The following is a 112384-nucleotide window of genomic DNA, read 5'->3' on the forward strand; positions in this document are numbered from 1 at the left end:
TTGTACTAATTGTGTTCATATTTCTGATTTCCAGTTGCAGAAACTGCAGTTTGTTGATCAGAATCATGACATAAGTCTCTGGATTTTTTTTTTTAAGTGGAAGAGAGTTCTTCAGTAGCGTTACAGATGCAGAAAAGCAGTGTTATATCAATCAGTCTTAGCTTCCCTGATGCGCAGGTAATAAGGAATACCTTATGTATCAGGGATTCACAGATGAAAAGCCATATGTGCCAGAAGGTCATATATGTACAGGTCAAGCCTTGAGGTGGGAGAGGGAAAATGTACCAGGCTTAGATTAAAAACATATGACAGAAGATAGTGAAGAGCCAGGCACCTGTCCAGAAATCCTGTTCCCGATAACCTCTTCCAGTGTGCTGTGTTCTGTTGTAGGGTCCTTTTCAGGGATTTTTTTTTACAGTAATGGCAGAAATGTTGACATTTCCTCCAGTAGCAGCATTTTCCCTGAAGAAAATAAAAGCTCCGCTGACAGAGGTAGAAATCAAAGTTGAAAACACAATAGCATTCAGACTTCTGCCAAGAGCTTCTTGCTAGTGCTAAAGCCTGACCTTATCTAGGCGGTAATATCTTCCTTCCTGCAGCCTTGCAGCACGTTCCCGGAACTCTGGAACTTGTGTTGAACAACATGCTGCTGCCGTTCAGCATTACATCACTAATGGTGCTACCTGGTGCCAAGAAGTTTCATTCAATGCTGAACTTCTTTCCTGCCACTTGCACTTTTCGATAAAAGGTGTTTGTTACTCGAGGGAGCACAAGGGCATGTGCATGTACCAGTTTTGTCCACTGAAACATCTTCAGCGGTTGTCCCATCAGCTTATTTTTGTTTTATGCTCTAGATTTATCTTTAATGTTTATTTTTCCAGCAGTGGTGATTCCAGTGCTCTGCATAGAAACTGCAGTGGAAATTATACAAGTGGAGTAATCGAAGAAGCTCAATTTGAAGTAGTGAAATCCATACAAAAATGAAGTAAGCAGGATAGAATCCTGTTGAACGCGGGCAAAGTTAGGTTTTATAGCAACGCTCATTATAGTGGAGCTCTTTTTAACAGAGATACAGTTAGTGTGCATGTCATTCATATTATGAGAAACTGTGAGAAAACATTCTCAGACATATTTTAGGGCTCTAAAATTTCATATGGAAGCTTCTTATCCTAAAATATAATTTTAAAATGATGGCTCTTGCTTTGGATTTTTGTGCTTAAATCTTTGGGAATTCTCACTTGTATAATTTCAGAGTTCAGCTTGGCTTGTGATGCAGATGGACGCCACTGTGGATGAACGTTGGGATGTTTCTGCAAACTGGCCAGAGCTGCAGGTGGTGAATGGCGAGGATCTGCAGGTGATGCAGTGTCCTCGGTCAGATACAGGCAATAGATTGTCAAAGCCGTATTCAAATTAATATGCATACAAAAGACCAGGAAAAGAATGTAGCAATAAAAACTCTAGCCATTTACCAGCATTTCAAACTCAGTTTATGGCATTTCCAGGGAATAAAAACAGTTCTTGCCACCCGCCACCTAAATAGCACTTCATCTACACAATTTCATGTACACAGGCTGGATTTACAGGACTTGTGTTTTGCTGGGAGTTGCAGTGCTGAACAGAAGCCAAGGCAGGAAGTGATCACGGCTGAGGAGCTGATGCCGATTGAAAACGTGTGATGCTGCCGAGGAAATATCGCACAATAGAACCTCAGTTAGTTTGGAAATAGATTTCAAACCCAGGGCACATGAAGATGTAAACAGTCAATAGGACTGGGGCCCACCTTCCTGCTAACAATCAGATCATTAGTAGTAGGAGCGTGCAGAATGATTTCCATGATTAAATTTCAAGTGCAAAGTGCGTGAAAGCGTGTGCCCATCGACGCCGAACGGAAACAGCCGTCTTGCTTTTTGCCGTGTTTCTTCTGCTGCTTGTCCTAACTCATCCTGGATACAAGAGTCAGGCGTAAGTGCACCTTAAATCTAGGAAGTGCTAATGTTCAACATCTTTGAAAAAGCAAGCTTAAGCTTATTTTGTGTAACTAAAACGGGGTAGGACTGCTCTCTGGAATTGCACTTCTGATTAGTAGGGCTGCTTCCCTGAAAAGTCATCAGCTCACATTCCATTAAAAATTGTCAGGATCTGAGCGGCAACAGTCTCTGATGAGAAAGGGAACAGAATTCAAATATGTGGTAAGGTTAGCCATTGTTATAATTTAAGTGATGATTGTTATGTGGGTAAAGGGGTTTTATCTAGAGACTGGTTTAACATCTTGCATAGTTTATAACATCCACCGAGGAATTTTGGAGTTTATGCTCTTTAACTTCTAATTCCACCATTTTTCAGAAGCCCAGCCAGTGCAGAAAGCAGTAAGAAAGACAAACTTGAATCTGAGACATGTATGATGCTCTACAACCATGTTGTGTATGGTGGTAGCTTGGGGTTTTGTTCTAGTGATGCTTTTTCTGAGTTTCAACAGCAAGGCGCAGGTGCCAGCAGAATTGCCCTTAGCTGAAGGGGAATTGCCGGGTGACCACACTGCTAATCACAGAATGTTAGGGATTGGAAGGGCCCTCAAAAGATCATCTAGTCCAGTCTCCCTGTGGAGCAGGAACACCTAGATGAGGTTACACAGGAAGGTGTCCATGCAGGTTCTGAATGTCTCCAGAGCAGGAGACTCCACAACCCCCCTGGGCAGCCTGTTCCAGTGTTCTGATACCCTCACTGAGAAGAAGTTTCTTCTCAAATTTAAGTGAAACCTCTTGTGTTCCAGTTTGCACCCATTACCCCTTGTCCTACCATTGGTTGTCGATGCCACGCTGCAGTGCACAGATGCACCCAGGGCAATGCCCTGCAGCAGCTTGGGCCTTTGGGCAGCTGAGCATGATTTATGGAAGCACTGAAGCTTTCATGCACTTTGCTGTGAGCCACCTGAGCCTCAGTAACTTAATGAAGAGAGAGAGAGACTTCTGAGGGATCCATCATTTTTCCCTGTGCTTCTGGTATGTATTTTTGTCTGTTTGCTCCTGTCTTCATGCCCAGACCATCTACACGTCTTCTGTGTCCAAAGTGAAAGCTGATTTTTCGCACAGTGACTCGGGCCCCTCAGATGGCAGATGGCAAAATGCAGGTGCAGGATTTTACTTAATAGAGCTGGAAAGTAATACAGCCAGTCATTTATAGAGAGGAGATTAAATTCAGCCCATGTTTACAGTAACTTCTTCCTTGCCCCAAAATAAATGGGTAATAAAAAAAAAGTCCTTTTATTCTGGAAGAAGGATCGGCTCCATTATGGATGTCAGGAAACAAACCCGGTTCTAAAGCCCAACTTCTCCAAAATGTTGGTGCATTTCCAGGATACAGCCCTGCAACTCATGAAAATTAGAGGACAGCGTAAACCAATTTGTGTTTCATAACGGTAAAAACAGTAAATACAAAGGCACATTGTTGATGGAGTTCATCTGAAGAACTGTATGGAAAAGGGAGCTGGATTGGGCCTGTGTGGTTCAGGATTCCTTGGTAAGTGATTTCTGCTGTGGCTGCGTAGCTGCTGTGGAAGGCCTGCTGGCTTTGTACTGGGAAATACAGAAATATTCCAGCAAGATTGATGCTCTTCCGTGAAACGCCATTAAAGAGGAGCATTTGGGTTGGATAATAACTGTCTGTTCTTTCCTGCAACAGGAATGTGGTTGTATGCACAGCGTTTTGATAATACAACTGAGAGAAAAAGTGACCGGCGTTAGAATTCATGTAGAGGCCACAAGTGTTTATAAATGTGAAGGGGAGGTTTCTTTTTGTTTGCAAAGATGCCTAGAGCTCCATTCTACATGCAGACACCGCAGTAGACATCTGGGAATGGCCCTACGAGGTGGGAGCAGAATTTGTGCTCCCTTAAGTGGCAAGGGAAGATCAAAAGTGAAAATTGTGCTTGTCATTTGTGATACACCGCTGTGCCCATAAGGCCTAACTGCTATGTGGTCCAAATTATCCTGCATAAAGCATGAACTGCGCTCTTGCCTGTGTAACAGTAACTGTGCTAATTGTGCTTGTAGCAGCGATCAATAGTAATTAATTATTAATAGGTAGTCGAAAGGTCGGCTATAACAGTAACCTCAGCTAAAGCAGTGCTTAAGGGTAGGGAATGGTGGTGCTATCAATGAAAAGCAATTTGCATATTCACAGTTGGCAGTGTGTCAAGAAATACAGTTATCAACTTGATGTGCAGGTGCAGTGAACACCATCTGCTGCTGTCAATACATAATGGAGGGTGCGAGGAGGCCTAAGTCAAACTGCTGGTACAGTAAAAGCTGAATAACTGGTTATCAACCCCTTGTCCTCGGGGCCTTTTCCAGCTCTCTTGATACCTCCCAGCACCTGCACATCGTGCTGCTGTGCTTCAGGCTGTCCTTTAGAAAGGGTCCATTGCAATGCTCATGTCCAGAGTCTACTCAAACTAACTGTAGTAGGAAAAGGCATGCAAAGACATTATAGCTATAAGCAGATGAAGATGTCTTTCACACTGCTATTTCTTTAAGAATTCTGAATTGTTAATCTGGTTTAGAAGTTAAAAGAAATCAGTGAGCAAACAGCAACATTAACAGACACTGGTAGGAGGAAAGATTAGGACAGCCACAAAGAGTGTAAATTGACACCAGCCAAAGGTCTTCTTGCCCATTACTTGGAGTTTTATGGGTAAATAATGGGGACAAGCGACACAGTGCTGAGACACCTGATCCCTGTGTATGATGGAAGGGGTTGAGGCACTGAGGCAGAGTTGTTGGGTTACGTGATGAAAGCTCTTCTGCTTGTGCCCAAGAAAGGAGGCAGGGAGACCATGGTGGTGGCAGCAGTGTGGGTGGGCAGGGACAGGAGAATAATAACTGGTGCCATTTGCCAGCATTTTGTGGCTACCAGAAGCTCAGCCACTACCTTCTGCCCAGGGTAGGGGGTGGAAACAAAAGTCAAGGAGGAGAACAATAAAACAAAGATGTACTAGATTACAGATTTGATTAAATATCAAGTTGTAATGAAATACTGGAATTAAATACAGTGTATTAGCTTCACAAACATGTATTCATATAAACAGGAACAGGGTATTGGCTTCATAAACATGTATTCATATAACGAGGAACAAGGTCACAGCAGCGTTCATTGCTTTCCTCACTGCATGTTAACTCAAGTCCTTGAATTAGTGGGTAAAAACTCCCACTTTTTTCCAGTCTTAGTTCATCTCAGTACAACCATTCTTTCTCACAATTGGGACTTTGTTCTCAAATCTTTTGATCACAGACAGGATGTAACAACTGGAGATCTTCGGTAACAAGTAACTTCCTGAAATAAGTAAAACTGCTTGTTTTATTGACACAAATGTCCCACAACATGGGTTCACATCTGGGCTACAGCCACCCTTCATCAGCTGGTAGCAGCAACAAAAAGATTGACTCTCCTATCACACATGTTTCTGAAAGTACCGAGGAGACTGAAAGTTGATATACTAACATTTCTTTTTCCCCCCATATGAAGTGTTTCAGGTGCACCGCAAGTGTTGATGTAGGAACTACGAACGTAGCAGCAATTTTTAATTCAGTCAGCTGGTCGGAGCCAACCCAGTGACAGCCAGAGCCGGCGAGGTTCAGCCGACCACGAGGTTCAGCAGATTAGGAAGCTCAGAGGGAAACGTACAGGGACACCACACCCCCTCCCCTTGCCTTGAAAAAGCCTTTGGGAGGGAAGCGACTAGTCACTGCCCACCACCTGCAGGGAGGAGCAACCAGCTTGTGTAGCAGGTGAGTCCCACCCACACTGTGCTGCAGCAGCGGCTGTGGTAGCTTGTGCAGCAGGGTGCAGAGAGCACTTGTCGCTTGTCAATCCCAAACAGATTGTGGCAATGCAGATGGAGGTTCTGTCCCAAACGGTGTTTGTTCAGGTTTCTGGCTGCAGGGAGTGCCAGAGCCTGCTGCTGCCGGGGGAGGGAGGCCAGCACTCCACCTGTGTGAGGTGTGAGCAGGTGCAAGATCTGCTCGATGTGGTTGTGAAACTCAAGGAGGAGGTTGAGACACTGAGGACCATCAGGGAGTGCCAAAAGGAGATCAACTGGTGGAGTAACACTCTGACATGCCACTTGGAAAGACCCCAGGAAGGTACTCCCCAAAAGAGATGGACCTCCTGCCCTCTCGGACAGAGGTGGAAGTCCTGAGACAGCCCACACAAAAATCCACATACCAAAAAGACCACGTAACAAATTTCTCAGCACTACTATGCACTCACAGTAATTATAAAGCTAAGGTGCATAAAGTGCCAGCAAAGTAAAGTGCCCTGTTGTCCAGCTCAAATACTGGTAAAACTTCCATTTCATCAGCAGAAACATTCACTGCATCAGGACTGAAGCAGCAGGCTCAAAGCACATCACATAATGCCCTAAGCATCGAAATAACACTGAGAACACTGAAAACACAAAGTATTAAACAGAACAAAGGGAATGTTTTTGTTAAAACACAGAATAAGAATGGAGCAAAATAATCCATCTACCTTAGCAAGAACCATCTGACAGTTCTGTCAAGCTCAAGAATCAACATTTGTCAATCTGTTAGTCAGAAAAAAATAGATATGGTTTTTATTGCAAGTGCAAAATAAAACTTTTCATCAATAAACCAACAGGTAAGTGCAATGTGCTTGACATCCATTTAATAGACTTAGAACTTATATTCAAACTGCAATAAACACATTTGCATTCAAACTGCAATAAACATGTTTTCACATCTGAACCATGGGATGGGAAACCAGAGAGGATTTCCAGAGCCTTTCCCTAGTAGATCATATAATTTTTGGTTAAAACATCATGGTACTCCTGTATTGCTCTGCTAAGTGGTTCCTGGTCAACATGGACATTTTTTGAAGATCTATCAGTGGATCCCACGGGAGAAGCTCCGGTAGATCCAGTGTCATGTTCAGCAGTGGCTGGGGAGAAGAGAGACAAGATTGCTGGTGTTATTTTTCCAGTAGACACAGCCAAATAAATCCCTGTAAAAACATTAGAGGTAACTGAAGAAACTACAGTCCAGAAAGAGGTTTGAAAACTTGCAAGGGAACATAACAATGAAAGGGCCAGGCACAAAGGAAGAAATACTTTTTGTTGTTTTTTTCCCCTCATGTGCTTATCAGTCAGCAGTATTTCTAAAGCTAGTGAAAGCAATTCCAGAGGTTCCACGCTGAACATCTTCAGGGAATCCACCTGATTACACCAGTGCTGAATTTAGCCCCCTGCAGGCCTCTTCAGCCTCAAGGGTCTGTTTTCCTTAAATGTTCAAACCAGTAATTTACTGGAACGCTACTCCTAAAAACCAGCTTCTGCATTCACTGTGACAAACTGGACTGAATCTGGCTGTGAAAACGCTTGTCCAGCGCAGCCAGGTCAGGACAAGTCTCCCAGCCTGGCACCTTCTCTGAGGGGCATTTCTGTAACTCACCCTGGCAAAACCCTCTTTCCTCCATGAAAACACATAATCCATGAAAGCAAAGACACCTTTGCCATCTTTCTCCAGCCACGTTTTTTAGACAAGGTGCCCAAACCAGGCACACTCTCTGACTCCTATCAGACGCACAATTACGTTCAAAACGCACACGGACACGATGCAATGACTTTGTGTCCATTCAGACACATGGAAATAGCTCTGGGGCCACAGCTGAACACTCTCTGTGTGATTCAGAGCATACAGAAAGAAGGAAATGTTCTCAGGGCCTACTTGCTTTCAAATAGCACCAGTCACTGCAAAGTGGTGACTCTGGGGGACCACTTATCATGAAAGAGGTGAAATTCCTCTTTGGACACCTGGCCTCATATTACAGAGCATGTATTTTATGGTATGCATTACAAGTATTTAAGCTCGTGTGTGCCTAAACACTACGGAATTAACTTTTCCTAAAGAAAGGGCATATTTTGTCACTGATTATATTCTTCAAAAAAGACTGCAAGACATAAGCTACAAATAGAAGCAATGAATAGCAGACAGCAAACATTAAGAACTAACAGCAGGGAACGTGTATGGTGTGGTTTAGAGCTGAATGCAGTTGAGGTACAGGGAAGAAGTAGTGATGGCTGAAGTTATTAAAATCTTATCCCAGGGCTGTTTTTATGTTTGATGTTTGTGCTTGAGGATTAACGCTCGTGAAAGGTGATTTTAGCTTAAGCTGAGTGGATCTGTGTGGGGCAAATGAGTTAGTTGTCTTTGTGCCTTTTTTTTTTTTTTCAGGCAACCGCATAACTTCCTGCACAATATTCTGGTGAGCAGGAAGGTCTCACATTCAAGTCTAAACTGGAAAGCTAGCAGAAAAAAAAGTAAGAAAATCTGTGCTTAGAACAGGAACTTCACAGCTTCCAAGCCATTCTTTTCAAGAGTTAGGAACAGTCATCTTTTTCCTTAAAAACATGCCTGGCATAATGACACATTACCTTGTTCAATTTCTTTAGTGATTCTTTCATCCAGTTCCTGCCGTACCTAGAATTATACAGAAAATACATAGTTAGTATTTTAACAGCTACATTTTTGTAGCACTAAAGCTCTAGAACATTCTTAAAACCCAAACATAACATGAAAAAGCCTTAAAAGATCGTAACAAATAGAGATGTCTTGGTTTGGGGTCTGATTTTTTAATGAAGAGAAACTCTTGGTCAGGCAGGTTGTAACGTTCCCATTACTGAGCAACATTAACTAGCACAAAACAATCTGTAGCTCACCTGCTGGATTATAACTGGGCATTTAAAAAACATACAGGAAGAAAGCACAGTGGAATTATTACAATGAAGGTCTGGCTAAAGTCTGTCATCAAACACATGAGCAGAGTGTCAGCTAAATGCTGAGATACGCACAGAGATCATCCAAAGGACAAATTAGTCAAGGCTGCCTTCTGGAACTTCCTAAGAGAAGAGGCACAACAGCAGCTGCTGCAGGATTGACATGTCCTATTGTATAGAAAAAAGCATGCCCCAATATTCTTTTCTCCATCTTAAGATGGAAAATGGCAGGAGCTCCTACAGATCATGCCAAGACTTTTCTCTATTGTTATTGCAAATATCATGACATACGTATATAGAAAACATAAACCCACATGTTTTTCTTGACACCTTTGTACCAAGAAATGATAGCAACAGCTACAGCTTCCGCCCAGCAAGTGCTGTGTATTTTATTATGTTACCAAAATCAAGTTGGACCACTAGAAAGGAGCACTTACTCATTTCTCCCCTAGAAGGGGGTTATTGGTACCAATTAACTTATTCTCACTTAGGATTCTGACTTCAAAGTCTTCATAAGAAGAAATAGGATCTTTCAAAGAGTCATAGTCCAAGCACTATATGCTGCTGTTTACATTTGATGAAATTTGTGACTCCTACACGCCTTTAAACTCCAAATTCCTAATTACGTCTAAAAGATGCAACTGTGCCCACTTGCCAGAACACTTCTTCCTCTTGTTTGCAATCAGCATCATTTACCAAAACTTTTTCCAACACCGACAAAGAATTAAAAGCGATATTTTGAATAAGAGCAGTGTGAAGTATTTTCCCCTCCTTGCCCTTGAAGCTATTTCAAAGCTTTTGCACAAACCCAATTTACATAAACATCCTCCTCTTACGAATGGCATCTCCGCTGCTTCTAAGAGCCTTTCTCACCTTGAGTAAGCTACTGGGAGAAACACCAAATTTGTTACTTCCCAACTTAAAGCCTTATTTTGCAATCCAGTCCTGTTTTGTTAGATGCACGTGTCAGAAATCCTGGACTTTCAGTTCCTCAGAGATATGGTATAGTTTCAAACACTGCTCACATCATACTGCACCCAGTTGAGGGAACTTAAGCAGCAGTCCTAAGTGAAATACCTACTTAAATGCATGTCCTCAGCTCCTCTGATGACAACAACCAACCTAAAATTTGCTGTAGGTAGCAAACGAGATCAGAGAGAACTAAGTCCTATACCTGATATCAGTAATTGGAGACTGGGGAAATGTCATATGTAGTTGTTCTTCAACTTCTGGGAAAGTCTGCTCAAGGCCGAGGGTATTTTTTTCGTTCTGTTTTTTAAAACTTTCCAAGTGACACCTCCAAACGCAGTACCAAAACCTAAACACGGTCCCCAGCACAGCAATCCATCACAAAATGGAAGATGCTGTTGAAGTCGGAACACCGCATGAGAACAGTATCACCATTCTCAATCTCATGCATGCTTTCCTTCGAATCAGCTCAAATTTCTTCCACAAGTAGATTTGGGAACTATTTTTCACAAAATGTTGAAGCAGCCCATACAAAGATTTGAAGTATATATCTGCATATATTAGCAACTGGATAAAACCAATGAGCTATGAAAGAGCCTTTTAAAACATTCAATTTCTGTAACATACTTAAGGGAAACTAGGAAGCTAGTAAAAGTATCTATCTTGAGACTGACAAAACTTTGAGATGCCCAGAGAGCTACAGTTTCTTCTGGAAAATTACAACGGAAAGGACTATCTGAAGAGTGGCGCTGTAATTCAGTTAAGCAGCACCAAGTACTCCCGCTTCTTTCCTTTCACCGTCTTTTTTTTCCTGTTTCTTCTTTTTCAAAAAAGGCACAACTGGCAACAACAACTAGGGCAGCTTTGTTCCTAGTAGTGGGATGGTTTTCTCCTTTGCCTTTTTCTTCTTTTAGCCTCTTGCACCCATCTCTGTGCTTTTTTTTCCTCACTTGTCCCTTGCTCCCTGCCCGTCTTGTTCCGGCCTTCTCCTTATTTCACTTTTGCAGTGGGTCCCTGAATTTTTTCTCCTTTCTACTGCTTGCACACCAAATAGCCCCCGCAGATGGTGCAGTCCTAACTACAGTTTGGACTAATGAGTTTTTTGACCTCAGAACCACATTCTCAGTGATACAGAAAAGTTGATCTCTAGCTGCCACTGCTATGCATAACCTACACTGCTTTGTGCCTTTTTTCTCAAGCCAGGTGCAGTACGTAGACACACTGTCTAAATGGGTTCTTTCCAATGTAGGTGGGAGCACTGAACTGAGATGGACTCAGAAGTGAACGAATACTTCTCACAATCATTCAACAACTGAATATGTGGGGGACACACCACAGACTGAAAAGAGAAGCTCGTCCATGCTTCAGTCCTCTGCTAGGTAGGAAACTGATTACAACTACTGACATCTGGTTTCCAAATCTCATTACATAATGTTCACCATTCTGTGAGGGATCTGCTGTCACAGTGACTGCTGATGGCAGGGCAGACTTTGACCAGAGGTATTGCAGGGGTTGCGGCATTGCTGCAAAATTAGAAAGTTGTGAAGACTTCCTGAGGAGTCGTTAATTTTAGCGTTTTATGTAATAACACATAGCAGGAACTGAAAACCAAATTACTCCTATGCATAGTATACATCCTGCATTGAAGGATAAAGTGGTCCTGCTCATATCACCCTATTTTGAAGCATCCCTTTGGTGTTAATGTACTAAACAAGTTCCACTGAAGAAATTGGTAGAACGAAGATGAGTGAAGAAGGAAAATGTTTTGGGAAGAAAGACGTCTGATGGGATTTTGCACTTATCCTCAAGTTAGCCATTTTAAGTAGGTCATACACACTATACATGAACATTTAATGAAGGGATTAGTTGGGAACTTCCTATGCCATGGTATTCTTTATCACAGTTTCTCTTGTAAAATAATGTAGTAACACAGTTCATTATTTAGATTTCTGTAGTTTTCAATCTTTGAGCAGTCTTGGGTATTTGCACAACCCTGATGACCAGAAGTCTTCACTTCTACCATGTATAGTTCTGTACTGTTTTGGGGATTAGCAGTTGTTTTGGCTTATTAGGCCATATGGTTTGGAACTACAAATGGATTCTAGCTTTAGGCTAAAAGGCAGAATAACCTTGCTTACAGATACTCTTGAGCAGCAGTTGAAAACAGTATTTCAAAATGCTTACCTTAGTCACATAGGCTTCAACCCTGTTTCTTGATGATAATGTGCTCCCAGCTAGGGTTAGGAAACTTCCTCCTAGACTCAGATTTCCATTAAGTGCCAAGTTGTTGCCAAGATGTCCCAGTTCAGTTGGATACAGAAATGGACTTGGAGCCACACCTCCACTGACGATGCTGCTTGTGGTGAGAGATTTGTTTCTATGGCATTCCTGGAGGAGATGCGTGCTGGCTTCTGCAAGTTTCTCATTAGCTCTGAAACATTCAGAAGCATACAAAGAATGATCTGTGAGAGTAACTCTTGCACAAAGTTAACCTCCAGGTCTTTGACTATTATTTGACTTCTGAAAGTAGAAGGGATTAAGACTGTCCAAAACAAGAATATAATTTGATCCGAGGTTTTTTGGAGAGCCTATTTCTAAGAAGTCACATCACCGACAAGGACCAGCAAGTTACCAACACTTTGGACTTGTCAGCATTAGGGCTTCAAAGCAACCTGTGAATGCCGTGTGTTTACATCGCTTCTTCTGAAAGGCATGTCATGTGCGTAAGAACTCTGGGCTACTCTCCTTTTCCCAAGGAAAGCTCAAACCTCAGACATGGTGCTAAAATGGAACCCAGAAAAGATTTCTTTTGCTTTTGCTTCACAAAATCAAATTCTGCTGCCTGAAGAGCCTATCATTCAAGCATCAAGTTTATCTTTTCTGCCATTCACAGAATAAGAGGAGGAGATTATTAGAAATTAGCAAAAAGGCTGCCTGTTAAACCACAAACAACTTAAAAATCCCCTAGTAATGCCATGATCAGTGGTGTTATTGCTGGAACACTAAAGAGAAATTAAGACAGTTCTAATAATGGGGATGAGTCTTAAGGTACTTTCCTCACAAATATGCCATCTTATGTGTACATATACACTGCTAACCAGATATAGAAAAAGGATTTTAGGAGGAAAATGTATGAGAAAAAAGTATCTTATTAGCACTCCAAAAAAGCGTGGACTTACCTTTCCAGTTTATTTGCCAGGCATCTTCTAATTTTCACCTCCTCCAGATACAGCTCTTTGTACCTTTTCACTTCTGCCTGCGTGGATTCTTTTTGAAAAATATTGTCCTGTTGGATATTTTTTATCCTGTCCAATTCAAATTCAAGATCTCTAATTCTGTGTTTCAGCTGTTTTCTCAGGGAAGCATGGTGACTGGCTCTGATTTGTTCTAATCTGTCCTGGGAGGCTGCCTGCACCTGAAGGAGATAATGCACTTTGAACCACCGCAAAGAAAACAGAAGACTTCCCACCAGTCAGTTTCTCGTATGCAATTTTGAGGGCCCAGCTTTACTCAGTGAGGCAACTGTGCCTCCTCACTACCATCAGCAATCAAGGCAGAACTCTGGAACTACCATGTTACATAGCTTTTTTCATTCTAAAAGAAACCCCTTCCTAGAACCATTACTCATCAAAGCTACTAATCGAAAGAACACTGTCTCTGTAGGACAGGGCATACAGAAGAGGATTCCTCCAAGAAATTAGGAGGATCCCTCACCTCTACCCCCTGTACAACTTCAGTGACTTCTTTTCTGAGTGCTTTCCCCTGTACAATGACAACGCAGGACCTGTATGTCTGGCCATGACAACTCTAAGTGTCAATAGTGAGTTCAAGGATGAACAGTAAGAACAAGGCCAGACAGTGATACTGCCCAAGAAGTGCAAAACAGAAAGCCACCCTGGGCAAGCTTTGGATTCAGCGCCCTGCAGGCACATTACTCACACGTGAAAGCACCATTGCCCAACCATATTTCCCGTCTTTGCTGAAGGGCACTGGGAGAAGAAGTACAGCACTAACACACAGAATCAGGAACCAAAAATAACATACTAAAAAATCATCACCACAACAGAAGTATATAATTGAGACTACAGGCACACACAAGAAATTCACTTACCTGCAAAAATAGATTGACTTGTTGTAGTTTTTGTCTTATTTCTTGTTCGGCTCGTTCTTCCACTTCTTTTTTATATTGTTCTATATGGTTGTGATCCACCATGCTCGTCTCCAAACGATGTTTCAGGTTAGCCACCTCTTCTATCAGCTGGCATTTGCTTGTCTCCAGTTTTTGATGGTTTTCATGCATAGTGGACAACTCTTCTCGCAAATCCTGATTTTCAGCTTCTAGCTCCTCGCATTTTTTAGACTGTGCCTTCAACTGCTGGGAAAGTTCAGCAACCTGTAGACAGCAAAAAAGAAAACAAACAAACAAACAAAAAAACAAACCAAAAACAACAACAAAAAAACCCAAACAGAGCGATACATTTGAGTGGAATAGAACTTGCTGATTTAGTTCAAGTATAAAGAATGCAAGTTGACTAGAAGCTTTTAGTGGTATTCTGTAAGAAAAAGAAATGTCTATGGATACACAGAAGGTCATGAAAACCTTAGCACAAAGGCTTAGATAAAAAGATGCTCAGGGTGTACAACTTTCTCAAGTGTCCAAACAGAGTAGGTGAAATGCTGGGTCTCATGACAGAAGCTGACATGGTCTCATGGGCAACCTCTGACAAAACTGCCAAGAAAAGATTGGCCTCCTAAGTTCAGTCTCCTCTCAGTTTTCAACCACAGATCTCCCTGCTGCCCCCAACATTCATTCTGTCCATCATCTGCCATGGTTTAACTCCAGTAGCCAGCTAAGAACCACACAGCCACTTGCTCACTCCCCACTCGTGGCATGGGAGAAATAATTCATCAGGCATATCATGCTGAGGAACACAAGTATCTTGCACACCACAACACAGATACAAAACACAGCAGCAGGGGAATGAAGAAATTCACAGCCTTTTCCCTTGAGGCTGCCTTGCCCTAAAACTAGAAGGGTATTTGTCAGCTGCACTGTGCCAACGCAGCCAACCTGATATCACAGAGTGGCTGCAGTTGGAAGGGACCTCTGGAGATCATCCAGTCCAACCCACCTGCTAAAGCAGGTACACCTAGAGTAGATCACACAGGAATGTGTCTTGCTTTCATCAACTACCTGCACACCAAATATTCAAAGACTAAACCAGTCATTCATCAAAGCCAGTCAGGTACCTGCTGATGGTGGTGGTCCTCTGCAGCTGCCTGTGTTGTCCGTAAGCTAGTTATTAACTCTTCCAGGCGGTTATCAATCTACGGAAGCATTGTAAGAAACAAGATGACACACTATGACTTTCCAGGCTGAAGTTTACACCTCATTACCAAAACTAAATATTACATATACCTCTTCACACCTTTATTCCTATAGCATTTACAACCAGCACCAATGATCAACACAGCCTTAGTTTGGTGCCGCTGTAAAATTGTTAGCAATCATCACCTCTGCCTTTTGCTTTATGGAAGGAGAACATCATGTGGGATATGAAGAATCTTCAACAAAAACAAGTATTAAGTTTTTCCCACCCACAGTACATCTGAAAATCATGCCCTGTGAACCAAAGGGGAAGGACCAGCACTGTGACTCCCTTCCCTCTTTTGACAGTATCAGTACAAAGGTCAACTTTCACACCTAGTTATTTTCAAAGTCTCTTCAGCACTAACAGCTAGAGTCATAGCAAGAAGCCGAGCTCACTGGTTACAATACAAAAATCATTTGCTTCATAAAGGTCACTGATGAAAGCACCTTATCTGAGCTAAAATTAACCACTGCATAGAGGAAATTGGGAAATTCCAAGGCTCACACTGAATTCTGCAAATGATACCACAGGCATTCCTCTTCACTGCTTCATGGAAACACATACCAAGTGGCCAAAGGAAAAGCAATCCAGCACAGCAAATGTTCTGGAGTATAATTTTTTGTCCCAGTCTGATGATGCCAGTCAGGCCCCTGGCACAAAGTGCTTGGCAGCAATATCCCCTGTGGGATTTCCATGAGTTAACTTGATGAATACCTTTAATAATACACATTGCCACAAGTGCCTGAAGCAGCCTCTGATGTCACAACAGGTCTAATGCAGACAAGAGTGATACCAGCATATTTGTGTCAAATCCTTACCTCTCAGAGGTAAGAATCCTGTATTCGGAAGAACACAGGAACTGAATTCCCCTAGGTTCTCCAGGAAAACCTCATCTTAAAAGTTCCCCACAGAAATAGTTAACTAGGCTCGGGAGCTAACAAAATGGAAGTTTGTGACCAGCTTACTGATGCAGAGGTTTGCTGGTCTTGCTGAAGGGCTTCGATCTTATTGCCCTGCTGCTGGAGTGTGGCTTCCAACTTGGCATTTTCCATTTCGAGGCTTAAAAAGAAATAAAGGTCTTGTTATGGAAATCCAGAGCACCACTTGTGAAAGAACAGTGTGAAGTAACATGATCGAAACCAAAAGCATCCTTGAAAATTGTCTATGAACTTGCTGTGATGCAACAAGGCTGTCCTGTTGTTTTCAAAAAGTCCCAGAAAGCGACAGACGTCTGGCTTCACTGAGTTATTCTCTTACCGTTGCACATGTTCTTCCAATTTTTTTATGGCGGTATTAGCCTCAGAAGATGCCAAGAGGAAGCCCTGAACTTCTTTTTCTTTATTTTCCAAAGCAATCTTCAAGCCATGAACACGGTGGTCTGACTGAAGATGCTCTTCTTCCAACTCCCACAACTGCAAAATCACAGCAAGAATCCACACTAGTCAGGTGAACTTGTACGGAGAGGAGTCAGCTACTGCCGAAGAATACAAGTACTGCATGTGTGTGTGCATACCCTCTCCTCCAAGAACCATCATCATTTCAAGTACATTCAAACCTTGGCTTCTACTGGCAAATGACCACAAACTGTGTTATTGCAGCATCTTCAAACTGGCCTCTCCCATCCCTGCACTGATTTCATACAGCACGTTTCTAAGCACTGACACTGCCCCTCCAAGCCTTTCGGTGACTTGTAACACTCTTCGTATTGTATCTGCTTGTTTGCTCCTCCATTAAAAATATGAATTGAAAAGTTCATCCTTCTCCTAAAGGGCCTTCAGAACAAAGATTAACATGATTTCTGATTAGATGAGGCCTCTATACTTCAGTGGTCGTAAGAACACCGCCAAAGGTGGCCCCTGCCTCAGAAAGTAGCTTACAGTGCATTTGCAAGAAGGCTGCTTAAGGATGGCAAATTACAGCAGGGCCAAAGAAGGGAGAGAATAAGAGATAAAAAAATAAAGAAAAGTAAACAAACCCCTCAAAAACAACAAATAAAATAAACAAAACAAAAGCAAACAACCAACAACAACAAAAAAACCCCAAAACCAAACCCAAACAAATTATATGCAGAATAAGCTACAGAAGCATTCAGAATTGACAGCATCTGGTGCCAGGGGAGGTAAAAAAAAAGAGCAGACACAGCATAAAAAACCCCAAATGCAGCAGTCCGATATTTCTAGTGTTCGTCAGAAACCAGACAACCTGCTTGGCCAAACCAAACACAATAACCTATGGATACATCAGTTTATTTTGCAAAGCAACTTAGGAAACAGAAACCTTTTTCCAAGCAAGGACAGAGCACTCTCATGTCAAAGATTTGGACATTAACTTCATAAAACAGTGCAATTCATTCACACATTAAATCTATTCTGTTGAAGTTTTTTCTAGGGTTTTGAGAACAACAATCACTCCTACTTTCAACAGCCACCCTTAGATTTAGTCATATAGTTACAGATATGATGTACCTTGGTTTTAACCTTTTCCAATTCCTTTTGCAGGCGCAGCTTGTCTTCTTCAAGGTCACTGCGGTAACGTGCAGTAACTTCAAGTGAAGCCTCTGACATGGACTGCTTTTTAAAAGCATCAGCAAGTTCCTGCTGCAGCTGTCTGATCATGCCCTAGTGAAACAGGTAAATGAGCATGAAGAAGGTTACAAGAACCTGAAATATGCCTTCACTTATTTGATTATACAATTAGACCTGCCTTCAGATTGAACTCAAAGGTATGAACTCTTGCCTGCCACCAGCAGGCATCTGCACAGATGATGACCTCTCTTGATCCTACTCAGCTGAGCACCTCCAAACTATCAGCAGCTGTTCATGAGGACTTGTGTTTCCTAATACATACAAAAGGCTCAAGTATTAATCTTCTTGGAACAATACACCAGCACATGCTGCAATAATGTATTTTTTTTTTTCTAACAAAAGGCAACGAAATCTGTTGCAATACAAGAGCGATAGTTCGACTGCAGATATTACTCTGATGACCAAAGGCAGGACTTTGTATTAGATTGTCCTTGGTTCTGTTTGTCCATTACACAAATATAGTGCTAGAGTTAGGCTAGGTTACAGTTGGACTCGATGATCCTGAGGGTCTCTTCCAACTGAAATGATTCTTTGATTCTATAATTAAATGAATACATCTATCTGAAAGCTCTTTTGAGATACACTTTAAGTATATGTTCAAGCACATCCTCTTGCAGACTTCTTACTGAGTTTATTTAAAAATAACAACTGCCTTTATACTGGCAGATTAGATTTACAAAAGTCTGGATGCATTCTCCCATTACCTACAGCTCCCCTACCTCCCTACCTACCTGCTATCTCCCTGCCTTAATTCTTTTCCACCACTTTTCTCAACAAAAAACATCTGCATGCAGAAATGGGAGCAACCCGTGGGTCCTGCATGTTTAAGGGACATAAAATTATGCTAGTGCTCTGCATAGGAGCACGTTTCATATTCATGTACTGTGTGAATTTGCAGAAAGACAGTTTAACGGATGTCCTAATGAGTCTTCTGTCCAGTTAATTAGTCTTTCACAGAGTCACAAAGAAAGAACACATTTAAATATGGTGACACATCATAAAACAGGGAATAGAAAGCTTAGGTCAGTGTCTGAAATGAACTTCTTGAGGACCAGGCAGGACCTTAGAACCCCCAAAAAACATCCATAAATTAACACTGGACACTACTAATACTCTTCAATTTTGATAGCAACTTATGGAAAAGCAATTTTTTTTTTTTTTTTTTATGTAGGAGCTTAATATAAATTCATCCCCCACCGCTTCACTTGTCTGCATCTTCATTTCTCAACCCTTGCATATTGGATTGTTCTTCCCTTTATACCATTCTTACTTGTGTCATCAGTGCAATACATAGATAAAACCCATTAAATAAATAAAATCATTCCAGAGGGCAAAAATGGACTAAAGAAAAGGTGAAAAAAGTTCTAGAGAAGAATCACCTTTCTTGATCAAAGCTTAGACCTAGATACCTGTGTTCTGTTCACTGCTCAGATCTGAGCAGTAACATTCTGTTCGTCAAAACCTTCCGTAATTCCAAGACAAACAAGGCAAACCAGAATAAAACAGCATTATTTGAGCCCATGCACATAACTTATACCTGATACATTTTAGAAACATAAAAGAATTTTAAGAACTGACAAACTTTAAATTGTTCTTTGTAAGCGTATACTTTACCTCTCTTTCTACTTTGTCAGTCTCATATTTGAAGACTTGTTCTCTTAAATCGGTACACTTGGCATTTAATTCCTTGTTTCTCTCTTCCACTAGATAAACTTGCTTTTCAGTATCAGCTCTGAATTTGTTGAAAATATCATTAAACCGGTCCTGCACATCATTCACTACTTTCTCTTTGAGGATCCCCTTGTTCTGCATATCTTCCAGTTGCTGACGGAGTAACAGGTTTTCACTCTGGAGGTGGGCCAGTCGCTCCTGCAGGGATTCCTGCTTTATTATGAATTTGCTTACTTGATCTTTCTCAAGTTGTCGAGCATGATCACATTCCTTTGCCTGACTCTGGGCTTGACTTAATTCTTTTTGTGTCATTTCCAAAAGCAATGTTTTTTCTCTGAGTGTTTGTTTCAACTGGTGAAGCTCATTTTCTAGACTATTAGCCTTGCTTTCAGCTTTACTCAGCTGCTGAGACAAGCTCTTGTTGGTTTCTCGCACATCAGAGAGGTCACGATGGAGTCTGTCTTGCATGCAAAGCCATTCATCACGCTCTCTCTGAAACATTCGTTCGGCATCGCTTTTTGATGACTGATGACGTTCGAGTTCTTGAACTGTAGTGTTCAGGCGGGAGCGAAATGATTCAATTTCTGTCTCTAGTCTGTCTTTGCTTTCTTTCGTCTGCTCGAGTTTGGAATTTAGCACTGCAGATTCCGTCTTTAATAAGCTCAGTTGTCCATTGTACTGAAAAACTGTTTGTGCTAAGGCTTCCTCGTTCAGTCTAAGTTGCTTTTTGAGATCTTCGTTTTTTTCTTTTAAGGTCTCATTTTCCTCTAAATATTTTCCTTCTTCCTCCTGATGCCTAAGTCTCACTTGATCCAGTTCTACTCTTAACCTAGTAATCTCATCTTGTAGTAACTGATTTTTGTACATCAGAGCCTTTTCTCTCTCCATGTCAGATTCCTGAATGACAGGGAACATAAATAAATAGCCAGATGGGAAATGAACATACAAACCCGCTTCAGCACTAAACTGCATTTTAAAATTTCTAATACTGAAGCACGACTTCAAAGATGAGAGTGAAATTTCAAGTAATACACAAGCTACTCTATGAATCCATGTACATGTACAATGTATGCACACAATGGAAGTGTAACATACCCTTAAAATGTAAGTGAACATCCCAAACATGCAATACATTTTTTCTTAAACCAGCAAGCAAATAATAAAATTATATAAACCATCTCATAAATAAGGCTTTTAAAACGACAATGTTTTCTTTAATGTGCATACCTTTAAAATATTCCCTTTAAGGCTAATTTAGCTGTGTTACAAATCTAGCAAAAACAAAGCTAAAAAGGGTATTTTCCTTCTCAAACGCCTTATTAAAACTTATCCTTTTGCATTACTGAAAGTCAGCTATACAACATAATCATCCCTGGAAAGCCAACTATTTATTATGTATTTTTATATATATATATATATATATATGTATATAACCTTTTTTTCCACATAAACGTTTTCAGCCTACATTTATATTCCCACAGCTTTGCTGCCCAATAATGGAAGATTGGTGAGGAGATGAACTGTAAATATGCCCAAGCGACTGCAGCTGGTGTGTAGGAAAGCACATAGAACACGGTAATTTTGTTTTGGCCTTGTGTGCTTGACAAGTAGAACCCTCTGTGTTTGGATAAAATAGGCCTGTGAGAAACTCAATGGCACCTTATCAAATACACCTGAGATTCCTGCTTTGTTGTGAGAAAGATCAAAGCACATAAAAACTACGCCTGCTTCAATCATTAAAATACAGGTGAAACCAGCAGGTTTGCAGATCTTCTAGCAAGGACTGACCTCTGCAGTGCCGGCGTCCCCGCTTGTGGACCAGTGCTGGTTGCTTGGGGGCCTTTTGGAGATCACCCCCATTAGCGAGAGAATGAAAATGAATTTACTCTTTGCATTTCATCTGTGGTTTGTGGTTGCTCCTGCGATCTCCTTGTGTTGGCTCACACAACAGCCAAGAACAAATAATTCTTCCAAGCACTGCATATTTGTAGTAAATTTAGCAAACTCTTTTCAGGATTATTTTCATGCAGTGCTTATGATTGCTTTTTCTCCTCCAATTATTCTGTCTATAGAGAGTTTAATTCACTGCTGATATTCCTTCACAAAATTTTAGCACGTGGAGGTGCAAAAGGCATATTTGAAGTAAGTTCAATAAAAGAATAAGTCATTAAAAAAACCCAAGAAAAACCAAAACAAGCAAGTAATGGGAACGCAAAGAGTAAGCGTCAAAGAACTTTCTTCCCGGTCACATTCCCTTGACACAAGTAGCTCGTGTTTCAATGCTAGAAATCTTAAAAAGTGACGACAAAATATCTATCAAATGAAAAATAACAAATAGCGTAAGGGAAACTAATTGAGACACTATGCTGTTTATACCTCTACTTGTACTACATGTACTATTCAGGTACGTATAGGACCAATGCTACTTTCCAGAACTTCAAAGGCATAAGGGAAAACAGGAAAGGTGTGTACAAAGTTAAGTTATGCTGGTGAACTGTAAATAATCCATCAAGAAGCAGAAAAAGTTATACAATATCTGTTATGACTTTAGACCAAACATGGCGAAATTCAATTAAATCGGAAAAAAATCTGCTTACCGCTGCACTTTTTTCAATAGTTCTTGCCTCCTCCTCTAGTTCCTTTTGCCTCCAAAGGTGGTGGTTCAAAATCTCTTCTTGCAGGGCTCTGGCGCTCTTCTCCTGAGAGAGCTGTCTCCTTGTCTCATCACGCTCTTCTTCAACCTACAGAAATACAATTAAACTACTTGCATCTTCAGAAAAATCAGAGCTAGCAATATCTTCACATTCTCCTTGGTATCCTGGCAAATATTTTTGCTTCTCAAGTCATGATAACCCATCTATAAATAATAAATTTTTATTTTCTTCTGAAAAAAAATGAAGGAATACAGAATGTCTTATAGTAATTTAGAAAAAGAACTGATTGTCAGGCTTTGCCTGAAATACAAATGAAAACTAAATTTTAAAAGAGAGAAGAGGGATCATGAACTTGCAAAGAAAAACAAAACAAAACCAAACCCACAAACAAACCACCAGACCATCTGTGAACCAGCTGTTCCCAACTGCCCTCAAAATTTGGCAATAGGTATCCAATGCCTCTGGCATGAACAAACTGCCTCCTTTCTTTAGGCATACTGGATTCCAATTCCAATTAAAAAGAAGCAGCAAATAAGAAGACAAATATGTAACTCATTTAACATACCTGTTTCAAGAGCTTTCTCAGTGTTATTAGCTCCATTTCCAAATTCCTTGAGCGTAACTCAAGTTGCTGCTTCTCCTCCATTTCTTTACAATATTGATCTTCTTTCTTCCTGAGTGTTTCACTTGTTTTCTCATATAGAGTTTCCACTCTGAGCCTCTTTTCCTCTTCTTGTTTCAAAGTACATCTGGAATTTAACAAGAGTATTTGAGAAATAAAGCACCAATAGAAAAAGTATATTCCACCTTATGAACTTGCAGAGACAACTCAAACCATGAAAATGTTAAATTTTTTCTGTTTTCATATTTTTACTGTCATTTCTAATGTTTTAAACAACTCTAACTTCATTCCCTTATCCATGGTATCAAACAATTCATTCAAAAGGAATTTGTTGTCTTATCAGATGAAAGCATCCAACTTTTACTTTGATTTCTTTACATTCTCTTAATATGCTGAGCATTGCCTCCACATCACGGATTTAGTGATTGCAAGTAATACTGATGAAGCAATATGCCACCTATTTGTGAGAGATCCAACAGTTTTTTAGCAGGCCTTCTGTAAGTCTAAAACAATTGCTGACCAGAAGAAAAGCAAGCAGTTTCTCTTTCCTCAAGAATGAGGTCAGTATTCAAAAGCTGACTTAGAAATGCATAGGGTTTAAGCTTAATACGAGTAAAACAAGAGTATGAGGGAAGGGGCAATCCCAAATTTCACCTTTCCAATAAACAAACAAGCAAGCAAAAAAATGCTCTAAGCTCTGCTCTGAGTCGCCCTCTAGAGTTACCAGAATTCCTAATATTATATACCAAAAGAAGCTGCAGAGATGTCATGCAATTCTCTCTCTTATAAACCTCATTTTCCCATAGGTGCTCTCTTTTCCTCTCTGGCTATTAAAAAAAAAAAGAAGTCTAAACAACATCCAGAAGTTTTTACATGGAACAAATAGCCAGGCATTTTTCCCCTTGACATTGTGTCCCTTATAGCAAAAAACCCAAACACAGAAGACTAGAATCTTTTCATCCTATCGCCTGTACCATCAGCATCTTCTGAAACAGAAACACCGACAAGATAACACATTATCAGAACACAAGGTTACATACTTAAGACTTTGAATATCATTCTTCCATTCTTGAGTCTCTTCTGCTCTTAATTGTGATGACTCCTTTTCACTTTCCAGTTTCCTTACTTCTCTCCAGACAGCCAAATATCGATTTTTTTCGTGTTCTATTATCCGTTCATATTCAAGAAGTATGTTTTGAAGTTTCAACAAAATAGCAGAATCTATTTGGAGACAGAAAAAAAACTGCAAAGCTTCACATATGCACAAATACTTCCCAATGTATACATTATTTAATGCTTTTACTGCACTGGGTGTAGGTGGTGATGTTTTGGTAGTGGGAAGACTGCAGGTAGTGGGGATGTCTCTGTGAGAAGATACCAGGGGTTGCCCCATGCCAAACACAGCCAGTTCCAATGGACTCAACGCAGGGCACAGCTGAATCTCAGGCTGGTGGCACCTCAGTGAAAATGCAGTTAGCAAAGAGCAAAACCACCACACAGGCAGAGAATAAGGGGAAAAGAATGTGGAAACCAGCCCTGTCAACACCCAGCTTAGTGAAGGAGGTGGAGGAGGTGCTCCAGGTGCCAGGGCAGAGATTCCCCTGCAGCCCAGGGTGACACCACGGTGGAACAGGAATTTCCCTGCAGCCCCTGGAGACGACCATGCTGGAGCAGATATACCCAATGCAGTGCTGTGAAGGACCCCATGCCAGAGCCCGTGGATATTTCCTGAAGATCTGCAGCCCACGGAGAGCCCAGGCTGGAGCAGATTTTTCCCTAAAGGCCTGCAGCCCATGGAAGGGCTCACACTGGAGCAGGGGAAAAGCGCGAGGAAGAAGAAGTGGCAGAGGGCAGCTGCTGTGTCCTGACTGCAGAGCCCAGCCTCCCTGCGCTGGCCGGGGAGGGGTACGGGGGTCGAGGGTGAAGGACTGAAGCTGAACTTGAGAAGGGGGTGATGGGCAAGTGTTCTTTTAATATTTTGTCTTTGTTTCTCACTATCCACATTTATTTTAATTGGTAAAAAATTAAGTTTCCCAAAGTAGAGTCTGTTTTGCCTGTGACAGTAACTGGTAAGCGAGAGCGCTGCCTTTGTATTGATCCTCAAGATTTTTCATCCTATTTTGTCCTGTTGAGGAGGGGCAGTGAGAGAGTAGCTGGGTGGGAGTCTGGCCGTTAGCCAAGGCTAACCCTTGCCTAAAAAAATTTTAGCATAGTTTAACAGACATAGTGATGCCTATTCTTATATAACGTTGTGTGCATATATGCAAGCATCTTATGACAGTTGATTTTATATATATACACCTATATACAAGTATTTAAGCAAAGCCATTATTTTCCTGCACTATTTGTAATCAGCTATTGAGGGGATATAAAGAGGATCTTGGTAACTATTGATGACTGCATTAGGAGTAGCTGAACAGTACTTTTGAAGAACCTGCTTATCCGGCTCTGATCAGACAGAGTACCAATGATAAAGGCATGTTTGCTGAAAAGACAGGCAGACTTCTAACCTTAGGCAAGATAATTTCACATCTTTTGAGAGTGATCTCTAATCATAAAGAACTGTTAGATCAAAATATAAAACTAAAATAGCATACAAAGCAATCGTGTTTGAAAAGAGGAACTTGTAACAGCTGAAGACAAAGTGACTTGAAAACATACCCATATGATCCACATGAAGCTGTTCTAACAGCAGCGTCGCCTCTTTGTAGGTTGAAGTGGGTAACTCAGCATCCGCTGAAGTTGTGTCAGATGAGCGAGCTAAATCAGGGTCAGCAGTTACATCCATTTGTGTGCTGACCTACAAAGAACAAAATACTTTCTGTATACAACTATATACTATTACGCATCATTACAAATGCATGAATGATGCATTTCCCTCATTCACAGTCCATAGATTTGGCTCAAATATTACAAAGCTGCATACTAGCAGTAATTTGTGCATCTGGTTGATCACTACATAAACACTGTTCCCATATAAGTGATTGAAAACTGACACAAGCTGTTTATCAAGACATTAATCTTACATTACCTTGTTCTTTTCACTCCCTAGTTTTGCTGCAGGTCTGGAAAACAGAAACATAAGTATTCAGTACTGGAATATTTATATTGGATTATAAACAATATCTAAGGTTGCTCTGAAACTTAACGTCAGTAGTGAATTAAACTAAAAATTATTGTAAGAATTTTGTTAGATGGAGTTGAAGACTGAAAAAAATTTGTGTAGTATTATGTCTATTGGAAGGCTCTTTTTGCCATGAGATATTAAGCAAATAGCTGAAATTACTATTCTCTGCACTTCACCCAAGGTGACAGGAATCTTACAGCTACAGGTATATAGAGAGAGATATGCAGATACAGAGTTATGTGCATTTGCTATTTAAATCTAGAGGTTCAGCTCTTTTCAGTATTGAGAATCCTTCTCTTACAGGTCAAAGCAGCCTAATTTTGGATTCTCTGGTGTACTGGGTCTGGCTGGGATGGAGTTAATTTTCTTCATAGCAGCTCGCACATTGCTGCGTGTTAAATTTCTGACCAGGGTAGTGTTGATAACACACCAATGCTTGAGCTGTTGCTGGACAGTGCTTGGACAGCGTCAGCACCTACTGTTTCTCACTTCGCCTCCCGCAACAGTAACTTTGGGGCGAGCAAGAAGTCGGAAGGGGATAGAGCTGGAAAAAAAATAATTCAAAAGGCAGAAAGAACTAAGATGCCTGCAGTGGAAGAGTAATTTTGTTCTTTTATAGGTCTCTCCTCTCTCTTTTGGAAAAGATAAAATATATATATTTATGCACACACACACACTCACACTCAGGTAATTATTCAGAATTTGTGCACATCTGACCTTATCATTAACTTGGCTGGTATGCTCAAAGCACTCTAAGCTAAAAACAAGTGGTTTTGAATACAAAGGGCATCAGGTAGTATTGTCATATGAAAGAATAAGAATAATTGTGCACTCAGGTTTACAAAACTTCCCGTTAGCTTTTAGGTCAACCTTTATCATGAAAAGTTTTATTTACAATATTCTTTATATTCAGTACCTTCTTTCATCTTGAGATGTTTCACTGAAAGTGCTGTCATCCAGTACTTGAAAATGATTCCCAGTAGAAGAGCTCATCTGCTGATCAGCCTTCTTCTTTGAAGCCTGTCTTTTATTTTTCTTCGAAGCTTTGGCATTCGGGGAAAGTTTACTACAAAAAAGAAAAAAGGAGACAGACAGACGGAAGGAGACAGACAGACGGAAGGAGACAGACAGACGGAAGGAGACAGACAGACGGAAGGAGACAGACAGACGGAAGGAGACAGACAGACGGAAGGAGACAGACAGACGGAAGGAGACAGACAGACGGAAGGAGACAGACAGACGGAAGGAGACAGACAGACGGAAGGAGACAGACAGACGGAAGGAGACAGACAGACGGAAGGAGACAGACAGACGGAAGGAGACAGACAGACGGAAGGAGACAGACAGACGGAAGGAGACAGACAGACGGAAGGAGACAGACAGACGGAAGGAGACAGACAGACGGAAGGAGACAGACAGACGGAAGGAGACAGACAGACGGAAGGAGACAGACAGACGGAAGGAGACAGACAGACGGAAGGAGACAGACAGACGGAAGGAGACAGACAGACGGAAGGAGACAGACAGACGGAAGGAGACAGACAGACGGAAGGAGACAGAGATCATCAGCTTTACAGAAAAAAGCCCTGTGTAACAGATGTACTTAAGATGCTGCCCAGAATCAACTGAGATGAAGAATACCTATGACAAAATACAGAGTTGACTCCAAAGACCCTAGAAGACACTCAAGTATTTTAATAACCTTCCCCTAGGAATGAGCAAGAAATGTGGAATCTGAGCTAGGTTCAGCTAAGCTGAAACATATTTCATATCCCCATCAGAGGAAGTACCTAGAGCAGAGATGCCTTTGAAGAACAGACAGGAAAAAATCTCCTGCTTAGTGTTGCGTAAAAATATCCTTGCCTTTGTCAAACTTTTGAGCTTGGTTTGGTAATATCTTTTCCCTTTTCCTGACAAAGAGCATCTGGACTTTATGAAAACACGAACTGCATGAAGATCACTCAAAATAATCTAGAAAAGGGAGAACGCGAAGTAAACTCTAAGTTCCTATTTCCTGGTTGGCCATTTCCTACAAAAATAAATAGGGAGTTTTTCAGTCTTCAGCTCTGGTTTTGAAGATGCATTTTGCCTCAGTATTGACAAGGAAATCTGCAGGAATTTGTTTGTTGTTTTTTTTTTTTTTTTTTTTTTTTTTTTTTGAGCATGCAATAAATCAATACATTTGAACCTCCATTATGAGCTTAGGTGTTTTTTTAAATTTTCTTTTGTTTTTTCTTAAATTTTTGAGAAGCAGTGGACTACTCGGCATGGCTTTCTGCATTGAGGAAACGACTTCAACTACTACAATATTCGAAAACCTAAAAGATACTTAGAGTAGTACTACAAATAAAAATTAGACATTATTTCCTTAGTTTACCCTTTCATTGGCATCTTGATGCATCTCGACCCCTCCTCAGATGAAAAATTCTTTTCGTCTTTGACTTCTGCAGTGTTTCCAGTCTCAATTTTCGAAGAGTCCTTCTTCCTTAGAGTAACCTTTTGTTTCATTGGCTGATCAGTAATGTTGCCTGGTGGTGGATTTAATTTATCAAGATCTTCCTGTTTTGCCATCACCTCAGTTTTGAAACATCTTAGTTTGCTTTTTTCCTTCTCAACCTACAAAAAGAAAGTTAAACTGCATGTATTTCTCAGTATTTCTAGAAGAAACACCATACTCAAGACTGAATAATTCAGTGTTTACCTCCAAAATCACATACAAAGAAAAAAAAAAATAATAAAATTCATACGGAGAAGCATTTTCACAAAATTACACTACAAAGTATGTTAAGCCATTGAAAGTACTTTGAATTCACTCATGATTACAGAGATAACAAAAACATAGCACTTAGAAAGAAAACAACAGTGTTTTTTAAAACATGAACAACAAAAAGGGAAAGCATTACTGATGGACAAAGAGCTAAAAGGACTGCACAATGTTAGCTGTAAAAACACAACAACAAAAATCACGTGGAAGCGTGCAGGGCTACAGTCTCCTTAATGAGGGTAAAAAGAAAAAAGATCCCAAATGCACAGGCAGAAATGGTTTCACAGCAAACAGGGATTTTGGCGAAGGACAAGGAAGACACACCGTGCAGAAACCACAGCAAATCAACAGATCATTCAAGACCCTGTTCAGAAGCTATTTTCATTCTTTGATTCAGAATCAGAATTGATGTCACTGTGTGCATTTCTTTTTCTGGCAAAAAAGTGAGAATTATTGGCACTGGAACTGAGTGCCATCTACTGTTGAACTGGAACAGTAACACAGACTGTTTTCCAAAAATGGGGAAAAAGGACAACTCTCCACTTCTCTCTTTATTCATAACTAATATATTTCCATTAAAACAAAACCCAGTTTGCACAAAGCATCTTCCCTTAATGATGAATAGCTGAAGTGAACAGGACCATTGATATGGAGAAAGACTAAAGAATAAGGAGTAGCAGGTGAACTTCTACCTCTTTTTGCAGCTGTACCTTCTCTTTCTCCAAAGCCAGGAATACTATTTGCAGCACTCCTACCTTACTCTTAAATCTTTCCATATCTTGTTTTAGTTCTTCATCAAGATTCTTTTTCAGTGTGCCACACAACGGCTGAGCATTTGCAAGAAGACTTTCAATTTCTGTTTCTCCTCTTTTATTACTGTTGATAAGGCACTCCCTGGGAACATCACCATTAAATCCAGAGTCTTTTCCAAGTTTCCTTTCTCTTACAAAAAGTGCATTTTCATCACTTGTAGAAACACATTGTATTTTAGGAAGAATAGTAGAAACATCATCCAAAATACTTGTGTTTAAGTTACGTCTTGGGGAATATTCAGGTCTTCCCATTACATTCCTACTACTTCCATTTTCATTCTCCTCCATCTCCATCACAGGCATTTTCTCTTCCTCTCCTTTGGCTAGAGGCACCTTTATATTATCTGTATGGTTTGTGCTGTCGTCTTCATCTGTACTCCAGCTACCTTCCAGATTTGCATTTAAGTTATTTTGATCAGGAAGGACACCAAGACTTGGAATTACAATTTCCATTTTGGGTACTTTTCCACCTCGCATAAGCTTAAGATCTCCAAATTCACCTTTATTTTCTAACTTCTTATCCGATTCTGTTGCACGAGATGAAACAACACAAGAACTCTTCACTTCTGACATTTCTCCCGCAAGGGAAGTAGTTTTCCGAGTTTCATTAATTTCACCAAACAGCTGCTTCAGCTCTGCTGTAATACTTTTAAAATTTGTTTTCAATTCCCTTTTCTCACTTTCAACCCACATTCTTTCGTATCTTTCTTCCCAGGGTTTTGGACTTAACTGCTTGTCAGCACTGTGCAATTCCTCATTTGCCACCAGGGCTTCCTGAGGTGGAATTTCTGCTTTGTCAGTCTGATTTTCCCATGCTGTTTTCTGTGTCAAGTTGATAGTTTCTAAAATATATTTACCCTTAAGCAAACAGGTACAGATAGAAAGATTACCAAGGAAAAGGAAGTTCCAGTTAATCTAGGTAATTTCTGTTGCAAACTCAGCATTCAACAGAAATAATAGAAATAAGAAAGTTTGAAACCAATTTTTATAATAAAAAAAAATTTGAGTGACACTAAATTAAAGGTTCACTGAATCATCATTTTCTTAAAAATGCAAGGACCTACTTTAGTTTCTCTTGGACTAGATATGTTTAGATCTTGGATTAGATTCATTTAGACATTAAGGTTGCTTTTACCTTTTATCCTGCCTGCTTTCCATATGTGGTAGCAGATATCAAAATGCTATTCATTTTTTCACATTGTATTGCTTTATTACCATTTTTCATCACAACTGCCTACACTTTCTCACCCTCTTTCCTCCACCATTCTCCACTGTCTGACATTTTACAGTCCCCTGCCAGCTAAGCTAATACAGCCTGGATGAACACGACAAGCTTTCCACTGTCCAGCACATGGAGAACTGGCAGAGTTAGGACTATATCTTCACCCAGGATTCAGAAATATTAAATTCCATTCCAAGCTCCAAAGAGAAGCATTAATTAGGGAAACCTGTCCATTCCTTCCCTCATCCCCCAAAAAATCAGGAACCCAAGCTTGTATGGAAACCGTACCATGCTGTTGCAGGTCCACCCCAGCCCATCTCCCTGACTCCACGCTCTGTTCCTCAATAGCTCCGACTGCTCCAGTCATCTGTCACCCTCCTCCCAACATCCTTACTCCCCATGTGTCTCCTTAGCTCCTGGTGCCTTCGCAACAGGGCCTGCAGCCTTGGGGTCCCCATGGGCTAAGACCATCCAACTCCTTGCTCTCTCTTCTCATTAGCCAGGCCCTTTTCCCCCTCTATACAAATTCCTCCTTCAGAAAAGGGCAGGAGTACCTCAAACAGCCACCACTTGTCTCAGCCTCTCCATTCCCAAGCTCATTGCCCAACTACTACCAGCTTACAGTAGGCTTCAGTTCTGTGCTCTGCCTGTTAAATTTAAGCATGTCCCTCTTTCATGGTGCCTGGGTGTGGGATGGAAATCTTTTGCTCCACTGTCCCTCGAGGTGGTACAGAAGATTCCAGACCTCTCTATCCAGCCCTGTCCTGTATGCCCAACACGAGCAGGATGCCTGCCTTATTCAAGAATGTCCTCTGAAAAAAAACAAACCCACAACCTTTTCAAACACTTATTACCATGGTCAAACAAGCACGTATTTTGCAGAGGCAGAGAAAGGATCAGAAAGGTCACCATATTTCAAGTGCTTTTGCTTGATCTTTCTCTCACAAAGAGGAAGAGCAGGCATGTTTAACCAAGCAGATAAGCACATAATAGACTAATCTCCATCTTCACTTGAATGTGCATTTTGTATAGGGAAAAAATGCATGACTGCACTGTTTGTCAGCACTGCACAAAAGGAAGAATACTGGTCAAAATATAAGCAAACCAGCTGGAAACAAGTCAGTATAACAGCAAGCATCCAACATAATGACAAAGGCTTTACCCCACCCTTAGAAGACTGTATCCAAATTTACTTCAGACTGTAATACAACTTTCATCTACAGGCATCTCTCTTCAGCATTATTTACTGACTGGTAAGGTTTTTTTTTACCTTGGTGTGTAACACAATCAACCAGTTCAGACTCTAATTCAAAATATTTTGTTTTACATACCGGCATCTCATCATTTTCCAAGGCATCCTTGATGTCTTCTTTTTCAGCTGCTGATGACATACGACAGGTAGATCCCGAGTGCTCACCTACAGTGAAAAACAGAAGCACTTTTATAACAAGCATGAGTTAAGATTAGTTATTTACACCAAGAGTGCATCTTGAATCACCACATTTGTGAGAAAAATATTAACACAAAATAACACATTCCCTCAAATCTGCGACCTCCTAGAGATAAAACTATCATCATACAGATTCAAGATGCATCTGTGTGAATGCCTTTCTTCCAGGGCATTTTAGTTTTTAATGTATAAAGGAAATGTGCCAAAGAAATAGATATACATGGTCACAAATAACAAAATTCCTGTTTCTTAAAGGTGTGTGATATCCCTCTCTCTTTCTCTCTGACACACTGTGTGCTGTGCAGCAACTGGCTACATTCCACCAGCAATTGTAACTTCCCTGTGTGTTGTGCACAGAAAATCACAAACAACAAAATCACAGCCTGAAATCAGTAAGGCCCCAGCTTTTCTCCATGCATGAAACAAATCTGTCTCTAGACATGGATCTGGAACAAGTATTCTAGTCAAACTGCTGCCTCATCTCTTGCAGAAGAAACAAGTGAGACACAGTGAAAGACAGGCCTGTGAAATGTCAAGAAACATTTCGCTTGTACTGTTGAAAACTGCATTCACCTTTCCTCTCCCAGAATCTCTAAGGAATATTGGACAAGTCACAAACACCTCAGAAGGAGTCACTCAGTCTGAGCTCCCCATTATGGGGTGTCTGCCTTGAATCTCTGTTACATCTGAGAATTGGACTCCAAATAGACCCAGATACAATTTAGAAGCAGCAACCCATTGCCATTGGTTTTGTGGAAGGCACACTACACTCTGAAGTCTCAAGTATTCAGAAAGAAACAAGTCCCAGCAGCTTTAGTGCGGCACCTAAAAACAGAGATGGAGGCTTTTCACCTTGAGCACTCTGCACCTCCTTTCCCGCTCCACAATTCTACGGGTTCTATACAACAGCCTTTCTATAAACAAAGCTTCACTGCTAAAGAGGTACACAGTATTCTTCCTACAGTGAAAGTGATCAAGACAGGGAGAAAATAGGTATTGTCATAAGAATACAAAAGGGTCCAGTATTAATAACTCACAGGGCCAAACTCACTTCTGGCATTTTCTGCTTTAAGTGACTCGTTTTGCAAGTTCCATTTCTTGAAAGGGATTACATTAGATAGAGACTTAAGAGTCACAACTTGTATGTCTGAATTGGGAACCTAAGCTCCTCAGTCAGTCATATAGGTTTCCAGAGGTCAATCCTAACCTCACGTTACACAGTGTGAAATAAAAATCTTCTCCTCCCACCTCAGTCACTGGTGGGTGCAATTTCCTGGATTTTTTGTAAATTTCTTTTTTGGGTATTTTAACATAAGGCATTTCCCAACACACATTAGTCATTACTGAGCTGATAGCACTTATGTCAGAGTTGTTATGATGATCTATTGATGAACTATTGATGACTATAATGTATTTCAGACAATCTGTCAGGTATTAAAGATAATAACAACGATACTTGATTACCTAAGGATAATATTCCATAAGGAAAACAGACACTTTTGACTTCTTGTTTTTCAGGATTACAGAGTAGATTTAGCCTTTCCTGATGTTTATAGATATCCCAGTACCAAGCTGTTTGCTGGTGCAGATGAAGGCTCCAACCAGCAGTACCAACAAAGGACAAATGTGCAGGTAGTCAAGGACCATTTGTAGATGGCAAATAGGTACTGTAGGGCGTTCTATAAATTATCAGTACCAGGACAGTTGGAATAAATAAACACTTAGCTTCTATATAAATAACCTCTATAATCTGGAGGAAATCTAATCTGGACGAAATCTGGAAATCTAATCTCTCATTGAACACTCCGTTGTGCAAGATACTGCACCTTTTTTCCAGATTTATGAAATAAACTTGCGAAGGATGGCATTCAGGCCTTTCAGAATCACACAGATTTGTGCTGCAGGAACTGTGATGCTTTGCTGAAGCAATCTAAATTGCTTAAACCAAAAGCCAACCATAAAAGTTGGAAAGAAATTGTCACATCTACTTCTTAACACTTGATCTTCACGGTAACACATGGGTAAACACTAACATGGCACAAATGAATAAAGACACACCAGAAAAGCAGCTGACACGAAACGAGCTACGAAAAGGTGGTTGTTCTGTGTTTGTAATATTATACAAACGTATATATAACGTAATGATCCGCTATAGGGCTACATCTCACATTATTGTGTAATACAGACAAAACCAGAACTCATGCTTGAACAACTTTTAACAAACCTCTATGCATTTTACAAAAACGCTATCACCACAAATTAAAGGGCACAAGAGGACCTGCTCTTGCTTACCCACTGCAAAGACACGAGAGACGAGAAGAGCGAGAGGAAGAGGCAGAGTGAGAGGAGGACCGGAAGAGCAAGAGGAGAGAACGAGATTTTTCCTAGGGAGAAGTTTAATCTCTATTATTGCCAAAAGAAATATGGTACTTTTTTTATTCCCCTGAAGCAAGGATGGCAAGGTACTTGGAACCATTTGTATTCTATACTTCAAAGTTACAAGTTCACATACTTGCTGACAGATCTGTTCACCTCTCTCTCATTTCTATTTTCAATAGCTGAATGTAGCAACTCTTAAAAACTCATCTCAATAGGAAATATGGAAATCAATAAATGTTAAAACAAGGAAACTAAACCAACACTCAAGTCATGTATCCTCCCTCCAATTTATAGTGGACCAACTAGCTGTGTCACTTTTATCCTTGTTTCCAAAAAAAGAGAATTCCTGACAACACGCTGACACTGTCATTTCCTCCCACCTTGTCTCTCTTCCCCGCTTCCTTCCCTTGCCTCTGAACCTGCTGGGCAGTTTCCAGCCTCAAAGGAATGTATTTGCTACACGTTCCAAAGCAACTGCCAGACGGGTAGAGAAAAGCCAGGTAAGCAATCATTCCTGCTACGGACAGCGACAGGATGAGCCCAAGAATGATCCTTTCTGCCTCACCTGCAGCGCCTGGACAGCTTAAATTGCAGATCCCTAGCCCGGAATCAGCTACGGCACATGCTCGGGGAACCACAAATATCAGGAAGGGTTTTTTTGAGAAACTGGAAGGAAAGCAAACTTCAGGACTCCCCTGAAAAGGGGAGATGACAGCAGGTGTAGAGGAGGAAGCCCACATCATGGAAGGGTATTTGCAGTGTTGAATGGCAGACCAGAGGAGGAGCACACACGTGCATAGAGGTGTTTTTCAGTAGGCCACCTTTTCCCAGAACACCTTGCTAGAACCATTAATTTAATATTAGGAAAAAAAAACCATGCCAGTACAATGTGTCTGGCCATAAAAAAAACCGAAAAACACTACAGAGACTGCTATGAATACCTCCAACATCATCTGCATCTCCTAACCCTAATTCCTCTAACAGATCTGCAAAACAAATAAATCAGATGCTTTATTAAATACTCCTCTCCAGAAAGATTATGAAGCTAAACCCAGAACCACATGAAGTAAACGTTACCTGATTCCTGCTGCCTTTTTTTAGGAGAGGTTTCCTTCATTTCCAAAGCAGATTCTGGAGTCTTCAGCTATAAAAGACACAATCCAATGACAATAAGCCAATTTCAAAGTAACCACATACTATTTGATGAGGACAACAAGTAGCCAATCTGACATGAACAAATACTTACCTGGGAATTGCTGGGTTTCTCTGAAAAGCCTGGAGGTTAAAAAAAAAAGTTTTGAAAAATGTTATTTTATTTAATTGAAGGTCTCTTTTACTCCATTCAACATCACCAGTTTTACAGCTAAGTATTAGTTGAAAGCATTCTTTCATCAAGAGTATGATACCTAACCTTCAATTTGCCTCATCATATAGCATTTGTATGACTATACCAGAAATGGACACCACACACTTCCCATCACGCACCTTGGATTTAAAAAACAATAATCACAAAACTAGGACAATTCATGTGAAGCAATAAGGTCGGGCTTGTTGAACGAACAAAATCAAAACACTTAGTCCTTTGGAGGAGCTGAATCCTGTTTTTCTAAAAGGATTATTTCAGAAGCCAAATCCGGTCTGCTATGGCGAATGATCACTAAACAGTCCAACAGCGCTACGACTGCAATTCTGCAAGTGGTTTGTGTTAAGGAGTATTTTCCTTTCCATTGATGGGACACAAAAAGCATGGGTGCAGACACAGAAACCTCACACGTGTCATTCAGCGAAAGGAAAAAAAAAAGAAAAAAGAAAATCGAGATAGTTCTCATCAAATTGTTCTGGTTTAGCTTGCAAGGAAACAAACAAATGTTGTTTGGTTGTAATCTGCACTTGTAGTATAGTTCCAAATACTTCACTTCCTTAAATGTTGTCCAACATTAAATCATTTCCAAAGCCACACAATCTACTGGCCCACCTATGTTTCTCAAATCCTCTGCTTAATTCTTTGAGTCCTCTCCTGAAATGAGCCCGTGAAGTGTTACTAAGAACGGCTCCACAGCAAAATTTTTGGATCAAAACAAGAAACAAAAATTAAAAGCAAACAGTATTTGATTTCACTTCACTTGGTGGTCTAGCACTATGGAAACACCTTAGAAAGATTACCATAATGATCTTTCACCCCCTTTCCACAGGGATTTTACACTTGCCTTAGTGGAATCACACAAAGCAGACTTCCATGACAACTACTCAACAAGTAGATTTGCAATCTCCCAGGAGCTTGTCAAGTTTTGCTTCTAGCTTACTAAACTCAAACTGGACTAGCTTCTTCAGTTGTCCTATTGTACCTATACTAGAAGCAGGATCGACAAACCACTTGGTAAAGGAGAAGTTCTTCTGGAAAGAGTTCTACCCCAAGAGCAACACTTCCCTGCCATCCTATGCTCAAGATGCTAGGGAGACCGTATCACAAAATAGAGGCAGAAACCCTCAGCAACAAAACCTGAACTTTCGGTCCCATTTTAGCTCCTAGGCAAAGCGAAACAGAAAGCTATCACCAATTAAGCTGGGGGTAAAAGTGTTTAGCCAGATCACAGCTTTCTTCTGATGCGTTAGCATTCAGTAACGTTTAAGTGTTCAGACAGCTCAGTCCTAAACCACATACACTTTCATCATCATGCAACAAGAACCTGAATCCAAAAAATACAAACACGTCCAAAGAACACACATAATGCAAACAAGACAACTTCCTTTTAACAAAGTGGCCAGCAAGCGCTATGATTACTGGTGTTAATTCAAAAGGTAAGCACTTCATTGCTATAGCATGCACCCACATCGTAACAGCATTGCTAAGACAGACACTGATAAAAGTTCACTTGAGTCGATAAATGCCTACAGACAAACATCCAGTCCCCCAGGAAGTTACCGTTGTTGCATTCCTCGGAGAGAATCTTGGAGTATATTCCTTGTCTGTCTGCGGCTGGGAGAAACACACCGGACGATACTTGCCTCATACCTTCACAATCCGACTCTATAACCTAAAACATATGCATGACAATTGGTACAAATGCATTTTCAACTCATTTCTACGCAAAAAGCCAACTTGCACAGCGTGGTATCAAGTATATTAGAGGTACAAAACCCTCTTCTAAGACCCCAGGAAAGGACCCACCAAGATGGACTATACTGGAAAATCACAACAGTTGTGTGTGTTTTCAGGTCTTAGGCAAAAACCTTACAACTCATCTAAACTATTCTGTCACACTGAGAAACTGGACAGCCAGAAAGGAAAACTAACATGGCAACTGAAGATGTGGGTTGCGAACCAATAGCTGCAGGTCTGTGGTGATCCAACTTCTGTACTGAACTAGGACCTGACATTCAAGTTTGTGCTTACGTTTCTTAGGCACGTATCCTGCATGGCGACAGAATACATCCATACTCCCAGTCACAAGGGCAATTTGGATTGAATGGAGACTAGCAAGGCAGAGCTTACAGAAACTCAGGCTACCCCCCAAAAAAAAAAAAGAAAAAAAATAATTTAGTCCTTAGTCCTGTGATTTTAAGAAGGGGGTAGGAGAGAGTTTGTTTTTTTCTCACAAGCAAAGCCAGAGGGGGTTAGCTACAGACCCTGCTTGTTTCCTTCTAGCCCGCCTATTACCACAGACAGAACTAAAAAGGGCACATACAGCCAGGATGTGCGGTATCTCTGTTTAACCCGACTTCCAAAAAGGGCCGGAGTACACCTATAAAAGGTAGATCAGAAGCAGCTAACCGCCTAGGTTATAGACCCTAAGGGAAATCACTGACCAGGTCAGCAGAATAGGGCTGTATAGTGAAAAAGCAACAATCCTGACAGGCCCTGGTTACAAACATGGAGTAGAAGCAGTAGAAGAAATGAGCCTTATCAGCGTTAGGGCTCAAGGCAACAGCAAGCTCTCAAGGGCTTCTGGATCTTACTCCTCCCCTCCATGCACCCCTTCTGGTGGGGACCCCTGAGTCTTCCACAGACAGTACCTCGGAATCCCAGGGAGAATCATTATCTTCCTCTCCTTCTGCTCCCTTGGCCGGCAGGGCACCTATAAATGAGGTAACAAGTGAGACACTGAGTGGTTTTAGTTCACTCTGCTTTTCCCCGTCGGTCAAGCCCTGCATCCAAAAGATGCGCAGTGGTTCTCTTGCTAAGGACAACCTAAGAAGTGAGTGTTTCTTCACGCCTGGTCACATCATGGTATTTCCTTTTCACTGCCACCTCCTCTTGTCTCCTTTCCAGCAGAAGATGGATATGAACAACAGCTGTCACAGCTACAAGGAACACCCAGCCCAATTCAGGAAGAGACTCCTGCATGCTGCAGTCCGGTGAGATACAGAGTTTAGGTCACTTGCTCTCCAGCCTACAGCTCCAGAATTTGGCACTTACTACTACTTTCCGCTGCACAGGAGGTAACGTAGAAACAGTGTCCGTAACATCCTCACACTAAAATCATGAAGCGACAATGCTCCTTTTGTAGTGCCACCATGAAAGCTCTTCCTGGACAGAGGGGTGTTACCCTGCACCTTCCCAGACGCTCAACACCTCAGCATTGCCACTGAAACACAGAGTATGGGCTCACAGCTCCAACACACCCCAAACATGCAAACGTTGTTTCTGTCTTAGGGGATTAACATCCAAATCTCTTCTCTACCAGACAAACAAAAGGTTCAGTCTCAGTGGGTTCCTGGCCAGATGCGACCATCTTCATTTAGCTCTTTTAAGCTACTCCATTAAGTAAAAGTGACTCAGGATTCACTCATGTGACTTTTAGTGCTCTCTCCAATTAGCTTTTACCACTCCTCTCTCCTCTGAGATTTCCCTCCTCATCAATTGTCTTCCATAGTCATTTTGTGCAGATTACAGTGCAAAGCAGCTACTCTTCTATACAGAAGACATAGGAACAACACTACAGACCCAAACTGACCCTACACTATTGACCCAAAAATATATTTCAATAAGTTCTTATGAGTAGTCACAAAATAAATAGATCTGGAAATCTAATCTCTCATTGAACACTCCGTTGTGCAAGATACTGCACCTTTTTTCCAGATTTATGAAATAAACTTGCGAAGGATGGCATTCAGGCCTTTCAGAATCACACAGATTTGTGCTGCAGGAACTGTGATGCTTTGCTGAAGCAATCTAAATTGCTTAAACCAAAAGCCAACCATAAAAGTTGGAAAGAAATTGTCACATCTACTTCTTAACACTTGATCTTCACGGTAACACATGGGTAAACACTAACATGGCACAAATGAATAAAGACACACCAGAAAAGCAGCTGACACGAAACGAGCTACGAAAAGGTGGTTGTTCTGTGTTTGTAATATTATACAAACGTATATATAACGTAATGATCCGCTATAGGGCTACATCTCACATTATTGTGTAATACAGACAAAACCAGAACTCATGCTTGAACAACTTTTAACAAACCTCTATGCATTTTACAAAAACGCTATCACCACAAATTAAAGGGCACAAGAGGACCTGCTCTTGCTTACCCACTGCAAAGACACGAGACACGAGAAGAGCGAGAGGAAGAGGCAGAGTGAGAGGAGGACCGGAAGAGCAAGAGGAGAGAATGAGATTTTTCCTAGGGAGAAGTTTAATCTCTATTATTGCCAAAAGAAATATGGTACTTTTTTTATTCCCCTGAAGCAAGGATGGCAAGGTACTTGGAACCATTTGTATTCTATACTTCAAAGTTACAAGTTCACATACTTGCTGACAGATCTGTTCACCTCTCTCTCATTTCTATTTTCAATAGCTGAATGTAGCAACTCTTAAAAACTCATCTCAATAGGAAATATGGAAATCAATAAATGTTAAAACAAGGAAACTAAACCAACACTCAAGTCATGTATCCTCCCTCCAATTTATAGTGGACCAACTAGCTGTGTCACTTTTATCCTTGTTTCCAAAAAAAGAGAATTCCTGACAACACGCTGACACTGTCATTTCCTCCCACCTTGTCTCTCTTCCCCGCTTCCTTCCCCTGCCTCTGAACCTGCTGGGCAGTTTCCAGCCTCAAAGGAATGTATTTGCTACACGTTCCAAAGCAACTGCCAGACGGGTAGAGAAAAGCCAGGTAAGCAATCATTCCTGCTACGGACAGCGACAGGATGAGCCCAAGAATGATCCTTTCTGCCTCACCTGCAGCGCCTGGACAGCTTAAACTGCAGATCCCTAGCCCGGAATCAGCTACGGCACATGCTCGGGGAACCACAAATATCAGGAAGGGTTTTTTTGAGAAACTGGAAGGAAAGCAAACTTCAGGACTCCCCTGAAAAGGGGAGATGACAGCAGGTGTAGAGGAGGAAGCCCACATCATGGAAGGGTATTTGCAGTGTTGAATGGCAGACCAGAGGAGGAGCACACACGTGCATAGAGGTGTTTTTCAGTAGGCCACCTTTTCCCAGAACACCTTGCTAGAACCATTAATTTAATATTAGGAAAAAAAAACCATGCCAGTACAATGTGTCTGGCCATAAAAAAAAACGAAAAACACTACAGAGACTGCTATGAATACCTCCAACATCATCTGCATCTCCTAACCCTAATTCCTCTAACAGATCTGCAAAACAAATAAATCAGATGCTTTATTAAATACTCCTCTCCAGAAAGATTATGAAGCTAAACCCAGAACCACATGAAGTAAACGTTACCTGATTCCTGCTGCCTTTTTTTAGGAGAGGTTTCCTTCATTTCCAAAGCAGATTCTGGAGTCTTCAGCTATAAAAGACACAATCCAATGACAATAAGCCAATTTCAAAGTAACCACATACTATTTGATGAGGACAACAAGTAGCCAATCTGACATGAACAAATACTTACCTGGGAATTGCTGGGTTTCTCTGAAAAGCCTGGAGGTTAAAAAAAAAAGTTTTGAAAAATGTTATTTTATTTAATTGAAGGTCTCTTTTACTCCATTCAACATCACCAGTTTTACAGCTAAGTATTAGTTGAAAGCATTCTTTCATCAAGAGTATGATACCTAACCTTCAATTTGCCTCATCATATAGCATTTGTATGACTATACCAGAAATGGACACCACACACTTCCCATCACGCACCTTGGATTTAAAAAACAATAATCACAAAACTAGGACAATTCATGTGAAGCAATAAGGTCGGGCTTGTTGAACGAACAAAATCAAAACACTTAGTCCTTTGGAGGAGCTGAATCCTGTTTTCTAAAAGGATTATTTCAGAAGCCAAATCCGGTCTGCTATGGCGAATGATCACTAAACAGTCCAACAGCGCTACGACTGCAATTCTGCAAGTGGTTTGTGTTAAGGAGTATTTTCCTTTCCATTGATGGGACACAGAAAGCATGGGTGCAGACACAGAAACCTCACACGTGTCATTCAGCGAAAGGAAAAAAAAAAAAAGAAAAAAGAAAATCGAGATAGTTCTCATCAAATTGTTCTGGTTTAGCTTGCAAGGAAACAAACAAATGTTGTTTGGTTGTAATCTGCACTTGCAGTATAGTTCCAAATACTTCTTTTCCTTAAATGTTGTCCAACATTAAATCATTTCCAAAGCCACACAATCTACTGGCCCACCTATGTTTCTCAAATCCTCTGCTTAATTCTTTGAGTTTGAGTCCTCTCCTGAAATGAGCCCGTGAAGTGTTACTAAGAACGGCTCCACAGCAAAATTTTTGGATCAAAACAAGAAACAAAAATTAAAAGCAAACAGTATTTGATTTCACTTCACTTGGTGGTCTAGCACTATGGAAACACCTTAGAAAGATTACCATAATGACCTTTCACCCCCTTTCCACAGGGATTTTACACTTGCCTTAGTGGAATCACACAAAGCAGACTTCCATGACAACTACTCAACAAGTAGATTTACAAGCTCCCAGGAGCTTGTCAAGTTTTGCTTCTAGCTTACTAAACTCAAACTGGACTAGCTTCTTCAGTTGTCCTATTGTACCTATACTAGAAGCAGGATCGACAAACCACTTGGTAAAGGAGAAGTTCTTCTGGAAAGAGTTCTACCCCAAGAGCAACACTTCCCTGCCATCCTATGCTCAAGATGCTAGGGAGACCGTATCACAAAATAGAGGCAGAAACCCTCAGCAACAAAACCTGAACTTTCGGTCCCATTTTAGCTCCTAGGCAAAGCGAAACAGAAAGCTATCACCAATTAAGCTGGGGGTAAAAGTGTTTAGCCAGATCACAGCTTTCTTCTGATGCGTTAGCATTCAGTAACGTTTAAGTGTTCAGACAGCTCAGTCCTAAACCACATACACTTTCATCATCATGCAACAAGAACCTGAATCCAAAAAATACAAACACGTCCAAAGAACACACATAATGCAAACAAGACAACTTCCTTTTAACAAAGTGACCAGCAAGCGCTATGATTACTGGTGTTAATTCAAAAGGTAAGCACTTCATTGCTATAGCATGCACCCACATCGTAACAGCATTGCTAAGACAGACACTGATAAAAGTTCACTTGAGTCGATAAATGCCTACAGACAAACATCCAGTCCCCCAGGAAGTTACCGTTGTTGCATTCCTCGGAGAGAATCTTGGAGTATATTCCTTGTCTGTCTGCGGCTGGGAGAAACACACCGGACGATACTTGCCTCATACCTTCACAATCCGACTCTATAACCTAAAACATATGCATGACAATTGGTACAAATGCATTTTCAACTCATTTCTACGCAAAAAGCCAACTTGCACAGCGTGGTATCAAGTATATTAGAGGTACAAAAACCTCTTCTAAGACCCCAGGAAAGGACCCACCAAGATGGACTATACTGGAAAATCACAACAGTTGTGTGTGTTTTCAGGTCTTAGGCAAAAACCTTACAACTCATCTAAACTATTCTGTCACACTGAGAAACTGGACAGCCAGAAAGGAAAACTAACATGGCAACTGAAGATGTGGGTTGCGAACCAACAGCTGCAGGTCTGTGGTGATCCAACTTCTGTACTGAACTAGGACCTGACATTCAAGTTTGTGCTTACGTTTCTTAGGCACGTATCCTGCATGGCGACAGAATACATCCATACTCCCAGTCACAAGGGCAATTTGGATTGAATGGAGACTAGCAAGGCAGAGCTTACAGAAACTCAGGCTACCCCCAAAAAAAAAGAAAAAAAATAATTTAGTCCTTAGTCCTGTGATTTTAAGAAGGGGGTAGGAGAGAGTTTGTTTTTTTCTCACAAGCAAAGCCAGAGGGGGTTAGCTACAGACCCTGCTTGTTTCCTTCTAGCCCGCCTGTTACCACAGACAGAACTAAAAGGGCACATACAGCCAGGATGTGTGGTATCTCTGTTTAACCCGACTTCCAAAAAGGGCCGGAGTACACCTATAAAAGGTAGATCAGAAGCAGCTAACCGCCTAGGTTATAGACCCTAAGGGAAATCACTGACCAGGTCAGCAGAATAGGGCTGTATAGTGAAAAAGCAACAATCCTGACAGGCCCTGGTTACAAACATGGAGTAGAAGCAGTAGAAGAAATGAGCCTTATCAGCGTTAGGGCTCAAGGCAACAGCAAGCTCTCAAGGGCTTCTGGATCTTACTCCTCCCCTCCATGCACCCCTTCTGGTGGGGACCCCTGAGTCTTCCACAGACAGTACCTCGGAATCCCAGGGAGAATCATTATCTTCCTCTCCTTCTGCTCCCTCGGCTGGCAGGGCACCTATAAATAAGGTAGCAAGTGAGACACTGAGTGGTTTTAGTTCACTCTGCTTTTCCCCGTCGGTCAAGCCCTGCATCCAAAAGATGCGCAGTGGTTCTCTTGCTAAGGACAACCTAAGAAGTGAGTGTTTCTTCACGCCTGGTCACATCATGGTATTTCCTTTTCACTGCCACCTCCTCTTGTCTCCTTTCCAGCAGAAGATGGATATGAACAACAGCTGTCACAGCTACAAGGAACACCCAGCCCAATTCAGGAAGAGACTCCTGCATGCTGCAGTCCGGTGAGATACAGAGTTTAGGTCACTTGCTCTCCAGCCTACAGCTCCAGAATTTGGCACTTACTACTACTTTCCGCTGCACAGGAGGTAACGTAGAAACAGTGTCCGTAACATCCTCACACTAAAATCATGAAGCGACAATGCTCCTTTTGTAGTGCCACCATGAAAGCTCTTCCTGGACAGAGGGGTGTTACCCTGCACCTTCCCAGACGCTCAACACCTCAGCATTGCCACTGAAACACAGAGTATGGGCTCACAGCTCCAACACACCCCAAACATGCAAACGTTGTTTCTGTCTTAGGGGATTAACATCCAAATCTCTTCTCTACCAGACAAACAAAAGGTTCAGTCTCAGTGGGTTCCTGGCCAGATGCGACCATCTTCATTTAGCTCTTTTAAGCTACTCCATTAAGTAAAAGTGACTCAGGATTCACTCATGTGACTTTTAGTGCTCTCTCCAATTAGCTTTTACCACTCCTCTCTCCTCTGAGATTTCCCTCCTCATCAATTGTCTTCCATAGTCATTTTGTGCAGATTACAGTGCAAAGCAGCTACTCTTCTATACAGAAGACATAGGAACAACACTACAGACCCAAACTGACCCTACACTATTGACCCAAAAATATATTTCAATAAGTTCTTATGAGTAGTCACAAAATAAATAGATCTGGAAATCTAATCTCTCATTGAACACTCCGTTGTGCAAGATACTGCACCTTTTTTCCAGATTTATGAAATAAACTTGCGAAGGATGGCATTCAGGCCTTTCAGAATCACACAGATTTGTGCTGCAGGAACTGTGATGCTTTGCTGAAGCAATCTAAATTGCTTAAACCAAAAGCCAACCATAAAAGTTGGAAAGAAATTGTCACATCTACTTCTTAACACTTGATCTTCACGGTAACACATGGGTAAACACTAACATGGCACAAATGAATAAAGACACACCAGAAAAGCAGCTGACACGAAACGAGCTACGAAAAGGTGGTTGTTCTGTGTTTGTAATATTATACAAACGTATATATAACGTAATGATCCGCTATAGGGCTACATCTCACATTATTGTGTAATACAGACAAAACCAGAACTCATGCTTGAACAACTTTTAACAAACCTCTATGCATTTTACAAAAACGCTATCACCACAAATTAAAGGGCACAAGAGGACCTGCTCTTGCTTACCCACTGCAAAGACACGAGACACGAGAAGAGCGAGAGGAAGAGGCAGAGTGAGAGGAGGACCGGAAGAGCAAGAGGAGAGAATGAGATTTTTCCTAGGGAGAAGTTTAATCTCTATTATTGCCAAAAGAAATATGGTACTTTTTTTATTCCCCTGAAGCAAGGATGGCAAGGTACTTGGAACCATTTGTATTCTATACTTCAAAGTTACAAGTTCACATACTTGCTGACAGATCTGTTCACCTCTCTCTCATTTCTATTTTCAATAGCTGAATGTAGCAACTCTTAAAAACTCATCTCAATAGGAAATATGGAAATCAATAAATGTTAAAACAAGGAAACTAAACCAACACTCAAGTCATGTATCCTCCCTCCAATTTATAGTGGACCAACTAGCTGTGTCACTTTTATCCTTGTTTCCAAAAAAAGAGAATTCCTGACAACACGCTGACACTGTCATTTCCTCCCACCTTGTCTCTCTTCCCCGCTTCCTTCCCCTGCCTCTGAACCTGCTGGGCAGTTTCCAGCCTCAAAGGAATGTATTTGCTACACGTTCCAAAGCAACTGCCAGACGGGTAGAGAAAAGCCAGGTAAGCAATCATTCCTGCTACGGACAGCGACAGGATGAGCCCAAGAATGATCCTTTCTGCCTCACCTGCAGCGCCTGGACAGCTTAAACTGCAGATCCCTAGCCCGGAATCAGCTACGGCACATGCTCGGGGAACCACAAATATCAGGAAGGGTTTTTTTGAGAAACTGGAAGGAAAGCAAACTTCAGGACTCCCCTGAAAAGGGGAGATGACAGCAGGTGTAGAGGAGGAAGCCCACATCATGGAAGGGTATTTGCAGTGTTGAATGGCAGACCAGAGGAGGAGCACACACGTGCATAGAGGTGTTTTTCAGTAGGCCACCTTTTCCCAGAACACCTTGCTAGAACCATTAATTTAATATTAGGAAAAAAAAACCATGCCAGTACAATGTGTCTGGCCATAAAAAAAAACGAAAAACACTACAGAGACTGCTATGAATACCTCCAACATCATCTGCATCTCCTAACCCTAATTCCTCTAACAGATCTGCAAAACAAATAAATCAGATGCTTTATTAAATACTCCTCTCCAGAAAGATTATGAAGCTAAACCCAGAACCACATGAAGTAAACGTTACCTGATTCCTGCTGCCTTTTTTTAGGAGAGGTTTCCTTCATTTCCAAAGCAGATTCTGGAGTCTTCAGCTATAAAAGACACAATCCAATGACAATAAGCCAATTTCAAAGTAACCACATACTATTTGATGAGGACAACAAGTAGCCAATCTGACATGAACAAATACTTACCTGGGAATTGCTGGGTTTCTCTGAAAAGCCTGGAGGTTAAAAAAAAAAAAGTTTTGAAAAATGTTATTTTATTTAATTGAAGGTCTCTTTTACTCCATTCAACATCACCAGTTTTACAGCTAAGTATTAGTTGAAAGCATTCTTTCATCAAGAGTATGATACCTAACCTTCAATTTGCTTCATCATATAGCATTTGTATGACTATACCAGAAATGGACACCACACACTTCCCATCACCCACCTTGGATTTAAAAAACAATAATCACAAAACTAGGACAATTCATGTGAAGCAATAAGGTCGGGCTTGTTGAACGAACAAAATCAAAACACTTAGTCCTTTGGAGGAGCTGAATCCTGTTTTCTAAAAGGATTATTTCAGAAGCCAAATCCGGTCTGCTATGGCGAATGATCACAAAACAGTCCAACAGCGCTACGACTACAATTCTGCAAGTGGTTTGTGTTAAGGAGTATTTTCCTTTCCATTGATGGGACACAGAAAGCATGGGTGCAGACACAGAAACCTCACACGTGTCATTCAGCGAAAGGAAAAAAAAAAAAAGAAAAAAGAAAATCGAGATAGTTCTCATCAAATTGTTCTGGTTTAGCTTGCAAGGAAACAAACAAATGTTGTTTGGTTGTAATCTGCACTTGTAGTATAGTTCCAAATACTTCATTTCCTTAAATGTTGTCCAACATTAAATCATTTCCAAAGCCACACAATCTACTGGCCCACCTATGTTTCTCAAATCCTCTGCTTAATTCTTTGAGTTTGAGTCCTCTCCTGAAATGAGCCCGTGAAGTGTTACTAAGAACGGCTCCACAGCAAAATTTTTGGATCAAAACAAGAAACAAAAATTAAAAGCAAACAGTATTTGATTTCACTTCACTTGGTGGTCTAGCACTATGGAAACACCTTAGAAAGATTACCATAACGACCTTTCACCCCCTTTCCACAGGGATTTTACACTTGCCTTAGTGGAATCACACAAAGCAGACTTCCATGACAACTACTCAACAAGTAGATTTGCAATCTCCCAGGAGCTTGTCAAGTTTTGCTTCTAGCTTACTAAACTCAAACTGGACTAGCTTCTTCAGTTGTCCTATTGTACCTATACTAGAAGCAGGATCGACAAACCACTTGGTAAAGGAGAAGTTCTTCTGGAAAGAGTTCTACCCCAAGAGCAACACTTCCCTGCCATCCTATGCTCAAGATGCTAGGGAGACCGTATCACAAAATAGAGGCAGAAACCCTCAGCAACAAAACCTGAACTTTCGGTCCCATTTTAGCTCCTAGGCAAAGCGAAACAGAAAGCTATCACCAATTAAGCTGGGGGTAAAAGTGTTTAGCCAGATCACAGCTTTCTTCTGATGCGTTAGCATTCAGTAACGTTTAAGTGTTCAGACAGCTCAGTCCTAAACCACATACACTTTCATCATCATGCAACAAGAACCTGAATCCAAAAAATACAAACACGTCCAAAGAACACACATAATGCAAACAAGACAACTTCCTTTTAACAAAGTGACCAGCAAGCGCTATGATTACTGGTGTTAATTCAAAAGGTAAGCACTTCATTGCTATAGCATGCACCCACATCGTAACAGCATTGCTAAGACAGACACTGATAAAAGTTCACTTGAGTCGATAAATGCCTACAGACAAACATCCAGTCCCCCAGGAAGTTACCGTTGTTGCATTCCTCGGAGAGAATCTTGGAGTATATTCCTTGTCTGTCTGCGGCTGGGAGAAACACACCGGACGATACTTGCCTCATACCTTCACAATCCGACTCTATAACCTAAAACATATGCATGACAATTGGTACAAATGCATTTTCAACTCATTTCTACGCAAAAAGCCAACTTGCACAGTGTGGTATCAAGTATATTAGAGGTACAAAAACCTCTTCTAAGACCCCAGGAAAGGACCCACCAAGATGGACTATACTGGAAAATCACAACAGTTGTGTGTGTTTTCAGGTCTTAGGCAAAAACCTTACAACTCATCTAAACTATTCTGTCACACTGAGAAACTGGACAGCCAGAAAGGAAAACTAACATGGCAACTGAAGATGTGGGTTGCGAACCAACAGCTGCAGGTCTGTGGTGATCCAACTTCTGTACTGAACTAGGACCTGACATTCAAGTTTGTGCTTATGTTTCTTAGGCACGTATCCTGCATGGCGACAGAATACATCCATACTCCCAGTCACAAGGGCAATTTGGATTGAATGGAGACTAGCAAGGCAGAGCTTACAGAAACTCAGGCTACCCCCAAAAAAAAAGAAAAAAAATAATTTAGTCCTTAGTCCTGTGATTTTAAGAAGGGGGTAGGAGAGAGTTTGTTTTTTTCTCACAAGCAAAGCCAGAGGGGGTTAGCTACAGACCCTGCTTGTTTCCTTCTAGCCCGCCTGTTACCACAGACAGAACTAAAAGGGCACATACAGCCAGGATGTGTGGTATCTCTGTTTAACCCGACTTCCAAAACGGGCCAGAGTACACCTATAAAAGGTAGATCAGAAGCAGCTAACCGTCTAGGTTCTAGACCCTAAGGGAAATCACTGACCAGGTCAGCAGAATAGGGCTGTATAGTGAAAAAGCAACAATCCTGCCAGGCCCTGGTTACAAACATGGAGTAGAAGCACTAGAAGAAATGAGCCTTATCAGCGTTAGGGCTCAAGGCAACAGCAAGCTCTCAAGGGCTTCTGGATCTTACTCCTCCCCTCCATGCACCCCTTCTGGTGGGGACCCCTGAGTCTTCCACAGACAGTACCTCGGAATCCCAGGGAGAATCATTATCTTCCTCTTCCTCTGCTCCCTCGGCTGGCAGGGCACCTATAAACGAGGTAACAAGTGAGACACTGAGTGGTTTTAGTTCACTCTGCTTTTCCCCGTCGGTCAAGCCCTGCATCCCAAAGATGCCTTCTGCTCCTACTCTGAGACCTGAGGTATGGACCAAAGTGCTCACCTCTGAACAAGCTGGTAATGCTTTCAAGCACACACAGCTGTTGCACTGGAGAGACCTTCTGCATTTAAAAACTGGAGAAGGTGAGGCACTGGAACAAACAGCTCTCAGCTTAACTCAAATCTCTCCTAGGCTTCAGCTAAGAACAATCAAACAATATGGGCCAGTAAGGGGAATACTACTGTCATACCTAAGACACTCTTAGTCTTCTATTTTTTTATCATGTGTGCATCGTGTTCAGATTACTTCAGGGACAACAGAGCAAAGCAAGTATCATTCTTGCTTTCATCATATAGCATTATTTGGAATCCAAAAACATAATCGCAGTTCTTCAAGAATTAATGAAAAGGAACAAAAGCTGCTTTCCTTCTCTGCCAATGCCCACTACGATTCACAGGCAAGGGAAACATTTGCTGTCTTAGAGATCAATCACCATTTTATTTCATTTACTGTACATTAACATTTAGAGAGGAATAACTGGGTGTCCTGGTTTTGGTTAAAAAACCAAGTTTCTCTTTTAGTGAATTTGCCTGTCAGCTAAAGCCTTCATACTAGCTGCATTTTCTAGCCTTCATACAAGCTGTTTTATTGTCACCCCACAATCTTAACCCTCGACACTGGGACTACTATTTACTAATTCATTTCTCTCACCAGCATTTTCTTTTGAAGCATTGTGGACTTGATGGTTATCATTACAAATGGAATTCTTCACTCCCTCAACAACTGCAGTTTGTAGCTTTTCACCAGTGTCTTCTTTCTCCTGCTCCTCCTCCTTTTCTTCACATTCAGTTGATTCTCCCTAAAAGAAATGGATCAAAGCAGCTGGAAAGAGCAGAAACAAGCACCTTCTTTGCCATCCATCAACAACTTGAAAAACACTTTTCTTGTTTAAGACAACAGGGAAACTTTGTTTTACCAGACTTTCAGTTTTTCCATAGGAATCTACATGAGTAGAAAGCAATGCCTAATGTTCTAAGTCTCACCTCCAGTTCTGCAAAGCCCCTGAGAAAAATTCAAGTGATTCCAGAAACAGTCTATCGCCTATTCTTTTTACTGCAAAACCACTGCAACCAACATAAAAAAATACGGAAAATGTTGCCTGATATTATTCTTATACCTAAGAAACTGATTTGGTTAGCAGTGAGACATTTTCTAATACCAAAAAGGATGATCGAAAGATGGACATATATGAAGAATAAGTATTAAGAGAAATCCAGCTTACTATTTGTTTCTTACCTGTACCACCCTTAGAAAATAATGTTGTTATTGGATCATCCCTATATGCTTACTTTGGTGCTTGAGTGAAATGCTGCTCTTAAATTTTCTTGACTGCTATTTAAGCACAAGTTTTCCCTTTCTTGCTTCAGTGCTTCCTCAGTATCTTCCTCATCCACACATTCAAGAACAAGAGAGTTTGGTCTCTGGCCTTCAAGCTTTGGGCTTTTTGCTGCATTTCTGTCAGCATTTCTGTGAAACTTTTCCTGAATTATGCTTTTCCTATTCTGGCTTTCTTGTGTATCTTGCAAATTATTTAGATTTTGAAAGACAGCTTGTTTTGGCACTGACTTGCAAGATACTTCATTATTCATTATCTTTGGAGACACAGAAGTTACATTTTCTTGCACCTTTCCATAACACCCAGCTATAAAAACACAGGAGTATCAACAGATTCCTCCACCTTTTCATCAAGTTCTTTACTTATTTTATGATCATCATCACAGACATCTCCAGTTCCACACCAAGCTTCCCCTTCATACTTAGCATTACTAAAATCCTTCAATTTCTGATTAATTTCCCCTTTAGGTTTTGTTTTCTTTCCCTGCTTCTCCACCTGTATGTCTTTAGACTGAGTTTCTTCATCTTCCTGATCTTCCTCCTCCTGTTCTTCTTTGAGGCTTTTCTTTGGTGACTTAGGACTTTCATTTCCAGAACTGTCATCATCATCTTAAAGCACAAGAAAAGGAAAAACACATGTGAACAAAAGGCGTTACGTAAACAGAAAAAAGAAAAAAAAAAAAAACACCCACAAAAACCAAAACCCTACTTATCAAGTCTACTTTTATATATCAGTATATCATACAATCTTTTCCAAACAGCTTACTCTTTTTCCTGAACTTCTGGGCAGCATTCATTAACAGTGTCAAGTTTGGCTTCTGCAGCTTCTGTAAATAAAGATTTATTTAAGCAAACCAATTTTTTTAAAACGGTAACAAAAACAAATCCTTTGTTCACATCAAATCTTGAACAGTAAATACAATCGGCTTGTCCTTTTGCTGGTGCTCAGGTGCTTGCTCCATCCTATAGTTCTAACTATGCAAACACTTCTCACATATGCAATGCAGTAAGTATTTCACCCCAAAACACTGTGCAGACATCTTTTGCAAATTGTTTCCAAAACTATGTTGAGATGCATCAGAGTTCTAAAAGTCTGGTTTTAATATTTGTAAAAGTCAGCTGTATTTACGATTGCAGTTTCAGGATGCTTGCTTGCAAATACACACAACACGAGTAACTGTTAAGATCCCTAGACTGAATGCATAAATTAGTACCTGCAAGTACACTTACTAAAATATCCCTAAATTTAAAAATCATGCCAGAAAAATGCATCATTTCTATTTAAATCAGTGCAAGAAAATTAAAGCATATTTAAAACTAAACATGCTTGTATCTCTACCATCACAGAGAGGGTTCAACTAGTACACTCAGGTTCCTCACCACTGCAGAGTCCCAGTGCAACAGACTAGATGCTCCGCACATCACTGCAGAAGTTGAAAACCATTCAGAACTTCAGTAGAAACAGCTATGAGAGCTTGTAGCTGACAGAAAGAATACTACCGAAGCATTCAAAAGAGAGGGAAAACATGCAGTGTGAGATTACATGCAAGCATGGAATGCCATCTCATAGAAGGAAAAAGATGACCCAGTTGAATAACTCATCTATTGAGTGCTCTTAAGGAACCTGACGAGGAGGAAAGGAGAACTAGGTGATGAAGGATTTCAGTAGATCTTGGTAAATAAATGCCCTTTTTCTTAGCAGTTAGGATTCTATCACCAAATTTACAGGAAATAATAACAATGTTTGGAGAAGAACAGAATATGTTAGCATAGTATCTTATCAACTTTCAGGGTCTGCAAATCTGACTCAAATGAACAAGAATAAATAAAACCATGTGGTTGTTTATCCCGTCACCTATTGCTCTTTTGCCCCAAACCACAAATCTACTGCATGCTTGGCCACAGTTACAGGTCTTTTAGGGAAAAACTCACAGCAGAAGAGAGGCTGGCAGGCCAGAGGCTGCTTCTAAGGAGAAAAGAATATTGGCTGGAACTGCAGTTTCTGTCAATCCCAGAGAAAACTTGCCTTCAAATCACTTATTTTTGCAGAACATTTTTCCTGTAAAGGCACCGTACCTTGGGGGTAAAATAGAGTTCTTCTTCCTCAGAGGTATGCCAATTGTCATCACCCTCCTCTTTCTCAGAGCTTCTTAAAAAGCAAAACAAAATGAGTGCTGTGTCTCTCAAATGATTCCTCAGGTACGTGCTAGGTATTTTCAAAGTCTCACCTTATTGAGTCTCCTTGGGAAGAGTCATCTATTGCTGTGTAAAAATTCATTGACATGTTGAAATTAGATTTGGCATGCTAAAAATTAACCAATACATATAAATATCTCACATGGACAACTCTAAAGGTCATAAGAGAATGAAACTCTGGGCAGTCAATTCAACACAAGACAACATGCAGTCCCTCTTGCACTGGGGGCTCAAAATTGTACCCAGGGAGCTGGACACACTCCAGTGAGTTGCCAAAGAGGATGGACAATCACTTTTCTCAGTTTCTTGGCTATGCTGCTCTTAATACAGCCCGGGACACTGTTGAGCTTCTCAGTCGCCAGGGCACTCTGCTGGCTCATGCTCAGCTCACTCTCTGCCAAGACTCTCTGGTCCTTCTCGGCAAAGCAGCTCTCCAGCCAGGCAGTCCCAACACGTTTTGTAGCAAGAGGCTGTTCCTCTCTGTGTGCAGGACTTAGCATTTGTCCTTGCTGAATTTTGTAAGACATGCCTGACAGTCCTTTTCTCCAGCTCGCCAAGGCCCCTCTGAATGGCAACGCTGCCCTGGAGCATATAGAATGATCCCCCCAGTTTGGGGCCATCTGCAAACTCAACGAGAGTGCCCTCTGGCACATCGCTGATGTCCTAATGAAATCTGCACTCAAGGAATCCAGCCTGAAGAGTGCTAAAATCTCAACTATCAACAACTAAGATGAAACAAAAAGGCTCTTCAAGTCCCAAGACGGAAGGGAAAACCAAACAAATATAACCTCCACAGAGCGGCTATTTCAGCACTCCTCAAGTTCTCAATAACTAATTCTTGTTAACTATCATAACAAAATGAAGTTGTTTACAAACAGGAGATGGAGACAGGTGACCTTCCATGAAGTCACATGCTGACAACCAAACTGAGCTGTTGGGCAAAGTCATTGAAGACAAAAGAAAACAAAGGCATACCATGCTGGAAGACATCTCTTCTACTACCAGTAAACCACAAACGAGCATGCAAATTGTGTCTGTCCTAAAGACAGGGTTTATGTGGGAACTTTGATGAGTACATCTCCTGACCTGAACAAGGCTTTCAGACCATGAAATACAGTAGACATGTTCACTGTAGACATGTCACGCAGACAAAACCTAGAGGCTGAAACTTCCAGTGCAAGCTAAACTAGCTAAAATACTAACACAGTCTCTGATTTTTAATGTTTCCTACTACAAACACATAATATTTTAAAAGAGTAATTATTTTTACATTCTGCAGCTTCCTGTAAACTCAGTGCTCACAGTCTAATCTACCTGCTAACGTCCCAAGCTGAATGAAAACATGCCTCTTAGAACTGGGGGGATAGGGAGGAACAGCCAGTTACAAACTCTTGACACAATACTTCAGATATATTTTTGATTAGTACAGTTATAATTAATCAAATCAGCTAAGGAAGTTATCTGAACTTTGGCTTTCAATGTACAGTAACTTTAAGCAATGATCGAAACCAGGTCACATTGCCTCTTAGAAGGCAACAGAGGAAGTTCATGAGCATGCTTTCAGACAGACCTTGATGCCCTACCACAGAAACGGGATCTAGAAAAGCTGTCTCTGGGGGTTACTTGTTTCCCCTTTAACTGAAGTCTATTTCCATTTTGGAGCAGTCAAAGAACATATTAAGAAAAAAAAAAAAAAAATTACTGTCACTGATGACACAAAGCAAACGATTCAATAACAAATGACTCATGCAAAACATGCCAACAAACAAAAAGTGCCCAAAGACTGCTCGCAAATCTGATTTATAAAAGCAAACCCACCAAAATAGGGTCCACCAGGATAGAAAACATCATAGATGTATTTGTACATTATACAATATGTTTCATATTTGAAATGCTACTGTACAGAATACCTTTCCTTGATTTTCCTGTTCTTGATGTGCGGGTAGGAGATTGTTGCATTTCTATATCCATTCAGGAAAAGGCATGAAAAGGACAGACGAAACAGTGACATCAGAATAAATTTGAATTACCAGAAATTTGGAAAACATAAGCAGCACATCAACAAAGCTACAGCAATGGGAGAATGCACTGCGACTACGAGCATACTCTACAGTTTTAAGTGCTAGAAATGAAAACAATCACAAACGACAGAACTCTACTCTCAAGGGACAGTGTCAAACAGTGTAACCTAATTTACTGGCTCCATGTAAAATACCTATATTCCAACATTTTGAAATACTGCAACATATTACCAGAAATGTACTGCTAACTTGACTAGTCCTCATCTAGCATAGACTGCAAACGCAATTCCTTCGTATTTGTAGAGTGCTTTATACATACAGCACACTCAAACCCGCTCCCTCTAAGCATCCCCAAAACCCCTAAGTGCCTATAACTAAACTTTGGAGATACACTATCCAGACATTTTGAAGGAAATCTTGGCTCCACCACTACACAACTTCCAGCCATTATGTTATTTACAATCATTCAAGTTACAGTTTTAGCATGCTTGTTATCCCTCACTCAAAAAGCAGCCCAGAAACATGTTGCCTTAAACCAGCTCACCTTAAAAGCTGTGTCAGTTGATGCCTGATACATAGGCCCCTCCTACATCAGTGTGAAGACAAGAGAGTCCTGCTTACATTGATGTGACCATGCTAAACTGTTGACATGCAGCAGCCTATGACACCAACCAGAATGCAGACATGACAAGCAGTCTGAACGAATACCCTGTTCCCTCAGCACTACAGGGCAGGCCACAAGTGGACCAAAACAGGTGCGTTGACTGTTGCGAGTGTCACGCAGGCGTGTTTCTGTGCCTGTGCATGTCTGTGTATTGCGGGGCAGAAGTTTTAGAATATAAATCACCAACCACCTGCTCCACCCATCCTATTTAGTAAAATTTTATATTTTAAAGTATTTTAATAGTGAGGTTCTGTTATTGCAGCTACCTGAAACCAAATTTCTCTGTGGTAAGGAAACATTTGTCTCAGAGCAGAAGGGAGTCCTGCTTATATTGATTTTACTCTAAATACATGTAACGGATGTGGCAAAAGGATTCCTATCAAAAAACATACACTTAAAGACCTCACGATGGTTTCTCATCCCATCTCCATTTCTCAGTTTTCTTCAAAAGCGATACAGGACAACTCATGACCTCAGGAGATGTAAATCACACTGGAGCACTCACTTATTTTCCAAGAGCTCTACGATTAAAAACCCACAGTGTCTGAAGGGACTCAGGGAAACACTGAAGGAACAATATGCTAACAGGCAGTGCAGCAACTAAAACAAGCTGCCACTGCAGATACACAGGAAATCTGAATCCTTGCCTTTAGAAAAGTTGCAGAATTATTATTTTTTGCCAGAGAAATTCCAACTTCAAATCCAGAAGGTCTGTCATTCAATATGCTAGGGCTGGAAGCCATTCATTTGGAGGTTTTTGCAAACTCGCCTATGATTAATAGAAAGTGTCATGTTCTGACAAATAGTAAACAATCAAATAAGCTTGTGCCAACTTCTTAAATATGCTGACTTGCTCATTCGACGAGAATATTTTGAAGAATGTTCAACAAGTACAAAAACCAGCAAAAGGGATAAGGACAACACTGAAGATGCCAGGAAAACAATAGAGAAGAACAAAATAAAGTAATTCTGAAGTGGGTGTTTCTCTGGTCTGTCAAGATCATCCCAGCTTCTCCACTAACAGAGGCTTCAAAGCCTGTTATGCAGCATATCAAAGGGACTATCATGATGCAGGACATGTGCTTTGCAGGTGCAAGCCAGACACTGCAGAAATAACGCCAATGAGTGTCCTCTATATGCTACTCATCTCTCTCAACACACTGAGATCATCTTCCAAGAGACTGAGCACAAGGTCAAAAGGATTCATGCTACTCAGAAGAAAACCAAGCCTTACTAGAAGCAGACTGAGAACAGCACACACTTTCTCCTTCCAGGTCCTTAATTTGCATAACATTCTCTTCGCATTTATTATGCCTCTTCAAATGAACATAAGAAGTAAAGACTTCCCATAATATTGGGGACTTGTATTAGTAGTATGATAATTTTCAAGAAATGGGACAAATTATTTTCACTGAGGGTATGTCAGTTTCAGAATCACCCAACAGTATTCTTCAAGTCATATTTTAAAATAATAGCTCAGGCCTATCAGCCACTACACCGTGGTATCACAGCAATTATCTACCCTCACAGAAAGCAGTAACAGAAAGTGCTGTTTGGCTGAAAGCAATATTTTGCTGATTAAACTACCTGTACCAAGCCCTTAAAACAACATCACCACCACCACCACCCACAAAAAAAAGCACTGCACAATGAAAATCCTCCTTCAGTCTATCAAGAAACTTCACAAATCTCCAACTAGATCAAAGCAACTGCTCTAAATTAAATTCCCATATTCTCATATCTTGGAAAAGTCAATGAGGAAAAATATCCCACGTCTTGCTCATATTCTAAAAAAAGGAGTAATGAACTGTGTTTGAACAGAGTCTGCTGCCCATTTGCCACATAGTTCTGATATAACACCCTTAAAAAAACAGAAAGAATAAAACCTCCCACTGTAGGGCCTGAGTTATAAAGTACAAGACAAACAATTTTGTTTACATGAAAATATTAATTTTCTAAGATTCCTCTACAGTTATGTGAACTCATAAGCATAGACTGGATTTTAAAAACTCACTGAAAGAGTTAATTTTTTTTTATCACAGGTCAATTTAGCTGATTTTTTCTGGATCATGAGGTAATACAGATTTTTTTTAAGTTTATTTCATAAAATTACTGAAAGTGAAAGAAACCCATTATTTTTATTGTAAATCAAACAATGTCCAAGAAGATACAGTATACACAGTGCATTGTTGTTGTTAACAAATTTAACACAAAGACACACCAACTCTGTGGAAATCAACAGGACATATCTTCCTGTTAACTCATCTGTTACTTCCTAACTACAGAAAGATGAACAACTACTCAGGATGAACCTACTGCTTTTATGATTGGATTTTCACAATCTGAATGGCCATCTACAGGTAAAAGTACACATCTGAAAAACAAAACCACTCCCGCCTAGTTACTTCCCTGTCCCACTTCTCTCTTCCTCTAGAAAAACAATATAGAGATGGGCAATCTGACAGGCGGAAGGGAACAAGCCGTAAGTGGACACGTAACACAAAAATCCCAATTCACAGTCTGACGAGAAGCATATCCAACTAGCAACAAGTAAGCGCATTCACAAAACTTCTTGCCCTACTCCCTCTGACACCTCCACTGAAGTCAATGGTGAACACAACAAATGTTAACATATAAAACACCTAAAGAAAAGGCCATAGTGATTTTCCTCCTGAGCTCCTCCATGATTAAGGATCCTACCTCTGTCCACAGCAGGTGCACCCAACATAACGTCAGCAGTTCCTGCCCAGGGAGGAATGCTAAGTACTGGGAGGCCTGTTGCAGCAGCTGCAGAAGCTTCTGCTGTGTTTTCTGAGTCTGCGTGTTGTGCCAGTAGTTCACTAAGACTGTATAGAGAAAGAAAGGAAATATATTGGCAAAAATAACCATGTACTTGCTTATACCATCTAACAGAATAGTTAGCAGCCATTTATTATCCATCCTGTGCACATTCATAGCCATATGAATTAATATACTTGTATGTATTTGCTCAGGGTAATACACACAGAACTTATGGCATGACTATTACATACTTCAATATTTCTTACAGTCATATTAATTCTATAGATGGATATTCATCCCGACGAAGTTATTAACTCCTGCTTGGTACATTTTTTTCAGCCTGGTTTTTGAGCACACATAACCACCTTAGAGAAGGAACACCCACATGAACAAAGCTATGCAGACAGGATTAAAACTGCTGAACATTTTAACAAAAGGGATATCAGTTAGACCTCCTCTAAAACAAAAGGCTGGTAGTTTATGGGCATTGTAATGGAAGTCAGTAAAGACAGGAATGCTGGTCTGGAGAGAGGGTTTACATGCATTTCAGTTTGCCAAGTTCCAACACTGGATAACAGTAAGATACAGACACTTTTTAGAGCTTTTATTGGTCAAATGGGAGCTTTGCAACAAAACTTGAAATCTAAGAGAGAGTTCTGGGCAGAAATTTTCCTCAACTTCCAAATTAACACTAGACACAGGAACGATAAGTATTGGAAGATGCCACTGAGCACAGCATCTAGACAGGTCTCAACACATCATTAAACCTTTGAGCTGTTACCAAAGATGTTCCAAAGCCACGCTGATAACTGGCAACTTCATAATTAGAAAAAGTTAAAAAATTACCTAGAATATCCATGAATAACAGCATAATCTTCAGCTGTCCATTCATGAGGGTCTGTATGGGAAACATCAGCACCATACCGAAGAAGCACCTTTACCAAGTTAAGCTCCCCATCAGAAGCAGCAATCATAAGTGGTGTTCTGAAACATCCAAAATATGATAAAAAAATAGATCCTTTCACACAGACACTGTAATTATTTTTATTCCTATTCGCTCTCAAAAAATAGTATTGTCCAATTACTTCAAAATGAACAAAAAAATAGTGGTTTTCATTAAGTACTAAAAACAACAGCAAAACGGGAGAGGAAGTCAAAACAAAAGTTCAATCTTCACACAGAGCTTCCACATAGACAACACTTATGCTGCTGCACAGGAGATTTTTTTTCAAATTGAGGCAACGCTGCTGAGCTAATGGCACGTTTCCTGCCAGAAGGGCCATCACAGCCAATGCCTTCTTGCAAACTCAATGCAGAAAGCATCCACTGAGGTATGACAGCAGTCAAGTGCAGACCTGCTTTCAAAAGTCACACAGAGATAGCTCTTTCCGTGTGGTTCCCTGATTTTTTTCTTTAAGAGCTCATTCTCATGCCTCTCATCAATCCATCTTAGAGAGTACTAAAGAGACTCATGTAGTGTTCTGACTAACCCCTCACCTTTCACGCTGATCTCGAGCATGCACGTTAGCTCCGTGCCCAAGGAGAAATTCTGCTATCTCTTCCTGGTGTTCAGAGATAGCAAGAGCAAGTGGAGAAAATCCCTCCTGAAAGGACAGATAAATAAATAAAGTTCAAAATAAAAAAAAAAGAACACACCAACCTTGAAGAGAAATATTAATGCAATTTCTTGAAAGAATTTCCTTAACAAATACAAAAATTTACCTTATTCTGGGCCTCAATATTGGCATCATAATCAAGTAGCAGCTCTGCCACAGTTGTATTAGGAGAGATGACAGACAGATGCAGGGCAGTGTTGCCATCAGAATCTGCCAGATTTGGTTCAGCACCATGTTCTAGTAGAATAGCCACACATTTTTCTTGCTGGCATTGTACTGCCTGGGAACAACACACAAAGGGAAAACTTCCAGCGTTTACATTTCACTCTGTTACCATTCCCCCAGCTTCCCAATGCTGGAAAACAAGAGCACCTTCTAAGATTAGCTCATGCAGTCTATTCCCTAACAGTAACATATGCCTATTCCATGCCAATCCACCATAATATGCATGTTTCTACATAGGGCTGTGTAAAGAATCCTGCCAGATACATCATTTAGTGCATAATCAATAAGCCCCACTTACAAGCACATAACGTATTCCACATACCTTCATCAGGGGTGATCTGTTATCACTGTCAAGAAGATTTAGCTTACACTTGCTTTCTACCAAATGTGTAACAACAGCCACGTGGCCATTCGCGCAGGCGAGATGCAGAGGTGTCCTAAAAATTAAATATATTAAATTAGCACAGGCAGACAACTAAAGAAATATTTCAGGCTGGGATAAATTGATATGAATATGAGTTTCACTTTGTAAAAAGTAAGCTTAAGAAAAGATTTTGTAACAGCAAAAGATTACTAGTAGCAGCAGCTGCACACCATATGCCTGAGGCTGGCTAGCAAAAACCTTCCAGAGAGTCCACTTTGTAAGGTGACATTTCCTTCACTGTAAAACTGACCCTGCACAAACAGATTCCTGTGCCCAGGCATTGGTCCCTGCATCCAGCAGGACAACACACAAGGCACAACAACAGAGACCAAAGCCTGAGCATCTGAGGGCTATGGCAAGTAAAACTCTTAAGCTCTTCTGTGATTATTCATATCCCAGAAGTGTATCAGAAATGTAGAAGGTGGGTTTTATAGCAAGAATATTAGTATTTCCCTGAGCTTTGAGAATTTATGCTGCTTTTATTTTTCCTAGCGTGTTTACTACTGTACCAAACACAAGGATGCACATGCACCGAAGTGCCTCTGATAACATGTAGCAAACCAGAGAGCAAGACTCTGTAATCCTGACTACAGGAAAGTAATATTTGACCATCCTGACATGTTAAACTATCATAGTCATAAAAAGCCTACTACAGAGGAAGTCCTCTTCAAGGAAGGAATACTGTATTTCAACAGTACATGACCAGCATAAGAAAATGAAACTTTTTTCTTCAAGTTAAGTCTTGTCAGAAAGAAAAGAGCTCCTTCAAGCCACAGAACATTTTAGGTCTGATGTCAATTAATCAGCCTAGTTTTACCCAAAGACACAATCGCCCAAAAAGTCCTTGCATGTGTTTCCTCCTAAATCACAGGCAGAAAGCAGCACAAGCTTCACTCTGTGCAGAAGGTAAAGCTCCTGCTGCTCTGCAGGACACCTATCCCAACAGAGAAGACGACAATCCACAAAACACACAGGACCTTTCTCCCTTGAAGGTGATGCAATAACAATGCTGCAGTTCCTCTAGAACTGAGGGGGATGGCAGCACCAGTTTTGAACTGCAACACTGTGGGTAGGTCCTTGTCTATATTTAGAAATGCTCAACTAACATTGCAATTGCTTTGGTACCTTGCTGAGAAGCAAGAGGACAGCAGCTCACTGGCTAGGTGGGAATGAAAAGGGAGAGGTAAACAAATGCAGTGGTATGTGATGCAGAAACACAGTAATTTGTAATGCAGATACTTCTCGTTACAGTGCAGCTGATGCACCTCCTCCATGGCAACAAGGACAAGGACAAGAAAAACACGCAGAAGAACTTGCAATATCTTGCTACAGATGGGGAAGAGACAGAACCATCAATGGAGGAGTCCCTCTGGTGACTACCACCACTTTTTGAGAAATTCCCATGTAAGTATACAGGATCCTCCATATCTGAAGAAATGACCGACTAAGATTATCTGGGAGCGCTGATCCTAACTGGCTATGAAGGATTTCACCATCACCTAAAAGCTGCTACTAGCAAGCACTATGAAACATGACAAACCTCAAGAAGTCACAATCAGCTCTGCAAACCGAAAAGCCTTCAGGAAACCTGCAACTGGTTGCTGCCCTCCTCAACCAAGCCTCTCAGCCTGCCAACAGGAAAGGAGATGGCTCTGCTTGCAGCAAGGCCTGCTGAGCTCCACAGAAGATCCATTTTAGGAAACAGGCTGGCAGGGAATATCACAGTTTCACGTACCTGCAAGAAACCTCCAGTAACACCAAAGCTGCTCTGCCACCCAGCCATGGGGACACTGCCCAGACTCTGCTTCTCCTGCTGCAATCCTATGCTGATCACCCATGGCGTAAAAGAGAACTGCTGATGACTGAGCAGCTGCAAAACTGCCCCAATGGGATACAACAGGGAAACAGCAGGCTGGCGTCATGTATTTCCAACAGCACTTGAGCCCATGACCCAGCAGCTACAAGCTAAGCAATGAAAAGCTCTAGAGTTCACTCTGACAGACAGCTGACAAGGTAAATCTCTCTTAGCGATTAGCTTCGACCCAGGATTCATGACTAGCTGGCATCATGCCTATAGTGCTTCCAACTCCCTGCTAAGTTTTGCCCATCTTGTTCAGTAAGGCTGAAGGCTTTGCTAGACCACCTCTGAAAAGCTGCCTGCTCCTAACTGATACCATTCCAGGTACAGTTCTTGGGAGGTCCTGTGGGCTACAGGACCTACCTACTTTATGAAAGGAGCCTATAGGTCTGATACTTGCCATGTCCCCGGTACAAGATTTTGGTTTTGGAAATCCTGAGGAGCAGAACAGAGATACTCATATGAACAATGCACACCTTAGCCATTACTAGTCACGTTTCTTATTCTTCACATCTCTTTCCAACTATGTCAACTCTTCCAGTCCCTGGAGGACACAGTGAAGCTCTGAAACACAACTGCATGTGATGGTCACTCACAACACATATCACAACCACAAGCACTTAAGAGGGCACAGCTGGGCCTGCAATCCTCATGGCTGGTATAGTGTACAGGGGTTGCAGAAACCAGGCAGACTGTCCACCGAATTTCTCTCAGGTAAGCTCTTCAGCGCTGGGCACTGTCATGCCAAAATCATCACAGTGCTCTATGTACGTACACTACTTTCTCTTGTGTTTTTTTTTTGTTGTGGTTGTTTTTTTTGTTTGTTTGGTTGGGTGTTTTTTATTTTTTAGAGTGTGTTACTTTATTTGGTCATGAAATGAATAACTTATGATTTTTCTATGTATAAACAACGTTTAATCCAATTCCTTAATTGGATTCCTTAAGCATGTGTTCATTAGAGCATAAGCAAAACAGCGCTGGGTGCGTGGGGGATTTGCTCCACCCAACACGCATACCTTTTAACAATAAGAAATGTGCTTAAATACAGTAAGGTATTACATATTCATAATAACCTCAGGAATGCCTATACATATTCATAACCTTTCCCCACCTCTTCTAAAATCAGTCTCAGATAACCATTTCCATAGTCTCCTCCTTGACCGTCCTCTGTTGCACCTGTGCAGTGTCACTTGGTGATTTTGAGGACGGGTCTTTGGAGGTCTTTCGATGAAGGCTCCTGCAGCTTTGTCACAGTGAACTTTTTACCACTGGCTCATTATGATGAATTGGCTGGAACCCAAACTGCCAAGTCGACCAAAATCAGACTGGCACTCCCTTTTTGCTGTAAATCTTGGCTATCTTGTCTCCTCAAGGTTACAGCTGGTGCTGTAAAACTTATCTTGGCATTCGATGAGGTTCTGTTTTTTTCTTAACACAACTGGTTACATACAGCTCTAAACTAGATATTCATTATGTGGCTTAAAGTGGTGGTTTGTTAGTAGGCCCTTATTATGTGGTTGGTTAACCCTTAAAATGTTAGCTTCCTCTATCAATATAACTTCATAAACAAGTTTCATAACTTTTTACATAGAACTTAACCACCTTTTCCTTTTTCCAGGTTCAGAGCCCGTGCCTCATTTGGTTATATCTGTAAACATTAAACATATTAGCACAAACCACAACTGCATTTCTCACACTCAGTTATAACACTGATAGTAGCATGACACACAGAAGGAAACCTTTCCAGAGGAAACAAAGCTTTCTAGACAAGATGAACTTAAAATCTAAAACCCAGCCAAATTTCCTACCAGGGTCTGCTAAGACCTGATGACTGACTGAATCAGCCACAGTCAAAGAGAAGGGGCAGTAAGAAAAAAAGATAAACATTCAGCAGCTATTTCCACAAATGTCATTGGGCACCTTGACTCAGGAAGCTGGAGTGTGCACAAAAAGCACTCAGACCACCTTAAACTGCATCCCCCATCGCCAGCTGCATAAACAAATCCTAACTGGCAACACAAAGGCACACAACACACATTACTGAAGTGTATGCTTACCATGCTCTTCCTTGCTTCTCCTACAAATATAGGTGTATTTAGGTGCTTTCAGGGCAGTATGCCAGCTGGCTGGCAAAAGTCCAGTCTTTGGGATAGATGCTGAGCTACTCTGATAAAACCAGCATGTCTTCAGAATGTCATAAAAGTTTTGAATCCGAGACTTTTCAAAAAAAAGAGGCATTAGAGAACTGACACATACATGACCCAAAACTTCAGCTGATTCCCTTATGCTTATGATGGATCACTAAGAGCTATGCTGCAGCCCAGGGCTTCTCCTTAAAATACAATTGCAAGTACTTGCTATGCTTGACTCAAAAACCCACAGAGTAACACCTGCCAGAAAAAGCAGTTTCTCCTGCAAGTTGCTGCCCAGATCTTCCAAGCCAAGGCATCAAGTGACTGGGCCAAAGCCCCAGAACAAACAACTAACTGCCACCCAAAATCAGACTATTGCTTTGGCTGACACATCATAGTCATAAAAGATGTATCAGGCAACTGCACATGGAGCACCAAGATAAAACACAGTTATTTTGCACCAGAACCCTTTCCTAACTGCGGCGCTTACCTCTCCACAAGTTACTCCCTAGTAAGAGAATGCAGCTTTTTTGGCTCAACTACTAAACTTGCACGCCGAACCCTTCGAGATACACAGAGATGCATGCCATTGCAGTTTGACTTTTGACTGTGGCTGGAGAACGGCTGTGATGTCCCTTGTGCGCCCCGTCTTTCTGTTGCCAGCTCCCCTCCCCCCCTGCGCCCCCGGCAGGGAAATACCACTCCGGGAAACGAGAACGGGACAAAAGGCGACAGTGGGATGCTAGGTCGAACAGAAATGTTTCTGGCAGCACAAGGGCCGAGCTCGGTGACAGAACCAGACCTCTCGCCCCTCGCAGCGACGTGGCCGTTTGTCCCCAGCGCCGCATCGCTACCGGGGGCTGCGGCTGCACCTCGAGGCTCCCGCCGCTGCCGCCCCCCGCCCTGCGGCGCTGCTCCCCCCTTACCTCGCCTCCTCGTCCCGCCCGTCGATGCTGAATTTCTTCAGCCGCCGCCGCACCTGGGCCAGGTCTCCGCTGGCGGCCGCGCGGTGCAGCTTGCTCAACTCCTTGTACTGGATGTCGTAGGCACCGGGGGGGCAGGGCAGGGAGGCGCTGCCGGACGGCGGCTGCCCTTTCTTCTTCCACCCGAACCCGAAGAACTTCTTCATCCTGCAGCGCGGGCACGGTCCCGCCTCAGGCGAGCAACGGCGGCAGGCAATCGGCCGGCAAAGTCGAGGACTGGGACGCGGGGGAGTGGAGCTCCCGCAAGCGACCTCCGCCCACTACCACTGCTGCGCGGCGAACTGCGAGGGGCGGATAATCACAGAACAGCGTCTCGCTGCCCCGGTAACGGCAACAGCGCCAACGGCCACCGCCCCCCACGCGACGGCGCAGGCGCGGTTGGGCGGTGACGGGAGGAACGGCTGGCTCTGCCCGCCGCGCGGCCGGCTCCGCGCATGCGCCGCCTCGAGAGCGTGGTGGCCGTTAGCGGCGCCGTTAAATGGCCAACGGGTGGCCGCCATATTTGTGTGTGAGCTGTTTATGAACATAATCTCCAATGAAACTCATGTCCTGGTTTATTTATCACTCCTACTTGTACGTATCTCAGTAGAACCACTCCTTGTTTTCTGGAGTTGGGACTTTGCCAGCATCTGATTGGTAATGGTGTCTTCTGTTCAGCTGTGAAAATAGGGAAAGGCAGTTGACTTATTCTACAGTAATACCTTCTACAAATGAAAGGAGCTCTGAAACACAGCTGCTTTAGCAAGGAACCTGAGGAATGAGTGGAGAAGCAGGGATTAAGGGAGTGGAGCATCTCCCTTATGAGGAAAGTCTGAAGGAGCTGGGTCTCTTTAGCTTGGAGGAGACTGAGGGGTGACCTCAAAACTCTCTCTAGTATCATAGGCTTTTGGCATTTCATCCATCTTGCAAAGCTCTGATTCAAATAACTTTGACTAATCATCCTGCTTTACAGGCCAAGTCTGAAGAAAACCAATAGATTCATCACATCATTTTCTTCAACTCCTTTGTCTACCTGGTGCCAAGGGAGAAAGGGCGATGGGTAGTGAGCTGGTTTTCAGCTCTTTCCTTTGTCTGGCTGGTTTCTGCCTCTCCAGGTGCTGGTTCTGCTCTGCAGAAGGACTTTGAAGGATCAGTTCACTGCCGTGACACCCACTGTAGCTTGTGCCTGCTCAGGGTGCACATCATCGTGCTGGGGAGCCCTGTCTTAGCTCTTCCCTGGGAGCTTGGCCTCTGCTTTGAGGCAGAGCTTGCAAGCACCTATAATGGAGCCACCTAAGAGCTTTCAGTGACTATACCTGTATTGTCCCTGTTTTTACCCAGGACACCTACATCAACATGTCGTTCAGTAAAAATACCTTTACTTTTTCTGGTTTTAACTGCAGCTCTTCCTGTATGATATCTAAAACTACTGCAATCTTGGTAGTTTCCCATTTTGTTGTAAAAAAGTGATGCTGGGATAGCAAAAGGCTGCATGCAGTTCTATACGGTACAAGAAGAGAGTGTTACAATCCCTGAAGTATACTTGTTTAGTGCTAGGCAACCAATGGTAGGAGAAGGAGTAATGGGTTCAACATGGAACACAAGAGATTCCACTTAAATTTGAGAAGAAACATCTTCACAGTGAGGGTGACAGAACACTGGAACAGGCTGCCCGGGGAGGTTGTGGAGTCTCCTTCTCTGGAGACCTTGAAAACCTGTTTGGACGCCTTCCTGTGTAACCCTAACCTCTAGGTGTTCCTGCTCCAGCAGGGGGATTTGACTAGATGATCTTTTGAGGTCCCTTGCTATCCATAACATTCTGTGATTCTGTGAAAAGGTTACACACTATTCAACAGTCAAAGCAACCTTAAAAAACATTTCTGGAAACTCTGCTTTTGAGTCAAGGTGACTAAGGAAAGACCGGCAGAGACAGCTACTGGTGGCAAATGTTACAGAGTTTTTTTTTTCTGCATCACCTCTACCACATTGTGCCCTGCGAAGCAAGGACACCATTCAGAAAAGCCAAAGCTGAACTGTCTCCTGCTCAACTCATGCCTAAGATGGGGGATCAAGGGCTGATCTGGGGCAAAGCCAACTTCATACCGTTGTTCCGAGTTATGGCAGTGTTACTTCCCTCTCTTCCTGAGAAGGAATTAATCTGCCAGACTTAGAAGAAGCTGGCGAGGCCTCAGGCTGCAGCCAGGCCTGTGCCAGCCTCACTGCTCTCAGCCATGACCCTCACCCATGGACGTGACCTCCTGGTTGAACTGTAGATGTGCCTGTCCCTATGGCCTGGCCTGGTGACCCATGGTCATGGCTGCCCTGCTTACTGTCACCAGACCTGTTCTGCTTTTCTTGCTGAGGGCCTGTGATGCTGCTCCGTGGCCCCCATGAAGTCAGAGACCCTGCTGGCCTCTTGCTCATCCTTGATGTGCCTTTGCAGGTATTGCTCTGCACATTCATTTTTACCCATGATGGCAACTGCGGCAGTGGTTATCATCAGCTACTACTACTACTGCAAGAGAAGAGGCATCAAGGAGAAAACAGATAATTGACCATACCAAAAAATGGATAGGAAAAGGGCAACGCAGGTCTCAAAAGAAAACAAAAGATCCCAAACAGAAGCAGCAAAAGAAAATCACCAAGAAAACCCCAAATAAACCAGAGCTCTCCGGGGTTCTTAACCTACCACACCCATAGACCATTTCAGAGCAGCTGTTCTTCATTTCTCTCTGTAAACTAAGCTGGGACTCTCTCTCCTCATACACACTTAGTTTCTTCATAACTCTGTTCAGTAGCTTACACATCAAATTAGTCAAGAAAACAATGAAGCAAAGGAACAACTGGCCTTCTTCACGCACTCACGTAAAAAAGCACAGGCATGGCTTGCTCCATCTGTAATGTGCTTGACACACCAGGAATTACTGACAAAAGTATAGCAGGCGGGCTACGGAGACTGAGACGGAATATGTGTGGAGAGTTTCTTTGACTGGTGGTGATAGAATAAGGCTTTCTGAGGAAGAATCTCAAGGATATTGGGGTCCTGGTGTATTTCTAACAGTAGAAGATGACAGGGAGCCTTGGTCCATGACCCAGAGAGCTGCGTCTTGTGCTGGTGGTTTAGACCCTTTGGAGAGGGGAGACCCGCTTGCTATCCCTACCTCTGGGGTAAGCCAGCTTATTGAGAGCATTCAGAAAGCAGCTTGTCTTCAGCTGATGCATGATAGACATTTGGTTCCTCGCCAGCCCTCTCCAATGTTGCTGTTTTGCTGACCCTGACAGGATGACCCCCTTAATTAGAGGGTTACCTGACTCGTTAAAAGTCTATGCCATACAAATCCAGGATCGTCTGAGAGCCACCACAGCAGGTGAGCCTCAGGCTGGACCGGGTCTCTCTTGGGGAGAGACTGCATGGGAGTTGATTAATTATGGCTGGCCTATGGGGTTCGTCAGTAAAGAGGTTAAGTCTCAAGTAGAGGTGCGCCGAACTGAAACAGAGGTAAAACTCCCTCGCCCCCCGAGATAAGAATTTTACAGTGGTAGGTTTGAGGCATCAGTGTTGGAAATCAGGTCTGGATAAAGGTATTCCCCAGGAACTGATGGATGGTTTGCCACTCCCCAATTTACAGCTGCTCGTAAAGATGTGGAAACCAGTGAAAACAGGTCAACCAGGAAAGCAAGACACTCCCACAGCCCCTGTAACTCAGGTGTCAGCCATGCCAGTCATTCCCACTGCTCCTAGAGAGGAATTCAACAGCCCCTCAAAGCCGGGAAACCTCCTTTGCTGTCTCCAGTAAGTGAGCCGGGGGACGGCGAATGGATATATTTCAGACGGCTCACTGAAAATAAGGGGGATCTGCTAGTAACTGGGACTCCCACAAATATTCTGGATTTGGATTTACTGAAGGGACTGGTGGCAGCTCAAAGCACCAAGCACCTGGACTAACAAACAGAGCAACAAATGGTGAAGGTCCTATAGGACAGTTAGCTGCCGAACGCAGTATCATTCAGCAGCTCCTCAGAGTTTTGTTAGATGTGTTAGAGCAGTATTTCAAAGTGCTTACCTTAGCCACATAGGCTTCAACCTGTCCTGGTTTTGCTAAAAACAAGTTTCTCTTTTAGTGAATTTGCCTGTCAGCTAAAGCCTTCGTATTAACTGCATTTTCCTGGAGAACCAGACACATGTTTTGGTAAACCTAGCAATGGAATGCAAACTTATTGATAAGCACGGATGGACATCTCACGTGAGGAGAAGCAAGTGACCAAGAAACTGATCAACTGTGTATAACATCCCATTCACGTGAATACTTCATATAAAGTGGGAGATCACGAGGATCTTTTTCCTTTTGCCCTTTTCCCTTCTGCTTATGGCTGACATTAGGAGAGGACCTTGCTAGTCGTCCCTGCAAACTGAGGCCTAGTGAGAGACTGAATCCAGCTCCGATTGGCTGCAGAGTCTAATCCAGGACTTTGGTTGCCGGCTCTGCAGTTGCTGAGACTTTCAAGATTGGTTTTGTATATTTTGTATTATTTTCTCTATTCTTATTAGTAGCATTAGTAAAACATTGTTAATTTTTCCAACTCTCTTCTCTCTGTCCTTTTTTCCTCCCAATCGTCTCTCCTTAGTGGAAAGGGGGGAGAGGGAGGGGCAAAAAGAGGGAAGTGGGGGGGAGAGGGGGTTAACAATACATCTGCCAGGGTTTTATTGTCACCCCGCAATGTTAACCCTTGACACAACCCTGTTTCTTGATAATAATGTGCTCCCAGCTAGGGTTAGGAAACTTCCTCCTAGAGTCAGATTTCCATTAAGTGCCAAGTTGTTGCCAAGATGTCCCAGTTCAGTTGGATACAGAAATGGACTTGGAGCCACACCTCCACTGACAATGCTGCTTGCAGTGAGAGATTTGTTTCTATGGCATTCCTGAAGGAGATGCGTGCTGGCTTCTGCAAGTTTCTCATTAGCTCTGAAACATTCAGAAGCATACAAAGAATGATCTGTGGGAGTAACTCTTGCACAAAGTTAACCTCCAGGTCTTTGACTATTATTTGACTTCTGAAAGTAGAAGGGATTAAGACTGTCCAAAACAAGAATATAATTTGATCCGAGGTTTTTTGGAGAGCCTATTTCTAAGAAGTCACATCACCGACAAGAACCAGCAAGTTACCAACACTTTGGACTTGTCAGCATTAGGGCTTCAAAGCAACCTGTGAATGCCGTGTGTTTACATCGCTTCTTCTGAAAGGCATGTCATGTGCGTAAGAACTCTGGGCTACTCTCCTTTTCCCAAGGAAAGCTCAAACCTCAGACATGGTGCTAAAATGGAACCCAGAAAAGATTTCTTTTGCTTTTGCTTCACAAAATCAAATTCTGCTGCCTGAAGAGCCTATCATTCAAGCATCAAGTTTATCTTTTCTGCCATACACAGAATAAGAGGAGGAGATTATTAGAGATTAGCAAAAAGGCTGCCTGTTAAAGCACAAACAACTTTAAAAATCCCCTAGTAATGCCATGATCGGTGGTGTTATTGCTGGAACACTAAAGAGAAATTAAGACAGTTCTAATAAAGGGGAAGGGTCTTAAGGTGTTTTCCTCACAAATATGCCATCTTATGTGTACATATATAAAACTAACCAGATATAGGAGAGGGATTTTACAAGGAAAATATACAAGGAAAAAGCATCTTATTAGCACTGCAAAAAAGCATGGACTTACCTTTCCAGACGTGCGGTTTTTACTCACTGTCTCTTGGAGTTACGAGCTTAGCCACTGCTGCCAGGAGCCACCTCCCCCCCCCCAAAAACTGAGACTCTGCTTGGCTTGCCGCCACATGTGTAAGTAAAATTAACCCTCACAGGATTGCAAGTGCATCTACTTTCCATGCACATTTGCACATGTATTAATACTTTCAGTGCACATCTGCACATGTATTAATACTTTCAGTGCACATCTGCACGTGTATTTTCCGTGCTCAATACGAGCACGTGTATACAGGATTGCAAGTGTACTATAAATTTACCCTCGCAGAATCACGAGTGTACACTTCCCGTACTCGTATTGGGAGTACGTGTATCCCTTTGAAAATAATCCCACACCGTATCAGGCAAGTGTGTACTCTTCCCAGACTCAGGGGCGGCTCCGGCATTATTTTTGGTGAAGCCATGTGCATGGACACTGTGGACCTGTGTATTAGTTGCTGCCCCCTAATAATTTTCCTCAACTGATATCTGAACCTGTATTTAAGTCACTTTTGGAGTGCTAAAACCCTGTTTCTCACTGGTTTACCCTCTTGTCCCTTAAACTAACCTCGGAGTGCCTCTGTGACATTTTTGGCGTAGTTGAGCAGGATATCAGATATGGAGGAATTATTTAGAGCATTGAGTAATGTCTCTGCAGTATGTCTCTGGGGTCTTGCCGTAATGTGGATTGCGATCTGTTTCAGTCTGGCCGTTTGCTTAAAGGTAGCACAGGATCTGTCTAAACTTAAGCTCCAAATGGAGGAAAACCTTTCACGGCAAAGCGAGCAGTCTGACTTTTTTAGGCAGGACCTTTCGCAGCAAAGCGAACAATTTGACTCTTTAAAACAGGACCTTTCACGGCAAAACGAACAGTTTGATTCTATAAAGCAAAACCTTTCACGGTAAAGCGAACATTTTGACTCTCTAATACAGGACTTTTTGCAGCAAAACATATGATCGGATTTTTTAGAACAGAGATTTGGCATGTTAGAACAGAAACTTGTTTTTTTGGAACAAAAACTTAAGTTTTTGTTAATTAATACAAGAGCTTCCCCTAGCGGCCCCCCAGTTCAGGTGTGCCCCTCGCCCCCCCTGCTTCTTGACAAAGATACTGATTCTGAAAACGGTGTTGATGAAGGGGGAGTAGAAACAAAGGATGTGCATCCTCCTATTAGAACTGAAACACATACGGAAGGACGAGGCAAAAATACAAGCAGGGCTACCCATAGCATGCCATATTCAGGACTGGAGCTAGGAGATTTACAAACTAAATTCTCACGCAAGCCGGGCGAGACAGAGACCGAATATCTTTGGCACGTTTCACTTTAAGGGGGTGACAGAATATTATTGAGTAAGGACGAGGCCACAGGCTTCTGGGGCCCAGGGGTATTTTTAAGTGATGGTCCGGATGATAATCAGTCCATCACATCTCGTGTAGCTTACTGGGCTGGTGGTATAGATCCCAGGGAACGTGGGGAGCCAGTTAAAATTGTTATAAAAGATTTATCAGATCTTGCTGAGGGAGTTCAAAAGGCGGCTTGTATACAAGCAATGTATGAAAGAGGCCAGCAGTCCCCCCCTATGGCGGCGCCGGTGGATCCGGTCCACCTTCGGCTACTTATTAAAGGATTACCGGATGCCTTAAAAATATATGTCCAGTCCCTTAAGGAGAAAATTCAGGGGTCTGTCGATCGTAATAAGCAAAATCCCCGAAGCCCTCCTGAGCATGTATTAACCTGGGTAGAAATTTTACACAACATGGTTACACATGGGCGCGAGATGGGGTGGGTAGACCCGAGCGGCAGCCCATGCAGGAGGCGGACGGTCCTGACGACGAGCCGAGCCTCTTCTGGGGCTGCCCCCCCCCCCGTTGCAGAAACCAGAGAGTTTTGGCTGCCGGTCAGATTAGAGCAGCAGCGTGCAGCGGAGCAGCCTCTGGCGTTTGCTCTGGGTGTGTCTCGAACACTGCTATATAAGCTTTCCACTGAGCATATATAGGAGCTGGTGGAATATTTAGAGGGAACATCAGAGAACAAAGAGGAGGCACCGCCCCCTCTCTGAGGACAAGCGAAACATTAACCCTTTCATATCCTCACAAAGAGAGCCAAAAAATTAGTAGAAGCGGATGGAACCCAGGACCGCCCCACCCACTTTGTATTTTCTTGCCAATGGTCCAGTGATAAAGAACCATACATGCATATTCCCATCGGTTCAAGGTGGATAAGTGTGAAGTTTCTAATTTACACGGGTGCACAAATGAGTGTTTTGAACAGGTGCCAAGCTAACAAACTTGGGATTAAACCATCAAGGAAAGCCATCAATATAGTAGGGGTAACAGGTGTAGCAGAGAGATGTCCTTTAGCTCAAACCCACCTTTTGCTGCCTGGGGAAAAGTGGATGACGGCTGTGGAAGTTGCCATGAGTCCTTATAAGGCAAACATATTGGGATTTGATATTTTGGCAGGTAGACGGTGGTGCTTACCTAATGGGGAGATTTGGAGCTTTGGAAGCCACAGAGCAGAGGTAGCCCGTATTAGAATATTGCCACTCACCTCTGCACCCTTGCAGCTCAAAGGAACTACTGGCATTAGGATTTTGCAAGTTGCTCCTGCTCTACCCACATCTACAACAACCTGTACTCCACAATACCCCCTGCCAAATGCGGCAAAACGGGGCATTACGGAGGTTATTAATGATCTTGAAGAAAGACAAATAATTAGCTGCACCCATTCTCCCTATAATTCTCCAGTTTGGCCCGTTTGCAAGCCTAATGGGCGATGGCACCTAACTGTTTGTCACGGAGGCACCCTGAGGTTAGTTTAAGGGACAACAAGGTCCAAAACAACTTTTATTAAACCGGTGAGAAACAGGGTTTTAGCACTCCAAAAGTGACTTAAATACAGGTTCAGATATCAGTTGAAGAAAATTATTAAGGGGCAGCAACTATTACAACAGGCGGTCCACAGAGTGCATGCACATGGCTTCACCCAAAACAATGGCGGAGCCGTCCCTGAGTCCCGGAGAAGTACACACTCGCCTAAACACGGTGTGGGATTATTTTTAAAGAGATACACGTACTCGTAGTGAGTACGGGAAGTGTACACTCGCGATTCTGCGAGGGTAAATATATAATACACTCGCAATCCTGCGAGGGTTAATTTGCTTACACGTGCAAATGTGCACGGAATATTACACGTGCTTATGTGGAAGCACGGGAGGAAAATACACTCGCGATTGTGCGAGGAAATAATTTATACACGTGCTCGTATTGAGCACGGAAAGTACAAGTTACACCTGCAAATGTGCATGGAAGGAAAATACACCCGTGATTATGTGAGGATTAATTTTACACGTGCTCATATTGAGCACCGAAAGTTACACGTGCATATGTACATGGAAAGTATAAATATACTCGCAATCCTGTGAGAAGTTTTACTCACACACGTGGCGGCAAGGCAAGCGGAGTCTTCATCCCGGGGAGGGGTCTCTCGGCGGCAGCATCTTGCTCGTGCTCCGAGAGACCCACGACAATGGGCCAAGTCTCGACGAGAATCCCAATTTTATATTGGCTGATCAGATTTGATTGTAGGCATTCTAGAAGCTTCTCTGCACCCCCACACTGGCTGTGGGGTGCCCCTGAAGCCTCCAAACATCCCCCACACTGGCCGCAGGTGCCCAGCGGCTCACTGGCACCTCGGCACTCCCTTCTCCTAATGGCCCTGGCCAAGGTGCTCTGGGGCCAAACAAAAGAAGCTGTTAGCCTCAAGTAGCAGAGAGAGAGGGAGATGTGCCTACTCCTTCCATACTGAAGGAGGGAGGGGGAGAGAGGGGGATTTGCATTCTGCCACACTATTGATTATCGAAAACTGAATAATAACACCGCACCCCTAACAGCTGCCATCTCAAACATAGCCTCGGTGGTGACTGTAATACAAGCAGCAGCCCACCCATGGATGGCTGCCTTAGATGTTAAAGGTATGTTCTTCATTATTCCCCTAAGGGAAGAAGACAAGGCACAATTCGCTTTTACCTGGGAAGGGAAGCAATACACTTTTAATCAGCTTCCTCAGGGGTACAAACACGCTCCTACTGTAATAAGTGATGGTCAAAAATTGTTAATGTTGAACAAATCGAGTAGGATTCAATTGTATTATGCATATTATTGTAAGCAGTAACTGTACTTGTGCGAGTTTGATTATGTTTTGTAGAACCTTGTAGTAGTAGTTAAAGACAATGCCATAAATAACAGGACTACCAGGTGGTGCCATAAATAACAGGACTACCGGATGGTGTCATAAATAACAGGACTCCCGGATGGTGCCACAGATAATAGGACTCCCAGATGGTGTTACAGATAACAAAGCGCTCGGATGTTGCAACAGATAACAAAAGTTCCAGAGACGGAAATTCCCAGCACGTAAATGAACGCATAACGTATATAAGCACATAAGAAAGGTTGATTTGGTGTGCCTGTTGGTGGAACTGAGCTTCCCCCGGTCACCCAGCGCTGTTTTGCCTAATTACTGCTTGCTAAATAAAATCGATTGATTGACTCAGAATCGATTTATTGGCTCTTATTTATAACACTACTATTGCCCACAATGCCCTTGCTGCACTCATTGACACTGTACAGGTACCCTCGGGCATTTGTATATATCAATATATAGACGACATCCTAGTGGGCCAAGACAATAAAGAACAGGTGGGGCAAGTAGCAGAAACTCTTTGGAATTTATTGACATAGAACAGATTAGATATTCCACCGTCCAAGTGCCAGGGTCCCAGCCAGGAAGTTAAATTCCTAGGGGCTTGGTGGATAAGGGGAGCCATAGCAGTGCCTGATGATGTCCTGGCTACCATAGAAAAGGGGCACACCCCAAACAGCAAAGTGGACTTGCAGTGCCTGTTGGGTACATTAGGGTACTGGAGAAAGCATATCCCAGGATTCTCAGTGATTGCCCGTCCCCTATATGACCTACTCCGAAAAAACAAGAAATGGGATTGGACTCTACAACATACAGAGGCCCTTAATGTTCTAAAAGATGAACTTAAAGCATATCAGAAATTGGGCCCACAGCATTTATAAAGAAGCTCCTGTGCCAGGAATTCCTCCTCCTCAGCCACACATTGGGAAGCTCAGGACTGAGCTTTTGTGTTGCCAAAGGGGTCAGCACAAGGAAGGCTGTTAAACCCAAGAAGTATGGAAAGGGCATTTTGTCGTGGAGAAAGTTAGTGGGTGCAAAAAGAGGACCACTGTGCACTGTGTTCTGTAGCACTGTGCTGGATGAAATTAAGCTTACCAGTAACACGATCCTTTGTAGCACACCTGCTGAAATGTATTGCATGATTCCTTGCTGCCATGGAACTTGTGTACCTTGCAGTCATTCTGCCCCCAAGGACAGCTTGTTTTGTATTCACAGAGATGCAATGGTAGTAGGAATCACTGCTCAGCCTAGTGTTCAAAGGAGATGGTGCCATATAGATGGGGACGACAGACTGGGGAATTTGTTCCTCTATATGTTTGGGAAAGAAATCTTATAACACCATCACTGTGGTAGTTAGTGTTTGGTGCTACTGTTTTCCCCAGTGACTCCCACAGCGCAGTCTGTCCCCAGGCTTAGGGTAGGTGAGGTGATTTGGCGTGTGTTAAGCCTCTGTCCACATCATGTGGTGTGTCCCATAATCACTCACAAGACAACAAGGAGTCTTGTGGAGTAAATCTTTCTGAATAGTGAAGGATTTCTCCCTGCACCCTTCTTTTGCATCTCCTCAGGGCTTTACAGTTTCTTGCAGCCAGACAAGCTTCCCCATGCCCCATGTGGAGGCTCCAGCCACAGCCTTTTGTCTTTTTCGTTTTTTTGGGTTTTTTTGGGGGTTGTTTTTTTGTTGTTGGTGTGGTGTTTTTTTTTTTTTTTTTTTTTTTAATTTTTTTTTTTGGTAGCTAGCTTTACAACTGTCCTGGTTTTGTTAAAAACAAGTTTCTCTTTTAGTGAATTTGCCTGTCAGCTAAAGCCTTCGTGTTAGCTGCTTTCCTGAAAGCCAGATGCATGTTTTGATAGACATAGCAATGGTATGCAAGGTCACTGGACTGATAAGATTTGATGTAGGTCTTGCAAGAGGGGCAATGAGAAACAGGTGACCAGAAACTGACCAACGGAGTACAACATCCCGTTCACGTGAATACCTCATATAAAAGTGGGAGATCACAAGGATTTCATCCCTTTCCCTTATGGCCGACATTAGGAGAGGACCTTGCGAATCACCCCTGCAAACTGAGGCCTAGTGACAGACTGAGCCCAGTTCTGATTGGCTGCAGAGTCCAGTCCAGGACTTCAGGTGCCGTCCCTTCAGCTGCTGGAGCAGTTGCCGGGACTTTCAAGATTGGTTTTGTATATTCTGTGTAATTTCCTCTATTTTATTAGTAGCACTAGTAAAACATTTTTAATTTTTCCAACTCTCTTCTCTCTGTCCTTCTCTCCCTCGTGATCGCCTGTCCTTATTGGGATGGGGGGAGAGGGAGGGGCTGAAAGGGGAAGGTGGGGAGAGGGGGTTAACAATACATCTGCCACAGTTTTATTGTCACCCTGCAATCAAACCTTGACAACAACACAACCCAATGCAGAGGGAGGTGGATAATTAGGCAGCATTGGGACTGAATGCAGCTTTTCCAAAGGCACAGTGTGTGCTTGGACAGGGCTTTTGTGCTGTGTTGTTGCCTTCCTGCATGTGCTGCCCAAGGAAAGAATGAATTCCCCTGAATGAAGAGACTAGAAGTTGTCCTCTCAGAAATGTGTTGCTGCTTTCCATGTGTGCTTTTTGCCATCTAGTGGCAGCAACCTATTGGTGTACAGTTTTCCTCTGATAATTGCACTTTCTAGTGCTTTAGTATTCCTTTGTCAAGCAGCAAGGTGCAACTACCCATCCATGCTACTGACTAGTGCTGTGACAAAGGGCCAGGAAACTAGCTTTTCCTGGAATAGTCAGATTGAAGGAAGTATCCACTGTCCAGTAAAACCACAAGAATGTTCAAAATTGATGCTTTTCCGAAACTTAATGGAGTTGTGAGGTATTAAAGCAAATGCTCATTATCTGATCCCATGAATGCCTTGTTGCTGATTTGGGGATGAATCCTGGAGGTAACATAATGGGACCTCTGAAATGAAAAGTCACATTTCCTTGGAAATGTTTGTTCCATAAGCACAATTAGGTATGCTGCACCTCTGAATTGCAGTTGTGTTGGGGATGCAGGTAGATAAACCAGCTCTGGGACACTGTTGCGAAATTGCTTTATAGGAATTTCCCTTACTGAACTACAGTCTGCAGATCTGTGTGGACTATCTGTGGCCGCCTTCCTGAGCTTCTGCCCGCTTTTGAAGCAGGCTGTGTCTTGGAAATGAGTTTGTCTTTATTGATGGCTTGTTCCAGCTGCTGATGCGAGGCCATAAAAAGTATCTTTTCACGTCCAGGAATTAGAGTCCTGCTGCTGGTCACCCCACATTTGAAGGATCCTATGGTCTGACCAGCTTGCAAGTGTGATAGGAATGATACCCATCCATATTACTGCTGAGGCACTGAGTCCTAAAGCAACCACAGCAAACTTCTGCATGGGTGGTACATGCCAAAAGGCCATAGCAGGTATGTCCCAGGTGCTTCGGGATAGGTGTTTTGCACAGGAGTAGACATGACACAAAGTGTGGCTCTTTGTGGAGTGTTTCAGCATGTCCCGGTGTGCTGAAAAGTGACGTTGGAGTGGTCCTTTTTCTGAACAGTTTACTGGGTCAGCCCTCAAGAGCAATCTTGCAGAACAACACTGAAATGGCCAAATACTCTCCAGTAGGTCATAATGTCTGAAGAGTACTATGCAATGCATACCTCTGTTAAGCAGACTTTTTTGACAATGCATTTTTCTTTGCTCCAAGACAGGCATTATTTCCCAAGATATAGAAATACTGTCCAGAATACAGTCTGGTCAAACGCAGTATTGAAATCGCAGCTGAAAGTAGCATTGCACTTGGAGATGCGGAACTAAGGTGGATCTACACTCTGTGTTAGGATGGCTTTCTTAGCATAAACAGATTATATTGCCATAGCTATATTTGCTCTCATGGGGAAGTGAGCTTGTTTAGCAGTATCTTCACCCCGTTCAACAGGACACCATGAGGACAGACCCTGAATCCTACCTCATTTGATGTGTGTCTACAGAGCCGTTTCCGCTCTGAGCTTTAGTAGTTCACATCTCCTGTGTGTGAAACCTGCTAATTTGCTTTGCCCTATGGAAGCTTCGCAGATGGCTACTATGCAATTACTACAGAGTTTCCAGATGTCTAGTTGATAGATATTTGTTTAGCAACCATCTGCGGTGATTTAAGGTGGTCTTGCCTCCAGCTGCTTGTTATTGCCTTCCACTCAGAAGGAAAGAGGTTGCCTTTCACCTCTGTGGTACAAGTAAGCATTCCCTGATGGGCTTTCCCTTTTAAAGTGATCGACTGGATTCTGCCTGAAGCAGTTGAGGAAGTGCTCAGCAAAACAATCCACAGGCTAGAGCTAGTAGCTTTAAATGTGGATATTGCAAAACTACTCTCTGCTTAAACCCAGCTGTGGGATAGTAATTCTCAGAGAGGGACAGTAACCAGCAGCTGGAAATGGAAAAGTCCTTCACCACTTCAGCTGAATCCAGGAGGAGTTGAGTTGCCATGGCCCAAAAAATGCACAATATAAAAAATTCAGGTATTTACCCTGCACCTTCTTGGGACAAGTGCTTTATTTCTAAAAAATTCTTTACTTCATGACAAGAACTTAAGCTGAATTTTACGAAGGCTAGCAAAGAAAGAACACCAATAGCAAAGACATCTTGAATGTATATTTTATTATTGAAATACTACATTTTTCATAGTAAGTCAAAGATTTAATATGCTAATACATTATGAGCCCAAGAAATATAAATCTTGCATATTTACCCACAGAAATAGTCCCAGTAAGTAAGACAAATTGCCTACATATGCCCTTTTTTTTTTTTTTTTTTTTTTTTACTGCATGACATGGTTACATACCTTTTCCTTATCTTTAAGTGATGTGATGTGATTAAGGAATTATGGTCTTTCATCTCCACCTTATGTTTGGAAGTTTTCATGTCCCACTAAAGCATTTTTTTGTTTTGTCAAAGCCTCTATGCATATGTTTAGATTCTGAGGAGGTTTTGCAATTGAGCTGCAGTTTCTTCTGTCCAAGGAAATTTGGTTTACTTTTAAAATAATCTTCCCTTATAAATAATTTTCAAGCTGCTTGGTTTGGAATTATAAAATCATAGAATGAAAGTGAAAGGCTCATTTAACCGCTAAACCTTGTTTTGGTTTAAGCTTCATCCTTCATTCATTGCTATTGACTGTGATAATGGTCCTTTAAGTATCTGAGAGAAACTGAGAAAGTGTCAGGTACCTCTAGGAGTGATACAAAGAAGTCGTAAATTCTTCTCTTGAAGTGAGGTTTTTTAATAACAAATTAAAATTAGTAGCTAGAAATGGTAAAATAACCGGTGGCTGGTGCTTACCTGACTGTATTTGATATTCTCAGAACTAGACAATTGCTCTGCTTTTTTGGTGTTTGGGTTTCTTTTGGAATTGAATAAGCTCCTGAATGTGTTAGCTCTTTGTTACCACCTATCCCCATCTTTTCAGTCCTTATAAACACTTGTTGCTTCTTATTTCATATTTAAATAGCAAACTGGCTTGCTATATCTGTACAGAGTGTGTTGCAAAAGGCACTGAGTGTTCCACTGCTATTATACAATTATAGTAATTTAGATTTTTCCTTATACAAGTCTAACTGATAACTACTGGAAAAATAGACACTTATAATTTTGTTAGCCTACCATTAATTATTCGAAGGACTGTATTTTCAGTAACTAGCGTATGAGGTAAAAAAGCAATGAATACTAAAGTATCTAATAAAAGATAGTGAAACATTTCTCAGATTGGAGGATGGCAATTGGCCATTACGTTTTATCAGTGTAGTTAAATGGCAGATAAGAAAAGAATCACCATGCGGTATACACACTGGAAAGTGTAGGTTAAATTTATTTTTCAGGCTTTTAAAAACAGTGATTACTGTAATTTCAGATAATTCTAAATAATGTTATGTTGATGAAAGACTGAAAGTACAGGGTGTGAATTTTACACGAGCTAATGAAAGGATTACTTTTGGTAATGCAAATATTAATTGTCTAAGAAAAATGTTTTATAAGGATGTGAAATAACTGGATGCATTTCTCTCTTTCATCTCTGGGTACCACTGTTACGCCATATATATACTTTTTTGGCTAGTTAGTTTCTATGAGTAAGATTTTTTAGTGAATAATCACAAATCAATCATTTACTTCCTTTTACAAAAACTGGAGCTTTGCTTGCCTGTTGCTATTCATTTCAAATTACAGTGGTCTATTGCATACACTTTGCACTATGTGTAGCTTTCTTTATATACATAATGGATATGCATATATATAGTTGAGTAAGTATGTATATAAAATACCATTGATAGGCTATTTAAAATGTGTAACTAGCTTTGGAATATAAACCTTGTTTGTTTCCAGAAGAATTATAGTTGTAGACTGCTTGGGAATAATCTTCTCTCCATTTGTGTTTATACAGGAAACAAACAAACAAACAAAACCCCCACATTCAGTATCATGATAATTAATTATAATTCAGCAAGGATCAAATCTGGAAGAAAGTAATTTTTCTCCTTGTTCTAAGTGGGGGGAAAGGGAAAAAGAGGTAATTTTTCTTATATAAAAGGCAGAGTGGGATAGTTGAAGTGCCTTGTTCATCACTGTCCCTTGTTCATCACTGTTCATCACAGATAACATAACTATCTTAGAGTAACATCACACATCAGGAGGTTCTCCTCTGCACCCAGCAGCTCTGTGCGACAGAGGCTGGGTCGGTGATGAATCCTGGTGCTGCTCCCAGGGATCTGATGGCTGTTGTCTTTGGTCCCAAGGAAAGATTATGGATAATCCTTTCAGAGGAATGTGACACATTTTACTTTCCTACCCTCAGGCTTGATCCTACTTGATCTCGGTAATATATCTCTAGGCTTGACCACAGAAAAATGAAAATACCACCATTATTGTCACTTTCCTCTAGGGAGAGTTTCTCTGCCTGGTTCAGCTCTTTGCCTTAGTCACATCCCACCCTAGCAATAGGAATGCTAGCAGGGTGGCTGAATTCCTCCAGTTCCCACTGGAGAGTTTTGTTTGTATATTGCACTTTCGTTTGTTTTCTGAACTTCTGGTGAGCTCCAGCTCTGGGTGAACCTGTGTGTCTGCTGAAGAACCACTAGATTTCCATATTATTTAGCATCAAGTTAATGCACCTTAGTACTTCCTGGGTTTTTACTTGGTTGACCACTTCTCCTGTCTCACAGAAGCACAATATGTAGACCTCAGTAGGTTATATAAGTTTAATGATTTCTTCCTGATGCATTTTTTTGCACAGGTCCCCAATGATTATGATCTGCCACTGAACTACTAGTTGTGCTATGCCTGTCACACACCTCTGGAATAATTGTTTATGGCTAGACAAATAGCTATACAGCAGATCTGTCTTATCTTGTACATTGTATATTCAAGTTCGGCTGGGTGGCAACACAGGTGACTTAACAGGTGCACTGGTCTAAAGAGACAGACAAAAACAGATAAGAAGAAAGAGACACTGGAAGAGAAGAAATTAGATTCAAGGGTACTAATGAGAAAAATGTTTGAAAAAAACCGATAAGTACAAACTGTAAAACGTTAGTCATTTGGATCAGTCTTAATTGTAAAGATGAGGAACAGTGGGTTTGTGTTTTCACCTAGGGCAGAACTGTTCTGAATTTTAAGGGAACAGCCTATCTTCTTCAAGGTTGGCCACTTTTTAAGTAAAACCCCAGGCACCTCAAACACAGTGCAATTGGGTACAGCCTGAACGTAGGCTTTGGAACTCAATGAGCCAGAGACAAATGGGAATTAAAATGTCCAGGCCATTCAACAGCAGAGTAAAATCAGTTGTTGTCCACGAAGGCAGCAGGAATAACCAGTGGGGTTAGTCTGGCCCCCGCAGTTTCTGGGATCTAGTAGGCAGGCCACCCATCCTGTTTTCGTTGGGATGGTTTGAGAAATGGGTCCCTTTGTCCCCACTTTGATTGATATGCAACCACACAATCTAGATACCAAATCCTCCAAATCAGCATTCCCCTTGACTCTGTCTCCAAGACCCCCTGTCTCAGATCTGCAAATGGTACCACTGGAACAGCCACAGGAAAACAATCTCCTTTGTCACCTGGTGATGGCTGAACCTGTCACTTGTCGTGGTCACTCTTTCTGCTTCCAGGAAACCTTGCCACCCATGAACCCCAGCGAAGATCCAATTCCCCTTTCCCTTCCGCAGCTCCCCCTCACCCCCTTCCAAAAATCCCTCAGTGCCGTCACTGCCTGCAAGATCTGTGACATTGCTGAGCAAAACTCCACTTACTTCACAGCCATCTGTATGACCTCTGATCTCTTCTGCCTTTGCTCTGGCTAAAAACTCGGGATGAAAGAATTGCAGGAACTCCTACATCAGAGTTGGAAGAATGGAGCTATTCTTTTTGGTTTTATAATCATGAGAAAAAACAGAGATAAAGCAGATCAGCCTAGGGCACAGTACAGAACTGTCAGTGAAAGAGCATTGACTTTCATATGAAACAGTTACTGTAAAACACTTCCTGACCACTTCCACAATCTACAGAAGGTTTGGAACAAAGATACCCATGTATTTTTTCACATACAGAGAGAATTGTGTTATCTTGAGAGAATTATTTGTAATACAAGTTTGGAACCAGTTCCACACCTGCTTTAATAAATAGTGTTAACAGGTGCTTGGAGGTAAACAGCGGTGCTGGGAGCTGCATCACATGTCACCTGTGAATATCTATACAGTTCTGCAGCTGGGTGATGAGAAGGACAAACCTGCATTTGTTGAAACAGTTTCACTGGAGCATTACAACAGAATTTCCACGTGCAAAATTCTTTAGTGGCTAAGGGTCTTCTTCTAGAGTAGACTAAGCCACTTCAGTGGCTAAGGGTTAAATACTTCTGGAGTAGACTGTTGCTAGTGGGATGCTGGGTTCTGTCACTGAGCTGGCCATTTTCCCTGGACATGTGACAAGGGCTGAGCTCTCATCTCTGACCCTTTAGCTCAGCTTTTTGAACATCTCAGATAGTTAATTATAAGCTCTTTCTGCATCAGTAGATCTCATAATTTCCCATGCAGTGATCAGTGGTAAACTATAGAAAAGCCATTTCACAAACCTATTCCGCTTAGCCAGAATAAAAGGAGCATGGTCACAGCTGATCAATTGGAAGGGCAGAAAGGTTAATTATTTTTGCCTGTTTGCTCAGTACCAGTCTTCTCAGGCCTCTGGAAGGAGAGGCTGTAGAAAAATCGGTGACACAGAAAGTAATTTCCCTGGCAAATTCGTTTATTTACACTCCGTGCATATGCCCTGTTTAATGAAGAAGAAAGGGGATTGAGGCTCAGGTGCACCAATTCATCTCTGCTGGAGTACTGTGAAGTCCAGTGCTGCATAGGAGCGGTTTCCTGGGGCTGGGGAGCAACACCAGGTGAGTTGGGAGCCTGGGCAGGCACTGCAGCTTCTGCTGACATGGTGGTGTCACCCAGCAGAGAAGTCGTTGGTGGAAGGTCCAAGGCAATCTGGGCCAGGGCCCGTTCCTGTTTAGAGGACACAGCTGTGTCTGCTCCTATGGCCCACACCTCCGTGTTTTACAGATACAGCTGGTTCCTGGGGTGAGGCTGTTCATGGCTGTCACAGTTTAACCCCAGCTAGCAATCAAAACCATATAATCGCTTGCTCACTCCCCACACCCCAAGTAGGGAAGAGGCTCTAATGGAAGGGAGAAACTCATGAACTGAGATAAAACCAGTTTAATAAAATAATAAAATAATGCTAATATACTGCTACCACTGCTACTACTGTTATGTATAATATACTACTACTACTCAAATGTATATATAAAGTAAAAATAAAATATAAAATAAGTGATACTCAGTGCAATTCCTCATGAACTCCTTCTGCGCTGAACAGCTGATCCCGAGGACAGAGAACAAGGTGCTGTCCTGGAGATGTCTGAACACCTGCCTGCCCATGGGAAAACAGTGAAGGAATCCTTTGTTATACTTTGCTTGTGTGCGTGGCTTTTGCTTCATATAATAAACTGCCTTTATCTCAACCCATGAGTTGTCTTACTGTTCCTATTCTCTCCCCCGTCTCACAGGAGGGGAGTGAGTGAGCAGCTGGGTGGTGCTTAGCTGTCGTCTGGGGTTAAACCATGACCCTGGATAGCACTGAATTCTGCTATATGGGAATGCCAGCTTATCTGGAGATAGACCATGTGTTTCTGCCTGACACTAGCTCACACAGAGCAGTGTAACCTTTGGTAGGATGCCAAAGAACTAGGGCAGCGTACATTTTTTCTCCATAAATATTTTTCATGCATTCAGATGTTACTAGAGGATGTTTTCAGTTTTAACAGATTGACATTTGCCACTGTGAAAGTATTTCGCCAAAGTAATAGAAAAGAATCCTATTCGACTCCAATAATAAATCATCGCAGAAGAAATGAAACAGTTCTCAACAAGTAAATTAATGAACAACTTTTGTTGATATGTTACCTTGCTTTGTTCATGTGTTTGTTCCATTGTTCACTAATTTGATCCCTCTGATCATTGGTGTTAATTAGTGAGGTTTTGCTATTCCAGGATGTCAGTGAGAGATTTTAAATATTTATAATTGGTTAACTGCTACAGGATATTTTCAGCAATACTGAAAAACTACTTTTATAGGGTAATGTCAGCAGAATATAACAGAATCATGCTTTCATAATAAAGATAGGATATAATTTCCTCTTTATATGCCAAAACACAGTGACACAAGTTATGCAGGCTTTTTACCACAGATGATGTGTGTGGGAGAGGAATTTTTTTCTGGCTGTTAAGTCATTAAGAAGAGCAGGCTTATAACTTGATCATAGGTGATAGACAGGTTTTGAGACACAGAAAGAAAACAGAAGATAAGCATGGCATCTTTCTCCATCTCTCTCTTGGGCTGCTTGGATATTAGCTACTAATCTATAATAAGCAAAATTTTATGCTTCTTTTCCCACCTTCCTTAACGCTCTATTATAGTTTTCAATTGGGTTTTTGTCACCTCAAGTAATAAAAAACAGCTAAGATGAAAGTGAAGACTCTTGTGTTACTATTTCTGATCCTGTGATAACCTCATTCCAGAAGAGGAGCCATTGTTCTATCAGGCTGGAAATACAGGAGTTACATGCCTCTTTCAAGGAAAAGGGTGTCATCTCACCTCCAAAATACATGTTGTAATTTTCAATTATGGAACATGTTTCTGAATGTATTTTCTTTTACTGCTAAGAAACAAGAAACATCATAGGAACACTTTATTTGCTATACAGAGATAAGTATCAGAGCACCTGCAGGTCAAAGTCTTCCTCCCCCTTGTGTGGTGTCATTTCTCTGCAGTGCCAAATGCAACAATCCTGAGGTTATTTTACAAATGCAAAACTCTGTGTTCAACTACAGGGTACATTGACTTAGTGGCTCCATGGAAGGCACAATTTAGTGCAAAGGGAGAGGTGAAATGCTGAACAAATAGTGTAAACTGCAGCCAAGATGCCAAGTTAAATAAGGAGGTAAGTGTACAGATGTGAGGACATGATTTTGAAAAAAGAAAGCTGCCAAGGTATTGAACATCAAAAAACCCTTCGCTGCAGAGGCTGAGACCTCGAGGGGCACAGACACTGAGCTCATGGTGGCATTAGTCACTCCAGAACAGGATTCACTCTGGTTGCCAGATAGAGTATAAAATTGGGACAGCTATCGTTATAATTGATGGATACCAGACACAAAGCAGGCTTTAGTGGAGGTCACAAAAGTGCACATAAGACAATAGGGGCCAGTAGATACTGGCATCTGAGATATCAGAAACTTCCCTTCAGAGTGTGATTTCTTTAAGGTGACAGAGTAATTTAATCGAGAACAGAGACACTTTAAGACTCATTAATATTGGCAGTGATTCATCTTATTCACAATAAGTTCTTCTATTGAGACTTCTTCTTACATAGATGCAGTTAAATGTTTTGAATCTTGTTAAATAGCTCTGTGCAGTATTAGCTGCCTGTTTTATTTGAAGCTATGGAAGCATAACATGGAACATCTGCCCACTAGTGACAATGAGTAAAACAACACCATTCCCTAAGACAGAAAACAAGACTATATTATGTACCTTTTGAAAATACTGTAATTATGGTGACATGACCTATGATACAAATTAGATTATTTCTAGTATTCTAACGACGTGAGTCCTATTTTTGCCCTCTAGTGAGTAATGTGTTTCTTTCTTTACATATAAAATATTCTGCATAGATCAATTTTGTCTGACTTGGCAGACAAATAGTATCATTCTGTTCCCTCTTCACTCCTACTGTGCATAAAATATTAACCCTAGCATTACACAAAGGCAGATTCCTTGCATTTAATTATTACTCAGTTGCAGCTTGGAGACAGTATTAAGACAAAGTATGATACTACTCCTTCCCAGTGTATGCATTTTGTCTACTAAATTGCTGATATGAGGGTCATACTGGGATAGTGCTTCTCTATTAAATTCTTCTGTATTTCATGGAATCGTGAAGGAGTTCACCGAGGCCAGGGAATCTTAAGAGAACATGGTCCAGACGTTTGCTGTGGGGCAGGAAGAATTTTCGCTCCCTTATTAGTCTTCATTTATTGGTTTTCCTTTGCAGTGCTGACATCTGAGCCAACCCACCTTCTCTCTAGCTCCTCTGATGTGAAGGTGTGTAGGTGGAGGGCATGACCCTCTTGTGCTGGGGCTGCTTCTGTCTCTGCATCCTTGTGAAAATGACAACTGGGAAGGGACCATGGATAGTGAAAGACAGGATTACTTGGAGCAGGTTACAGGACTGATGCACTTTCCAAGGATGGAAAGGACATTATTCATCACTGGGCCCCAGGCTCATCACCGACCTTTAGGGAGGGTTTTCTGGAGGTGGCTCAGGGCTGGCACTGATGTGGTGCAGCCACTCAGCCTTGGAGCACTCTTAGTTGACCCTGCTTGCTGTCACCAGACCTGCTCTGCTCCTCTTGCTCAGGGCATGTGGGACTGCTCCCTGGCCCCTGAGGCCACTGATCCCAGTAGCCTTGCTGCAAGTCATGACTCCTGTCCCACCAGCCTTGAGGCTCCTGGCACTTATTAGTTAGTTTCAGCAGGAAGGAGGTATTTCCAGCCAGGTTGTCCTATAGCCAGGGGGCAGAGTGGCTAATTCAAAGTGAGGGATTGTGGTCTGAGTCCATGGAGGCTGCCAGAGGAGCTGACCCCAGGGCCCTGAGGCACAGAGGCTGAAACCAAGCACTGCTCTGTGGATCCTGAGATGCAGCTCCTTCTTAATAAAGAGGCCCGAGTAGCTGCATGCTTTCAAACGCTGTCTGGTGGCCACCGTTTCTTGCTGCTGGCTAAGGCAGCTCTCTAAGCGGTGTGCTGCCTGGTTTGGGTCCTTCTTTGAAGGTATCTGCCCTGCCGTGACTCCCATGGTATTCCTTCAGGTTCCTCCTGCAGTGGGAAGTTATGCTGGTTTTGCCATGGCCAACAAATGAACATTTACACATGTTTCAGGATGCCACAGGAGAAACACACACAGAAGACACTCTACTGCCATGTAGATGCCAAGACAATGACACACCAACATGGTGGGAAGGCCTAAACAACTTTCCAGGGTTAGGTGCATATGGTAATTGTAACAGAGGAAGCTTGGAAGCAAGTAGAATATACTAGAGATTTTGGCAAAACCACAAAACCCAGTGATCCATTTAACAAGTCATAGGTGTACACTGGAGCAGGAACAAGATTATTGTGTGTTTATTTCAAAGTTGTAAAATTGCTTATGTCTCTGACATAAGCCTGTATAGAAAACTACTTCCCTGAGAGCTGCTCTGCTTCAAGTGATGCTCCTTCTAAGCACTCTGAATCCTAAATTTATATAAATCCAAAGCAAAGGATTTCCATCACAGTGTTTATATATAAGCTCCAATTTAGGTATAAGGTTTGCCTTGCCTTTTCCAAAACTGATAGTGTGCTAAGGCTTAATTCCAACTAGGATTTCTACCTTGAGAAGAAATGCAGAATAAAAATGGAAAGGCATATTTTCCCCTCTTTTGCCTTCAGCATTTTCTCTTCATTTTGATAAAACTCCCAGCAATTCTCAGTGAAACTAGGTTTTTAGTATGCTAAGCTTAGTAAAAGAACAAGAGGTTAAATTTGGGTCCTAGATTTCCTTGTGTGCAGGTAAAATTTCCCTCTTCTTTTCTGGAATGAATTCAGGTGACAGTAACACCCTGCGGTAGGATCTATCTCACCTGACTTTATATATAGCTTCATTTCACCTATACCTTTCAGATAGCCCTTTGCAGTCAAGAAGAAACATAGGCACGTCTAGAGCATGAATCATCAGACCTATTTTAAATACCTGCTTTAGGGAGCAATGAATCTCCACTGACTATCAGAGAAATCTTGAGTGACTACTACTCAGATGTAGCATAAGATGATTTCCATCCATTGCCCCTTCTCTGGCAGACAGAAATGTCAATGCAGACATTTCTTGAAGCCTATTGCAATAGTTACGGTTTAAAATGCAGTTAAGAAAGAAAAGGGTGAGTGCCTAGATTTTTTGTATTTTTACAGAATAAGAGGCTGAAATTATTGCCCGTTTTCTCAAATCTGCATTTCAATGAGTGCATGTTTTGTATTCTCCTTTAACAAAACTTTCAGTTAAGTTCCTGAATTAGGGAAAAAAAGGAAAAAAAAAAAAAAAAAAGAATGTTTTATTTATTTCCTCAGTCCAAAATGCATCTTTTGGACAAATAGAATTTCAGAACCTACTAGTGCACCTTGGTGTTTTTATTGTTTTTATATTAGGCTCTTGTTACTTTCTAGGGAACATATACTTCAGATCTAAGGAATATAAGGAATAGGAGAAGCTTTGCTCAAGTGCAACCAGAGGAAGTGTTTCCTTCCCCAGGTTTCCTGTGTGACACACTACCACCAGCTGCTCAGTCATGTCATGTATCATCATGTGGAGTAATAGACGTTGACTGTGACAGCTAGATGTGACGTGTCCCTCAAGGAGACATTGCTTGGGGGAAAATGCTCATTATTTTGAAACCCATGACATTCTTCAGAAATTAGATTATAAAAAAACCCCACAATACCCAGCAACAGCTTGCCCCTCCTCGTTCAGAGAGATGTTGGCTGATTATTCCTGCAAAGATCGTAAGATACCAGACACTGGCACACAGTTAATCCATTCATCTAATCAATTTTAATGAGAACATAAAGGGCTCAGAATTCTGTCTGCCTAATCAAAAATGTAATGAGAATAAAACCCAGCATTAAGATTACCGTTGTACAAGCTATTTCCATTTGACTAAGGTTAGAATGAGAGTACCAGGACAAGTGCAAATTTAATCAGTTCAGTTGACAACGTCAACATGGCAATTTGATTGTTCCCTACAGATGCTGTGCCAGCTCTTGAGAGGCATGGTATACTATAGGCTGGGCTAAGTAAGGAAGACACAGACAAAGAAAGACTAAGAACAACACATATAGCAGCTTATGTAAGAAAAAGCAGAGCACACAAAGATACTCAGGAAAGAAGAAAAGCAGTCAGTGAGGTGAGCTGTGTGATAAAAACAAATATTTCCTTCACTGCCAAAAGACTTACGAGATGCATCCAGATGAGTTACTGATGAGAAAAGTGATTTTGTACCTAGTGAACAAACAAGTAGCTAATGGGAGTGAGCACCTCATGTCAACTACTGGTCCTAGATATGATAAAGTGTAGCTGAGTCTTTCTGCTTAGTAGGAGAAACATAAACTGTTTAGTCTGACATCACTTGCAAATAAAATTGTAACACAGATAACAAAAAATTCAGCTACCAAATAACATTACAAAATGTAGTTACAGTGAGTCAAAAAGGAGATTTAAAAAAAATAGGTCTTGTCATGTAAAACTGTTTCTTTTTTCTTTGAGAAAATTGCAGGGCTAACTGATAAAGACTACTATGATGATTGCATTTTTCCACTTATTACAACATGATTTTTCAAACAAAAAACCCTCACTGCATTAGGCAAGAACACATTTGCATCAAAAACTGGGTCACTAACAGATCTTTAACAGTAGTTATTAATGGACAGGTACAAACATTTTACTGGTAGTGTCCCCACAGGAATGAACTCTTGGTCTAAATGTAGTGTTTTCAGAAGAGAAATTGATGATATCAAGCCTGAGATTCTCTCCTCTAATTGGGTCCTACATTCACAAGGACTTCAGGTTTTGGTAGGACCCTTTCAAATAGAGAATCAGCATCTGTAGTTCTTCCCTCCTTTCAGTATTTGCCTTTGTAAGACCCAAAAGACTACTCTTAACACTAGAGGTTCACCCGCTAAGCATCTAACAGGGTGGGTGTCATCTCAACTGACTTTAAGAATCCAGAAGTTACTCAATTAGCCCAAACTAAATTAGGCTTGTCTAACTGATCCTATTGTATAGCCAACAGAAGGAGAAAGGCCCCACCAAAGAATAATTAACACTTGTTAACTTTGAATATGGTCTTTATTTTAAAGGCTTTCCTCTCTTGAGAGGGAAAAGAGCTTCTATGTGACTAACTCAAGCTTAATAACTAAGGTTTAGAGTGCTAAAATTAGGTGAAATGAATCTCATCTAAACTGAGCAAAAGTATCATAATCTTTGCAACAACCAATCCCACTTTCCTGTTCTTTCTTCAAAATTTTTAGTACTTCTGTTCTGACACTTAAGATACATTCTTAGCAATAGGCGTCCTTACTCTATCTCAACACTTCATAAGGCATCCTACTGCTGCATAAAAGCACAGTCTTTAAAAACATGGTAGTGGCTCACAGGATTTTGCTAGCAAATTTTGAACAAGTATATAAACCTTCTCATTGCACTGGTAGTATTTAAATCCTAAGCATAAACCTTAATTAAAATTCAGTTTTCAAGAGAAATTGTCCATTGACTTAGAATAAATTGATTTTGCAGACAAAGAGGTTTTGTTTGTTTGTTTGTTTTTAAATTCCACCTGTGTCCTCCTCATTCTCTGTCTCCACAACTGCAAGTAAAATAACTAACTTTATGGAGAAATGAAAATGTGCAGGCAAGGCCAGCTCTGTACTCATTTATATAGTTGCTTTGTTCTCTCCCTGTTGATTCCTGATGATTTTTTTTGCCTCTGCTTTCATAAGATGTGAATGGTAGATGAGAGTGTGCTTTAGTTACTCTCATTCTTCATCACTTAGTTCTCTGGTAGATTAATTTATTTTGATTAAACCACTAAGAAAACAGCATCCCACTCAGACTTATTAGGCAGCCAGAATCTGGTCCTGCATTATCCAAGTACAAATAGGCAGGAAGGATAAACAGGAGATGATCTAGATATATGGAGAAGTAAGATTTATGTTTAAATAATATGCCTATTTTCCACATTATGTGTAGGAGGAATAATAATATTGTCTTCCTAGAGCTATGGCAAATCCCAAAGCCTTAGACAGACAACTTCCTATGCTATCAAAGGCATCAGTACATCAGCTGTATACCGACTTCAGAACCTGTCCCCTAACCTTAAGGGAAAAAAACCCCTACCTATTACCACATGTAAAAGATAAGGGAAGGTTTTTGATGACAGTAATGGTTTTGATGTGATTTTCAGTGGCACAGCAATCAGTTCCCTTTCTGAGTCCATGGAACAAACTTTCAGCAAATTTGGAAGAGCCAGGCTTGTGTTTCCTGCTCACGCATTTGGAACCACTGAAGCTCAGGGTTTACTTGTCAGAGGATTGGCTCAGTGCTTAAGACCAGTATACAGATATATTGCCTGTATACGGAAATAATGTTATATGTACACAAGCAAATGCTCTGTGTATATCACATTAAAGCAAAATTAGCTTGGAGGTTAAGAAAGGGCAAATAACCATCGTGGAGAAGTCTGTATATTTTAGAAATGCATTTGAGTAATAGCAATTGTCCCATTTAATGACTTCAAATATCATCATATTGTAGCAGCTTTTGGAAGATGAGTACATATCGCAAAAGTCCTTACCTCTTAGCCATGACATGTTACGTGTATGGGACATACATGAACTAGAGGGCAGATGAATTATCTGTGTTGATTCTTTTAGGATGATCCAAGTGATAACCAGACACAGATTTACCAGCAGGGATAAGAAGTGTTTATTCTTTCCATTAGCATCAGCTGACACAAACCATATTTCTATGTTGATGTCTGCTGTACAGATGAACAGCTGCACAGCTCTTCCTTCTCCTTTGCCTCCTCTCCCCTGGTTTGGACCAGGCCTCTCTCCATCCCCCTTATTAAGCTGCAGGCTGTCATGGCCTGTGCTGAAGGTACGTACAACCGGGCATAAAGTGTCAGAAACAGCTGAGGATACAGTCAGATGTATTTAATTTAAGACATTAGTATTCTCCATTGCTGTAATCAATCTGGTGGGTTGTTGTTTGTTATGCTGCAGTTTTTTTGCTGTTTCTGTCAACTGGCACAACACTGTAGTGGATTTAGTGCAGTTCACCCCTGCTGCATCTCCCTCATTGCAACACTCCGACCTACAGTGATGGATGGCGTGGAGGACATTTTAAACAGCAGTGAAAAGGGAAGAGCTTTTGCAGTTTATAAGAAGAAAATGGGAAACATGGGTCAAAATATGATATTCTTCTGGGAGAAATGGGAGAAAGGGAGAAACTGTAAATTTAAAGTAGTCAGAGAATATCAAAGACTGTGTTACAGGACAAGTATATTTAAGTTTGTAGACTAGCATTAATTAAGAAGCAATAGTGGGAGAGAATGGGACAGTTTAGAGATTATTATAATACACTATCTATCAAAAATGATAGAAATGGAGGAAGGCAAATACCTAAATATATTATCAGACATCAGTGACAATTGCTAGGTTCAGCAAAACTCTTGCTGATTAACAAATTGGGCCACTAAGAAATTTGACATAATTGATTTGTGTGAAATGGAAATAGATCAATGGTAAATTCACTGAAGTGATTTTTTGTTGTGCTGCCTGTTACAGTTTAATCAGACAGAGAAATGCACTGAAACAGGCAACTGAAACAAATTAGATTACCAAGCTATGTATGAATAGGGCTGTTTGGAGCTACCAGATTTAGAGTAAAGTAGTTTTAATACTAAATACTGTCTTCCAGTAACAAAAGAAGCAATTTTAGTCCCTTGTAACAGGCTCTGGGGCTAGAAAGTGAGCACATTATCCTTCCACAGATTTTCATCTTATAATTACATGTTGTTTGTACAGCTCAAACATCACAGACATGCTTGGCAGAGCTACTGGCCACATTTACTTCATGAAGCTTAAACGAGAGAAAAGGAAAAAAATAATCCCAGCACAACCTAACCACACAAAACAATAATCACAGGTCATCTTATTTCTAAAATTCCTGCTCCTAAATTACAGACATCAACCCTGATCCTTCGCTTGACACCCCACTCTTTCTGCGAGACAGGGACTGTAGGAAGGCTCAGCTAAGCCTGAGCTGTTCCGACCTGGGAATGTCTCCCTGAGCTACTTCTGAAAAATCTGTGCTGGGATTTAGCACAAAGCCTCTATCTGGCTTGATTTATGCAGTCAATGCTTATAGCAGTTTTGGATTTAAGCTGCACTTATGAAGTTTGCTTGACACTCTAGGTGACATATGTAATGTTGGGGGTCAAGTACTCTCAAGAGCCAAAGGGAAGAACATGAAATTCCTCAGCTTCTTCACTGGAGACTTTCTGGATCTTGAAGTGAGCCACAAAGGATGCATTTGCGGTATTAAAAAAGAATGGATTTGTATCCTCAGGGCAAACAGAATTCTTTTGTCCAACGATCTGAAAACACAGCCCTGTGGCTTCTCTTCTCAGGGCTAATAGCAAATGTGATAATGAGACCTTATGTCACTTTGACTAAACACCTTTTCAATCTGATGTCCTTGTTCATAACCAATGACTGGTAATGGTCCCTATAAGAAGTCCCAGGGAGGCTTCCTGGGGCACAAGAGGTGTCTTTTCCCAAACAAAGGTGTCAGGCCCAGCACCATGTAGGCAAAGCACAACTGCAGTGCAGCAGCCTCATCTTTAATGCTGCAGTTTGTTTTTCTTTTCCTCTTGCCTGTGCTGGCTCTAAGCAGTGTGCTCACTGCACCAGCTGCAGCGGGATGAAAGCAATTAAAAGTTTGGGCTGAACCTGCTTTTTCCCAGACTTGCTCAGAAAGGTCCCTGTGTGATTCTAGGACATGTGCACTCTGCAGGGCACTTCAGAGTCCTTGTAGTCTTGCCCCATTTTATTGCTGTGCAGCCACCCTGATTTCAGTTGGTAAATGGGTTTTATCCTGTCTTAGTCCTAGAATTTCTATTCCCCAGTGAATCCCTGGTGTATATGGCAGGGAGCTGTGCAAGAAGAGAAAAGATGTGGTCAGCATGGCCTGCTGTAACCTCATTGCTGGTCGTGTACCCTTTAGTGATACATGTGGCCACTTGTCAGACTGATGCTACCAACACACTGCACTTCTTTGCTTGTTCATCAGTGAGTTTGAGAGTTCAGAAGTCATTAAATTGACTAGAGCATTTGTAGCTCAGACTTACACTGTGAATGAGCAGGAACTCTCTTTGTTGTCCTGGGCAAATAATTAAAAAAATCTTTGTGCCTCATTCTACCCACCTGTGAAAATGGGAAAAATACTACTTCTCATACCCAAAGGGTTTAAGAATAAACGCTGCTTAGATTAGAAGCTATATCAGTATGAGTCAATAAGTATGCTAAATAGATACTGGAAAGAGTAGACTACAAAAATGCCACTGGACCCAACACCTATACTGGCAGCTCAGCACTCTTCTGTCATAAATATAATCCTTTTTCCCTGCAGGAGAATCAGTCCCAAGACTTACTTCTTCTCAGTGGGTGGCATGAAAAGCAGTTAAGGAGTGACCCAAAACTGGAAGCTTAGTTACCATCAAACACAGAAAGGTGTATTAATCAGGGCATATAATCATTCCCCCTCTTTTTTTTTTTTTTTTATATAGATTAGGTAATTTTTTTTAAACCCAGGTGATTTTCATGTGTATATACTGATATATACCCCCACCCCCTTATGTATAAAACAATCAGAAATATAAAATAAGTAGTGTAGGTAGGAGTAAATGGCTATAGAACAAGATTAATTTTGTTTCTTGTCTCTGCATGATCAACCCAAACCCCAGAAATGGATACCTGTTGAGAATCACAGAATGTTAGGGATTGGAAGGGACCTCAAAAGATCATCTAGTCCAACTCCCCTGCCGGAGCAGGAACACCTAGATGAGGTTACACAGGAACGTGTCCAGGTGGGTTTTGAATGTCTCCAGAGTAGGAGAATCCACAACCCCCCTCCCGGGCACCCTGTTCCAGTGCTCTGTTACTCTCACTGAGAAGAAGTTTCTTCTCAAATTTAAGTGGAACCTCCTGTGTTCCATGTTGAACTCATTACCCCTTGTCCTACCATTGGTTGCCTAGCACTAAACAAGTATACTTCAGGGATTGTAACACTCTCTTCTTGTACCGTATAGAACTGCATGCAGCCTTTTGCTATTCCAGTATCACTTTTTTACAACAAAATGGGAAACTACCAAGATTGCAGTAGTTTTAGATATCATACAGGAAGAGCTGCAGTTAAAACCAGAAAAAGTAAAGGTATTTTTACTGAACGACATGTTTATGTAGATGTCCTGGGTAAAAACAGGGACAATACAGGTATAGTCACTGAAAGCTCTTAGGTGGCTCCATTATAGGTGCTTGCAAGCTCTGCCTCAAAGCAGAGTCCAAGCTCCCAGGGAAGAGCTAAGACAGGGCTCCCCAGCACGATGATGTGCACCCTGAGCAGGCACAAGCTACAGTGGGTGTCACGGCAGTGAACTGATCCTTCAAAGTCCTTCTGCAGAGCAGAACCAGCACCTGGAGAGGCAGAAACCAGCCAGACAAAGGAAAGAGCTGAAAACCAGCTCACTACCCATCGCCCTTTCTCCCTTGGCACCAGGTAGACAGAGGAGTTGAAGAAAATGATGTGATGAATCTATTGGTTTTCTTCAGACTTGGCCTGTAAAGCAGGATGATTAGTCAAAGTTATTTGAATCAGAGCTTTGCAAGATGGATGAAATGCCAAAAGCCTATGATACTAGAGAGAGTTTTGACTTTGTCCTGGTTGTCGAGGAAAAGAGGGAAAAAGAGGTTGAATGGAAGAAAGAGGCCTGAGATCATAAGCAGAGGCAAGAAAAAAGAAATTATGGCTGAAAAAAAATTATTCAGTGTTAGAAAGATTTAAGCCCTGAGTACGAATTATGAAGAAAGGAAGTAAATTCTCAATCAGATCTTAGTGGCATATGGAGTAAATAAAAAAATATTTAAGATTCAAATAAAATCAGCTAAAATTATTAAAAAATAATCAGCAGGGTGTATTTTATTCTGTTGGGGTTTTTTTTTCTTTCCCCCCCCCCCCCTGCATTTTAATTTTGCTTCTAGCCTGACAAGAACACGATGTAATGGTTGTAGCAGAACACCAGCCTACACTACAATGAGCAAATGCTCCTTTTTTGTTACTTGAATTTCTATACCCTTTTTGTTGGCAAAGCATATTAGTGTCATGAGCAGAGGTGCTAGAACTGTTGTGTATTTAGTAATTTTCTCCCATGGTTAGCAAAGCCCAGGGCAAGCACTGGTATCTTTATTGATATAAAACTGGTTAAATTCCATTATTTGAGATGAGCTTGTTAGGGAACAAGGAATTTTCAGCATTCAATATTTCATAAGCTTTCAGTACAAAATCGGAGCTTTGCCTTTTTTTTTTCTTTCTCTGTACATGCAAAACTCATAATAAAAGACAATAATGAGAGCAAAATTTTAATAAGTCAAAACATTAATACAATTGCAGAGTCACTGCTTTATTCGAAGGAGATAGTATGGAAAAAATGCATGTCAGTGGTTCGTACCAATTTCGGTACTAGACCCAATTAGTTGCGTGGCACAGCTCAGGAGCTGATAACTGCTTTCCTTTCTTTTGAACCACAGTGATCTGTGAAGGGGAATGATCTTCAAGATGTTTTCCATCCTCTTCCATTCTTTTTGTTTTTCACAGATTAACGTCTGCGGGCGCCACTGTGAGAACAGCCCTGCAGTGCTCAGCCCGTGGGCTCCACACTGTAGAAATGCTCTAATAGAACGGCTTCTGCTGCCCCTCCTCTTGCCTTTTGTAACCCAACAATAATGTGAAAGGAATTTTTAAAACATCAAACCCACATTTCAATAGTGAATATCCTAAGTGCTTCTTTTTGTCAATTCAAAGCCCTGGCCAGTGCTATTTCTTTAAGAACATGAAGCTGTATCTTTTTGACAGGTTTGTTAGAAGTTTCTCATGTGCTGCCATTGGGAGTGGGAATAGGTAAACGAGCAACAGAAATTAAAAATATCTAAAAATTGGTAGCCCAGAAATTTCAGTTTTCCAAAGGCTGTTTAAATTAGTGTTGCCAGTCTCCTACAAGTAGTTGCATCTTTCTAGCAGGCTTTCTGCTATGCAGCCAAGAGGAAATCTGGAGTACAGGCAGGGAACTCTGTTTCTGGGACTGAGAAAGGGAAACTGAGAGTTTGGGTACATAGGAAAAGATGCCTTTTTGCTTAGAATTGTCTTTCTGTCTGCATACTAACATAGCTGGACTGCATGCTGGCTAGATAAGCAGCTGAAAAAGGCAGGAGGGACCATCCTCTGGGTGTTCTTATTCATGGAGACCCCTGCAATCCAAGATATCCTGATCCCAATCCCACATCGTATGGGGCTGCAGTCTTTCTGTCAGGACATCTCAGGAAAAAATGAGCTTCAAGCCCCCACTGCAACAGATGTAGCTCTTGCAAAATCAAGCAGTCCCCACTCTTCTGCCAGAATCCTCTCTTATCTGTGGAGGCAGAGCGTTTTAGCCTGTGGCTATGTGCATGGCAGCATCAGTGCAGCCAACCAGCTCTACCCAATTAACCTTAATTATCCAAACGTTTCAGTTGTCCCAAGAGACCTTCAGGTAACTGAGATTCTACTGTAATTTGTTTTACAGGAGGGACTTAGCAATTACAAAAATCCGCTCAGATGATTAGCCCTGTTCCTTTTGTAGGAATTTGTATTGGAATTGACTCAGGAAAAGGGCTGATCTACTCAACTTGTCACTGGTTAAGTATGTGGTACTCAGAGGCATAAGCAAATAAATAGCCTACTGAGTAGAGCATATAAAGGATGAAAATACACAGAAAGTTTAACAGTATGTTTAATCCTTGTGTAAAAGTAGCTAAGTAGCTGAAGTGAGTTGCTAAAACTCATTCCAATGCAAATTCTATTGGAATAAAGGAGTAAGAGTGATCAAATGTCTTTTTTCTTTTTCTTTCCATCACATAGGCTGAAGACGTGTCCTGCCTAAAATACTGAAAAGCATGAACTGAAGAGTTCATTAACTACAATCAAAACACTTATAGCACAAGCCAATATTATGAGTTGTGGACTCATCATAGAAGTGCAAGTTTATATCCAACTGAATGCTTCCTGAATGAGCCATAATTACCAAATCAGCTGTACTGATTTGAGTAATCCTGACTTGGGGGTGTACATTAGTTTTATGCATTTAATCTTGAGTTATCGAACTGTATGTTTGCAGAGTACGGTATAAGTAGATGCTTATATCTTATTTTCAGCAGCTGAGTCATCTGTCTCTGATTTCAGTTGTTGATGAGTACTGTGTGTAGCTCTTGCTGTAGAACAAGACTTTGCTACAGAGGACTGTAACATAAGAATGATGCTACAGCATTATGAATACAATAAAAACTGTGATAATTTAACAAAAAATATATATAATTAATGTAAACATTTTATTATAAGTTTCACTGTCATTATGCAGATCATTAGGATTTCCTGAATGACATTTCAGCATAATAGCCTACTGCAATTAAAAACTGGAAAGCACTGGAGCTATTTTGTATATAGCCTGTTGCTGCTATGGTATCAATACCAGCTCTGAAGGTCTTATGGCCTGGCTCCAACAGGTTGCAAGAGTAGTTTCACCAGCTTTTGATCCTAACAGATCAAAGGTCTATAGACACCTAAAAAGTAACTGGGAATTCAGGTAGCTGTCAGGAGCAAAATCTGCTCAACCACCTTTTAAATGACATTTTCCTATATCTGGAAAAGAAACTCCATTCCTAACTGAGTGAAGAATCTTTCACCAGACCCTACTGTGCTAAGACCAGGGGTTTCTAGGAAGCTGAGAGGCACTGAAGCAACAGGAGAGTTAAACATATCCTGCCAGATAGATGAAGATCTACTCTACTCTATCCAGTCCTGAGCTTCTCGGTAAAGATATGAGTGAGTCCAGCACAAGAGGCAATGGTCACAAATTAAATGTCATGAAATTCCACCTGATGGAAACAACTTAATACTATGAAGGTTGTCAGACACTGGGACAGGTTTCACAGCAAGGTTGCGGAGTTTCCTTGGAGATATTTAAAGCCTAATGGGAGGTGGTCCTGGACTACTTGCTCTAGGTGACCTTGCTCGAGCAGGAGTGTTGGACAAGATGACGTCCAGACGTCCCTTCCAACCTAAATGATTCTGTGATTCTGTGAACCTAAACTGAAATAATTTGGCTTGGTTTTTTAGGTGCCCCCTCCTCCCCTTTTGTATGTGCTTTTTTTTTTTTTTTTTCTTTAATAGCTACATGGTTTTTTATCTTAGATCAATGATTAAATGTCTGTAAAATATTTTTGTCATTACACTGAAGCTAATTTTCCCACTCATATGCAGAAAACATGTATTTGTCAAAAGTGGTTGGTACATCATGTAAGTAGACATTTTTTTTCCAGAAAAAAACCCAACCTTGGTGGGGGAGACTAGACAAAAGGAGAAGGATATAGAATGGAAAAAATAGTAGATGAAAATAAAAAGAAAAAAATTCTTAGGAGTGCAAATGTAGTCACTGCAGAGATGGTAGCAATAAACTGAAGAATGCAGTAGATGAGCCTGAATGAGTCATAAAAAACAATCTCAGTGACAGGACTGCAGTATAAAGCCTTTATAAAAGGAATTAATTACTCGCCCTTTCACAAGAAAAAGAAAAACTGACACATGCACGAAGAGCACTTAGTGTCACACAACCATGATTCTAAGAGAAAAGAAAAAAAAAGGAATTATTTGTTTTGCTTATGTTTTATCAAACCCTTATACTCTTTATTTTTTTTTTTTTTTCCCTGGTACTTGTTTTATAGTTTAGTGGAAACACTGGGCAGCTTCAGAATTGAAGCTGCATGTTATACCTGAAAAATGCTCAGTAACATGCATTCCTTTGTCCTAATGCTTTTTGCCACAAAGGACTGCAAATGCCTTTTGGTTTCATTACATTTCACGGAGATTAAAAGTTGATCTTGCTGTAACAGCTTGCTGTCCTGTTGCAATGAGGGTCAAGAACTCAATGCTTCAGAAAGAATCAAAAAAGCCATGCAACATGCAGAACTTCTCTCAGCATGGTAGATGCAAAACTGATTTTTTGTATGTCAGGTTTTTATTTTTTAATAATTTAGTATTTTATAACATTATTGCATTGCTATTTTTGTTAGCATTTGTAGATTTGTCTTATGGACTTGATCTGAAAAGTATATGTTTAAATATTCAAATGATCTTGTTGTAGTTATTTGGACTGCTTGTGTGCTTAGATTAAGAAACACTTGGGATGGTCATAGCCCCTTGTCCCAGCACAGTCATTCCTCTCTGGAGCTCAGCATGGGGAGAACAATTAGGTTAGTGCTTGCAATCTCTTTCCAAAGCACTTAAGCTTAAATACTCTAAAATGTTTCCAGTAATAAACCAAGAGTTGCTTGTAGATTAAAACATTAAATGTTAATTGAAAAAGTATACAGAAAAGTTGCTGTTTATGTGTTCCCATGCTGTTAATTTTTTCCTAACGCTTTTTATGGTTCATGACATTTTTAACTTTTAAGGGGAAGGCTGTACAAAAGGTATGGATATCCATACACTTAGAGCTATTTTAAGATGTTTTATGAGTTTTATTACTTCTGTTTCTAGCATTTTTACTTTCTTCCTGAGTATCTACTCTCCCATCTCTCTCCCTGATGCCCGAGTGAGGAGACCTACAACCAACTGTCTGCCAGTTGAGGCACCATAGCAGGAAAGTTGTCAGAAGTTAAATTCATGGCAACTACAGCTGGAAACTTGTCTTGTTGCTGTCATGTGGGGAAAGACTAATGCAGACATCTTCACTAGATTTATAGACTTATGTTGATCTATCTCATCAGTGTTTCAAGATTTTTAACAGTATAATACTGCCCTGATAGCCAGAGAGAGGTTACTGCCTGCCACAGTTTGTAGTTAAATATACTCTATTATTGCCTGTCATAGTTTGTACTTCAACTATGTTCAGTTTAATACTGCAAACCAGTGAGTTATAGCACAGATAGATCCAGAGCTCAAGTCTTCAGGTAATGAAATATAATATAATCTCAGCAGTGTTATGATTAAGGGTGAATGTTTGTTAAAGCTGTGACTTTACCAAAAAAAGTGTCTTTTAAATTGTCAGTATATTTTGTAGACAGCTTGTAGCTCAGCAAGCTTTCATTACGAATGCCTGTGAGTTTGACTGTAGACATGCTCAGTGTAGTGGGATAAATGTTTGCAATTACAAAAATATTTAATCCATTGCAAAATAGAATTTATTTAGTCTGTTGTCTTAATTTTCTACTAAAAACATTAACATTAATTACATTAATTACATTAATTCACAGGTGTTTTGTTTGTTTGTTGTTTGTTTGTTTGTTTTTTTCCCAATCTGTTATCTTTAGAAGTGTTTGGTGTTTTCCACCGTGGAGCTGGCTTTTCTGTCAGCACGTGCATACTCTACCACATAATAGGATGAATTAATATTAGTTTTTCAAAGCAGTGTGAAAACAGTGTACTGATGACTGTATTTGGTTCATATATTCTAAAGAATCATCAAGTTTACTCTTATTCTACACTTTGTGTGATGGTTTTGCTTGAAGATAAAACTGGCATACATGTTGAAATGCAATGCTGTGTTGGATACATAGTGAAGACTAAACAATGATTTCCATTATAAAGCTTCACTCTAAAAATTATTTCGATTGAGATGGAAGCTTCAGTGCAATGCCATCTGCCTGAAATTTTTCTGGTCCCTACGCCTATTTGCCCATTTCAAAACCGTGAAATGTTCATGATTTAATGTCTGGATTCAGTAGTGCCCAGTTAGTCACTGTTGCAGGAAAGATCATCCATTTTTCACAAAGACAATGTAGAAAGCATATTTCATTGCTTCCAGGCACAAATCTTCTTGGTAAACAGTCCTTTCCCTTCAGTTCTCTGCATGTGGGAGGGGGACATGTTGCAAGGAAGATGAAGGGACAGAAATAAAAAAATAAAAGGATTTATAACATGAAGCAATGTGTCCTCATCACTGTATTGCCCTTGGGACTAACATTACATCTTTTGGAGGACCCAGTAACAATATTTTAGATTTCAGTTACAAAATCCATTTGCCTGCCTCAGATTTTGTGGACTTCTGTCATTGCACTATCAGAGTGCCTCCCAGGGATGTAAAAATAGAAATGGTGAAGATTGACTTTCCCAGGATTGAGGAAAAAAAGCTGAATTAACTGATAAGTTTATTGTATTTTAATTACAATACTGCTTAAGAAGATGCATCTTATGACAGGAGGCTGATCTAGAGAAAGAGTTTAAGTAGAGTTTTTGCTTATATGTGAGCATAGTGAACTGCTGCTGTGCTGCATCATCTATAAGAAATACCCTACTGGTTTGTGATTGCTTGGAACTGTTTAGTTTTTCTGCAGCAGAGCTGGTAACAGATGATTTATTGCGTCACCTATTTCATTACACACACCTGCCCTTTCTATTCTTTTTGTGCCTTAAAGCTATTTTGATGACTGTGTTGCTGTTTGCATATAGGAAAACAAAAATAAACTTCTGTAATTTTTTTTTTTTTTTTCCAAAAAAGATTTTCTGTTGCTTAATTGAGAAACAAACAAACAAACAGCAACCATTCTCCTGAAAGCCTCTGAACCACATGCATCCAGAGGAGGTGGATCTGGGAGGGTGGGGTGCAGATCTCCTTTCTGCCCCCTCTGCTCCCAGCTTCTAGTGGGAGGAAGAAGTGCCTAAACCATCACCACCACCTGGAATATGAGGCTCTTGAAATGCCTGGGGGTTTGAATTAACTTGGAAGGAGTACTCATGTAGAATCATAGAATAGTTCGAGTTGGAAGGGGCCTTTGAAGGTCATCTAGTGCAACCTCCCTGCAATGACATTTCAACTAGATCAGGTTGCTCAGAGCACCATCCAGCCTGGTCTTGAATGTTTCCAGGGATGGGGCTTCTATCACCACTCTGGGCAAACTTCTCCAGTGTTTCACCACCCTCATGGTAAAAAAGGCTTTCCTTACATCCAGTCTGATGTAAGCATGTAGGTGAGCTCAGGAGACTTCAGCTATTTTAGAGCAACATTTCACACATTGTCATTTCAACATCCTTAGATCTGTGTTCAAATTTTCTGCAGTCTGATTTTAAACTTTATCATTAAGCTTAAACTGGCCTCAAATCCAAATCTGAATGTTACCATGCTCTCTGACTCTAAAGCAGATTTCTGTGTGACTCTAAGTGGAGGCAGTTTTTCATGATTTTCTTCCATGAGTCAGTAAACCAAAAGGGAACCATGAGAACATTTGCTAAGTCGACAGATAGTTCTCTGTATCCATACTGATTGCTTAAATCTCCAGAGCACCTTATGAGCAAGTGTATACTCTGTTGTGCAGACCTGTGCCATGTGATGTTTAGCACAGCATATAATACAGCCTATATTGAAGCAAAAACAGAGACTGAGATATGTGAGGCTAATACCAGGTGTATCTCTAAGGAACTGAATGGCTCATAAAAACAATTTTGCAATGAACACCATTTTGTTCTCTAAGATATGCCAGTGCAATGTGCATTGAAGCTTGTTCTCCTTTTAATGACACAATGCAATGGTAAAAGTGTACATGCCACTGGTCCCTGAAGAAAAGGCTTAAAACTCCACCGTGTACTGCAGCACATCAGCAATCTGTGAGCTGCTGGTGGCAGCCAAGAGGAACCCAGAGGAGATGGCAAGAAGGACTCTTTACAGTACTGCAATGAAGGCTACATTCTTTGTAGGAAGATAAACCTTTTCAATTATGTTGGGAGCTGTAAGAGTCTAACAGGGGTCCCACTGGTGAGATAGTTGCTCCAGAGCATGATGCAATATAGAAGTGCTGTGCCTATTTTAAGAAGTGCTGTGCCTTTCTCACACTTCACTTGTACTGAGGGCTTTCCCCAACCTCCCCCCTATTGAAACATAAACAATTTACATAGCAAGAATTTGAAAAACCCTGAGATTTAAATCTTGTTTGGTGTTGATTCCAGAACAGGAGCATAGAAACATCTCTAAAAGACAATTTCCTCACCTATTTGATTTCCTGTTCAGTAACTTCTTTTGCAGTGATGACCCTTTACTGGTTCTTATATTCATTGTCAATTTAATCCTCATATTCACTGAAAACACTTTTCTTCTGTAGTATTTTTATTTGACATTGGTTTTACATTATTATGATTATGATTATGATTATTATTACTATGTGTAACATATAATACTAAAGTACGTACTCTGCAAAATTACATGGGTGATTGCAATGTTTTTTGTGCTTTTCCCTGTGCTAATGCCCCTATGTCATTTAGCATATCTTGGATGAGATGCCACTCTTTATTGTTGTCTCCTCCTGCCTGAACAATTGTTTCTAGAAATTAAACTGTGATGGGGACTGCAAGTTTATGAATTGTTTCTTTGGAAGGGCCATGTGTGACCTACAAAATTTGGTGTTATCTGAGGATTTATAACATCTCCATTGAGAACGGAATCAATAACTTTAACTTCAGACTAGTAATAAGCACTTTGCTTTGATAAAGTAGAGCTCAGGTTTAGTGGGCTCCAGCAGAATTGCATTACGCAGGCAATTTGCTATTAGGTGTCGAAGAGACAACCCAAGTGTTGCTGACAGAATGAATGAAAAAGAGTGGGAGACATTCCCAGACTTCCTTCTAAAATTATAAAGAAGCAGAGTGCAACTTATTTCCATAGTTCACAGCGGCAAAAATAACTTCTGACTCATCTATTTGATTAATATATTGCTTGTCACATTTAATGTAATATGCCAAGTTTTTTTCACAGTCAGCCTCTCAACTTTTGTTGGTGTAACCAAGAATATTTTCTTACTGAGTCCATTTGTCTATTAACAAAGTCTAACACTCTGGTTCTTAATAGCGTATAAGCCCCAAAGGGTTACGTGCAAAGTGTAATCGAAGCTGAACTTACATCTAGGTCTGACTTGTTGCTGTTCAATGTATTTGTCCACTCTTGTCTGGATTCTGCTCCCACTGAATGCAAAAGCAAAATGTCAGTGATGTCAGTGGTGTGTTAACGATGGAAAGCTGGTGGTCTATGTGGCATGGAAAACTGTAGTCATGTTTCAGAGAAGAATCGAGGTCCTGAGCATGTTTAAGTTCTCACAAGTCTGGTGATGACTGCTCCCTAAACAGAGGAGAGAGACCTCCATTATTGAGGGAAAACCTGGTGGCTTCTGCTTGGCAACCCGTGGGCTGCTTGAGGCCAAGCCCAGCCAGCACCAGCAGCGGGTGTGTGGAAGGTGACATGAGGTCTGTGAATGGCGGCATGGGAAGGCTGGGTGCACACAAAGCCGTCAGAAGCCATGCATTGATGTTCTCACTGCTTAGACAGCAATTTGTTTATAGGTGTTTCCTTTTGGTAGCTTCTTAAAATTTGGCCGTGTTCCTTACTCAATGACATCTAAGGGCTACAAACTGTGCTGATCTGAGTGTTGCCAGCTGAATTGCCTTCTGATCAAGTGCATAACCCAGAAGTCCTCAGTGAATATGCTCTGGAATGCAGCTGGAACATCAGGAGGTCTCCTGAGGTGTGGTGGGGCACACAGGATGAGGGCAGTCTCTGCCTCTCATGACTGGAAACGTGCAGAATGGCAGCAGTTGTGGGGCACCTATCTGACCTGGCTCAGGTTCTTGCCTGAGGATGTGGCATAGGGATGCCAGGTCACTGTGATGTTAGTCTTTAATCCTAGTCTCTCTGGTGTGAAGAGAATATATAGGAAAAGACACACTGTCCTGAAGATCTGTCCTCAGTCACAGCATTTACAAGCTGGGCATAGTTAATGCATCATAAGCATGGTCCGTACCTAATTGGTTTGATAAGACTGATAAAGGAAGGACATATATTCTCCTGAATATTCAGCCAGTGAAGGACAGAGTAATCCAATGAAGAGATCAGTCTGGAAAAAGTTCAGGTTTAGGTTTATCATTTTCATAAAAGAAATAACTAGAGGAAAGGAAAGAGAAAAAAAAGACAAGAACAGCTCACTTCAGAACTGTTAAAGTTTGGAAAGAGGAAAAACAAATGCATGATGAAGAGGAAAATGAACTAGTTCTTCTCCTACTTCCATACTTCTCTTAGAAAAGTGAATTCATGTCATTGAGAAGTGTCTAATTGAGTGGTACACCACTTTAAACAAAACCCATGCTATTTTACTCCTGGGTTTGATGGTATGCTTCACAGATAAATCCCCACTAAGTTAACATCCACAGTTCTTCACTGACAACTTGATGAGTGGGTACCCATCTACACAGAGCTGTAACTCAGCATGTGAGCTGACAAATAACGAAGGAACCTAAGTGCCGGATTTTTGCTCAACATAAATGAAGCTTGGAGTTTGCAATGACAGTGCTGACAGAGCCTTGAAAGTACCCATGGTAATGACTCTAAATCAAGAGCTATGGTCCTGGTGAGTTTCAGAAGAGATTTCATTAGTTTGAGGGAATGAGCACAGAAAAAGAAAAAGAAAGGCAAACTCTCTGGTAACAGATTGGCAGTAAGTGTACAGCAAGTCTGGGGGGAACTCTGCAACATCTTCTTATATGTAATTGTGACAGTTTCAACTGAGAGAGAAAAGTCATGTCACCACATTCAGTATCCCATCAATTCTTATAAGCAGATTCATCTGTAAATGACTTCGACACTCCACACAGAGCCCCAAATCGAGTACAGTTTTTTATCACTGTAAGGGAATAATGGATTTTCTGATGAACTCTCTGTGAGACATTCCTTGGAAGTTTCTTCCTCTTTTATGTTTTTGTACATATGGGGTAACGTGACCTATTTTATTTGGCAATATGTAGAGACTGCCTGGTGTTACAGCTCCAGCAAGGAAATGACTTTGACACAGGTTGTCCATGTAATTTGTCTTCTTGATAGCAACATGCCTTGAGAAAATGAATATCTTGCCAAGCAAAGTTGATCCTTTCTATGCTTCTCTATGGAAGAAAGCTTGCTTAGTTCAAAATAATCAACAACCTTACCAAATCCTTTAGTATCAGTTGTCTGGGGAGTCAAAAGGATATTATTATACAATAAAAAACCCCTCTTGATTGTAAAAGCACTCAGCTTTAACAAAAAAACCCCATATTTTTAAGTCTGGACTGATTTCAGCAAGAGCAGACATGACTGCAGCAAAGTTTGAGCAAAGGAGGCATCTGCTTTATACACCTTTCAGAGATGGCTGTTGAAGGAGGGAAATGTCTTGACAGAGCCAGGAGCTTAATGCTGACTATCAGCTGCCCCAGGTGGCTGGGCAAAGTTCTGCTGAACACATTCCTCTGGTAGGTTTTCTTGGTTAGGCCAGGCACTTGGTGACCAAAATACTGCCCTGGAAACTAAATGAAAGGCAGAGGTAGGCTGAAGATGCTTGCTTCTGAATTTCATACCCATTTGTCTTGAGGTAAATTAAATTAATTTAAAAATACTGATAAAAAAAGTCTGAAGTAGACTGATGTTTACTGCATAATACTGTAATACCCTCTGGAAATCCAGAAAAGATAATTCAAATTATGGTCTTAGTTGTTTTATTAGTCAATAATGAATAATCTAGAGTTAATGGAGAAAAGTTATTTTTTACTATTGGTAACTAAATGTCACATTTCCTTCCCAGAGTTACTTCATTATTATTAAATTATGTTTTGGTTGATTTTGCACATGACAAACATATATAAACAACAATAAAGCCTTTCCTATAAATAGTTTTCAAATAAAAGGAATTACAAGGCTATACTGTATGCTTGCAATAACAAGGTATCTTTTGAAATTTTTGAAGCTAGCTAAGGTAAAACTTTAATAGATATGTATAAGAGGTGTATAAAGGGTTTTTTTCTTAGTAAAAATAATGAACATAGCATTTTGACAAATACTCATGTTAGATCTTGTGGTACAATAGTCACTAGTTTAATTAAGCTCACTGTAATTTTTATTCCCCTGTGTAATACCATTTATAGTAGGGAGAATTCTGGTATCTTCTTTATACTGAAAATCTGAAAGAAAATCAAGATTCTTGCTTCCCAGATAGAGTGACAGAAATACTCTTGAAGCCTGACGTTGAGAGATTTTCTGTAATGAATGGCAAATGAACACAAAAAAATTCACACATGTGGTGTCTGCCACTTCAGATGGCAAAAGAAAGAGTTTTTTGGCTTCTAGTGTGTAATCTCCAGAATAGTAATTAGTTCTGTGCCTCAAAGGCACACTAAAATTAGCAGATATTTTTATTTTTGCTTCTATGTATTGGAAAGACAAATATCACAATTAGCCTTTCTCTGCTAAGGTAAAAACAAACCAATACAAAACAAACCACATAACAAACAACAACAACAAAACAAAACACTTTTTCCTAGCAAATGTTAGTAACTTGTGTTTAAATATCATAGTGCTCTGGCTGATAATGACAAGAGAATAAACATGGAGTAAAGACCACATTGCTGATAGTCCTGGTGAGTCAGGAGATGCAAAACTCCTCAGTTTGTAAACTTGAAGGTTGTAAAACCTTGGCCTTAATAAAATCAGAAATTCACTCTGAGTGATTTGTGAAATGCACCACATAAATAATACTACACGAAGAGCTGAGTTATGCAGATCTAAGTCATATAAAAGCCAATGTCCAATAAATAAGAAAGCAGAGTTCTCTGCTGTGTTCTTAGCAGTTTCTTGATTACATCATATCAGATTATTTTCCAGGGGTATAACTAGAACAAAACAAGTATATGACATCTCTAATTTAGTTGTTTATCCCAGTTTCAGATCTGTTCCTTCCCTGGTGCCTAATTACCAGTAGAATAAGAAGGCATGATACATAATGAGGTATCAGAAAATATCTCCTCTGAGCTTTGCTGAAGATACTAATATTTATTGAAATATGTTTTATGTTTTCGGAGGTACCTTTAACTCTGTACCACTGCAGACTGAGTAAGTTTTACTGAGCAAAAGTCTCCATGGAGTCTGATAATGAATACATGATTGCCCTAAGCACTATTGAAAAGGAAGATCCAAAAATAGCTTCCATCTTTACCTGGAGTGACAGCATTAATATTCAATTCTTTTTTCTTCAACCTCATACTATTCTGTTCATGCCACTATTAATGTATGGGTTTATGTCTTCTGAAAAACTAACAGCAATGTTTTAAATTGTTCGCAATGAGAAACATTTACCACATCCCATAAAAGAAGTCATTGGCCTTGTTATTTGAAATGAGGTACTGTATATTAGTTGCACAGTATTGTTGATGGAGTCTAGAAAACCCTTTACGTATTTTTTTTTCCTTAATTTTATGGCCTACACTTCAAATACAAAATAACACTGAAAATATACTTTTCTATAAAACAATAGAAATAGGACAGCTTTTGAGGAAGATTTATATTATCAGGGATCCACATGAACATACCTGTAATTTCAATTGCTGCCCGGGAAAATGCATTTATAGAAAGATGGGTTAACCAGTTGACATGTAATTATTCTTTGAAAAATGTAGACTAATTAGACAGTTCTTCTTTGTCATAGATATTCAGCTATTGTTCTCCACAGAGTGGCACGCTGACAGACATATTGCCCCGTTTATAGTCTGGTGACAAGGAAAAGCTTTTAAGATAAATTACTAATGTTGATATTATTTAGAAGACAGTTTAATTTATCAAGAATTAAAGTTACTTTAATTACTTAGGGAAAACATAAACTTTTCAACCAGAAAAACTTACCTGAGTCCCAGGCAATGGTTCTGCAGGCACCAATGGTGCTATTCACAGGAATCGAATGACTGTATGATACAGTGATTTTTTTCCAGGTCTGTGGGTGGTTCTCATTTATTCTGAAATAGAAACTA

The 112384-nt window shown here is 41.2% G+C and overlaps 1 protein-coding gene across 14 annotated transcripts; it reads right to left on the minus strand.

Moving 5' to 3' along the window:
* Positions 1-5004: 5004 nt before the first annotated feature.
* Positions 5005-66485, minus strand: ANKRD26 (ankyrin repeat domain containing 26). 14 transcript variants are annotated; one of them, XM_065048809.1, is made up of 44 exons: positions 66055-66373; positions 61037-61151; positions 60596-60769; positions 60371-60477; positions 59720-59857; positions 58793-58938; positions 55318-55368; positions 53440-53473; positions 53288-53357; positions 53144-53177; positions 51978-52038; positions 51708-51820; positions 50528-50675; positions 49685-49746; positions 48599-48710; positions 46912-46940; positions 46743-46809; positions 44058-44119; positions 42972-43083; positions 41287-41315; positions 41118-41184; positions 38433-38494; positions 37342-37453; positions 35665-35693; positions 35496-35562; positions 31921-32006; positions 29248-30225; positions 28169-28407; positions 26708-26857; positions 25696-25729; positions 25326-25464; positions 23705-23885; positions 22608-22791; positions 21986-22129; positions 19332-20285; positions 17598-17750; positions 16390-16544; positions 16098-16191; positions 15011-15088; positions 13872-14153; positions 12940-13175; positions 11945-12191; positions 8450-8495; positions 5005-6957 (listed from the first exon to the last, which is right to left on the minus strand). In XM_065048809.1, the coding sequence occupies exons 9-44, from the start codon at positions 53335-53337 to the stop codon at positions 6806-6808; spliced, it is 5748 nt and encodes a 1915-aa protein (XP_064904881.1). In that variant the 5' UTR covers positions 53338-53357; positions 53440-53473; positions 55318-55368; positions 58793-58938; positions 59720-59857; positions 60371-60477; positions 60596-60769; positions 61037-61151; positions 66055-66373; the 3' UTR covers positions 5005-6805. The 14 variants fall into 14 exon arrangements, with proteins under 14 accessions (XP_064904881.1, XP_064904876.1, XP_064904875.1 ...); XM_065048804.1 differs by lacking the exon at positions 53144-53177 and having other exon boundaries at positions 66055-66485; XM_065048803.1 differs by lacking the exon at positions 53144-53177 and having other exon boundaries at positions 53288-53360; positions 66055-66485.
* Positions 66486-112384: the final 45899 nt, after the last annotated feature.

This window comes from Columba livia, chromosome 1 (genome assembly GCF_036013475.1).
Source record: "Columba livia isolate bColLiv1 breed racing homer chromosome 1, bColLiv1.pat.W.v2, whole genome shotgun sequence".
Lineage (NCBI taxonomy): Eukaryota > Metazoa > Chordata > Aves > Columbiformes > Columbidae > Columba > Columba livia.

Excerpts from the sequence above, each read along its gene's own strand:
- ANKRD26 (XM_065048803.1), bottom strand. The coding sequence starts at position 66,257 with ATGAAGAAGTTCTTCGGGTTCGGGTGGAAGAAGAAAGGGCAGCCGCCG. Across the intron at positions 13,176-13,871 it reads AAGTCAATCTATTTTTGCAG|GTGCAGGCAGCCTCCCAGGA; the intron begins GTAAGTGAATTT and ends TATCTCCTTCAG. Across the intron at positions 12,192-12,939 it reads CTGGCAAATAAACTGGAAAG|AGCTAATGAGAAACTTGCAG; the intron begins GTAAGTCCACGC and ends TGAATGTTTCAG.